The sequence below is a fragment of the Lepidochelys kempii genome, chromosome 26, assembly GCF_965140285.1.
Source record: "Lepidochelys kempii isolate rLepKem1 chromosome 26, rLepKem1.hap1, whole genome shotgun sequence".
Classification (NCBI taxonomy): Eukaryota; Metazoa; Chordata; order Testudines; family Cheloniidae; genus Lepidochelys; species Lepidochelys kempii.
Window position 1 is genome coordinate 4,419,187 of NC_136405.1, and position 129,251 is coordinate 4,548,437.

The following is a 129,251-nucleotide window of genomic DNA, read 5'->3' on the forward strand; positions in this document are numbered from 1 at the left end:
CCACCGCACTGAAGTTACTCTGAGCGTGGGCCAACGGCCTCATCCCAGGGTAAGGAGCCTTGGATTCCTGAATTCTAATCCGAGCTCTACCTCTGATTTCATGAGCATGGCCCTGGACAAGTAACTTCCATTATACCCCAAGCCTTGATTTCCCAATCTCTACATAACAAGGGTATAGTGAGGTCTAATTAGTGTTAACACAATGTTGTGGCAATACAAAGCCCGGTGTAAATGCTAAGAAGTATTGTAATTTGTGACCTTCAAAGGGAATAAGAGGAGCTACTCTACTTTTTAGGATGTATATGCCCTAAAAAGCAGACTAGCTCCCTTGTAGAAACATGCATCTTTAATCATTAACTCTTAGCAGACTCTTTGATGACCCTCACACCTGTGAAAGACAAACCCAGCTGTGTTTGAGTTCACTAACAGACTTTTGAAAATAAATTTAAAGTTACATTGTATTAGTTAAGTCCATATGCAGAAAAGCACACGTTGCCTGTTGCCTGAAAACCATAGGCTGGAGAGACACTTCAAAGCCAGCCTATCACACTCAACCCTTTAAAAGGAAAGTATGTTAATGAGGCATGCAGTTCAGGCTGTGATTGGTTTTGTGTGTGGCTAACAAGCTAGAAGGGGGAGGCTGCTTCTTGTCACTCTAAGCCTTATAGAAATGTATCAGAGAGTAGGAGACAATCCCTAAGCAAGAGCTGCTTGTAAATTGCAATTGTAGGATCTAGCAAACTAACAGGCCCCTGTTACCCAAACCATCAACTTTCCTTCTCTGCAATTCTATCATTATTTGCTCTGGGATTTTTCTTTTGTCACTTACAAACCCACCAAGCCTGTTTCCTGGACTGCTGGTAGCGAGAAGAGAGCTCTTTCCAGGGCTGCTAAACTCCCCATCCCCGCAAGTGAAAGGATCCTCTTCTCTATTTCTCTTTTCCTTGCAGGACTTTGGGACTCATTGATGCACCCATTTCAGTGGTGTAACGGTGAGTAGCTGGTTGCGTGTGTGTGTGCGTGCACGTGTGTGCTAGTTGTATGTGTGTGTGTGTGTGTGTGCATGCATAGTCTCCTTGTATTGAGAGAAAGTGGTTCCCCTCCCCACATGGACACCAGCTGTGCTCAAGTTCATTGTATTACACAGTGGGGTGGGAAGCTGTTCCTATTTATAAAGGCAGACTGACTCTGTAAACAAAATCCAAAGATATTTTAAAGAGATAAAAAAGTCTGTCATTTCCTTACAGATCTGGAGTGGGAGAGATCTGCTGAAGCATGTGAGACGCAAGCTCAGGCTTTGTTTCCACTTTGTGTTTGTGTGTGTGTGTGTCTAAAGCTGGCCTTGCTAGTGATTCATTTTTCCAGCTTTATTAAGTTAAAATGTATATATTTCCCACTCACATTGTTAAATTTACTTGTTCATGTTGATCTGAGATTTTTTTTCTCCTTCATCCATTTATGATTGGAGTTTATAGTAAGAATTTGAATATGGTTAATTTTAATATTGTTAAACAATTTCTAGGATGATCCAGTTCATTCACACAGCTTCCATTAAAAACAAAGCTGAATATGGTATTGCTCTTGAAGCATTTAGCTTCTGTTGTGGCTAATAAAGATCAGCAAACCTTTGGGATCCAATTCCCCCCAACCACCAAATTAGATTTGCTTATACTGCTGCTTTTTATTTTCTTTTACCAAAAAAAAAAGGGGGGTCTCTGTTGTCTTTAAATATCAAAGTTCCTTTAATACAATTCTAAATAGTTTTATAGAAATTTTTTAAGTTTAGTTTTAGAAACTTTTTATTCCTTTTCTGCTGTTTTCCTAGTCTGATTCCTCTCGCTCCTCTTTTTTTTTTTCCTTTTTCTTGAGAGAGATGTTGTGGTTTTAATAGCTAGCAGATGGTATATGCTCTTTGTATGTAATGTGGTTAATTACAAGAAGAATCCTTTCTTGGACCTACTCAGGCTGAGCTTGGATCAATTATTTCAAGAGGCTTTTGTTCTAAGCCTAGTTTGCATTGCGTTTCTCCCTCCCTTAATTGTATATAGTTTCATGAAATTTAACTAACACATGTCACACACACAGTCGATTGGCCATGTGCTCAAAGACAATAGAAGGGAAAAGGAAGGGGAGTGGGGAAGAGAATCAGTTTATTTCAAGTACAGTGAATCCTGCTTAGCTCCAGTGAATAGAAGCCAATTACTAAATTAATTTGCCATGCATTCATTTCTGATGCTGCTTATAATGAAATTCTCTCTTTCAAGGGGCCACAAATTGGGAATAAACCTGTTAAAAAAAGGACTCAAGACAGGGCCTTGTATCTCCACTGTATTGTGCTAAACATACAAAAGGCACATGAAGACAAAATCAAGTATATTCGTGAGTTTTTTATAAAAATAATAAACCATTTTTTATGACTAAGTAGTTCAAAATTGTGCTGGGAATTCTATCATTAAGCCATAGTTGAGTAACAAAGGTCAGTTTTATTTAAATTTCTGAAAGAGCTGCAGGCTTTGAAGTGAAATATAATGCAACCAGTGGCTTCCTCTTCCATAACACTTCTTCATATACTGCCTGTTCTCATGCAGCTTTGGGGACAGGAAGCCAATGGCCTTGCCATATGTTACATGCCAACTTGTTCCGAATGAATGCATTCTCTTTAAAATAAGATACATACAAAGACATCAGAGAAAAATGTTCAAACCTGGGTGCTTAAAATTAGCCTCCTACATCCATATCTAGGCTCCTAAAAAATAACAGAGATTGGGATATAGTGGTTCTGAGCACCCCCAGCTCCATTGGCTTCAGAGGCTGAGGATGCTTGGAAACGCTGAAAACTTAGACCACTCTTATTCAGGAACTGAAGCATGGATTTAGGAGACTAATCTTAGGCACCTTGGTTTCTGAATTTTGGGACTACTCACGTGCTTAAAGTTAACCATGAGCATAAGTGTTGGCAGGATTGGGGCCTTGGTGTGTGAAGCCTAAACGCTAATAGACAAATTGACCTTTCAACATAAATAAGGTTTGTTGAATATTTTGTAGCAACTTGTGCATGCTACAGTTAACTTTTGAGTTCCAACTTCCATTATTTATTTATAAATGTATCAAATATTCTGCTTTTTGTTGAACTATTTACAGAATACTGAATTATATATTTATATGCTGTCAGAGAGAGAGATACCAGTGGGTAAATGAGGGTCAAACGAGCCACCTACCTGTAGCTTTATGTGGAGGGATGCCATGACCCCCATTGTGCACTGCTTGGTACAGAGATGACTGGTTTGGGGGAATGCACGTGTTTAAAAGTCTTCTAGCATCACAGCAAGAACTGCAATGGATGTTGCATTCTGTTTACAGATGTGGAGCGTGTACCTTTTTTACTGGGGGGGTGGGAGTGATGTTTATTTAATGACTGGTTGAGTTTCTGATTCATCTCATTAAACAGTAAGTGGGGTGAGGCTAGCTCAAAGGCCTCCACTTGCTCAAAGCCCTGATTCTGATCAGTGTGGCTGGACCCTGGCATCTGCACTTTTCCGGATGAGGCAGTGCATGCAGACTCTTGCACCCAGCGAAGTCCATGGAAATCCTGCCATACCGCTATAATTGCAAACATAGGCCCCCAATCCTGCAATGGTTCTGCTGTCCATTTCTCATCTGCAGGCCTATACATGTCTGGGGCTAAAATCATTCTCACTGGGATTGCTCGGGAGTGAATCTGGCACTTAGACTCTGTATGATCTCATGCCTAAATACGTGCTAGCAAATGCAAATCTTATCCTTGACAAGTAACTTTGAAGGGACAGGAGTACTTGTGGCACCTTAGAGACTAACCAATTTATTTGAGCATAAGCTTTCGTGAGCTACAGCTCACTTCATCGGATGCAGTGTCAAGTGCTGTTTTTTTTTCTCTGTAGTTTCTCTCTTAGTATCTCTTGGGGGGGAAAAAAAGAAAATTTCCCACCTGTGCTAACAAGTTTGGTCTCCTCTAACCTCCTCAAACAAATTTTTATTTTTTTAAAAATTCCTTGTGTTGCCTTTAAATGTTGAAAATTAGCATGGCTTGTCTCATTGCATCCTGGTTTGTGAGCCAGGATCTGTCAGCACAGCTCTGGGAAACAGATTAGATTGTTGCTGTCTGCTCATTGTTTTTGTGGTGGCCCTATACAAATGTAAGCTTTTTCCTCCGCAAAATGGAGCAGTGGCTTCTACATCATGAGGGGAGCTTTCCTCATCAGAGGATGATTGGTTAAAAAAGTTCAAGTGCAGATCTTGTCTATACACAAACATGCGCTATTTTGCTTAAACCGATGCAAACCCCTACGTCAATATTCTTATTTCGAATTAAGAAGGGTTTCGTTAATTTAATCTTAAACCTAAACCTAATCCTAATTGATTTAAGATAAACCTAAATAAATCACTCTTAAACTGAAATAAGAGTCTACAAAGGGGTTTGCACCAGTTCATCTAAATTGCTTTTAAAGTGGATTTACGTGAACCAACATAGGTGTACATGTGGACAAGGTCTTTGTCTCGGCTAGAATTTAAAGGCATGGTGTTTGAATTAGAAGGAGCCTTGGTGATTATTCAACTAGTTTAGCATGTGTCAAAGGTTATGCTGCCTTGGCTAGGCTACACTTTTAGAACTTTACCTAACATGCTCCAACAACACACCTTTAAAATCGGAGTCTAGATGAAGCCTAGGACTCTAGTTTGCTGTTAGAAAGGGACACTACTTCCAAGTCTGGCTGGCTCCCTTTCTGGCATTTCTAACTGGATCTCTTGGGTTCTACATGCCTGTTTTTAATGATACTTGCAAAGTGGGTGCATCTAAAAATAGCTGTGTTGTGGCTAGAGAGCACGCTGGAGAGCAAGGTCCCCTTCTTCCTTCAGAACAGGAGTGGGGGGATAGTTACTAAGGTTTTATTCTTTCTCCTTTCTCCTTTTTCTCCTAAAATTTCCCACTGTTGCTACTGTAGTTTTGACACCCACTGCTAGTTCCAGTGAGAATCTTAGTTTAGAGGCATGCGTTCCAACTACTGTGTCACTCATCCTGCTTGGAGCAGGTCTTGATGGCAAGGTGGTTAAATGCCAGCTGCCGATGGTGCCTTGTGCACCCTAGTATTCCCACTGCTGCTGCCACCAGTGGGAAATGTTAGGAAAACAGTCAGTAGCCAGAGCATGATTCTCCTACGCTTGTCCCCAGGCATGGGGCCATACTGGAACCAGGGAAATGTGCTCCCAGAAGTGGAGCTTCTGTGCAAGGGTGTGTGTTTATCGACATGTCCAAAGGGAGCAAAGGCAAGGTCCCATCTAGACTACACATTGGAACAACGTTAGTATCCAGTCCCCTGACTCAGTTAAAACTAGTGTAGGTGAAGGCCTGCTGGGAAGCTCACTTTGACACCATTAATGCTTAAGAGCTCTCTGAGGTCTGTCTGGGCTTCATAAATAAGAAGCCAGGTACTACTATTATTATATGGACTGTCCTTGCCTAGCTCACCCTGTCTTTGTATGCACATAATCAAGATCCCCTGTAGCTGGCTTTCATTTCTCTTTTCTCTCTCGTTTTGAGTCCAGCTCTGGGCCCACTTATTTATGATGAGGATTTCCCACCCCATCATAAATGAGTGATTAATTAACTACTCAAGAGGCTTGCTCATAAGTCCAGATCATCTTTAGATGAGTAATGATAACCTGCCATACAACTAGGCCGCTTGCAACTGCCCCAGGTGTTTGTTTTACATTGTGCAGATGCAAAAAAACCCCTTTAGAGTCACCACTTTCAGGGTTCAAGGCAAGAGAAGCCATGAGCTGGGAGTTTCATACTCAACTCCCCAGCCAGAGGGGAGTCCAAACTCTTTGAAGTCTGGAAGCATGAAAACAGGAGCTGAACACATAGCCTGATGTCACTTGCCCGAGATCACACAGTGAGTCTATGACCGATCTGAGACTTGAACCCAGATCACCTGCTTCCTAGTCTAGTGACTTTAACCATATCCTTCCTCTGAGTTGCTAATAGATCTCAGACTGCCAGAGAGATACTTCATATAACTGGGTAGCAAATTCTGTCTGAAAATCTTTGACAGAGACACTGCCAGGATTTAGTGGCTAGCACTTTGCAGTAGGTGCTAAAAATAGCTCACTGCTTCAAAGTAGACTTCTGCTGGGTTGTGTACTTTTATTTTTTTTTTATCCTGTTTCTTACGTATGCATGGCCCATTATTACCATCTTTAGTCATTACTGTTTGGGGGTGACTTCTAATGGGCTTTCCTGTATCCAGTAACAGCTGCTCCACTGCCTACAACCCAAATGAGGACTCTAAGTTAAATATGGCCACAATGGGTACCACCATTGTGTCATTATTTTTGATGGGTGATTTAATCATGTTTTGATAATTTCTGATTAGTTTTGCTCAGAACAGTGAGAAGAGATCACTTCTCTCCAATCTCTTTTCCTGCCCCTGATGATCTAGAGAGTAGGATGTTGGCAAATGTGGAGTATTGCTCTATGCCAGTATGGCAAGAGAGCTTATGATCTTTTTCAGTCCAACAGGAAGTGGCATAGGAGACTAGATAGATGATGTATTTTCTTCTGATACAAAAAAAGGCAGGATATTGAGTTAGATGGGCCTGTCCCAATATGATAAATGCTGTTTCCTATTGTAGTGGAACAGATCACTGGTCTATATAACCCAGTATCCTGTCCCCTCCCATACAGGAACAGACCACTGGTCCATACAGTCAAGTAACCTGCTTCCTGTCATACCAGATTTGATCACTGTTCCATCAGGTTCAATGAATACCCAATGCTTCAAAACAGTGCAAAAAAGATGCCCTATAAAGCTCTTAGCTAGCAGTACACAAAGGTGATGGTATATGGAGTTTCATTCCTGACCCCTGGAAGGATCAGTTTACACCCTGAAGCATGAACTTTGACAGCCCTTATCTTGATTTGTATCATTACAAATTTTAGTACCAAACATATAATTATCCATCTAGCTATAGTATTTGGCTCTGACCCTCCCTGCAGCAGCAATGTGAGTAGGGGTTGCAGAATCTGGTCTTTGAAGGTAAGATCTTTAGGATAGGAACCTTGTGTTCATGTGTTTACAAGCATTGTGCATGCTTACTGTGCTACCGAACTAATAAATACCTCCTATGGGGGGATGTCTGGGACTTCAGAACAGGAAGAGCTGAATGTTGTTGAATAACTACTATTTAATTAATGGGTTTCAGAGTAACAGCCGTGTTAGTCTGTATTCGCAAAAAGAAAAGGAGGACTTGTGGCACCTTAGAGACTAACCAATTTATTTGAGCATAAGCTTTCGTGAGCTACAGCTCACTTCATCGGATGCATACTGTGGAAACTGCAGAAGACATTATATACACAGAGACCATGAAACAATACCTCCTCCCACCCCACTCTCCTGCTGGTAATAGCTTATCTAAAGTGATCATCAAGTTGGGCCATTTCCAGCACAAATCCAGGTTTTCTCACCTTCCGCCTCCCCCCCCCCCCCCAAACTCACTCTCCTGCTGGTAATAGCCCATCCAAAGTGACCACTCTCTTTAAAATGTGTATGATAATCAAGGTGGGCCATTTCCAGCACAATTAATTAATAATACTTCCATAGCACTTTTCATCCCAGGATTGTCCAACGCTTTATAGCTGTTCATTACACAACCCACAGTCCTCCTCTGCAGGTAGGGAAGTGGCATCATCCCTATCTAATGGATGGGTAAAACAAGAGGTGAGGTGACATGCCCAAGTTCATACAGTGAATGCGTCGAAGAACAGGGAGTGGACTCCAAGGGTGACATCCTGGTTCCACTGAAGTCAGCGGGCATTTTGCCATTGAATTCAAGGGGGCCAGGATTTCACTTCAGCAGCCTGGGCTCCCAGTCCCCTTCTGTACTCACAATCCCTCCAAGAGATGGGACTAGAACTCAGGAGTCCCAGCTCACAGACCCCTCCCCATTCACTAGACACATGCCACTGTCTCCAGGCAGCTCTAGCTCCGCTTCTCCGTGCCTCCTGCTTTGCTCCTATGGGAGTCTGGTTTGGAGGGAGATGGTGCTGCTTTTGGAGCATGCAAAGCATCTCTCCTGTGACTTCTGTGCTCATGCGCCACTGTCCACAACTCCACCAATTGCCCTGCCCCTCTCTGTTTCTAATGGCAGAGGGGAAATTTCACCCTATTATCAGAGGCTGCAGGGAGGGAAGGGGGATTTAATTGGCTGTAATTAAAGCCATGTTTCTCTAGGAGGATTTTAATGAGATTCAGCAGAGCAGGGACACAGGGTGCTGGAGCGGAAAGGGGAAAGGAAGAGGCACTTGAGAACACAGATGGGGCCTCAGTTCAGAGACTGCTGTCCTTTTAAATTCCCATTTGAGCACGATCTAAAATGAAATCAAAGCTCCCCTTTTCATTCGGTCAGCATTATTTTGAAGTACAAAGCCGGTGCCTTTTCATGGCAGAATCTTGTTTTTTAACAGCTTCCAGGGGAGTTAGTCTGCACTGGCTTTGGGTTTTTTTCCCCTGCATTCTTCTCTTTGTTTGAACTGCATCTCTCTCCCCACTCCTTGAGAGGGTTGGGTTTATAATCCCCTGCTTTACCATTGCCCTCCTACCAGAGCCTGCTGTGCCCCATTTAGGACTCCTGGGCTGATGCCTCTGGAATAGTAGTTGTGATTTTGCCATTGGCTCTAGTCCCAAACTAGATGCATCCCTGGTGGGTCCTGTGAGTTTCCAAAACCTAAGGAAACAAGCCTATGAATGTATTTGGATAGAGAAGTAAAATCCCATCCTACCCTCTAGCACCAAGATAACCTGCAGAAGGATTGCATTGGTCAGTGTATCTGGGTACACATGGGCATATTGGGCCTAATTCAAAGAGCACTGAAGTCAATTGAAAAAAATCTCCTTGACTTCAGTTGGTTTTGGAGCAGGCCCATTGAGTGTGTCCCCACTCCTGGCTTGGAAGCAGAAATCTAGTGAAGGATCTAGTCAATTTCCGTTTCTGGCTCTTGTGCGCTAACACACGGCTGGAATGACACATGCTGACTGTCCCTGTTTTTCAAGCATTTTTCTACTGTGCCCTTGGACTAGGAAGGGAGTTTGTGTATTTCTATGGAGATAGAGAGTATGTGCTTCTCTTTCTTCCAAAGCCTGGCTTCCTGGCTGTGATGCTTTTAGTCCAAGATGCTGAAGGAGGATGATCATTTTTATAAAAATCAGTTTCCCCTGGGATTGAGAAAAGCATAGGTCAGAAGCAAATGGATGGTGTCCCCTTTGCTCCTCTTTTGACAGCATCTATGACAGAGAAGCACTCACCATTCTGCAGGACTGCACTGTAGCATCTGCACTGTTGATGCAAAACTAAGGCCTTCTCTACATCAGAGGTTTGCATTGATTCTAGACAGCTGTGTAGCCGCACCAGTGCGAACCCTTCGTATAGACAAGCAAAGCTGCTGTTTAGCTTGTAAACTCTTTGGGGCATGGACTGTCTCTTTTTTGTTCTGTTCGTACAGCACCTAGCCCGATGCAGCCCTTGTCTATGATTGGGCCCACTAGGTGTTGCTGCAATACAAATAAAAACGAATAACCATAATATTTGCACTGGTGCAGCTAACCTCTGCAAACTGGCTTTTAGCAGTTTATCCCATCTAAGCTGGAGGGTTTCACCAGCTGCTGAAATCAGGGCAAGTCTCCAGTGCACGTAAACCCAAAGATTGACTTGCAGAACTGAAATCTCTGGCCTTGGGGATCAAGGGGAACGTGCTAAGAACAGTGTCACACCAAGAATCCAGTTGAGGTAGAACAAAGGTGGCCTTCGGCTAAGGCAATCCCCAAGGAGCCCTAACAAGTCTTGAGTCTCCCGGGGGAAGATCTCCGGGAGATAAAGGTATTGCGTTAAAGATGTGGCAATGGCCATAAAAGAGACTTTGTAAAGAGGACACAGTAAGGCTATTTCTTTTCTCTCTCACACACACTCATTCACAGCTCCAGAGCAGGGTCCTTCATTCTACAAGCCACAATAAAGTTTCTGCAGTTGGACTGGATCCTCTCTAGTGGATGCTTGTGTCAGAGCAAGACTCCCGTTTGCTCTTCTGTGGCAGTGTTGGCCCCACAAGGCTAATGGGAGTGAAAGCATACTTTGAGGCAGTGAAATCAGCCGTGAGGACTCAGACTAACGGGGAGCAGAGAGATGCTGTGTGAGCAGAGGCCATTCTTACATAGGGTATGCCCGCACTTAGGCTTGGCAGAATTTGATTTTTATTTGTTTATAATTTTGACAGCCATAATCAATGGCTGATTTTTAAGCTTTTTTTACCCATTTTAAATTTTCACAATTGTGAGAAATTATGGTGGGGGGGGCATCAGAACATTATTTAATGACCATCGATGTTGAGATTCAAAACATTAAAGCTTTATAAACTGTTAAAACACAAATTGTCAACGCCACATGCCAAAAAATACAAAGTAAATCTCTTTAGGTCAATTCTGACCCGTTTTTACTATTCATTCACTAGTCCATTGGTAACCAGCCTAATTCAAAAGTCTAGGTCACTGGATTTTAACTCTAATAATTTCTTAAACAGGATTTTCTTACTTTGCCTATCTAAATTAGTAGTATTATTGGTGGAAATAACTTTTCTTTGGTTTGTATGTGGGTGAGGAAATCAACGTTTACTTATTTTTTTTTTTAATCTAATCCTTGCAAACCTGTGCACACTGCAAAAAAAGGGTGTTCTTAACTGGGGTTAGCTAATTCAGGTTAAACTAGCAGTGGAGACATGACAATACGGCTTTTAACTCAGATTAGCAGCTCAGGGTCAACTCCAGGTTGCCCTATAGGCTTAAATTTGAACTGGTAATCTGGTTTGCTGTGTCTTCACCGCTGTTCGCTATCCCAAATTAAGAACACCCCTCCTTTTGCAGTATACCCCTCCTCTTAGTCACTTTCTTCTGCATAGCTACCCATTATGGTGCATGATGTGTCTGAGGAGAATCCACGAAGGTATCTGTTCAGTGGCTGGAGCCCAGCTTAGCCAGATTCCCTTCCTTCCCACTAAGGATTAAAGCCATAACTATAGTGTGATGGCCAACACCCCAGGAACTGAAAGGGGATCTCCAAAGCTAGAAGCATTAATCTTTACATCTTGAGTTAAAGAGCCAGGCTGTCTAGCTGGGGGATGTAACAAGAGGAACAACACAAATGCTACAGTGGGTTACAATTGCGCTGTCTGTGCCCCAAGCAGAGAATTTGGGGAAAGAGAGTTGCATTTCTCTAAGAAGGGTAAATTTGATCTTCCATTTTATCTCTTTCATTCTTCATTCTAAAGGCTGTTTCTCTCTCTCCAAAGGATGCTTCTGTGGTTTGGGGCTGATTTATACCAATAAATCGTGCACAATGCCTCCCATCACCTTCCAGGATCTACCGCTGAATATCTACATGGTCATTTTTGGCACCGGCATCTTTGTCTTTGTGCTCAGTCTCATCTTCTGCTGCTACTTCATCAGGTGAGCTAGGGACCCAATGGGCTCTGCCTGCACCTGGCTTGGAGGATACAGGGGAGCCTGTCTATCAGATGACCTCAGGGCTCCAGCCTGGGAAAGTTTCACCCCCAGCTGCTTTTTGGGTGGTCTAAGGACAGTAGGGCCCAGGGGACCAACTGGAATTTTTTTAGGTGAAAGCTGAGAGTCTCACATAATCACATGTCACCAGGAGCTGGGTCTTGAAGAAAATCCTGAGACTCATGATAAAATCTATGATAGTTGGCAACCCTGACTCAGACTAACTTACCCTTGTTTTAAGAGCTCCCATGAAGAATCCTAGCAACCTCAAACTCTCACTGATCACTGAGCCTAGTGGGATCCCACTGGGGTGAATCCCAAACAAACCCACTGAACAGCCCCACTGTATGGAGTCACTTTTATATACATATAATACAAAGATCTATATGTTCCTTTGTCTTTCTGCTTGGCTACCACAAATGCCTTAAATGTTGCATTAGCAAATTTTTCCTCCAGCACACAAACACAGGAGTTTGTTTTCGTAGGGTTGCTTATGAGCCCTGCACTGAGCGCTCTGATTTGTTATTGTAGGGTTGCTTCTGAGTGCTGGGCTGTTGCAACTGTTTTTTGGTTTTTTTTTTGTTTTTTTTTTTTGCTTTAAAGAGCCCTCAAACATGGTTTGAATAAGACCAGTGAAGAGCTTCATGGGCTTTGCAGACCTTTGTGTGAGGGAAAATACACCATTGGCTCTGCTGACCTCCAAGTCCCTTTAAGGAAGCAGAAGTAATACCCTTCCCACTGCAAATTATAACCGGAGGCTGTCGTATACCTCATTCATACTGCAATCATACAGTGATTCTACCACAGTGGTATTTAGGGGTGACCCCTTAAAAAATAACCATCCCTCCTTCCCCACCCTTGTACGCCCTGTAATCTGCTAGGAACCATTTGTCAAGAGCAGTCGCCCCAGCTCTCTCCCCGCCAACGAGGAAACAATCAACTGCTTGCCAGACGCATAGCTGATTTGTGTTTGGGGTTACAGAGCCAGGGAAGGAGGAAGAGACCTGCTGCAGACCTGACCTCTGTGTTGACATGCACCAGGGGAATTCTGCAGATGGCATCATCAGAGGATCTGGAACTATTTTTAGAAGCTTTGACTAGCCTCCCAGAAGCTGCCTGTCGCCTCCATTCCTAGTCTGAGATCTATTATTTTTATTAAACCTATTAGAATAATTTCATCTCTTCTGTGTCGCTAGAGCCCATCCGTCTGCCTTGAGCGTCATGGCTGGTCATGGTCACAAATCCATGAGCATTAACCCCATGTTTACCCAGGCCTGGCACTGCTGGGAAAGCTCTCCACTGAGGAGGGATGGAGTTTGGGAGGAGGGCTGGGAGAGGATAGCGGGGGAAATAATCTGGTAGGATTGAGGGCATTTTTGCCCCAGCAAATCAAGTATCAAAAGCAGCTTCTGAGCAGCAATTTCCCTTCCACATATGGAGGCTTCTGTTGTCATCTGGTCCTTCCATGTGTCACCTTTTGGAACAGCAGCTGTTAATTGGCCCAGTACAGCTTCTCCTGCTTCAAATAAAGCCCCTCCCACCGCCGAGTAATATGTTGGGGAGACAGCAGAAGGGAAGGGGTGTTTTCCAGTGTGGACTACCAGGCAAACTCATGTGCTCATGCCCAGAACAGCATGGGGAAAGACTGGGTTAGTGGTCTCAGTCCAGGCCTGAGAATCAAGACATCTGGGTTCTTTTCTGGACTTTGCCACTGTTAGACCTTGGGTAAGTCATTTAGGCCTTTTTCTTTTTCTTTTTCTTTTTTTTTTTTCCCAAAAGCAGCCTCTGATTTTAGGTGCCTCCATTTTTGGCAGCCCACTTTGAGATCTAAGCTGCATCTGCGCTGGCAAAAATGGGACAAGGAACTCCCCCCCTTCTTCGTACCTCCACCCAGGGTAGCCACAGCAGACACGGGAATGTGGAAGGGCTTGGGCATTTTCAGCACCATGTTGTCTAGCCCTGCTCTGAGCCAACTGCTTGCCGCTGCCTCTCTGCTGTTTATGTCCATAGCCTGCTGGGAAACATTTGCCAAGAGCACTCGCCCCGTTTCCCCAAGGAGCAAACAATCGACTCCCTGCGAGGGCGCCAAGCCAAGCCAGGATCCTGGTCTCTGCAGGGCTCCATCTAAGTAAGGGAGTTGGACTGAGCAGAACAGGAAGTGGCAGGAAGGGGGGGGGTATTATTCAGGTGACTGAGCAAGACTGATGTATTGTTTATAGGGGAAGGGGGGAGGATGTGTCTTTTCATTACCCTTCCCTGTGGAAGAAGGCTATTTTTAAACTCTCGAGTTTAGCAGCAACTGGGATTTCTAGAAAAGTTTGAGTGGGTTGGTGAAAAATTGAATTCATTACCCTACAGCTGGGCCCCACCCAGCTCTGCTAATGTACTTCACTTCTACCCTGCAGCAGCCCCTGCTGTCCCAGTCCTGAGACCCTGTCCAGCTTGACTTTGCACCTTCCTCCTGTTCTGCAGCCCTTCCATCCTGGGCTCCCCCTCAGCTTCCCCAGCTCTGCTAGTGCCCCTCAATCTTGCAATTGTAACGTGCTGTGTGGGATGGATCTAAAAGCACCTGTCCTTTGCAAGGGAATGATCAAACCTTCAGGAAACCTAAAGCTCCCCGATAAGAGAGGGGGAGTCAGTCCCCTCCCGGTACCCCGTGACCTAACTCTGCAGCCTTTGGCAGTGTAATATCTGCCTTTTTGCCATGCCCCGCAGCTTCTGGATTCTGCAGTGGGATCTTGTTGGGGGCAGGGAGCACAGCAGCTGCCTCTCACAGGCTCAGATCTGATGCCCACCCTGCCAGAGAGACCGCTGTGGACACAGTACCCTTGCCCCGTGCTAGCTCATGCCAAGCAGCCGTGCCCTGCCCTGCCCTGCTCTGGAACTTGTCCCCCACCCTCAGCTGCTCCCTTGCTCTACTGAATTAGTTAATATTATTAATTAAAAAGAATAAGCTGTTGGGTCTGGAGGAGGCACTGAGTGACCTGGGTTTTTTACAGCTTGGATAATGAGCCTGGTTGTCTCTCTGGCTTGCACGCGTGGGGAACTGGGGAGGCAGGCTGCCCAGGAAATTGTTCTGGTTGATAGTAAGCCATTCCTGCAGCTGTTACTCCCCTCCTGCTTACAGCACATAAAGGATGCTCTGTATGTGTGAGGGGCCCTTCTCAGGCCTCTGCTGTCTAACATTCACTTGGAGGCTGGGAATGAGCGGAGATTCTGAGAGAGAGAGAGACATGAATACAGCGAGAGGAACCACAGAGATAAATATACAGCCTCATGCCAGCCCCAGCTTGCCAGTCATACACACAGGAGATGGCTCAGTAAGAACCTCCCCTGTGTAACACGCTGGCCAAGTATGTGCTGTGTTCTATCCCTCTACCCCATGTCTGGGCACTATAGGATAACAGCTCTGGTTGACATGGGGAGGGGTGGCTGTTGCACATGTAGGGACATGGGGGTTTATTTTCATTTTGTCAGCAGTGATTATTCAGCAGGGGGGGGCCAGGACAAGCCATATAGTCCCGGCTTCTTTATCCAGTTAGAGCAGTGGATGGGTGATCCTGTGACACTGGCTCCCTGAACAACTTGAGGAAAGCAGCTACTCTGACTTCCTGGGTTCAAAGGGGGACTGCAGATGTGCGCAATGCTCTATGGTTGGAGGGCAGTGAGGTAACCCAGCCCAGCTGTAATACAGACAGGTGCGAAACAGGAACTTGTCAAGGACCAGGTGCTGCATCCTGTCCCGTCCTCTGGGGAATAAAATCCCTCTGCATAAATCAAAGCAAGAGAGGAACACATGGGAAAATAAAACAAGTTTCTGGGTAAGATGGGAGGAGCTCTTTGTCCTTATGGGGATGGGGCATGTGTCTTATCTGGCCCTACCACACGTTCTCACCCACCCATCCTCCCTCCCTTCTCCCAGAGTGTCTATAAGCCAGGCCCCTCCCCATCTGTGGCTGGGCACAGCAGGCAAACAGCTTGCAAGATGCTGGCAGTGCTCGGGGAAGAGAAGCACAGCTTATAGACACAACTCAGTTGCTGGGGTAACAGACTTCCCAGGCTCCTGCGATGCTCAGCATAGATAGTGGGATGGTATCCCTCAGCCAAGAGGCTTTTCCACGAGAGCTTCATCGTGGTGGGACTGGGGGGTGATGTTTCCTGAGCCAGGGGTGCAGGAGAAACGAACAAAGCCATTCGATGCCTGTACTAGGTCAGGGATCTCTTTTTGTCACCACCCTGTGTAACGTCCCACTGGAGTTTTGGGACAGTGCTGCCTCCCCCTCCCCTGCTCCCTCATCAGACTGAGGTTGGGGCCAGACCGAGCTGCTGTTGACAGGTCAGCAGAACTCTGGAAATACAGCGCTTCCTGGAGCGCTCACTACTTCCTAAGTGAAACAATTGGGGCCGCAGGCTGCATGATCTTATCGGGCCCCGTCCTCTGATTCCTGCTGGTATTTTGGGAGATGCTGTGCTCTGTTTAGCAATGAACTTGCTGCCTTTGGACAACAGCAGACTAGTGTCCTGAATAAATACCCTCCCTGCAGCAGTGTGTGTGCCAGCTGCTTTCACTTGCAGAGGAGTGAAGGGAGGGACGTTGTCTCAGTTTTATTTGGATCATGGACAGGCCTGGCATAATGGTCCAAACACAAATCTGGGAGCTGGGTACGCATGAGTTCTAGTCCCACCTCAGAAATGGCTTCCTGTCTGTGGCCTTGGATAAGACACTAAGGCCAAAATTCTCCAAAGTGACCACTATCTTCAGCTGCCTGTTACCGGGTGCCCAACTTGAGACACCTTGGGCTTGACTTTGGGTTCTAATAACTCTAGCTGAAGTCAGTGGGAGATGCAGGTGCTCAGTGTGTCTGAAAGGCACAAGCCATCTCAAACTGGGGTCCCCAACATGGGAACTCCGCAAATCAGAGGAAGCTTTTGAAAATCTGCGTCCAGCTTTATGGGTTCCCATTATGAGTGCTCAACACTCTACAACACCCGTACGTCTCACTGTTCCTACTTGACGCTTCTTCCCTGAGCGGGGTTATTAAGTGCCAGGGTGAATGTCTGAAACACTTCATAAATGCTACTTAATTGTTAAATATGAATGCTGAAAATCTCATCTGATTTTTTTTAACTGATTTAAAGAAGTGTAGGAATTCTTTTTTTAAAAAATATTGAATATACTGTCAGTGAAAAGTTCTGGACTGACTGCCCAAGAGTCTCTTATGAAAAGGCCCATTCACTCTAATTGCAATGTACTTTGCACTATGAATAAATCTCTGTGGGTTGGTGTCCCTTAACAATAAGCTTTGTCCTTTATTTCCTTGGTCACCCTTCCAGGAGGAGCTGGAAGAAGGGAGCTCATTCTCCTTGGCTTATTCAGTTCTTGGCTTCTCTGCTGAAACCAGAAGCCAGGGGGCCATTTAGTGAGAAACAGGCCATGTTTCTTTTTGATACAGGCACCTCTCAGACTATAAGCTGGACAAAGGTCACCTCTTAGAGAATCCAAAAGAGCCTTCAGGAGGTGATGACTTTTAGTTGCTGATGGTCATGATTGAGTCTAATCTCATCCAATCATAGAGCCCCAAGCCAAACTCCCCTCATGCCTCTTGTGCAGTTAGATCAGATTTGCATCAACAATATAGCTCAGCAGAGAAAGCAGACTTGTCTCTGACCTTCTCATTGTCCTGCTCAGGCTTTGATGGCCTTTCCTGGTCCTCTCCAACTGAAAATTCCCATATCCCACAGGATCACTGGAATCAAATGAAGGGCAGAGTAAAGGTGGTTTGGGTGTGACCTTGGGCCCAGATCCGCAAAGGTATTTAGGCATCTAACTCCCAAAATCAATGGGAGTACCAACCTCCTAAATATCTCTGAGGATTTGGGTCCCAGTAACTGTAGTTGGTTTGGGTCTGAGGGGGGACAGATGGTGTGTGTCTGTGGGGATGTCTGTGTGGGATGATGTATGTAGGCTTTACTCTGTATTTCCTTAGTTTTATGAGCTTGAGTTTTGCATTTGAGTACCTTATCAGCCTCAACTGACTTTCACAAAGCATGTTTTATGACAGAATATATTATTTTTCCTTCACCAGCAAACTTCGGCATCAGGCACAGAGTGAAAGATTTGGATACAAGGAGGTAAAGCGTGGCTAATTTCTAAATATTTCGGTATGGTTTCACGGCAGGCCTATGATATTTACAAGCATGTAGATTAGTGCTAGTGAGGGGAGGGGATTGTGAGCAATGCACTTTTCTATGAGGAGCTGGACTGACACCAGAGAAAGCCATCGATGGGAATAACTCGAGGTCACTGCTGACCTGGAACTGGATTTGAACAAATAGCTTGACCTTCGTTTCTAGAGGCAGGGTCTTAGTACAGCTCTGTTGTTCACAAGAGGGTGAAATTCACCCCTGAGCGGGAGACCAGTGCAAGGCTGTGAGCTTACCTCCCAGGCCTTCAGAGTAGAAACACAAGTGGTGCATGGGATCTGAGAACCTACAGAGAACAGAGCTGAGGCATGGCTGCATATTGGGTCTGAAGGGGAATGCCCAGGGTGGTTTAGTGCTGGGCTGTCAGCTTGGAGAATGCCACTGAACTGAATAAAGAGCCAAAGCAAAGCCAGTGCTGGGAAAAAGCCAGTCAGGATTACAATGGGAATCATATACAACAGGGGAATAGGCCCCGGGCAGTCTTGCAGGGGAAAGACCAGCCACTGCAGAGGCTCTTTGTCCAAGGTCAAATGTCCAAAAGGGAGCAAAAGGATTTTATTTCTGGGGAGGAGAGGGAGGGACTGTCACTGCTGGCTGGAGTCAGGAATGTGCAGGGCAGGCCTCTCCACAGAGCTCTGCCAATGCCCCTCAGTGCTGACCTGCTGCCTGCTCTTCTCTTCTAGGCCTGGTCTCCCCCACATTGCTCTGCCAATGCCTCTCAATCCTGATTTGCAGGTCCCTTACTTTCCAGCTCTGGGAGCCCTAGACAGGCCTAAGTCCGGCCTTGCTGTTCCATGCCAGGGCTCCCCACACACCGCTCTGTGGCTGCACTTCAGTTCTGACCTGGAGCCCACCTCGCTCTCCCAGTCCTGGGGTTATCCTGAGTCGAAGCTCAGACTGGCAGAATTGTGTGCCCATTATTAGTTAGCACTGCTACTACTTGAGCACTGCCTGCTCTCTGGATAAACAGAGGCCTTCTGTCTCCAGCACTGTCAGGCTGACAACTTTCATAAGCACAACATTTGCTTAGTTAAAAATAACCACACCAGTCGTTTTGATAACTGCTTCTGCCTCCTTCTTTTCCCTTTTCTCCCACAGGTGGTCTTGAAAGGTGATGCCAGGAAGTTAAATTTGCATGGGGTAAGGACAGCCTCCACTCTGATTTTTAACCTGAACAGGCCTCATGGGATTGCTGCCCCCCTCTAAGCCCCTTTTCTTTCTGCTCTTGTTACCTGAAGGATAAGAGAGAGGTCCAGCAGGACCTGAGCCCTTATGATAATTTCGCTGCCTGGGAGCAGATGCCTTTTAAAAAAACTCTACTCTTGTAACAAGATGGGGTTTCGAGGTCAGACGAACATTCACTAGCCCGGAGAGCTCAGCTTACCCACCTGGGACTACCACTGAGTCACTGTGTGGCCCCACACAAGGCCTGTGTCATGCTGAGGATGCTTTTTGCGGGTCATTTGGGTGGCTCTGGGAGACAAAGATGCTAGGTAGGCCCCTACCTGTGCAGATGCAGCCTGTTATCAGTGAGCAAGCTTCCCTTCCAAGGGCTGTTGTTGGCTGTGTGAAATGAGCTGCCGAGGGAGCAAAAGAGAAGCGGTGCTGGTGATGGTGTGCGGCTGGTTCCGTCTGGGCTCTCTGGTGCCTGTGGGGTGTGATGCTTTGTTCTGCAGGCTCATTTTCTCTCTCCTCCCCCCCCCTTGTCTCCCCACAGCAGACCTGTGCCGTCTGCCTGGAAGACTTTAAAGTGAAAGATGAGCTGGGAGTGTTGCCATGCCAACATGCCTTCCACAGAAAGTGAGTAGCTGCCAAGGACAGCCCAGAGCCTGCTCCATGCCCCCAGCTTGGCCCAAGGCCCAGTGTTCAGTTATGCCTCTCATGCCTATGATTGGAGAGAGGCCCAGCCCATGCCTCATACAGCTCCTGGGTGGTAAGGGGCCCCATGTCTGGTCCTTTCCCCTCTCAGGATGGCAAAGATGCCCAGAGCAGCTCTAAGCCAGCTAGATAATAATGTGCACAAGTCACCCGGCTACACCCCTTTGCCTTCTAGCCCTATGCTAACCCAGCTGGGGAGCCAGGACAGACTTCCTCCCATCATTAGGGCTCAGCCTGTCTTTGCTTTGGGGATTCACATCTTGGCTGGGTGTAAACTGGCCAGGAATAAATTTAGGCTGCACATGAGAAGATGGTTTCTAGCCACCAGGGAGTGAGGCTCTGGACCAGCCTCCCACTAGGAGCAGTGGGGATAAACAGTGCAGGGCTTGTTTTAAGATGTTGGTAAATTTGAGTAGGATTATATGATGGGGTTGCCTGTGATAGCAAAGGACTGGACTTGGAAGACATGGGAGGTCCCTTCCAGGCCTTCAGACTGAGTTTCTAAATCAGCACTTGCAGCTGGCCCCCTTGATTTCTGCAGCCCCCTCCACTGCATGAGCGAGAGCAGGGAATCCAGACTCCAGGAAGGGACAGATCCCTGTTGAAACACAGAGTCACTGCTTCCCCCTCTCCATTCAAAGCCTGTGTTCAGAGAGAAGCACTGACTAGGGAAGGGTGAGGTGGGAGATCTGCTTGGGACTATCCTGCTCCTGAGCACCAGGGAGGAACAGAGGTAAAGCTCTCTCCTACCTCTGGAGCCTTCTCACAGTCACATGCTTTGGGATCCCTGGATGAGGAGCGGGGCACCAGGGTAACATACAGCAGCATGTTGATAAGCAAGGGAGAGAATGGGAGGCACGGGGACAGCTGGGCACAGAGAGGAGAAATGACTCTCTTCCCATCTGGCTGGGCGCATGCCAGTTGGAGGAGCCTGCTGGGTTGCATGGACCCATGATATCATACGTGGGAGGGCAGCAGTGAGGAGGGTAGTGGGCTCAGGGAGCTGGTGAAGGACAAGTCTGTCCTAAATTCACCCCCTCCATCTCTGTTTCTTGGCTGCAGGTGTCTAGTGAAATGGCTGGAGGTTCGCTGTGTCTGTCCTATGTGCAACAAGCCCATCACAGGCCCCACGGAGCCCCACCAAGGCATTGGGACACTCCTGGATGAGCTGGTGTGAGGGCCTCTTTTCTCCCCCCGTAAAGCCAAACAGCCATCCAGACGGACCATTTCCTGGTGATCTCTGCACTTAACCCCTCCACCCACCTCTCCTGTGGATTGCTAAGCCAGCAGCCCATGATACCTCCTGCCATGGGCATATGGCCCCCTCGTAACCCCTGGGACAGATCCATTGCTATGAGCGCAGGAGGAAAGCAAGCTCCGTCCCCCATGAAGTACACAGAGGAGGAGAGGTTGGCCCAACTCTGGGGTCATTGGGACCTGAGCGTCAAACTGCTGATGCATGAAGGGCCTGGGAGACTTAATTGTGCCCCTTCCTAGCTGATCTTGCATGGACGTCTGATTCCTTGGCACCAGGCTTCTGAAACTGGATATTCCTCGCAGAGACCACCCCGTTCAGGGTGGGAAGCAAGGCAGGAGCCTCCTCCCCAACCCCCCAGGGACTGTGGTTCAAACCTACCTGCCACTGCTGTTCTTAATAGGTTTACTATAACCCTCTTTCAAAACCAGAACTTACATTTAGGGCCTTAACTCTTCCATAGGTCCCTTCTAAAGGCTAAAGCTTTAGCTCTACTACAGCCAGCCAGGAATTGTCCCCTGACTGCTGGAACCACAGTACTGATTCTTATCTATGGTCCATTGAGGGGATCTCTTTGTCTTAAAAAATAATAGTCAGTGTTTACATAGGGCCTAAATAAAAACAGAAGCCACAGAGGGCATGTCATGACTGATTAGATCCTGTTGGCAGAGCTGGACTGTTGCAAGAGTGGGAGGGGTGTTTAGGGAACCACAGCTGGGGGGCAGGGAAATGCCCCATGTTGGACATTAATATTCCTTTCTTATGTCAGGCTAGCAAGACCTTTTAGCAGCTGGTGGAGATTGTTTGGAGATGTTTCAAATACAAAGCAGGTTTTTCTTTTGAATTATTTTTAATTTAAAGTTGGAGGCTGTTTTATTTTGTTTTTAAAGTCACCTCTCAGAATTTCCTTCCAGCTCAGATTGCGCAAAACAGTAAAACCGCTCTGAGATATTCTGTTTTGTATGTTGAAAGTGAACTGTCACTGTTTGCATAAGGCAGAAAGTTTGGGGAGAGGGAGGGGCTGATGGGTGGAAAATCCAGTCTGGATTCCCCCACCTCCTCCCCACTATGTTGCACTGTAAATAATATTTTTGTATGTATTACTTTCCTGACTGTCTCAGGCTTCCTACACACCCCTGAGGATGGGGGATGGACAGTTTTATGTAAAACAATAATTAAACTGAAGACATCTCAGTCTAAATTGTGAATGTTTGTTGCTAGGAAGGGCGGTCTGGCAGTAAGTTCTCAAACCATAAAGAAGTGTCTTTTCTTTGGACAGTTGTGTGATTGGGGGGGTCCTCCATAAACATTCACATTAGAACTGAAACTAAGCCTGGGAAATTTCAGGAATATTTCAGAGTTTTGAGGGAATAAAATTAAGAAGTTAGAATGGAGCAGAGAGAGATCAGCACAAGAAGCTGGGAATCAAGGCTCATAGGTTCTGTTGCTACCTCTGCCTACTTGATCTTGGGCAATCCACAACCTTTCTCTGTCTGTTTCTTCTTCGGTAAACTGGCAATGATACTTCTCTTACAGGGGCACATGAAGTGCAATTTAATTGCAGTGAGTTTGCAGATGGGAGGTGCTTTAGCAAAGCCAAGTATTCTCCTCCTGTATTTTATTGGTTTTGGTGGTTGTAGTAACAGGGGTAAGTAACAATAAGGCATGCTGCTGTAGGGGGCTGTTGCTGTATTTACCACTGTGTCATATAGACCACCTCTAAGCAGCGTTAAATGACAGTGATAAACACACCTGCAGCCTGGTGTCTTCAGGAGCAGCCCCACACTAGTGAGCAACTGGTGGGGCTGCATCATTGCTGGTGGCACCTAACATGGTTAGCATAGTAGTTTGGATGCTGAAACTAAGTTAACATCTAGAGCTGGTCAGGAATTTTTTCACAACCTTTTCACAAAAAAATCCCAATTTGTCAAAACGAAAAGTGTTTGCAAAACTGTTGGGTTTGACAAGGCACCTGATTCAAAAAAATTGTTTTAAATTGAGATGAACAAGGTCTAAATAGGACATTTAGACCAACTGAAATTTTCATTTTGAGAGTCAATTACTTCTCATTTAGAAATTTTAGTAAATTTACATTAAAAAAGTCAAATTTAAATTAAGTCTGTCAATTATTGAAATACTTCAATTGACCAGATCTAAAAAAGATTCTTTTCAGAAATTTGAGATGGACTTTTTGTCCCAAATCAGCACAGGAAATTTTTTCAAAAATATTAAATTCTCAAAGAACAGGAAAATGGATTCCTGCCCAGCCCTATTAACATCTACATCACAGGTAAAACTCACTGCTGCGGGATATTAAATAACTTAGGATGATCTAGACATCACTTGGACATTTATATGAATAAAAGCTCATTGGATATGACTGAGGTCTGTACAATCATGACTGGTGTGGAGAAAGTAAATAAGGAAATGTTATTTACTCCTCATACACAAGAACTAGGGTTCACCAAATGACACTAATAGGCAGCAGGTTTAAAACAAACAAAAGGAAGTATTTTTTCACACAAAGCACAGTCAGTCTGTGAACTGTTTACCAGAGGATGTTGTTAAGGTCAAGACTATAACAGGGTTCAAAAAAGAATTAGATAAGTTCATGGAGAATAGGTCCATCAATGGCTATTAGCCAGGATGGGCAAGGATTGTGTCCCTAGCCTCTGGTTGCCAGAAGCTGGGAATGGGCTACAGGGCATCGATGGATTACTTGATGATTCCCTGTTCTGTTCATTCCCTCTGGGGCACCTGGCACTGGCCACTGTCAGAAGACAGGATACTGGGCTAGATGGACCTTTGTTCTGACCCAGTCTGGCCGCTCTTATATTCTTAAACTGCAGTGACACTGGGAGGGACAAAAATGCATGGGTTCTGAATCCTCATTCTTCAGACCACAAGGTGAATACCACTAAGGATCAGAAAGAAAACAGTTTAAGCTCAGCTACTTGTTTCCAGCCCCACCAAAGGATGTTTAAGTCTTGCAATTCCTGAGCTTGCATAGGTCATCTGCTCCTGACACACACACAAATACAGCCACAGCAGGAGAAGAATGGATGTGTACAGGGACGCCTCACCCGCCACCCAGGGAGAGTGTGTTATGTTTTGATCAAACATCGTATTATTTCTCAGGTAGATCTGTTTCCCTGAGCCATGCAATTAAAGCCTGACAGATACTTTTCTAGCTCAGAGTCCCTAGGTATTTCTTGGGCCATTTCTCTCAGGCTAGTAAAATCAGAGTTTAGTGGCTGATGGATAAATTGCAGGGACATAAAATCTGTACCTCTATCCCAGCTCTGTATTCCATCTTTGTTCTCTGGGGCTGGTGTGACAGGAGAGACCAAGGGGCTATAGGGCAGAGATCATTTAGTCCTTGATGCACAAAGCATTCCAAATACAACTCTGTAAATGTATTGTTGTGAGATATCTGGCAATTTTAATAAGAACGTTCACTTCATGCATTCCCTACTGCCATCTGTCGGGCGCAACAGGAAAAGTCACACAACATCAGACACATGGAAGGAAGTCTGGTTAGCTCAGCAACTACGCCACTTCCTTGGGATTTCTCGGTTGCCTGGCATTGTCCCAAAAACCTATCCAGTAATTAGATACAATAGTATTTCCCCTTACATCATCCATCGATAGCAAAGCATCTCTACTGAGGAAATTAAGTATTGTTATCTCTACTTTACATACAGGAAACTTAGCTTCAGATGGGGAAAGTAACTTGCCCAGTCGCAAAGCAGGTCACTGTGAGAGCTGAAGCTCTCAATCCAGAAGCTACCAATCCAGAAGCTGGGTAAAATTTTCAAAGTGCCTAAATCCCAATTTGCTAAAATAAGTCACCTTTGATAATGGAATTTAGGCAGTTTGAAATTTTACACTTGGTCTGGTACAGTGGAAGCAAGATTCCCGAGTTCTATTCCCAACTCTGCAGCTGGCTTTTGAGACTTTGGCCAGGTCACATCTCCTGTCTATAACAGTTTCATAATTAGCAAAGAAGACTACATAGCCACCTACATAAAGTTTTGAGATGAATAAGCAGAGACTGTACTCATATATTGTTTTCTGTACTCATTTCAGAGGAAACACAGGGGGATTCTGTAAGTTAGATAAAAAGATGCAGTGTCCTGATAAAATAAGACCTGTTACCTCAAGGCATAACAAGAGTTATAGTTAGCCCTGGTCATAAAAATGACTTCTGCAAATCCAGGGCATGATTTTTTAAAATGACTAGTCATTTTGTACCCAAAGTTAAGCATACAAAATACACCCAATTTCTCCAAAAGCAAAAATCAACCCCTTTAAAGCATGTCAAGCTAGGCACCCAAAATTAGGAATCACACTTGAAAATATTGTCCAAAGAGCACATTATACATAGGGTACAAAGAGCATTACCATCTGTTTAAGAAAAAAGAACAGGAGGACTTGTGGCACCTTAGAGACTAACCAATTTATTTGAGCATGAGCTTTCGTGAGCTATTCTAGAGCACCCAGTAGCACTCTGGCCACACACACAAAAGGAAACCAAACCAAACCCTTGCCTTTGCGTAACATTGAACAACTCCGCACACCGATTTGGAGCCTGCCAGCGTCTCTAAAGACAAAGTAACACAGAGGCAACAACAGAACACGTGAGCACCACCCCACCCCCTCTAACCTAGAACAGACTTGCCCCCCCCAGCCACGCCCCCAAACTCGCTGCCCCCCAGGTTCCGGTCAGATGGGTTCTGTGCCCCGTCGTAACAGAGAGGGACGGCACATCTCACACAGGCGTGTGCAACCCCCATTCATCACGCGTCAGAACCTGAAGGATCAGCCCCGCGCTCCGGCGCTCGGGCGGGGCCAGGCCACGCCACCGGCTTACAGCTCAGGGCGAGCGGACCGTGCCCGCCCCCAGCCCGGGCTGCCCCAGGATTCCCCTCCTCCCGCAACGAGAGGCGATTTTCAGCCCCGTCCCGCTCCAGCTGGCCCTTATTTCCCATCCGGGCCCCCGTGGCGGGGCAGGATCGGAGCCGGAGCCGCCGGTGCATTACGCATGCTAATATATGCACCTCCAGACCCCGCCTCCCCGCCATGCCGGAGAGCGCGGCTCGCTCTCCGCCTTTACGGCCGCGCTGTGCCCACGTGGAAGGGAGGGAGGGTTTTGCGACAGCGCTGGGAAAGGCAGGGAGGGCGGCGTGGTTTCCGGCAGTCGGGGGGAAGGGGGTTTCCGGGGCAGCGCGGATCCCCCCCGCCCTGGGCTGGAGGGGTCGGGGGGTCTAGGCGCCGTGCACCCCCGGCAGGAGCTGGGTCTCCCACTCGCGCCCGCGGAGGGGGGGGGCTGCACCCTGGGTGGGGACCCCTTGCCCTGAAGAAGGGGGGGCACCTGGTACCCCCACCCTGCTGAAGGGAGATTGCCCCTCCCCTTCTCAGGAGGAGACTCAGTGCCCTGGGGGGCTCTAGCTCCCCCCCCCTACAGGGCGGGGGCCAGGACTGGTGATTATAACCCCCCCCCGGTAGTTTTTCTGTACCCAGGGGCAGGGCTGGGCACGAGCGCCCAGTGGAGGGTGGGAGGGTCTTTTCCTTCCCCTGCTGTTGAAGACATTTCCTGGGGGGTGCCAGGCTGACCTGGGCGAGTCAGGATGCAGGGTTAGGATCAGTGTAGCAGAGGGGGTGTGGTCAGGATTTAAGGGTGGGGGGGGTTACACTGCCCCCCCCCAACTGTAAGTGGAGAGGGTGGAGCCAGGGGTCAGTATAGGGAGAGGCGATTGGAGTCAGGGTGTGGGGTCCGTCAGTGAGGGACAGCGTGTAGGGGGGGTGGTTGTGGTCAGGACTTAGGATCAGTATAGGAAGGGTGGCGGGCGGGGGTGTCTCTGCAATCAGCACCATGGAGCTCAGCAGCCTGCTGAAATCCCTGCAGTTGGAGAGCCCGCCAGACAGGGGAGACCCCGAATGCCCAGCTGTCACTGCCTGCCCAGCTGTCACTGCCCCCCCAGCAGAGCAGGTTCTCTCCCAAATCTTGTCGCTTTTCTCAGCGGAGGGAGTCAGCGGCAGTGCCAAGGCAGGGATGGTCAGAGACCTGCGTGCGCTCTTCGAGGCTGCAGACCGCCAGTGGCTGTTTGGGGGCTGCCACCCCAGTGTAACCCCCAAGTTGCTGGGGGACTTGGTGGCTGCGCTGAGCCACTATGCGGCTCTGCCGAAGCAGAAGTCGGACACTGGCGGCCCACCCAGCAGTGATGGCTTTTACACCACAGTGGCCGATAGAACAGCAGACGTTGGCTTGGTGTTTCTTAGCCTCCTTGCTAAAGTGGAAGCTACCAAGGGATCCAAGTCCCTGGGTGGTGTGGTGGTGAGGCAGGTCCTGCCACATTGCCTAGGACTGATCTACATCTTTGCTGCAACACACCATGCAGAGAAGCCGTGGACCAGCCTGAGGTCTCGGTCAATAGCACAGGAACTGCTGACCTTGCTAGTTCAGGTTGCAGGCTGTGAGTCGGTGCCTGAATTCCTCCAGGGAGGAAGCGAAGATGAGGAAGGGAGGTTTGCTGACGTGATGAGACTCCTGAAGCCAGAGCTGACTAAGTGAGTAAGATCACTTGCCTGGGGGGGTTTGCTTGGTGAGGCTTGGCACTAGTGGGTCAAAGGACTGGAGATTGGTGAGCATTGCAGTGAGGTGAGGGGCACTCCTGGACTGTGGTCAAGTTCTGAATCTATTGAGACACTTGTGATTTCAGGAATAAATAGTTCAGTGAACAAGCTTTACTGATTTCAGAGTAGCAGCCGTGTTAGTCTGTATCCACAAAAAGAAAAGGAGGACTTGTGTCACCTTAGAAACTAACCAATTTATTTGAGCATAAGCTTTCGTGAGCTACAGCTCACTTCATCGGATGCTTATGCTCAGACAAATTTGTTAGTGTCTAAGCTTTACTGAGAAGATTGGGCAAGTAGCTGGGGTCAGTGTGGGTGCCTAGGTTGGGGAGAATCAATTAGCCAAACATTGGATTTCACCCCCACCCCTAGAAGTTGTATGCACATCTGCCCCAGTAGCGGAAGTTGCTGGTTGCCCCTCTGGCCTGGTTATTGTTCAGCACATGTTACTGAAATAAACAGTGTACCTGTCTGGGGCCTGTTCTTGCACTTGTTCTCCTTGAAGTTAATGGGAGCTCTGCAGAAAAGCAGGCCCAAGGGGTTTCAAAGGTGTACTCCAAAACTAAGGCACCCAAACCCAGTGGCTACAGAAACAACAGGTCATGGGTAGCATAAAGATGCTGACTTTGTAATATGGTAACACAGTTAAATAGAGAGAACGGATGATTATATTACTGTATAATGTTTCTCTAATCTAAACAAAAGTCACTGTTGCAATGATTGATTATTGTTATGTGTCTGATATTTACATGGCAAGGATTTGTAAACCTCTTAAAACTTTCTAAACAGGTAAATAGTTAAAATAATAATAATAATAATTTGTGGTTTCTTGTGAAAATGTTAATGTTAATGGTTTACGTACTTGGAATCTTCTTTCTGCTGCTAATTGCCTTGTCACCTTTTTGCTGGTTAAAGTGTCAAAGACTCTTTACAGAGCAAGAAACTATTTGATTTAAAGGGGGAAAGGGTTTGCATATAAAAAAGAATAGAAGTCTGCCCTAACCACGTGCTAGTCGTGGTCTGTTATCTGAATCTTGTGGTGCGATGCTGCAGTGAAACCACTAGGGTAATGTTTGCTTTATGCATTTTTCCAGAGAAACGTGGAAGCACAACCCTGCCACAAAGCATGTGTTCTCCTGGACGCTGCGTCAAGTCACCCGGCCATGGCTTAGCCGTCACCTGGAGAATGTCCTCCCACCATCACTGCTCCTCTCGGATGATTACCAGGAGGAGAATAAAATCCTGGGTGTGTGCTGCCTGCATCATATCATTCTCAATGTGGTAAGGAAAGATCACTGCTGGGAGGAGGAGGGACCATGTTGCCACAGGCAAACATAAGGAGGAACTGTGGTCTAATGTTTAGAGCAGAGGACTCTTGAGTCAGGATTCCTGGCTATGCTGTTAACTCTCAAGATGACTGGACATGGCACACCAATTCTCAGCTTCATTTTTCTAGTGTTCAAACTGCAGTAATAGTGGCAGCTGGAAAATATTCATATCCATCTGTGTGTGACTCATGAAAAGGTGGATGCTAATCGGGGCTATTTATAAGATGCTGGGCACATCTTAAAATATTTCCACATATGTTCCTAATTACTTTAAAGTTAGTTTTGTGGGGATTTTCCAGCAGTGCTGCTGTGTGCGGTTTTGTAGCTTAAGCAGGAGCAGGAACTCGGTTTATTAATAATAACACTTTGCTTTTCTCTAGACCTTTCACTTCGTATCTCAAAGCACTTTATAGTCACAAATACATTTACCATCTCCCCCCTCCTGCAAGGTTGGTGAATATGCACCCAGCTATAAAAGATGTTTTTTAAAAAAAGGTACAGACTTATGGCCACTTGGTGAGTAATGGAAATAGAACTCGTGGCCTGTTTCCCAATTCCCTCTAAGCATTAAACAAACAGCACTCCTTGCTTGCGGTATGTCATTTGGAGCAGTATTTTAATAGCCCTGGTTTGTAAAGCACAGATGTGGTGTTGCACTCTCCCTGTATTGTGAAGAGCAGCAGAGCTAGTATCCTGTTCCTTCTAACAGAGCTGAGGTGATCAGCTTTGTACAGAACTGCTGAATATGGTGTATCTTCCATCACATTGAATTACACACAGATGTTTCCGTTGTTGTTGCAGCCAGCTGCGGATTTGAACCAGTTTAATAGGGCACAGGTTGTCTACCATGCACTGTACCATCACCTCTATGTACGGGAGGCACAGCTCGTTCAGGTAAGCCACTGGGGTTTAGTCTAAACCTTGATCGATCCTACTGGGATTTTAATTAATGTAATGGATAGCTCAGAGGATTGGGATATAGAACCTCCATTTTCTAGGTCACCCTTTCTAATCTAGCCTTAGGTTATTAGTATCTGACAATTGGCTAGTGGCCCCCATATGAAATTAATTTGGATCTCAGTTAGGTCTTAATGGACAGGGAAAAGGACCCCACCTCCTGGCCCCCCTGTTCACAGTCTATATAGAGAGGCCAAAGATGTGAAAGGCTATGAAAGAATGACATACATTCTGGTGCCCCAAGACAGGGGTTCTTAACTAGGGGTACAACTCATCTAGATATCTGCCTAGTTTTACAATAAACTACCTAAAAAGCACTAACGGAGTCAGTGCAAACTAAAATTTCATACAATTACTTGTTTATAGTGCTCTATATACTATACACGGACATGTAAGTACAATATTTATATTCCAATCAATTTTATTTTATAATTATATGGTAAAAGTGAGAAAGTAATTTTTCAGTAACAGCGTGCTATGACACTTTTGTATTTTTGTCTCATTTTGTAAGCAAGTAGTTTTTAAGGGAGGTGAAACTTGGGGGTATGCAAGACAAATCAGACTCCTGAAAGGGGCACAGTAGTCTGGAAAGGTTGAGAGCCACTGCCCTCAGACTACCAAAGGAGCTGCATAGTGACTCCTTCCGTGCTTCTCATTGCATCAGGTGGTGCTGTTGTGCTTGCTGGACCTGCTGCTGGTTCTGGAGAGATCCCCGCAGCGGCTGTCCCAGGAACCCAGAGCAGCTACTCCCTGTCATGAGGTCCTGCAGCTAGTTCTGACTCACATGGAAGCAGAACACCGGCTCCCACTCCGGAGAGTGTATGCCAGGAACCTACCTGCCTTTGTGAAGAGGTAAGAACTGTGCATTAGCCCTTCGATGATTACTTATTGGCCACAGTAACTTCCTTCCATGACTTTTCTTGTCTTGGCAGACTTGGCATCCTGATAGCACAGCACCTGAAGAGGCTGGAGCGCATAATTGTGGGATACCTGGAAGTCTGTGATAGTCCAGATGAAGCAGCCAGATTGGGAATACTAGAGACACTGAAGTGCACCATACAGCATGGCTGGCCAAGGTACCTTTAGGAGACATAGCTATAATATCAGAGGGGTAGCTGTGTTAGTCTGGATCTGTAAAAGCGGCAAAGAGTCCTGTGGCACCTTATAGACCAACAGACATACTGGAGCATAAGCTTTCGTATTGCATTCGATGAAGTGGGTATTCACCCATGAAAGCTTATGCGCCAATACGTCTGTTAGTCTATAAGGTGCCACAGGACTCTTTGCTGCTTTTATAGCTATAATAGGAAGCAAAACCTGAATGCTCTCACTCTTACTGAGCTACACTTGCTTGGGGATCTGAGGAAGATGTTTTGAACCGTGTGAAAAATGGATCTCTAGTCTTAAGTTCTATGTAAACAGGACTCACTCCTATCACAGCACTGAAATCCCCTCTACGCGTTGCTAGTTGAGAAAGTCCCACAGCTAGACCAGTCCTCATTTTGGCCTCACTTGGCAACTGTGGAAGAATTACCACATGCAGGACCGAAGGCTCTTTTTCCTGCATGTAGATCTTAGGATGAATTAAGCAGCACTTTATTATTGACTTTAGTCCTATCTATGCAATCTTTAATACTCAGTTTCCTTTGTATTCAGGGAATATGAATGCCCCCTGGTGGTTACATTAAAACATTTTAGTCATTCTGCCTCATGGCCACAGTATTTGCCTGCATTTTAGGAGCGTTCAAATCACAAGGGTGGCTCTAGACAGCAGGTTACTGTGCAGTGAGCCAGGCTGTGAATTGACAGCCCACCAGCTTGTTGTGTGGTAACCCCAACCCCATGTGGACACTGCTAGAGCACCGTCCAAGTCCTAGCGTGCAGCTTGGCACGCTTGCGTAAGCCACACTGTACTGCCGGGCTTTCACCGCACTGTAGCGACGTCCATAGAGGATGTTAACACACGGCAGGCTACCATGCTATAGATTCAGACCCTGGATTGCTGAATAAAGTGACTAAATGGGGGAGACTTAATAGAAGTGGGAGGGGGAACACACTGTATAAGCCATGTTCTGTCAAGCAGTATTTCCTAGCGTTTGTGGTATAAGGCAAATGCTAAACTACTCTCGCTGCTTTAAAAATGAGCCTCTTGCCCCCGCCTCCGAAGTGTTTTCTAACCCAGCATGTAGTTTAGGCTGCTGTCCTATTCACAGCTGAGCTCAATGGCAGTCTAGAGCAATGCACAGTTGAATGGCAGACAGGCACTCTCTAGTAAGTGGCTCCTGCTGCCCGCAGAGTTTAGAGCATGCTTTCTCCTATTCTCCACCATCCTAGAGACAGGCTTGGGAAGAGTTTATTCAGAGTGTCTGTTTTCCATCACAGAATGGCATGCAGGCTTGCTGTGCTCCTCAAGGCCCTGCTGAGGATGATTTGGGACGTATCTACTGATGGAGGCCTGACACAGCCAGTGAAAACATCTCTGCTCCATGGGGCCACAGAGTGCCTGATCCTGCTGGATCACTGCTCTCAGGGGCAAGTGAAGGTGAGCCAAGGACTCCAACCAAGTCCCATTCTGTAAATGTTTCTTTAAAAGGAAAAAAAGAGCACTGGTGACTTTTTAGGACAGAATATCAGGTAGAAGGGCTTTGGGCACATGGGGCTTTTTTTTGTTTTCCTTTAGCAAAGTCCTGACGTCCACAGCAGCACCTGTCAAGGGAGACAGCTAAACACAACACCCTTATGGAATTGTAAGGTTCTCTGGGCTAGCATGTAACCATAAAGGCACAGAGACAGACACAGTCAGGTGTCCTCTTCTCTAGGTGATGCAGAGGTGGCTCAGGAGGTAACTCAGATGCATACATAGGGAAATTGTGGAGATATAAAAATGACCTATTGAAGTGCTGGGACACTATCACCCCATAGTGCCTCAGTGTTTGCAGTATCCTTTTCCGGTTGCTACAACATAATGAAGATGGTTAACAAGAGAGTAGAAACATATGAGGAAGGCTTGAGGGCCACACAGCATTGAAAGTGAGGTGTTTGTGCTTTTCCCCTTTCAGATCCTGCTTGAAGGAATCTACCACAGCTGTGACAACTGTAGCCTTCGGGCATGCATCAGGCAAGTGCAAGAGAACACCTGAGACATAGCTACTAATAGCCAGAACCTGCTTTTTTGTTTTTTATTATATTAAAATATTTAAATTTGATTTTGCACCTGTCAAAATGCCCCCTGCTAAAGTCACACTGTCATACTCCTCCAGCTATACAGTCCCACTGTCCAGCATACAGCTCAAGTTATACCCTCTTTCGAAGGAGTCAGGTTGCTTTTGATTTGGCTGCAGGTTCTGTTTCCTGTTCATACTCTATTTCAATGTAGGCTCGTTTTGTCCTGACTGGTCCTTTCACAGGAGCTTTGCCCTTGGATTTGGAGTGACAGGTTCTCTCCGCCATCTCTCTCTCCTCTTCCTCACTGGAGGATTTGTCATCCTGCTCCTCCTCACTGCTTGTCGCCAGCTTATCCATGTCCTGGACAGGAGGGAAGACAGGAGGGTTAATACAGATACTGACTTAAAAGCGCTGTACTTTAACTAAGCCTCCACTCCTCTGCAAATGCATTACTCCCATCGTGTAGGTCCTGGCTCCCTGTTGTCTATTCCATGCTGCCTTTGAAGGGAACAGAATGAATACGCTGCAGTCTGATATTACAACATGTGAATCCAATTGCTCTGACATTAATCACATGAACACAGCTCCGAACACAGCCAGAGGGGAGGATGGTTGGAATGAAAAGGAGCTAAACTGGGCAGTTACAGGAGGACTGAAAATGCAGGATGATCGGGGCTGCATTCCATTGATTTAACATCCCTTCATGCGCTAAGGTTAGCTATAACCTTTCAGCCGGTTTAGTGTAATCATTGAGCAAGATTGGGGCCAGAACTCTTGGTATCTGTATCACTGCACATGCATTATGCCCCTTTCCATTTGATGCGTAGCTGGATCAGGCTATCAGGGTGTTCCACATACCTCAAAGTCACTGAGGTCGCTCTCATCTACCTCTACAAACTCCCTCTTGTCAGCGTCCTGTAAGAGATCAGGTCAGAAATTGAGCATCTAGACTGGATGCACTGCACGAGGATTGGAGTGTGGGGGAATGTCACTGTAGGAAGGGTGTGCGCAACCCACTCAGATACTGGGAGTCAGGGTCCTGGACCATCTTCTATAGAGCTGAATTTACAGGGGAGCCCGTTGCACTGTTCCCCATTTGCTACACAGAAGACTCAAAACTATAAATGATGAACTAACCGCCACTTGCTCTCCCCACCACGCAGCATTCACAAAGGGCCCCCACCACGCAGCATTCACAAAGGGCCAGTTCCAGCAGCTAGTGCTGCATTTGCCTGGTGTCTCTGCTGAGCAGGGACCACTACTAACTGCAGAAGCAGCATTCAGCATGCTGCCTTCTGCAAGCTACAGGGGTATCTCTACAATCTGACTACTTTCTGGACTAAATCCCCCAATTATTGGCACTGATTCTCTAGTAAGGGATTTTAACACTCGTAACAGGTTACAGACAGGAGTCAGCGGCAAAGAGCTTTGGGGTAGGAGGAAGGGTCCAGCACTACAGCAGTCATGGCTTAACTGCCCCACTCTGACGGGAGAATTTTACAACCATTACCTCGTCTTCCTCCTCTTCTTCCTTCTCCTCCGTGTCAGACTCTGCTTCACTCTCTACGTCCTGCTCTTCCAGAGCCTTGTCAAAGGCATGTATGGGGAAGTTATAGATATCTCCATACTGAAAGGAAAACAAGCACCTGCTTTAAATCATACCAGGAAGATAGATCATCTAGGAACTGACTCCTTTTGGCTATAGTCCACCCCATGCTGAGGGCTAAGAACACAGGTTACACCAAACTAGATTAGACTAATGGGCCACAGAATCCATTTATCCCACATTTGATACTGGCCCTTAAGAAATCTGTCCTGACTCGCAGTGTGCCCCAGGAAGGGAGGGGTACGACTTACTTTCTTGACCTCTGCATTGGTCACCTAATGCCCTGAAGCATGAGAGTCAGCTCCTCCAAACTCACCCCCTTATCTTAGCCTGCACAGATCTGTTGATCATCAGGTCACACACTGTAGCCAAACCCTATCATGCGCTGCCTCCAGAAGTGACGTGCAGCAGGTAGCAAGTGACCCAGCTATGTGAAATCTAGTGCCTGATCCTCAACTGCATGACCTGTTTCTGGTTTGGCAGGTGGGGGTAAATCTCAGAGCATCGGTAGGGTTTGCTGGATTTGCTACGTAAAGCTTCCAAGCTGCCTTGCCCCTTGGGCACACAGAGAGCTGATTGTTAGGATTGGTGGAAAAGACTGAACTTTTGAATATTTTAACATGATAAAAAGGGACAAATTTCAGTGATTCCCCCTCATGTGTCTTTGTTTTTAATCAGCTCTCCTCATCAGCCCTTGCTAAAGGCTGCACTGCAGCCCTGGCCAAGAGAGCCCTTTACTCTGCTGACCCTGCTGTAGGTGGCCAGAGGCCTTGCCCAGACAGAGATGCTGAGGACGTAAAGGGTTTGACTCTAGCAGGTGGGCGAGACTACTCAGATTATTCAGTAGTTTATAGCGCTGGTTTATTATGCATTTTATGCCAGTCACATTATACAGCACTAAAGGACTGAGGCTCAGAGCCAAATACAGCTATGAACAAGTACAGAGCCAGTGACCAATAATTCTGTCCTCGTAATATTAGAGAGCTCATCTTCCCAACAGCATTCCCCAAAGGCAGAAGAGTGGCTGTGTAAGAACAGCCTCCCCAATCTCAGCAGAGCTAATGATCACAAGCAAATCTGAACTGTTAGCAAACATGGAGCCAACACAGCAATGGGAAAGCAGGCTGGATCCTATTCTGCCTCATGCATCGCTGTTCGAATGAGCTTGGTAAACACCCCCCTAGCTTAGCAGAGGGATACACTTTTGTGCTAGGAGACGGGAGGTGGTAACCCTTACCGTTTCCTGCTTTAGTCTCTCCAGTAACTCCTTCTCAATGGCATTGTCCAGCTGAGCAGCAATCAGGGCTTTTTCCTAGTACCAGGGGAAAGAGGAGTTGGCATCAATTCATTTCCAAGATGCAAAAAAACTGGAAGCATTGAAAGAATCAGGGCTGCACAAGAGTCACGTTACCTCTCTCCTTTTCTCTCGCCTTTCCACCTTTTTGCTTAAAGGAACAAGCTTCCTCCTGTGATGGGGAAGAGAGAAGGTCAGTTAGTGAAGATTTCAGTCTACCGGCCACTGATGCACACCAAGCGAGTGAATGTTTATTCAAGTCCCTCCCCAGCCTCCGATACAGGATGCTCCCTGCTCCCCACCTGGCACAAACTGGCCTCTCAAAGGAAACTTAGGCTAAGCTCATAAAAGTGCAGTTTTAATCAGTTTAAGTGCATCTACATTAGGGTTGTAACTAAATTAATTTCAAACAGATTCAGTTAGATGGACCCAATGATTTATTTATTTATTTTAAACTATAGACCAGCCCTAAGAGAGGCAGACAGGCTGATGGTATGGAGCAGAGGGAAGGAAGTGAACCGTCATCACTTACTGTCGCTTGAGTGTCAGCTTCCGAATGCGGATCAGATACTGTGTGATTTTGGTGAAGCGCTGCTTGCATTTGTGCCGGATGAAGCGTGGCCAGTAGATGAGGTTCTCATCTATCTCCTCTAAAGCTTTCTCATAGTTCTTGCTCAGTCGGACCTGACAGAGAGAGGGAGGGTGAAAAGCTTTGGAGCAGATGCAATTCTGGGACATCCTCACAAAGGGGAGTGGAGTTTAAGGTGGTTGTGGTGCTGAACCACTTCCGCCCCTGGCTTTTTTCTGAAACCCAGTGAGCAAGAGGAAGGATGTTCTTGCTGTTAAGACACTGGACTGGGACTCAGAAGATCTGGCTTTTAATCCCAGCTCTGCCCAGACTCCCTGTGTGACCTTGGGAAGTTATTTAACCTCTCTGGCCCTTATTTCCTCTTCTATAAAATGGGAACATTCCCTTCCTACCCTTTTGTCTGTCTTGCCTGTTTAGACTGTAAGCTCGTTGGGACAGGGCCAATCTCTTACTATGGGTGTGTTCTAAAACAAAAGGAATTCAGTCTGTAGTCCATCTATCCAATCTTTGGTCTCTCTGCTGATGCTACATACAAGGATCCTGCTGTGGTGATGGCTTTTGTGACATGGACACTTGCGAATGGAATTATTTCCCAGCATCTCATTTTACAGATAGGTCAAAGAACAGCCATCAGTCAGATGAGAACTGAGCATCAGACTAACTCGGATCAGATTTGAAGAGAGAGGTTCAAGTCTCTGTATTAACAATCCCCAGAGCCGACCAGACACATTCAAAGAAAAAAAATCCCTTGGCCGTTACATCAAAGGAACACTTTTCAAACATTCCTGGCTTCGGATTCTATTGATCATAGGTTAGATTACCAGTGAAAGCCTAGCAGTTTGGTCAGTGATTCATCCATTCTGTGTTCTACCTAGTGTCTTATACAGCCTCCATCTCCATGGTATCTTCACGTCTTCCCAAGTACTATCCCAGTTATACAGCTGAGTCACAGAGAGATTCAAAGAGCCTCTGTGGCAGAGCTGGGAATTGGGAGATCTGAGTTCAAGACCCAGCTGTGGGCTCTAGAAAGCCAGGGCACGCTTTGTTAAAGAAACAGTCAGTGTAAAATGACAGCACTAATAGTCTGTGAAAAGCAGGGACTACGCTGCCATTGGATATTTTCTTGGCATAAGACATTTCATTAGGTTAAGTGCCATAAACTGCCATGACACAAGGGTTCTGCAGGGCCAGTATACAAGTAATATACTGCATTAATGCTCAGCAGTGGAAGATATGTTCTCTCCAGAACAGCTGACACTTTTTAATATATGTTTAAGAAAAATTTAAATAATGTGGACTAGAACAATCCCAAGGTGGAAGTGTCCGTATCCCATTGCGGGTCCTGAGATGTTTACCCACATCAGAACCTGCTCTTTAGACCGCCCACACCTAGGGACAAAAACATCAGGGTTGATTTAGGTGGGCTTAAACAGGAATGCTTTGGATATGTTGTAAATAGTGGAACATTTTTTTTAAAAAAACAACGGTGACATGTGTCAACTTGCTAGATTAAGTTTCAGAGGAACAGCCGTGTTAGTCTGTATTCGCAAAAAGAAAAGGAGTACTTGTGGCACCTTAGAGACTAACCAATTTATTTGAGCATGAGCTTTCGTGAGCTGTAGCTCACGAAAGCTCATGCTCAAATAAATTGGTTAGTCTCTAAGGTGCCACAAGTACTCCTTTTCTTTTAGATTAAGTTTCAGGCTCGGTATGGGATTTAACTCACCCGCTCCCAGAGTCGACTGGGGAAAGCCGCCCGCTCTATTGTCTTCATGTACAGATAACACTGACCTAAGGGAAAGAGGAATAACATGAACTCATTCAAACCACCAGTAGGCACTCAAGAGACAAGCTTAGCTCATCCCAGTCACTGCAGAAAACTCCAGCACTGGGACACTTGCCCAGATCTCCAGTCTGAATATAGGCGGGGATCCAATGTCAGACACAAGCATTCATCACAGGGGGGCTTACGCTCCAAAGGGTAACATGCTCAGCTACTGCAACATCAACAAACTAAGTGAAAGGCTGCAAGCCTGGGCTCACCCACTTGGCATGGAGTATGCGTGGCTTTGCTGTACTCTCAGCCAAGGCTACCACTGACAGACACAGAGCATCTTTCCCCACAAACAGCATCACAGACAGCCCTACAGAGAAGCAGCCACCTTCAAGGCGGAGGGCAGCAGCAGCAATCTGCTGCCCAACAGCTGTTTGGGCGAGGGGGAGCAGGAGGCCACACACCTCAAGGCAGACTACTCTTAGAGGAAAGTCCCCTGGGACGGAGCTTTCACACCCACACAGGGCAAAAGTCTCATACAACTGAACTGCAGAGGGGGTCTGAGCCCACCCTGTGGCTCCAGAGGGAATGTCTACATTGCAGTGTAAACCCAGGGTTCGAACTCAGACTCAAACCTAACCCTCCTCCTTTCTATACACAAACCACGCTAACTTAGGGTTTCCTGGGGGTGGTGGGTCCGAGCCTGAGTCAAGCTGACACGCAGCGTTCAAGCCCCACTGCACTTGTGCTCTGGAAGTATCCCACAATCTGACAGGCTGACTTTCTTTGTCCTCTGAACAGTCCAGTTTGGTAGACAGTAAAGTTTTCCCACCCTGCACCATGAACAAAGGGCTAGAGTGGCCCTTTGGGAAGGCACAAGGAAGTTTGGGATATGGGCAGTTGGACTTCAGCATGCATAATGCAGTGTAGATGCAGGAACCCAGGTTGGGACCCAGGGTTGAACAATTCGTAACCTGGGGTTACAAATGAGGGTAGATGCTCAACCCCTAAGTTAACAGACCCAGAGTCTGGTAACTTGAGTTCTACTAACCCAGGGCAGTGTAGACATACCAAGAGCATCTAGGGGCTTCAAACCTGAGGCTTAGAACCCTGAGCCATTCTCTCTGGCCTACAGTTAGCTTACTGGGGAGGTGAAAAGAGGAACACAAAGAAAATTCTTGAAAGCACAAAGCTGGGCAATTCAACCCATTGGAGAGAGAGAGACACACACACACACACCAACCTTACTTAATACATGGCAGATGTCTGGCTGGATATTTTACCAATGTGCATTTGAGACCCAAAGAAGCCTTAAAGGGACCCTGTCAACCAGAGGAAAGAGCAAAAGCTGCCCATGATTCCAGTGAAAGAGACAAGGGGTAGGGCCGTGCAAGGTTGCAAGGCCCTTGCTGGGGCACTGCAGAAGTCTCACCTTTCTCCTCTTTGATGGTTGCATACTGGCTATTTGCCAGAGGACAGGATGATCGATTGCACAGACCTGTCAGGTTATACTCATTGCGGCAAAAGTTGTGTGTCTTTGTCCTGGAAAGAAGAGACTTTAGATGAGCCGCTAACACGGAAGATTCCATCTGAGAATCTCACATATTATACAAGTCCTCTTGCATTAAACTTCACAACTGCTGCTATCAGGTAGAGAAGGATTATCTCCAGTTTATAGATGGGGGAACTGAGTCACAGAGACACTCAGGGTGTGTCTACATTACAGTAAAACACAAGCGGCTGGCTCATGTCAGCTGATGTAAATCTGCTGGGTAGATGTTTGGGGTCAGGCTGGAGCCCAAGCTTTAGGATCCCACAAGCAGGGAGGGTCCCAGAGCCCAGGCTCCAGTGCGAACCCAAAAATCTGCACATCAATTTTTAGCCCCACAGCCCGTTAGCTGACCTGAGCCAGCCACGGCCATGCTGTGGGTCTTTTATTCCAGGGTAGATACACCCTGAGCTTCCTAACCTTTTAATTCCAGATTGTTGGTTCCACCCCAGCCTTTGGAATGTGCCGAATTCCTGAAGCAGTCAAATTAAAGCGCTAAGGGACACTCTGAAACAGATAGCACTTGGCTCTGGCAGCCAGGAACTCATCCTCCCAGTAGCAACCTGGGTCTCAAATTGGAATCTGAAGAGCAAGATGCAGAGCTGGATCCTGACATACTCACTTTATTTTGTAAGAGCAGAATTGTTTGTTTCCAAGACTATCCCAGACAACCTGAATAAACCAGAGGTCAGTTAGTACATTTCATAGGGTAGCACATGCATTTCTAGAGAAGCCAGTCATCCAGGGCTCTCACAGCATTTTACAAACATTCATTAACCAAGCCGCCCAGCACATCAGAGGGAAGATCTGGATTATTATTTCCATTTTACAGATGGTAACATTGAGACAGAGAGCAGTGAATTGTCTGGGTTAAAGTCAGCAGAAGATCCTGGAATAGAACCCAGGAGCCGAGACTCAGGTGGATCTACTACAGCACATTGCAGGCAAGGAAACCAAGCTTGGAGCCTGCACAGCATATGTATCCATACTTTCTCTTTGTTTTTGTTTGTTTTGGGGGGTGAGTTCACCAGCAAGGAAGGATGCACTGTTGCTGACACAACAAGTTATTATAAGTTTTCATAAGGTAAAACAACAGCTACAAAAACCCAAACAAAATATTAAAACCCACTAACATGGATGCACGGTTCTCTAAACCAGCATATGAACTTCCTGTAATCTACTACCCCATCCCCTGTGGGTCTCTCACATGTTTTCATTTTAACCCAAAGCTCTTTAGGATAGAGACCATGTCTCCTCTGCAGTCTGTAAAGCCTTGGGGCATTCCAAGCTCTACGGTTATAATTACAATAGTGTTGGGTACAGTGATAATCACATGCAGTATTTAAACACACAACAGCAATGCAACTTGCTGCCTTATATGCCAAAGCAGCAGCCAGCTGCTAGCACATGAGCATCACAGATGAAGCCATAGCTGCTTGGACAAACCTGCTAACCTGAGCACAGGCTCTTGTCCTGACCGTGCTCTTTCACTCCCAGGACAGTCCTGGGGGTGACCCTATGGTTACCTGCCATGCAGGAAATCCAGTTTCCAAGCCTCGGAGGGAAGACCCTATGACTAGAGGTGCTGTACAGCCATTCAGGAGACCTGGTTGTCCATCACCACACCTTTCTCCCACCCCCAGAGGCCAGGAAGCAGGAGGTGGGAGTGTTGTCCCACTCCATGTCCTGAGCTGCCCCATGGGCGATCTGGGTCTGCTTTCCCCACTAGAGCAAGCAGCCCCCTGTAACGCTGGGGAGGAGGGCACATTTCCCTGCTCCAGCATGGCCAGCGCCCCATGGGAGCCGGTGGGTCCGTAGGTTACACAGAGTGGGGCTGGGACCCAGACTCTTTAGGGAGCCGCAGCTTTGGGGTGACTGAGACAACCACCCCCAGAGCTGCAGCCAGCCCACGCACCTGTGAGCTCCCCTCCCGGCCACTCAGCGCCCGGGGCCCCCCGATGCTCGGCACCCCTCTGATTTCCACGTGGACAAGGGGAAGGGAAACGCGGCCGGACGCAACCGAATCAACCCTGCCTTGGTGGCGCTGATTGGCTAGGACGCGGCTGCCTGGAGCCGGCGGACGCAGCCGAACCAACCCCCACCACGGACTCACATCGTCCGAATGCATCTCGCCTCCGCCGCTCCGAGCTTCCCAGACAACTCCACGCCGGGCTGGGGCTGGGGCTGGGGCTGATCGGCTTCAGGGAGTCACCATGACAGTGGGAGGGCACAGGGCCGAGCCAGTGCTGGGCTCTCGCGAGATCGGGGAAAGCGAGGGGAGGGGGAAGGAGAAGGGAGGGGCTAAGGGAGGAGGAATTGGGGAAGGAGCGGTGGGGAGTAGGATTTGTTTGGGGGGTGGAGAGGTGATGGGGGGAAGGGGTTAATGGGAGGGAAGGAGGAATGGGAGATGGAGGGAGGAGTGGGGGGTGTTGCGGAGAGGAGGGGGAGTGATGCAGAAAAGGGGGGAATAGGGATGGGCTATGTGTGGACACCCCAATACGGCTTCCAAAACCACCGTCTTTCCTCTGCTCCTGTCTAAGAGCTTTGGGCTGGTGAGAAACACCAGGGTTAGCGCTGAACAATAAGACAAAAGAGCATCCTGAATATCAAAATGTGGGATGTAGTGCGCACCTACAGCCAGCAGAGGGCAGCACGAAACCTCTAACCGCGGTTCATTGGCCCTAACTAGGGCTTTTGGGGTTTATTAGTTTCGCTATTCGGGGGTGGTGGTATTTTTAGCAGGGCATTAATTCTGTGTCCAAAATGGAGTTTGGGGGGCTTTCTCTTTGATACTGTAATGAGAAGGGTGGGGTTTTTTTTAGCTATTTCCCAAAAGTCTTATCTAAATAGGATCTACTTTCATTTCTGTTTCGCCTATAAAAATTCCTTATGTGTTAGTTTAAGCTTTGTACCCTTGTTGCTGAGTCCCTAGTTTAGCATTTAGTGTGTTTGTTCCCTCGTGCACTTTAGCATAGGACTGTTTCCAAACGCGCTGTGTTACAGTGTACTAGGGAGCCTTTAGTGCCTACCAGCAGGGTCTGCATGGACCAGTTAATACTCAGCATATTAGCGTGCTTTTGAAATCACACTCCCATAGTCCACATTGCTGCTATAGGTCAACCAGCCCTTAAGGCTTTTCTACGCAAACATTGAGTTTGTGGCAAGCTGTGGTGTGAATCTACCCCACGCTAGCCTGCCACAGTGTGTCTGTCTGCACCTTGCTGATGCACATGCTTTGATCTTGTCCTCTTTGAAACCCTCTCTCAGGTCCCTGCTTTTCTGTCTGTCTCTGCATCCCTCATACCCCAGTGATTTAAAAGCATCTAAAGTTCCAGGCTGGCAGGAATAGTTTACTGCTGAGTTCAATCTGGGCAAGTACTAGAGGAACGGATGTGACATCGACTCTTGCTGATGCCTTTTCCTTCTCATGGAGACCAGGGGCTGTCACACTCTTTAATAACTACAGTCCTGACATTGGGGGAAGATGTACGTGCACCTCTGAGTTAGCCTCCCGGAGAAGCCATGTTCCAGTAGGCTCCTCCTCCAGGTCCGGCTACCTCTCTGTCATTGTTCTGTTGCTCCGACAGAGCCCACATCCCTCTCCGCTGGCTAATAATAACAACCCACCTTATCAGGTGAAAGCAGCCGCCCTGTGCGTGCTGCAGGGAGCTCAGTGAAAAGCAGGAGGAAGTCTGGGCTTTTAGGTCTTATAGGTTGTTGTGGGCCGGATTAAAGTCAAGGTCTCAGCTGATTGTATTCAGTGGCTCTGGATGATTCATGGAGTCAATTGGAGAAGGCCAAATAAAGGGATTGTAATGTCTTATCAGCTAGGAGCTTGTTATTTAAACTGGCTGCTGTAATGGGCTGAAACAGAGCAATGGAACATTTAGCATGAATGTTAAATGGCGAAGTTTCTATGAGATCATGAAACTATCCCCCTAAAAGAAACAGTGGGAGCCTCCTCACGTGGGACTGTTAAAATCAGATGGGACAGAGCCCTGACAAATAGATTGTAAGAAGCAATCCTATACTAGGCCCAGGTGAAGCTGAACTAGACGGCCTAGGAGGCAGAATGGAAGTGCACCGAATCTAGGTCAGTCACCAGTGTTAAGGCCCTTGCACGGGGTCTCCGGATTGCAATGACCTCAGGAGGTCAGTTTTGCATTTCATCGGAACAATTGCAGCTTCCCCCCCCCACCCCCAAAACGTGCCAGCATTGTGTTCAGAAGGAAGAACACCCCCTTCTGAGCCACAATACAGCTCTTTGCAGCACCTGGGTTTTCTAGGGAGGTATCTCATCCAGGAACTGGCCAGACTCAGCCCTTAGCTTGTGAGATGTTGTGACTGGGGTCCCAGTGGGGGCCAGCTGAGGTCACTCAATTAGAGTGAACTGCAAAGAATGGGGCAGATAATCCCCCAAACTGGTGGATATTCGAATACTGAGGTTTACCCAGCTAGCACAAACCAGCTTCTTTATTACCTCACTGGTTGCCCAGAAGCTAACAACACAGTTCCCTTAAAGTAACCCAGCCTCAGGCCTCCATCCAGGTACCCAAGTCAAATATGATGAAGATTTCTGAAAATTTTATTTCACCATATAAATGGACAGGTTCTACCAATCCCAAAGGATCAGACACATTACTCCCAGGTTAATGAATATTCCAGATCTTGCCCAAATACACGCTAGAGACCATTCTTATTAACTAAACTAAAATTTATTAAGAAAGAAAAGAGAGGGAGAATGGCTAAAAGATCAATATACAGACAGACATGAGCTCAGTTCTTGAGGTTCAGGTACATAGCAGAGATGGTGAGCTTTGTAGTTGCAAAGAATTCTTTTAGAATGTAGTTTATAGGCTATAGTCCAATGTCCAATATCATATCCAGGGTGTTTCCAGCATAACTGGGATCTCAGTCTGGTGACTCAAACTTCCGCTGATGAAGCTTAAGCAGATATGAGATAAATAGGATTGGGACCCAAGGATCTTTTATACAATTTCAGGCCTTCTTTGACAAGTCGGAGTCCCTCGGGGAATAATAGGTAATCAGGGCATCTTTGAAGTGGGTCCATCACCGGTACTTAGCTGTGCAAATTAACACAAGACAATTGCCTGTTTCTCCACTGTTCACTGATGATTTGCTATACATTTCAAAGAGAGATGAATACAGAAATATCCCAAGTTTACAATTCATTTAAATGCTAGGATGTTCTTTTGATCTCTGAAAGATCAGAATACAGCATAGACAGGGACTGTTGATTACATTGTTGACCACTACCCGTATGTATGTAAATACACAAAAACACCAACATTATCTCCCCCGTCTTTAAGGGTTGAATATGAGTCATTTATTTTGCAGGATGTTTAACCCTTTCTGGACATGTGTCACAGATGTGAAAGGATCACAGGAGAGGGTGCTCTGGCCACAGGGCATATCTGTTCTTTCCATTCACACGCTCTGTTTTTCAGAAAAGGAAATTGCAGCTGCCGCAGTGACAGAGACCAACTGATACAATCAGCTCCTGACATAGACGGATTCTTTTTAATTCCACACTGAGCAGACATGCACCTGAAGCTGTGAGGTGTGTGTATATCTGCAGAGGTCCAGTCCCATGGGGAGCTATTCCCTCCTGTTTACCACCAACTCCCTTGTCTCCCCGAGGACAGATAGATATTCAACTGAATGAGTAGGACTAGAATCAGTTGTATGAAAAATAATAGAATCATAGGACTGGAAGGGACCATGAGAGGTCATCTAGTCCAGTCCCCTGTATTATCTAGACCAGGGGTAGGCAAACCTTTTGGCCCGAGGGCCACATTGGGGTTGCAAAACTTTATGGAGAGCTGGATAGGGAAGGCTGTGCCTCCCCAAACAGCCTGGCCCCCACCCCCTATCTGCCCCCTGGCTGCCCCCCTCAGAATCCCTAACCCATCCAACGCCCCTGCTCCTTGTCCCCTGACCACCCCCTCCTGGTACCCCCATCCCTAACTGCCCCCGGTACCCCACCCCCTCTCCAACTTTCTCCCTGTCCCCTGACTGCCCCAACCCCTATCTACACCCCCGACCCCTGACAGGCCCCCTGGGACTCCCACCCCCTATCCAATGCCCCTTGTTCCCCGTCCCCTTACCGCCCCCCCAAAACCTCCGCCTCGTCCAACCGCCCGCTGCTCCCTGTCCCCTAACTGCCCCCCCAGAACTCCCAACCCATCCAACCCCCCCGCTCCCTGACTGCCCTCCCCCAACCCATCCAACCAACCCCTGTTCCCTGTCCCCTGACTGCCGCCCCGGGACCCCCCGCTCCGCACCCCCTTACCATGCTGGAGCCAGCCACAACGCCACACTGCCCGGCAAGAGCGGCAGACCAGAGCGCTGGTGGCATGGCATAGTGCGCTCAGACTGCAGGGGAGGGGGAACAGCGGGGGAGAGGGGCCAGGGGCTAGCCTCCCCGGCCAGAGCTCAGGGGCCAGGCAGGACAGTGCCATGGGCTGGATGTGGCCCGCGGGCCGTAGTTTGCCCACCTCTGATCTAGAGTATCCCTGACAGGTGTTTGTCTAACCTACTCTTATGTAGTATACTTTCTCTGCTTAGCTTGTACCCTCTCAAATGCTAGCAAATTATTTTCTTTCTCTGTCTGGATCTCAGCAACAAACTCAATTTGTTCAAACACAGAATTAGTGTGTGCAAGATGGGTGTATAGCCAGCGTGACGGGCACAGTCAGCTGTGTGGGTGAACAATTGGGTATGCAAGTTCTCAGGCTGGCTGCAAATTTGGTCCTAACTGTCTCCAGAAGAGAAGCCGCTAAGCAAGTGACTGGTTAAATTTGCAAGCAAGGAAAGGCTCCTGTTCCCTAATCTAGCCCACAAAGGGCAGCTGTCACTGGAGCATGAAAAAACAACATCAGGAAATGTAATATAGTTTATAAAGTGAAAGGCTACCACAGACACAGAACATAGATGCTTCTCTGCTATGATGTGAAATGGGCGTGCGACTGGCTGCAGGGCAAAGATCTCCATCTTCGTTGACAAACAGCAAATACCATCAATAGATGATATTGCAGTCACATGCAGGTTCTCTCTGGCCACGCCTACAGTGGAGACACAGATTCTAAAACCAGAAGGGACCACAGGAATCATCTAGTCTGACCCCCAGCTCCCCTTCCTGGAATTAATTCCTGGTTTCTATCTTTCAGAACAATTTCTAATCCTGATTTAGAAAGGGTTGCCTGTATAGCTAAACCAGCAAACCCTCTGGGCAGGACGCAGTGTACAGCATCGAAGAGCTCTTTTCCCCCAAACTGAATACGCTGTGTGTAGAACAACTGTTTTGCCAATATAAGTGCCCCCCCACTCGTGCTTTTGCTGGCATAGCTTTGTCAGGCGGTTGATCTTTTCCCTGCTCCTAACCAACATTGCTAGCCCAACAACACTTTGCAAGGTAGATGCTTCCCTGGGCTACCCTGGACATTTAGCTAGACCTAGCGACGTCCCTCAGCGGTGTGAAAAATTCACAGCCCTGAGCACTGTAGCTAAGCTGACCTACCCACCAGCGTGTGCGCCTGACTAAGTCGATGGAAGAATTACCTACTTTGACAGAAAAACCCCTTTGGTCAATGTAGGATGCATTTATGCTATGGCATTACAGCTGTGCCACTGTAGTGCCCGTAGTGTAGACGTGCCCTGAGCTTCTCTCTCGCCCCACTGCATGTTGCTCCAGGGCCCACCTGGAACAGGTTTCTTTTATTCTGTGCTAGGTTGTCTGTTTGACACAGTTCAATGCACACATTTCATCAACTCAGTCTTAACTATGACGGGTTTCAGAGTAGCAGCCCCGTTAGTCTGTATTCGCAAAAAGAAAAGGAGGACTTGTGGCACCCTAGAGACTAACCCAGTTATTTGAGCATCAGCTTTCGATGGATGCATCCGATGAAGTGAGCTGTAGCCCACGAAAGCTTATGCTCAAATAAATGGGTTAGTCTCTAAGGTGCCACAAGTCCTCCCGTTCTTTTTGCAGTCTTAACTATGGAACCGTGACTGGTGCCTCCATAACGTGTGTGTGTGTGTGTGTATGTGCCCTTAGAGGGGCATTTTTGTCCTATTCGTGTACAGTGCATGGTCGATTTATTACAGTGACAAACTCATTAGGATTAGAATCTGCATCTGTTTTAAAGCTGCATTCCCAGGCAGGGAATATCAGTGGGATTCTCGATTTTTCTCAGTTTGAAGTCCCTGGGTCTGATTCTCCTCTCACACCAGTGCAGTTCCATTGACTTCAGCAGAGCTACTACTAAGTGACACTAGTGTGAGATTAGAATCATGCCCACTGACTGGCACCTGCAAAGACTTCAATTTTCAGAGCAGAGTATTATGAGTCTGTACAGTGACTAGCACAATGGGGCCCTGATCCTGACTCGGGCCCCTAACATTACTGCCATACAAATAAAATATATGAATAATAACAGTTTACTTAGAAGGCCAATATACTGGCATTGAGAAATGTAACTGCCTTTGACCAGGCAGCTCTGGGCAGGTGGAAGACTGATCGCAGTATTTATTATACTGTAATGTGTAATGCACTTGAGGTCAAAATGGCTTTCTGTGTTTTCATCCCCAATGCCTTTTTCTACAACCTTTCAGAAAACAGAATATTTATTAGTAATTGCCACTGTATCTGTGATCCAAGCGGTTGCCCTATTTGCATGACCAGCTGCCGAAATAAGGAAGAGGCAAGTGGTATGGTGATTATATGGTTTAATTGGTTTGTGTTCTTTTTAATGTGTATTTATATGTATTTTAATATTTTAAAATTATGGCTTTTGTTTTAAGGTTTACTGTAATACGTCGTGTTTTGGGCACGTTGGCTAAGTCACTATTAATAAACTTGACTGGACGGGAATGATAACATATCGCATGTGTGTACATCTTTACTTGGCTACATGTACAATTCTCTCCAAATTGTTGGCATAAAAAAAAAATCCCAAAAGCCACCATCCTCAGGCAGTCAAAGCGTTATAAACTCAGCATGCACAGGTGGGGTGGTTTCTGGGGCGCAGCCCCTCTGCTCTTGATTTATAAACACACACAGAAATGAGCAAGGGGTCTGACTTGCATTCCCCATCTGAACTTAATGGAGCATTGCCAGCTAAGGTGCGCAGCGGCTGAGTAACCGATGAGAAACCCATTGTGTGGGCACCATTGTCTTCTAGTCTTGTCTGCATCCCTTGTCAGCCACATTAGGTGAGTTTCCATAGCATCCAGCCGCAGGGTATGCACACATGAGGTTAAAGTTAATATTTAACTGGGAGACCCATTGTAGAGGTGTGAATAGATCTCAGCATAGGAAGGTCCCTCCTTCTGCCTCCTCTCTGGAGAAAGTAAACATGCTTCTCATTGGAAATCCTGGCAGCACAAGGAAGCAGGTGCTGATGTTCAGGAGAGCTGGGGAGGAAGTCGTAAAATAAAAATATCTGGTTGCTGTATGTAGGTTTTGAGCTAGTCAGTCCCAGGTGGCCTAAGAAATTTAATTGTACCATTTTCTATTTACAAGAGGGGGAAAAAAACAACCTGGTGAATATGGACAGAGCAAGATGGGCACTCATGGCACACACGGACCCTTAGTTACGAGTAAGACTATGACTTTGACGTAGAAATTTCACAGCAGAGATGCAGAGGAAAAACTAAATCAGGGAAAGGATATAAGCCCTCTTGCTTCAAGGCATAAGCTGATCGCTCACTGATGAGGGTTAGGAAGGAGCTTCCTCTTTGGGCAGCTCATTCCAAACTTGCCTGCTGCAGGGCTCCTTGTACCTTCTACTGAAGCACATGGTGATCGCCACTGTCCCAGGTAGGAAACAGGGCTACATGGACCAGTGATCTAAGCAGCTATAAAATTTGCTGAGTCCAGACGATATGGTAATATAAGTAATAATAAGGATTCTACATGTGGGTTCCACCCCATTTCCACCTGAATTTCTTCATCAATTCCCAAAGGAAATGAATGAATAGGTAGTAGAAGAGGCACCTAGAGGAGTCAACACTGACCTCAGAAATAGCATGCATGACACAGAAGCCGAGACAGTGGTAGGCAGGATTTGTTGTTTGTTTTGCCACCTTGATACAAGCCGGGGAGCACATTAATGTTGTGGCATCTTTATTAGCAGAGGTGCAGAGTGATGGTTCCACAGTGTTACAGAGAAAATCCATGCTGGGGGTTAAAATAGGATCCCCAGAGATGAAAATCCCCTGGAGATAATATTTTACCCTTTAGTGCTTTTCATCCAAGGAGCATGAGCACTTCACAGACATTAATTAACACAGCCTCACAACACCCCTGTGAGGTAGGCTGGTACCATCCGCTTATCACAGATGGGTGGATCGCACCACACGACTGCTTTTCTGTAGGACAATATGGGCTGACTCCACCTGATTATAATCCCGTATCATAGATGCGACTTAATGAGGTGAAGTGAGTTGCGCAAGTTCACACAGTAGGTGAGAATAGCCAGGGATAGAACCCAGGAGCCCCGGCTCTCAATGGCTTCCTGTCGACTGCCTGACCACCCAGTGCCATGAGAATGGCAGATTAATGAAGCCAGGACTCCTGGATCTTGTTGGCTGGCAGGAGGGAGGTCTCTGGGTTAGCCTTGTTTGATAAGACGTCCAGGGTTTTGTAAACTTGACACAGCTTCAGAGCAGGAGCTGCATCTTTGCTCCTGCTATTCCTCACTCTCTGCCTCCTCGTCACTACCATCTGTCAGGGGGAATTCCCGCAGAGGTTTCTGGGTGGCGTAGCATTTGGTTTGCATGGGGCATTCCTGGTTTAAAATTGCCTGGGAATTGGGGGAAAATAATATAATATTTAAAAATAATAATTACTAATACATTAATTAATACAAATATCTATCACATCTATTAATTAATACAAATATCTACCATAACCCAAAGCGCTACACAGACTTTGCATAATGATGACAAATGGTGGGCCATGGGAAATTTTAGGCGTGTTATTGTTTGTTTGCTTTTTTAACCATATAAATTGTTTGCCCTCCAAGGGATTCTGGCTTCTTATCCAAAACACAAGAGAAGGGTTTGTTCTGTTGAGTGGATAGAAGTGGCACAGGTTGGAATTCACTCTTGTGAGCAAATGAGTGAATATTTTGCTAATTGAGCATGGCAGGGTTAGAACTGCTGAAATATTATATTACCATTACAGTAGCAGTTAAAGGGCCCAACCAAAATTAGGGCCCCACTGTGCTAGGAACACAATGCAAGACATACACAAAATATACAGTGCAAGACACTCCCTGCCTCAGATTTGCTTACAATCAAGCTAGACGCAAGGTAGAAAGAGAAACAGGTGCAGAGAGAGGAAGTAACTTGCCCAAGGTCACACAACAAGACATTGGCAGAGCCAAGGATAACACTCAGGTAACCCAAGTCCTAGGCCAACTCCCTGTCTACAAGACCACTATACCACAGATTTAACACTTAGTCTGGCCTCAGTATGTCAGTCCCTCAGGCATCCAGCCTATTTGTTAATATCTTTCTAGTACTGCGGTGCCCAGACCTGCATACAATATTCTACACACATTTGCACCTGTCACATGCAAGTCTCCTGGATTATCAAGACCACATGCTGTAGAATTCAACTCACAATCTTCTCCTCTTTAGCCGGAGGGCTCCGCAGGTACCAGCAGAGAGGGGCGTAAGCAATGTTGGTCACTCCAATGATGACCATCAGCCAAGGAAACCCAATAGCCCGTACAATCACACCCCCAGTAGATGGACCTGGATGTGAGGAAGGGTTAAACAAAGAGCAAGATTACAAAAACCTCCTTTGCCAAATTGGAGAGATCAGTGCAGATGGACTGTAAAATTACTGTATCATGGCTGATTTCTATGCCCACTACCAATTGCTTTCAGCCAACACTGAGGTGGGGTGCTGTGGATTAATGCTATGAAGCCATATACTGGGAAATCATCATATATGCTGCCCTTTCAGGCAAATGTTAATCCGTACCGATAGCAAAGCCCATGCAGAAGGCAACATCAGCAATGGCATAGACGCTGCCATAGACAGAGGTGTGGCGAAGGTCCACCAGGTATCCCATAATTGGCATCATCGAGGAATCCACCATGCCTGCCCCCAAAGCAAAAATAATGTGATCAGCCATTGCCCTCTCCAAGTGAATCTCTTCAAAGGCAGACAGAAGGGCATGCAACACTTCTCCCACACTTTTCAGTAAAGGGCACTACGCTTTGATTAGTCCTCACAACCTCCCTTTGCGAGACGAATAAATATTGTTATCCCCGTTTTACAGAATGCGGCAACAAGGCCAAGAAAAGCGATTTGCCCTAGGCCACAGAGCATGTTGGCAGCAGAGCCAGGACTGGGACCCAGATGTCCTGACCATGCTCTTTCCAGGATCTAGGGCTTTCAGTGTCTCTCCTGAGTGCAACACACACGATTCTAATCAAAGCAGCACTTGAGGGGGAGACAAGTGACTGAGCTCCATCCAATGGCCTCTGAAAGACCTCGTCCACAATCGCTGTCCCTGTGTTAGTGGCTCTGCAGTCGCTTAACAGCACAAGGTTGTTTCTTGGCCAGACTCATTCCCACCAAGCGTGGGAGGGGATGAGTGATACAGGGAAGTATTTGAGAGCAGGGTATAGGGCATTTTATAGGTTATAAGGGTTCCTGGGAGTTCATGCATGGACTAGAGGCTCTTTGGGTATGTTGTAGAGACATCTGCCTTCCAAAGGGATGGAGTTCGGATTGTGGTATATGGGACTGCCTTGGACAGAATGATTAGTCACCTTGGCATCTTACCTATGGCAAAGCCAAGCCCACCGTTCGGGCCGATCAGTCCATAAATATTTTGCGCAAGAGGCACCTTGGAGGGGAAAGAAAGAAGATATGAGGGAGGCCAGAGGGGCTTTGGCCAGAGGCCTTTCTTTGTGGGGCACATGACCAGTGGAATAGATGCACTAATGCAGCCACTGGGTTCCCACTAACTGCCAGGCATGTGAGCACACTTCTAACACCTCCACCACCCAGTGGGACCTGCAGGAAGATGAGACATTAGAAAAGCCACTAAAAGCCAGAATGTCAAAGGTATTAAGGTACCTATTTCCCACTGAAATAAATGGGTCTTATTCACCTAACGCACTTGGGCACTTTGCGAAATACCACTAGATGCCTATCTGCAACGTTCAATGCCGAAATACCTTTACACATCCGGCCCTAAGATATTGCAGAGCACAAGAACCCATTCAGTGCCTCATGCCCCAGAAGAGTCCTGTTGGCTTTTGAAGAAAAGGACGGTTCCCCATTTACAGATTCCACAGAGGGAGAGATGGGGCGCCAGCGTTACTTCACACACTTTACCTTGGCTTCATGATATGGAAAAACTCCACTAAGGGATGGGCTGATATGCCCAAAGTCAGCTCATGCACGATGCGGGCCCCAACCTAACCCAGTTTTGCATAGGTGAAAGGCTGGGGCAGTGAAGTTCTTGGTTTCCCTGCCTAAAGCTCTGATGATTCTTCTGCAGAGAGGTCTCAGAATATCTTGCAGTACTTACACAAAGGAGACTAATCCCCACTACAACCATTCCAATCAGGGAGCACAGCCACCTGCAGTGAGGAAGAAGATAGGAAAAGAATGACACACTGTAAGCCCCAAGGGCACATGAACTGTCGTACCAGATGGGATCACTGGGCCTTCCAATCTACTACAGCACCAACTATGCAGTGCTACTCACGGAGGGGAAAAGTTTACTTTCTGACCCAGGACGTTTACACCCTGAAGCATGAGATTTCATCACCTTATCTTATCCTACATAGCCATAAATACTATAATTGGTCATAAAATTATTCAACCCCTCTGAGAAATCTAGACAGTCTTTGGCTCAATATCCTCCTGCAGCAGTGGGTCCCATAGGTCAATTTCACTCTGCATGAAATAGTGAGTCTTTGCATTGCTTCTAAATTTGCTGCCCTTTAATTTCATTGAGCTACCCTTCCTCCCCACCACACTGTAGTGTGAGACAGGTATTCCCCTGAGTAGCATCACCACCTCATTACAAATAAGCAGCTGGGTGGTCTGAAGACAGCTGGGAAGAACACCAAGGTTTGAAAGCCATTGAGTTCCACTTACCGCCCCATTTTGTGGGCCAACACCCCAAAGAGGTTGGTGCCAATGAGGTAAGATATGCTGGCAGGCAGGAATGCCATCCCTGCAAAAGAAGAGCCCCAGCCTCAAATACATAACACATGATCATCAGAGATTTGCCTAAAGACTTCAGAGTTTCCTGACACCTCCCAAAGAAGTTCAGAGCTCAAGCCCATTAGGTGCTAGAAGGCTCATAGTCAGATGCTCATAGTAACAACCACTTTGTAAATGCGTGGAAGATCTCAAGGTCCAATTTGATCTGGCCTCCATAGAGTCTGAATCTGCTCCAGTGGTAAATCATGAACAGTCTTGCCATCAGTCAAATAACATATGCTATTGGCCATGTGAGCCAGGGCAGATTAGACAGGGCAAATGAATATCCAATGTAGAGTCCCCAGGTATAATGTATATTAGCCCTTGCAAGGCAATGGCTTCTCTTTTCTTCTCTGTTATTATTATTCTATATCTGTATTACAGCAGTGCTTACAAATCCCAGCCAAAATCAGGGCCGCATTGTGCATATAGTGAGAGACAATCCCTACCCCAAAGAGCTTGCAGTCTAAATAGCCAAGACACACACAGGGTGGTCGAAGAGAAAGATTTTTATCCCCTTTTTATAGATGAGAAGCTGAGCCATGAAGTGGTTTGCCCAAGGTCACACAAGGCATCTGTGATAAAACCAGGAACTGAACCTAGATCACGTGACTGTTGCTTTAACCATAAAGCCATCCTGCTACTCTGTATTGCTTTCTCTCTTTCTCTTCCTCCCCCTTCCATTTCACAGCATAGAAAAACTGCCTACTGAAAAACCTCAGGGATTATAATTAAGTTAAAATCAAATATTTGACCATCCTGCTGGTTTACCAGTTGTTTATTTTTAATATACTCTCCCGTACAGACTATAACTAAATCATGATTGCCTCTATTTGCCTGTATATTAAGGCAACTTCCTTATTAAAGCACACTTGATTTGTTCTTAATTTCCTTTCCTCTTTTTTAAAGGTTATACAGCATTGTTAATCCTGCAGGTTTGCTGGGGAAGTCTGAGCTTTTCCCGTTTCTCCAGGGAACACAAGGGTAGGCAAATTGAAACAAACAAAGAATAACACTTGGGTTTATAGTTTATAGTTCTATGATTCTATAGTTGCTTTTAAGATGGATGCTGTTCAGCAGCCCTGGGACCTATTCTCCTACTGCTGGATACCAGCTTTCCCTTTGAAATCAATAAGAGTTAACTGGTACCCTATGCAGAGTGGAGAATCAGGCCCCCTTTGTCTAGTGTTCAGCACTGGTACCTGAGAGACCTGGCCCTGGTGGCTTTCTTTCCAGGTTTTTAGGCTTCTGCAGCAAACTCAGCCCTGGGTGATGAGGGGAGAGAGGTCGTGCTCCTTCTGCAGTTTCCGCATGGGAGTGACATGTCAGTGGCATGGATAGGAGCCAAATGGCTGCAGATCTATGTGTGTGCAGTGCCTAGCACAACAGGATCCTGGTCCATGACTATAGCTCCTAGGCACTAAGTAATACAAATAATTAATAATGACAAGTCACAGAATCTGGAGGGAAGGGGTGCAAAATTGGAAGCTGGGGGGGGGGGATCCTTCCCAAATAATGCATGTTATTTATTAATCCTGTGTAAAGGGGCAGCACAGCTGGGACACGGCTTTGCCATGTGCTTTATAAATGTGAAGATGTGCCCTGGCTGCAAAGTTGGGACCCAGATTCAAAGTTCCCTAGGGGTGTTTGTACTGAGAGTTTGGCTCAGCCCAAGGAGTTTGTGCTTGGATCCAAACTTTTCTGGGGATGGTTACAGCTGAGGTTTTGTTTTGGGCTCCTCTCTTACATTCCCAGGTTAGTATCCCTCTGGGCTCCATTTCCACCATCTCTGCAAGGGCCTGATCAGAGATGTCCACTGACGTCAGTGGAAAGATTCCAGTCATCTTCAGTGGGCACTGGATAATTCCCCAGTGAATTGCTCAGTGACTTCCATTCCCACCACCAAGCACCGTCCCTTCCCCCTCACTACCCACAGCCCCTGAGAGATGAGTCTGCTAACCGCATCCACTCCTGCTCAGTCACGCAGGCCAGCCAAGGCATCATGGCCCCTTATCTGGATGAAGGCTCCTGCCTGATTAGTTAGTAACTCAATTAGCAGCTCTCATGAGCGCTGCTGCTGCCAGGTTGCAATTCAATTTGGGTCGTAAGTGTAGCTTGGAGCGTCCCCAAAGGTCATTCCACTGCCAGTTGGATTTTATCATTTTTTTGTACCAAAGGTAGGCACTGTTACCTTCTTATCACATTTCCTAGACAGTGAGTAATTAGTATGTACCATGCGTCCCGTTCCCCCCTGTTGGCTTTGCAGATAGCCTTCTTTCACCTGTAGCTTAACATTGTGTGTTGAGATTGTGGCACTGGCAGAGGCGTGGGCCAGCTCCCCGAGCTTGGACCCATCCAACCCAGCGTCTGAGCTCAGCTGGCTATCCTGAGCCCCCACAGGTGCTGCAACACCCACGCTACTAGTTTTAGCACTAGCATGAGCCTCACGAGCACAAGTCTATGTACCGGGGCCAGGAAGCTCGCCCCCCAGCTGCCGTGTAGAGTGACCCGGGTGCCAATAATTCTGCAATGAAGACGTACCCAGAGAGAACCTGGGCTCTGGTTCACGTCTCAACAGCACTAGCATGCTGAGCACACAGACCAGGTATTGCGCAGGGGAACCTGCTAGTTGGCTAAGCCCTGTTCTAGTGTCTGGCCACGAAAAGGGCAAAATTCAGCAGTGAGGGAAGCAGGCACATCTCCACTGATTTCAATGGAGTGGCACCCCTTACGCTAAGGATAGATTTGGTCCTAAGACACCTAGCTTCTACCTCACAGGATGACATTGCTTGGTGTACCTGAGCTGTCAGGCTCAGAGACTGTGTCAGGCCTGACTCTGAGATCGCGCCCAGAGGCCCCTCTCCTGCGTGGGAGTTGAATTATTACGGGCCCATCTGCACAGCACTTTCTTTGACTCCTTTCTCTCTTATCTGCATCCTGAGTCCTGATTCTCCTCTCACCCCGGTGTCACCCCACTGACTTCAGGGCAGTTATTCCTGATTTACAGCCGTGTATGTGCGGGGGAAATCAGGCCCTGGGTGTTTTTCCCGCTTCAGTCAGGAATCTCCTCTAACTTTTATTTATAGACAGCAGGGTGACCCCCATCCAGAGACCCTGAGTGTCCCTCCGACCACACTACATTGCAGTAGTCTGGGACCACTCGTCCTTTGCAGGTGGAGGCATACATTTCATTTCATGCAACAGGCTGCATCAGTAACCAGCACCTTCACCCCCCTCTACAGGCGCCTCCTCTGAGCTGATGTGGTTTAAACACATGAGGGCTATTATTGTTTTTCAGTAACCAAGAAGGCTGAGAAAGGAGGCACCTACCCAGCTGCCACTTTGGGGAGCACATGGTTTGCATCATCCAGATGGGTAACGTGGGCTCCAGCATTGCCACCCCCATGTTAGCAAAGCACAGGGCACCTGGGAGAGAGAAAACAACAGGAAACGCTCCATTTTAACTGCCCACATTTCGATCCTGCTAAAGGATTACGAGTACGACTCCATCACAAGCCCCTGGTGAATATTCTCAAGAACAAGGTAAAGATGCACTGTGGGGCAGTGAGGGATGCAGCCATCTCACCTTACCTGCAGCAACCAGGATGTAGGGATCTCGCAGCAATGCGAATACGGGGGTGCTTTTGGTGCTCTGCATAATACAGAAAGGAAGCAGGGGGTTACAAGTAGTGCTCTAGGGGAAGCATGTAAACCAAACCAGATGCTATAGAAGTGCATGGTCCAGGCCGTGAGCCAGCCTGTGCGTGTACAGGTGCATGGCCCATGTGGCCAGCCTGCCCTTCTGTGTAAAGGCACATTGGCATTGTCCTGTGAGAGCCAAGATGGGGGAAGTACTAAGAGAGCTGGTTCCACCAGGGGGTTGTTTCTGAGCTTCCCTTTCCAGGTCAGTGCCTAGTGTCTGTGTGTTCGTCTCCTCTCAGCATTTTCACCTAGCCATGGTTCAAAGAGCCAGCATGTCAGCTTGATATACCTGACCCCAGATCTGCCAACCTGGCATCTCCCTTTCATGGTGGAATCAGCACTGAGCGAATCCTAGCAGGGTTGAGCTCAGAGCAGTCCCCCGGCTCTCCAGATGGCTGCCTAGGGAGCACAGCATGCTGGTCAAACTGCGGCTGCCCGCAGGGAGTCCTGCTGCCATGGACTGGTTAAATCCACACGAGCGTCTGGCCAGCAGCGGGAAGCACAGCAGTTGTTTCTCACAGGGCACCCTATGGATGTCCAGAAGAACTGAGCACCTTTCACAGGGAAGGCTGAATTTCTGGCTGTTTCAAAAGGCAGATAATAGGGTCAAACTGTGCTCTCAGTGACACTGAGAGTAACAGCTCTACTGAAGCAAATGGAGTTATTCCAGAGTTACACTAACATTACTGAGATCCGAATATAGCCCCGGAATCTATTAAATACACATTACGATGCGCTAACCACTCGTCTAGGTAACCATTCCTTGCTGCCATCTCTGACCCTTTCCCATGCATTCATTTCCCAGTGCCGTCATGCTCTATGGCTGGCAGCTTCACCACAGTCTTCCCCAACAGGGAATCCATGCCCGCATTGTTCACACTGTCTAGCACAAGGTCACACACTCATATGTTTGTACTTACTTCGGGGGAAATCTTAGAGGGCTGCAGTATGCACAGCTGTAAAGCTAAGAGAAAAATACCATTATTTGCTTATTCCTTGGCATGGCACCTCCAGCCACTATTACCTCTTGTCTCATATTTACTGTAGACCCTCCCCCTTCAGTATCTCAAAACCCAGTGATCCCAGAAATGGGCCAGTTGTCCCAATTCTAACACATTCGGGGGCATCTGTTGAGATGGGAGAAATTTTAGGCCCTAATTCTGTTCCGACAAAACTCCCGTCAACGTCAGTGAGAGCAGGATCGGACCATTATAGTGTGAGTGCATCATTCAGATACGAAGCAGTAAAACATGCAAACAACCTACGTTAAGGTGAGAGCCATTTGTTAGGTAGCCACAATTAGACCACAGCAGAAATTACAGATGGAAAGACCTATGGTAAGATTTTCAAAGGGACTAAAGGGCCAGCTTTGTAAAGGTATTTAGGCACTTAATTTGCATTGAAATCTGTGGGAGTTTTAAGGCCAGATTAGGCCCTTGGAGCTTTAGCAGCCTAAATCCCATTTTCAAAAGTATCCCATGTGCCTAGGGGCTCTTCTCATCTCTACGGTGAGTGCAGCAAACCAGGGTGTGACTCTGCAGTGCACCAGCTTGCCACAAAGTCACATCCCATGTGGACACTGCTACAGCACAATGAAATTCCTGGAGCATGGTTGTGCTCTGGGATTTTCCCTGCACTGTAGCCGTGTCCACACAGGACACCACTGCATGGCAAGCTGATGTGCTGGAGATTCACAGCCTGTCTCGCGGGGCAGTAAATTTGCCGTTTAGACGGGCCCTTAATCTCTTTTGAAAATGGGATGTGGGCTTCTCAATAATTCAGGTGCTTTTGAAAATGTTACCCCTATTACTCAGATTGTAAGTTCTTTGGGGGCAGGGATCATGTTTTCATTGTATGAGAGTAAAGTAAGGGGGCCTGGGGCCTCTAGGGACTACAACTACAATACAAATACAAATAATAAATTATAACAACAAAATTAGGTCACCACATCTGTTCCACCATGCTACTGATTTGTCTCAGCACGAAGGGACAGAGTATTACAGGCAGAGCAGTACTGATGGCTATAGTTAACGATGCCGATCACTTACTATAGGTAGAGTTGGTAGCAATGGCTCTAGTTAAGGTTGCCTAGCACTTCCTACGATCAGACCCTGTTTTCAGTTGTTTTCTGCTTAACCAGGAGGGTCTGTGAAGCAGAGTAGCCACTTTAGCCAGCGCATGGAGCTCTTAACACACATTTCCCTGACTCTGTTACTCACTCCAGTGAAGCAATCAAGTGGTTTACATGGGGAATGAGCGGCTGGGTCTGACAGCATCTGTAAGTCATACGTCAGGCAGTGAGCACAGAGCCAGTGTATGAATGCGTACAGTGCTGAGTGCACAACTAAAAACAGCGATAGTAACTGCTGCTGCTAATAGCACCTGTAGAGCCTGTCTATTCCTCCGCACAAACCCTGTGACGTTTCCTCTCAGATACCCATCCCTGAATGCTTTAGTTTGGAGGTGGGGGTGGATATTCAGAGCTGTGAAGCCAAAACTGGCCGGCACATTTGGTGACTCACCTCCATCCAAAAGGGCTAAGCATGCCAGGATCAGAAAGGGGGCTGATTTTCCAACAAACTCATACATCACACTTCCAAAGGGAGCCCCAACTGCAAGGGAAAGGGCTGGGTCAGTCCAGTGGGTGTGAAGTACATGGGTGCGCTGGAGTTACGGCAGAGGCAAAGCCACAGTCAATTGTTCGTGATGCCTGACCCCAGACCCAATGGAAAGACTCCTGTTGACTCCCGTGGGAGAGCCGGCGTTAGAACCATGGCATTATGTCAGTACTCGGCCCACCTCTCATTATGTCTTGAACCAAAGAGGTGGGGAGAAAGAGGAGGGAGCATTTTATATTCAGTAGCAGTTTTCATGGGATCAGGTAGGTATCTGCTGAGAAAAATTTCCAGCATGAGCAGAAAACGGTGCCAGAGAATGAGCACAGGAGAAAAAATGGGGCTAAATCATGGGAACGGCAGGAGGAAAGACCAGCCAGGCCTTTTGGAATGAGCCAGCGTTGCATGTTAGGGGACAGATGCAAGAGTGGTGCAGAGCAAGGACTTGGGGAAACCGGTATCTACTGGCTGAAGAAGCATCAGAGTTCTCACTAATCTAAATTTTTGGGGAACAAAGTTTACGCACCAAGCACCCCCAATGCCAGACCTCCTAATGCTATCCCCATAGCGTTTCCTCTCTCGTAGTCATCTGTGTACACACTTGCCAGCATTCCCAGGCCTGAAAATAGAAAGGAAGCAGAGGTAAGTTGAATTAGGCTTCTCGCATCTCATCTGGACCCATGTCTGAATCACACCTGGATACTTCGGTCTCCAGCCTACCTGAGCTCAGTTTACTGTGTAACACCTGGGCCCCTAATTTTATCTTGTTTGTAGTCAGTGTTATGTCTTACCATGCTCTGTACTGGGGTATGTCTACACTCCAAGCACTACAGTGGCACGCCTGCAGACACTTGCTGCAGCGATGGAAGGGTTTTTTCCATCAGTGTAGTAAATCCATCCCCTCGAGAAATGGTAGTAGGTAATGGAAGAATTCTTCTTTAGACCTAGCTGCACCTACGTGGAGGAATAGATTGACCCAGCTACATCGCACAGGGCATGACTTTTTTCACAGCCCTGAGCAATGTTGCTAGGTCGATCTAATTTTTAGGAGTTGCCCATGCCTTAGTGTCTGCACGAGCGATATGCCAAATTGTGGCAAAGGGGAGGAGGAATTGGAAAGGGTTCAGAGAAGGGCCACGAGGATGATAAAAGATTAGAAAACATGCCTTATAATGATAGACTCAAGGCGCTCAATCTATTCAACAAAGAGAAGGTTAAGGGGTGATTTGACTACAATCTATATGTATCCACATGGAGAACAAATATTTAATAGTGGGCCCTTCAATGTGGCAGAGAAAGATACAACGTGATCCAATGGCTGGAAGTTGAAGCTAGAAAATTCAGACTGGAAATAAGGAGCAAATTTTTCCTGGTGAGAATAATTAACCATTGGAACAATTTACCGAGGTTTGCAATGGAGTCTTCATCACTGACCATTTTTAAATCAAGATGGAATGTTTTTCCTGAAAGCTCTGCTCTAGGAATTATTTTGGGGAAGTTAGGCAAGATGTCAGACTAGATGATCGCAATGGTTCCTTCTGGCTGTGGAATCTATGAATTCTAAGCCTACAGAGTTTAAACCTCACCCCCTGAACAGTCTGAAATCTGATTCCTGGTCTGTGCACTGTAGCACCTGGGGCCTCTCTTGAATAATCTTCCTTTTATCCAGTGATGCTTGGGCATGCTAGTGAGAGCTTCCTAGGCTGGAGGAAGGATCTTTGTGATTCTCTGCTCTGCAGACTGAACCATCACATTTCACACACTGTGAATTTCACTCTCTATGGCCCAGGTTGCTTGAGAGGCACCATTTAAGCTCAGCCAAAGCAGCCAAAGTCCAGACGCTGCTTGTGGGACATCAGTCCTCCTAGCTGGCTAAGATCTGCCTTGCTGCCAGCTACTCCCATAAGCCAGTACATTTACCTGCGACAGATGAAAAGGATGAGCCAATGCCCTGGAGTGCTCGAGCCACAAGCAGCAGGGTGTAGGTACCTGAGAAAGCAAACACTGGGGGGAAAGTAGAAATTCAGAGTCAGTATTTGGGGCTATTCTTCAAGTCCATCTCTAATTAAAACCAGCTTGCACAAATCTTCTTAGCTATGCTCTCACAGGCCTACAGTCTCTGAAGGCCACTTCAGTGTCTTTCACTATCCTCTGGTCCAGAGGAAGAGAGGTCACCACATACCTTCTTCAAAGATCTCATTTTTGGGGACTTTAAATGGTAACCATGCTGATGGGGCCACACAGAGGTGTTCCAAGAAGAGTTGAACGCTGCTACAACAAACACCCAACTCAAATGCTGTCAAGCACTGGAAACCACCTGTTGAATTTCACTCTCTGTTTCTAGAATGGGAGTTGGCCAATCTGCTGTCCTCCCATATCTCAGACATTGGGACAGTCATGGACAAAGGATCCCAAGGCTCCATGTTGGCCTCATTGCAGATTAGTTACTTGTTCACTGGAACAGACCTGGCGCTACCCAGTGAAAGGCAGAGAAAGAGAATACTCACTGACTGTAGAGAGAAACATGATGATGAATCCAGCGAACATGGGAATGTGGTATCCTATCCTAAAAAGGGAGGAGACAATCAAGAACTCAAGGAGAGTTTCTCATTCAAAGCTAAGGACTTTATCTTAGCACCAATGCATTATTGCATTTATGCGAATGAGTATATGTCTGTGTACATGTATGAGTAAATACTGTATGTGTGTATGAGACTGCAGGAGAATGGCAGAATATGGGTGTGTTCAATATATGTATGTGTAGGTGTGTAAATGTATTCAAGGCTGTTGTCTATGGCTGTGTAGATGTGTCTCTAAGGATGTGGTGTGTGTGCATCAGTGCACCTATGTGTGTGTGTGTTTGTATAGGGAAGTGTGAATGTGAGCATTGTACATATCAGTATACATATCTGCGTGTGTCAGTGAATGTTTTTATATGGAAGAGTGAGGCTCTCTATCAAGGTATATGGGTGCAAATGTGTGTGTTAGTCTCTGCATACGTTTAAATGTGTGTGTATAAGTGTGTGAAATTATTGTAACAAGTTCTAGGACCCTGCACAGAGATGCAGATCTATTTTGCTGACCCATCCTGCCAGGCAGATCAGGGGGTCCTATTAGCTCTCACTCGGGAGTGCCTCTCTGAAGCAGAGGAAGTGAAGTGCAGGGACAGAGAGGTCCTGCAGAGAAAATACCTGGGAACATCAAGCTCAGGGGGAATTTTAGGCTGAGGATTATGTGATGATGTTGTTGTTTAAGTTAAAAATAAAGGAAAAGACAAATTTAAGGGAGTGGGAGTGGGGAGGGTGTAAATTTGAATCAAAATGTTGTGATTCCTAGCTACTGACATAGAATGTGTGATGACAACATTTCAGTTCTTTCAGTCTCATTGGAGCATCATGCAAGCTATTGATGCCCTTGGTTCAACTTGGTACACAGGTCCTAACTCACTCATGTATGCTGGGCTGAGCAGGGCCTGGGCCAAATGAGTTTTCGGCTAGGGAGCACCAATAATATTTCCTTAGGAATGCACATGTTCAAAGCAATTTGCTGGCTTTCTTTAAGAGGTGGAATTCCTGGATGATTGGATGCTTATATTTCCACTGTGCTATTCTAGCTCACAAGGGGCTTTGGTGAGCTCCCATGCTGTGTTATCATAATGGTCCCAGCCGTGGGTCACTGGCAAGGCTTAAATGCATGCCCTTCAGCACTGCAACACAGGCCTCTACTATTGAAGAAGGAGTAACTTTATTTGCTAGCAGCATCAATAGGCTGCTATCCTCCAATGGACTACCCACTAGAGGGGGAATGTGACCCAAATTTGTTCATTGCATTACATGCTCATAAACTCATTTATAGCCTGGCTGACATACCTGTTAGTCAGGGGACCCACAAATGGATTGATTGTGAGCTGAATAAGAGCCTTGGAGGCAAACAGCAGTCCAACACGCACGTTCTCCTCCATGAGGAACTCCTCACCGTCTACACAGTTGTTTTTTGGTGGCAGGCTGGGCCCAGTGAGCTGAGGCAGGCTGCTGCTTTCTGTCCCATTCACCCCCACTGTGGTGTTGACAACCGTGTAGTCTGAGACAGTCACTGTGGTGTTGTCAAAGTGAGAGAACATGGAGGAGAAGGGAGGAGCTGCAAAGGCCATGGGGGCTGCCACGATCCAGTTCTGCGAAGCAGAGCTGTTCGCACCTTTATATTCTGTTGCGTAGAGGAAGGTGGGGACGATTGGCACTGCAAGAAAATTAAAGGAGGAGATTAGTTAGGGTTTTATTCAGCACTTCTGGTTTGTGTGGGGGAAATTAATGAAAGGTTAATAGTTCGAGCTAGAGACAGTTATCAGGTAAACTGCCCACATCCAACTCTCCCAGTGCACCTTGCTCCACACCTGCAGCACTGCCTGGGATGGAGACCAGTCAAACTCATTTCTCTTGTTGCTGGTTTCTGCAGTTCCAACTGAGATATACAGAGTCTTAATTTCTTCAGCACATCATTCAGGACACCTTGACACCTACACACGCATTCACACCCACACTGAACGTACCCACAACAGTGAGCAGCATATTGTCCAGCAGCAGAGCGACAAACACGACCACCAGAACCAGTCTCCGCGACTCCCTTCCCTCCTTCATCCACCTCCAGGGGGCGCACTCCACCGCTCGAGGCATTGTTGGAAACCCAGCAGGGCTGCTTCAGTCTTTCAACTGCTGTGTGCGCTCTAACTACTTCTCAGGGCTGAGGATGTCCTGTAATCTTTAAGAAAGACACTCTGCAAAATACCCAGGAAAATACACAGGGCTGATCCAAGGGCAAGAAGTCAACAGGAATCTTTCCATTGACTTCAATGGGCTTTTGACCATACCCTAATTAGGCTTGGAAAGGTTAGATTTGTTCAGTTTCACCGTCCACACATGCAAACAAACTGAGGAAAAAAATATTTCCATCAATAATAATCAAAATTTAGAGTTAGACAAAGTAAGAAAAATGTTGCTTGAGAACTTATAGAATTTGACGCAAGGTTATTTATTTTGTATATTTTGACATGTGATGTTGACAATTTGTGTGTCCATGGTTATAAAGCTTTAACTTTTTGAATCTCAGTGTCTGTTATCAATAAATAATTAATATCTGACCTCTCCCCATAATTTCCTGCAACGGTGAACATGTAAGTAGATAAAAATTGAAAAGAAAATGATTAGAAGATAATTTTACACAATTTAGAAAAATTGAACAGATAAAAATCTTTTTTAAGTGCTTAAAAATAAACATTGATATTATTTGTTGAAATTACAAAAAGTAACAATTGGATTCTGCAAAGCCTGCCCATAATGAATGAGAGACGAACGGGTGCCTCATTTCAATGGTTCTTTGCTCAGGAGTCAGGCTGAAGTTCTCTGTTTATGCACACCGTAGGGCAGCAACAGTGCAAATGTCCCCACATCCCTTTCCACCCCTGCTCTTAAGGAATCTCCTCTGGGTCATGCCCCCACAGTGCCCTTGACTTATCTGCGGAGATTGCCAGGAAGGGGTCAGGCCGTGTCAACTGCTTTTGAGAAGTGGGCACCACTCATTAGCTCAAAGGGTGGGAGGGATAGCTTCAGCGGTTTGAGCATATACCTGCTAAACCCAGAGTTGTGAGTTCAATCCTTGAGGGGGCCATTTAGGGATCTGGGGCAAAAACTGGGGATTGGTCCTGCTTTGAGCAGGGGGTTGGATTAGATGACCTCCTGAGCTTCCTTCCAACCCTGGTATTCTATGATTCTATGATTAGGAGTTAAACTGGGACCATCAGCTCAGCTACCAAGTGACAGTAATTTCCATCAGCTGTGGATCTGTGCTGCATTTGAAACTGTGCCTTTACATGCAAAGTTCCCTGTTACCCATTACCAGTCTCCTGAATCAGCCACTCTAACTTCAGGGCATCATTTCATTCTTCTTTTCTGTAAGGCTTTAGAAGACTCTAAGCAAATATTGAGCTGATAGCTTATTTGTAGTGATCTCCACATCTTTCATTTCATGTTTGGTCCTTGGAGATTAAATTAAGTTTCTCGAAGGCTTTTCATTTCCTTTACACCTCTTTTCATTTCACCTAACTGAAACATCACAGCCAAACACAAGACTTAAAAACCGAACAAATGCAATTAAGATCAGGGCTTAAGATGTGTTGAGAAAAGATTGCTTGTTCCACCATGGTGAATATATTAATTACAAATCTGCAATTAATTTGCACTGAAACAAACAAACAAAATCATTAATATACTAAATGGCTGATACGAAGAGCTGTCACCTCATAGACTAGAGTGGTAAGAAGAAAGGGTCTGGAGATTGGATCAGAACTACGGTTCATCCTCCTCCACAGGTTGTTTTGTGAAATCATGGACAATGCCATCTACCCTTACACTTAAATCTTTCTGAAAAACATTGTTTTTCTTTAACCTAATGTCTGAGTCCCACCCATCACTTGTTGGCACAGAACCTTGGGTTATTTCCTTTGGTTATTTCCTCAAGGTAAATGAGAACAAGCAAACAAATGTAAAGTACGTAATCTAACAAATGCAAAAGCACAGAACTACATGAGAAAGAAAGAAAGAAAGAAAGAAAGAAAGAAAGAAAGAAAGAAAGAAAGAAAGAAAGAAAGAAAGAAAGAAAGAAAATAGTTTAGGGACTCGAAAGGAAGGAAGAAAGGAAGAATATAGAAAATCTAAAATAAATATAATTAAACTCAGTCTTTAAATCTAGATCCTAAAATCTGCTCCCAGAACAACAGATTGCAAATGTGTTGTACTGAGCAGAGAAGAAAGGACTCTTACCAGAGAACACATCTTGGTCTCTCCAGCTGGCTGCTAGAAAGTAGCGGTGACAGCACTGTGGTCTGAAACTGCTGTTCCCAGTGAATGTATCCTTTTATCTGGGAAGTATATGAATGTCCCTCTTCCATGAAGATTTAATTGGAACCTCAAATAGGTTCCATTCAACCCTGCAGCTCCCTCTGCGTCAGAGGCAGGAAAGAAGGGTGTGTGTGTGGGGGGGGGGGAGCAGAGAGAGGATGCAGAGATTATCTGCAGCAAAGAAGCACCAGCACACCACAGCTTTTCATCAATGCTTGTCTTTCATCACACACCTTAACTGTTGTCTGGGCCTCAGCACAGTGCATGGAGGCAGTTCTGGGGCTTTACAGCTCTCCTCCTCCATGGTGTGAAAGACACCTGTATACCACAAATGGCCTTCTACAAACTATGGGCTGTAATAATGATAATAACAACAATAAAAATAATAATGAAATATTTGGAGGACTGGCTAGCTCAGGCAATGGGTCATGGGAAATGGACCTCTAGGTTACCAGCTCTAGTTACGGATTCCAGATACTGACAATCACTCACATCTGAGCATTGTTCCATGATCCTTGAATGAAATGAGTTTGAAGGTTTGTAGTCCAGTGTCCACATCAGAAAATTCCCACCTACACAAGTGCCATGAGTTAGTGGGCAGTTTCAGCAGACAGGCCAAGGAAAGAATGGGCCATGGAATGTAAACTCCACTCTGACCCTTATAGGTGGGACCCTTTAAGTTAGGAATGATGCAAATTGGTGCAAGGACAGGATGTTCTGATACAGCCTGCTTCGTATCTGTTCCGTGGATACACAGAAGGTATTCAGCTCCACGGCTGTCCATCTGGTATCTTTCATCAGCCTTAAATTCACTTAAAATTAAATGTAAAAATAATAAAATCCTTCTGTTGTTTCTCCACAATTGTCCTGAGGTACTGAGAACAAACCAGCCCCGCTGTGCCTCTGATCCTTCCAGGGATCCCAAATGCCTGCACAGGTGGGCAGAATGCCCCCGCAGAATTGAGGTGAACCTGCTAGGTTAGGAGCAGAGTCTGAGAAATTAATGATTATTTTCTGGGTTCCCAAATACCAACTACAGGGACAAACAAGACTTCCAGACAAATGAAATAGGTAACAAACCGCCAAGTTCAAAATCTCCAGCGCAGCTTCCACCAGGTTAAAATGGCAAAAACAAAACCTCCTGAACTCAGAGGAATCATTTGTACAGCCTGAAACGGGCGCTGTAGCTGTAGCTTTTGTCTCCTACTTCATTGTTCAAAGATTGAATCAAAGTTACAGCGCTCCTATGTATAAAGAGGCAGATTTCACTGGCAAGGCCTCTGGTGGTGCAGGAATTTGTGGGTTAAACCTTAACCATCATTCTGGGACCCAAATGAAAAAAAAGGAGGGATGTTGCTGACTCTGTGTGTGTGTGTGTGGGGGGGGAAGCAGGAATTGAGGCACTATGTAGGGATGTGGGCCTGTGTCTATGTGTCTGTATGGGAGCTTGTGCCAACATGTGGGCTGAGTCTGTTTGTGTGTAGATGCTACATCATTGTGTATGTGGCGAGCTCTGTGTCAGTGTATGGGAGGGCAGCTGCATCAGTGCACATGTGGAGAGCTGCGTCACTGTGTGTACCTGCGTATGGGGTTGCATCAATGTGTTGTGTCGGGGAGGAGGCTATTCCAATGTGTGGGAGAGAGGTCTGCATCAAGGCATAGATGCAGGGGGCAGCATCTATGTGGGTGTGTGAAGGGGGCATAGTACATGTGTTTATATGGGGGAATTGCATTAGCTTATGGGCTACAAATGGAGGAGGGGGAAAGTTTAAGTTAAATCCTTGCTGCAAGCAGAAAGTAAAGAAGTGGCAATGCTCCTTCTCTCCTGGGATGGATTGCAAGGGGCTCCCTCAAAAGGATACTTCCCCAGCCAGGCCTTTCTCTTTCCATGTTTAACATGGAAAAAGCTCTTATTCTTTTCCCCGAGCAGACATACGATTGGGTCTGACTTGTAATCTCACAGCCCTCCAACCTGGTATAACATTTTTCCAGTGGACCATTCGCTTTATCTTACTGCTTTATTGGAGGGAGTCATTAAAAACAACAACAACAAACCTCCCCATGAAAAAGAAACTGAGCAGCCTATTGCCCCAATCCCAGGGAAAAGAAAGCAGCTCTGAATAAGACCCTCTTTGCCATGTGAAACGTAAGCATCGCACCATAGGATTTGACACACCAGGCCAGACCACTGGCCAGTCCAGTCCAGTAGCCTGCCTCTAGCAGTGGCTGATACTGGGTGTTTCAGAGGAAGGTGAAGGCCACACCGCCCGACTATGCAATGCTGCATATGGGTCTGGATAAGGTTCCTCTCAGGCATCCATCACAATGCTGCAATAAAACATTCCACCTCATGACCACTGTCTTACTCCTTTTCCCCTTCCACACCTGGGCATATCTGTGCCACTGCAGCATGCCCAGAGACTGGCAGCGGCACGGTTGCTACCTCTGTTTGAAAAGTGGGATTTTCTAAACAAACCCTTGCCCCTTGTTTTTCTGTTCTCTGCTGCTTTGTCCTTAGGGATGAGTAGCATCTGCCCTGTCCTTAGGGAAGTGAGAAGTCCAGTGTTTCAACTGAGAAGCTCCTGGGGCTGCTGGCTGGAAAATAATGGCAGTGTGTGGGTGACACATTGTACACATCACTTGAAATATGATTTATTTTATACTTTATTCCATTATTTATTTTGCTCTTTCAACATAATGCTCTGTGGTCTCTAATTTTTAGATCCAAAATGTTACCTCCATCCTTTCATGATAGAAGTTACCACGGTGAAAGAAAACAGTTCTTGATAATTTTCACCTTCCTTCTCTTGACAGTTATACTTGACATTGAGACCATTTCCCAGGCTTTTGTATAGTCAACAACCATTGTCAATAACACCGGATGAGTGCAACCTACCAAAGAATTTCCTAGTTGTGTAGGAGAGCAGAGGTGTATTTGGGTTGTGAGTTTAGAGCAGAATAGATAGATCTGGAAACTGTCTTCCAAATATCTACAGTACAGATCCAGCATGAGCAGTGTACCACTACCATCTACTGGATAGAATCATAACTACTCTGTTATGTCCTGGTAACCACCTCATAGCAATTCTTCTTTAGCCTGAGTGATAGGGATCCAGAGCTGGAGGATTTTAATTCTATTTATGCTGTCACCAGGAAGTTCTGAGCAGCCACAGGCTTAGGGGGCCACACATTTGTTACTTTATTGTGTATCTTCTTTCACAGAGATGATGGCAAAACTTATTCAAATATTCTCCTTGGAAACATTTCCATGTATGCATTAGACATTTTACAGTCTCTTCCCCCGGACTTTTAAAAAAATTGTTATTACTACTAAAGGTATCTGCAATGAAAACATGAGTTTGGCTTCTCAGTACTCCCACTAACTCCTGTGTCTTGTATTCCACCTAAGTCATCATCAAGAAAGCAGCTGATTGTGATGATGACCCAGTGAGTGTGATGGCTCCATTCCCACTTGCATTCTTACTTCTCTATTTTATAGACAGACAGAGGCATGGGACAGGCAGAGGTTCTAGCCAGGCACTGGAAAGCAAGACGTTAACCTCCAGTTAAAGATGTTTGCATTGCATGCTCAATCAGGTATAAAGGGTGGGTTATGTGGCTGAGGGCCCAATCAGAGTCACAGGGTTAGACCAGGGAGAGCTCTGAGATGGGGGGGTTTCATTTTTTATTTTTTGTCTCTGTTCCGGTACCTGCTGTTTTCCCGGCTCCTAAATCCTGACAATAAAGACTTGTGAGAAAGGCTGGCTTGGAAAAGTTTTTTCTCTCATATTTTTCCCAGTGTGCCTGGTTGGCTGACTTTGCAGGCTTTCTAGCCAGTGTTGTTGCATTCAGAATATGGGACCCTGGGTCCTAAATTCTAGTTCTAGTTCTGGAATTGGCTTGTTGTGTGGATTTTGGTAGGTAGCTTAAGTACTTTGAGCCTATGTTTCTCTACCTATAAAATGAGTATAATATCTACTCTACTCAAATGGGTATTTGTAATTTAAAGTTTCCAGATGCTGTATAAATGCAATACACATATGACAATGGAATACTTTCAAGGAGATTTCTTTATACAGTACATACAAAGAAATAACTAAACTTTTACTCTTGACTGGACTCACCTCAGTCCCTGGAAAAATAATGGAATAGGTCCCCAAGGAAACCATTTTGAAGCACTTGGAGGAGAGGAAGGTGATCAGGAACAGTCAACATGGATTCACCAAGGGAAAGTCATGCCTGACCAACCCGATTGCCTTCTATGATGAGATAACTGGCTCTGTGGATGAGGGGAAAGCAGTGGATGTGTTGTTCCTTGACTTTAGCAAAGTTTTTGACACAGTCTCCCACAGTATTCTTGACAGCAAGTTAAAGAAGTATGGGCTGGATGAATGGACTATAAGGTGGATAGAAAGTTGGCTAGATTGTCGGGCTCAACAGCTAGTGATCAATGGATCGATGTCTAGTTGGCAGCCGGTATCAAGCGGAGTGCCCCAGGGTTTGGTCCTGGGGCTGGTTTTGTTCAGCATCTTTATTAATGATCTGGATAATGGGATGGATTGCACCCTCAGCAAGTTCGTGGATGACACTAAACTGGGGGGAGAGGTAGATATGCTGGAGGGTAGGGATAGGGTCCAGAGTGACCTAGACAAATTGGAGGATTGGGCCAAAAGAAATCTGATGAGGTTCAACAAGGACAAGTACAGATTCCTGCACTTAGGACAGAAGAATCCCATGCACCGCTACAGGCTGGGGACTGACTGGCTAAACAGCAGTTCTGCAGAAAAGGACCTGAGGATTACTGTGGATGACAAGCTGGACGTAAGTCAGCAGTGTGCCCTTGTTGCCAAGAAGGCTACTGGCATATTGGGCTGCATTAGTAGGAGCATTGCCAGCAGATTGAGGGAAGTGATTATTCCCCTCTATTTGGCACTGGGGAGGCCACATCTGGAGTATTGCGTCCAGTTTTGGACCCCCTACTACAGAAAGGATGTGGACAAATTGGAGAGAGTCCAGCAGAGGGCAACGGAAATGATTAGGGGGCTGGGGCACATGACTTACGAGGAGAGACTGAGGGAACTGGGCTTGTTTAGAAGAGTGAGGGGGGATTTGATAGCAGCCTCCAACTATCTGAAAGAGGATGGAGCTCGGCTGTTCTCAGTGGTGGAAGATGACAGAACAAGGAGCAATGGTCTCAAGTTGCAGTGGGGGAGGTCTAGGCTGGATATTAGGAAACACTATTTCACTAGGAGGGTGGTGAAACACTGGAATGGGTTCCCTAGGGAGGTGGTGGAATCATCATCCTTAGAGGATTTTAAGGCCCATCTAGGATGATTTAGTTGGTGTTGGTCCTGCTTTGAGCAGGGGGTTGGGCTAGATGATGTCCTGAGGTCTCTTCCAACCCTAATCTTCTATGATTCTATGAAATAATGACATTTAATGCACAGTCCTAATATACTACTTAAATTATTATAGGCTTCCTAGTGTGTCTCACATCCATGCCATGTGGAACTGAGCAACTCATTGTAAGCAGCACCTGATGCGTAACCTACAGGCTAGTTGCAATCATTGTGAATTCACTTTGTCAATAGGTTATGACTGGGTTGCTCTCTGCTGTTGACTCCTCATTCTAAAACTGCAGTAAAATATATTAGCTATGGAGCATCCTCTAAGTGACCCATAAGAGGGCTGGAACACTCCAGTATACCAGTGAGTCAAAGCAACATGTAATAAAATGACGTTTGACAAAAGGCTCATAGATATAATGTTGCCAGATGTCAGATGAAAACTGCTGTCTAAATAGAGATCAACACAGACAACTCCCAAAAGTGCTCCATTCACAGTGAAACTTGAAATTAATTTCTGGTTGAATCTATTTTGTTGTGTAATAGAGGAAGCTTTATGTTACTTGACACATAAATTAATAGCTTTGTGGTTTTTTTGCTATAAGTTGATTGCTGCTCCTTTCTCAAAGTAGCTGAATTTCTGTGGTGCTGAATGTATACAGTCTGTAAAGCTCTTTGCAATGTCAAATGTTGTGTTATTGTAGGATGTTGAAACTAATATTCTCAGCCACTGTATTCAACAATACATTAAATTATTTAGAATATGAAAGGATCCTTCTGTCTAGACCAGTGGATCAGCCAAATCTGCGGACGCAGCAGGTAAACAAACCCGCCAGGGGCTTTCCCTCCACAAGTGGCGGAACAAGTTTGGGAACCACTGGTCTAGACTAATTGGACTATGTCTCCCTGAAACACTTTTTAGAAAGTCTTTGCAGATGACTGAAAACAGCTACTGGAAGAAAGAAGAGTAGAACCTCATCCTCAAAGTGATTGCCACTCATGATCTCCCGATTTCTTTCTATTTAATATCAATAGTCTGTCTAGTGTTTACCAGATATTAATAAACTAAACAGAGCAGGTGAGTGATTTGCTAAAGGTCGCACCGTACATCAATAGCAGAGCTAGGACCAGAACCCATATTACTGGGATTCTAGCCCTATGTTCAATCTACTAGACTACACTGCTTCTCAGTTAGTGCTTTACCTCTTGATGATTGTATCCTCACTTAGTCATTACTTAGCTAAACTATGCATAGTTAGATTATTACATCTTTCCCTCACATCAGTCCCTCCAGCCCCTGATACTTTGTTAGTCTTCCAAACCTGCTAAAATTTGCCAAAATCTTTCTGGAAATGTGGTGCCTAAAGGAAGAAGTAGTCAATAAATTATTTCTCTTCTATATATGGAAAGAAGTGAAATGATGTATTTCTATCTTAAAGTGGTAATGCCTTCTATCCCATCAGTAATTGAGGAGGATGTTAAACAGCAAATATTATAGTTAAATAGTTGGGAACTGATAACTTGCACTGGATGTTGATTTTTAACAAGTCTAATGCTAATCAACATTGTCGGGGGGGGTGTGTGTGAAGTCTTCTCAAACAAACTTGATTTCATTTTTTATTAGATGAAAAGTTTGGTTGAGAAAGGCAACTCTGACCCTGCCCTTACAACTATGAATCTATGAAACTGCAAAGTTACATAGTTGATGTTCCACATATGGCTGAATCTGTGTAAGGAGCATCTTTGCATTTGAAGCCATGTTTCATTTCACGTTTGCTATGTACTCTAGGACACTCTTGTTGCACTCCTAGGCCTGGGTGTGGTTTTAAGCTGGAGCATTTTATTAAAACTTTTGTCAGAATACAAACACACACACACACAGCTTGTTGGAATATCTTCCAGGAGCACCATATTCTGCTAAGACCATTCCCGGCTGACCAAAGCAGAGTCCCTGTGTCCTCTCCAGCAGAGTTCCAGCAGGGACAGGATGCTGGAAAATATATCCCCGGCATTCTATTCACTCTGACCAAAAAAAAATAGTTACATTCATACAAACATACACATAACTACTGAGTGCTACACCCTCAGATACAACTGTTCTCTTGGCATAGCGGTGCTCTGGAGTGCCACAATCAGAGAGTCATGCAGTGTTTTGAAAGGCCTGAAGAAGAGTCACCACCATCTGCTGGCCCACCACAGTTTATTTTCAACCGGTGTTTCCAGAAAATACTGAGCAGATGCTAGAGTGGCTTAAGGCTGGGTCAAGGGGTGTGTGACGAGGAGCAATGGTGGACCTGAGCAAGGGGCAGCCTAGCCTTCCCTCTCAGGGAACATTCCCTGAAAGTGCCAGGCAGCGGTGTCAGCCGCGCCCCTGAGGGTGCTGACAACAGGAGATGGACAGAGTTCAGAACTGACACATTTCTGAAGTTTAGGAAAAAGAAGGGGGGAAAAGCATCATTCTAGAGATTTTTTAAAATCTGTTTGTTCCCTTTCTCCCCAACCAGCTCCGCTGAAAACTCCCCTTTTCTTTCTTTCTTTCTTTCTTTCTTTCTTTCTTTCTTTCTTTCTTTCTTTCTTTCTTTCTTTCTTTCTTTCTTTCTTTCTTTCTTTCTTTCTTTCTTTCCCCCTTCCCCCCACTTTTCTTCCTCCTTCACCTCTTTCCCCCCCTTTCCCTTCCTCTCCCCTCGCCTCCCCTCTCCCAGCTTCCAGCACCCTGGCTAGCTCCCCAGCCCCTGGCGGTCGCGCGCCTCCCCCCCCCCCAGCCAGTTCCGGGTCTCGGCGGCGCGCACGGCGGCGGGAGGACGGGAGAGACTATATCAGCGCCTGCGCAGTGGCGCTGCGGGGCTCAGACGGGGACAAGATGGCGGCGCTGCGGGCGATCCGGGGGATGGTGAACGGGGCCGTGTCCGAGGGCGCCAGCGGCGCGGCCGCCGCACGGGAGCAGGCGGCGGCGGCCAGCCGGGACTACATCTCCCAGCCCCGGCTCAGTGAGTGCCGGGCCGCGGCCCAGACCCTACCCGGGCTCCGGCTCCCCATTCAGAGGCCCCCGGGGAGGGGCTGGGCCAGAGTGGGTGGGGGGCCCCCGCTTCATCCCGGGGGGGGAGAGTGGGGCTGGGCCTGGGGGGGGGGGAGAGTGGGGCTGGGCCGGGGGGGGGACCCTGCTGTACCCCAGTCGGGGGGTGATGCTGTGCCGGGGGTGGGGGGAGAGACCAGGAGGACCCTGCTGTACCCCGGTAGGGGGGAGGAGGGAAGAGGCTGGGCCTGGTGCCTTGTGACCTCCGCATCCCTAAACCCAGGCTCTGGTTGCTAGCCCCTACCCCTCCCCCCCCAATCCCAGGTAGGTGGGTGAGGCCTCAGCTCCTGTTCTTGCATTTAGAGCAGAGGCCCCTACCCCTTTTTTTAGCCATTAGACTCCCCCATCCTCCCCCCCCCCACCCCAAGTCCCTGTTGGTGCTGTCTGGTTCCCCTTGGCTGGAGGCCCCTTTGCTCTTGGATTCGCCTCTGTCCCGGCACCCAGGCCATTCTCACTGCTCCTCTCTGTGCCCACTGGCCCCAGTGCTCCCCAGCCACCTCTTGTGCTGTCCTCTGGCCCAACTTTTCTCCCCACGCCAGTGTCTTGGGCTCGAGTGTCCACTGGGTGGAAATAGACCAGTGGGGCTCTGGTGTAGGTCTGTGTCAAGCAGAGTACAGCTGCTCTGTTATTTTCAGGGTCTGGGTCTGCCTGGTGTAGGAATAAGAGTCAGAAGTTGGGTGTGCCTTGTGGATGGGACTGGATTTGAGGAGCACCCCCTCCCCAAGATTACCACCTTTGGGGTGTTTATCAGGGTAGTAGAGTTGACTTCCCCTGTCGGGGTAAAGCTGGACAGATTCTTATTGGGAACAGAGCAGTTAATCCACATAGGCAATTAGGAAAGTCGGGGGCTTTATGTGGCTTTTTTACACAGGTAAATGGCTTTTCCTTGTAATATTGCCACATGGGACTCTTGGCATGGATGAACCACAAATGAAAATTGTGAGATACAGAGGCTATTGGGAAAGATCATGTTGTTGGCTACATTTACTAGGCACAACCCCTTGAAGTAGCATTCTGTGTGCAGAATATGGTTGCTGACAAATTCCAGTTTCCATTTCAACAGGAATGGTTCTATAACAGGCAGATGGTGGACACTGCTTTTAGTTAGTATTCTTAAAGTAGTGTGACGGTCTTATGGAGTATGTATTGTCCTGATTTTTACTTGAGTAAAGGACAATAAGGGATTGTGAAACATCACTCTTCCTATGGGTTGACTAATCTGTTCCTGATCTGTTTCAAGGTCATGTGATTACACTGCAGCTTAATGGAAATGTGAGACTGACTACATAGATACTCAAGATGTATCATACAATAAAGGACTTTTAACAAATATGTACAAGTATCAAATGTGGTTTGGAGCAGGTGTTATGTAGCTTAATAGCCAGTCATGACTGCAGTTGTCTTTATATTTCAATGTGACTTATTTATTCTAGCTCTATGGTAAAATCCTATATTGTTTAAATTTAGGAAAGGCTAATTAGGTGGAGGTGGGCACATCTGACTATTGCAAATACACGTTTCAGAGGGGCCTGCTTGCTCTCATTTGGAAATGCATGTGCTTCCAGAAGGAGGGGAAAACTGTTTCCTGAATCTAAGTGCACTAGATTGTAAGGGGACAATCATTTGCTGTAGAGTGTGTGTGTGAGAGAGAATATGAATGGATGAGAAGGGAGCAGGGGATGGAAGTAGATGTGACCTCATAGGTGTAGTAGTTATAACTAACTTCTAAGCTTCTGTTGCATGGAGTACAGAAATATAGCAAGGTGAATCTCTCAAGCGATTCAATTCATAGTCTGTTTCATGAACCTATTGCTGCTAAGGTTTCTCTAGATGAAATCCTCATAATAACCTGCTGAAGGTGAGGTTGCTGCTGCTGGGCATCAGTCAAAATAAAAAGCTTAAGCATGGTCTACACTATAGAGTTAAGTTGACATAAGACCTAATTATGTCAGTGTACACAATGCAGCCTTGCTCCCACTGATGTAAATGCCCTGATACACCGACAAAACTCCACCTCTGTGAGAAGCGTAGGGCTTATCTTGGTGAAGTTAGGGGGACACAATGTCCCTGTACACACTGCACTACTTGCATTGTATGTTGGCTGTTTTTCTTGTCAATTTCACAACTCCATGCTGGAGCTGTGAAATTGACAAGAAAGCCTAGGCTGGTAGTGGGCTCCAACTAGAGCCTGGTCCCTCTGCGCAAGGAGGTGAGAAGCCTGGACAGCTGCCCCTGGCTCAGGGAAGCAAGAAGCCTGGAGTGCAGCTGGGCTCCCAGCGGGGAGCTGAACAGAGCTGAGAACCCTGGCTCTCGGCCCCCAACGCTACCCCTCTTCAGTTGGAGGAAGTGCTCCTAGTGAGGACATGCACCACTGACAGAAGGAGGGTAGTATGGACCTCAGCCATGTAGTAATTACTGCAGTGGCTGTAAATCGATCTAACATAGGTTGACTTCAACTTGTAGTGCACACATGCCCTAAGTTAGAGACTGCAAGTGCATCATAAGGTTTCTTTTGGCTACAGACATTTAATGGAGCTAAAATTCAATATCTCAAATTCAGTTAAGCCTAATTTTTCAATTAAACGACTGGGTGGATTAGTCTAGTTTTTAATTCAAAATCCGTAAGGACACGTGAATATTTTTCTTTGGTTCTGACAACCTCTTCATAAATAGAACTGACTCAATTGCTATGAGCTTATATGTTTTACTGGATACAGAAACTGGAGTTTCTTCAGTGTAATTGGTATGACTACTGACTTAATTTTGTGCAAATAACAGTCAAATTTTGGATACATCTAGTTGCTAGTTATCCACTATTTTGTATTTCCCTGCATGACACAGATCAGTTTTCTGGCAGAAACAGGACATATTACTGTAAACAGTGTGAAGTGATATTGGGGGGAGGGATGTGATTTTGTACATTAAAACTGTTGTGATTGTGAAAGTTGGGGAAAAGGGGAAATAGTGATTCTACTAGGCAGTTATTTCACAGCTCTAAATCCTTTACTGCAGTGTGGGTATGAGGAAGGCCAAAACTGATTGGAGCAGTGATTTTGCTAAAACTTTTGATTTAGATCAGTTGAAGTTGTGTGATTAAGTAACTCTGTGAAAGAGCCTATATACTTAAGTAGCATGAATTTTCTCACTGGGTAGACAAGTAACTTCTTTGCTTTTGTGTTTTGAGTATTTCAATTGAGTCTGAAGTCCAGATCAGTAACTGTGGACCCAAAAAGGTCATACAAAATAATCTTCATCCAAAAGTAGAAGGGAACAGGACATCAAAGCCCAAGATATACAGCCAGATGGGGTAGTTTAGTGGTTTGAGCATGGAGGTTTGGAACACCTGTTCTGTTTCCTGGGGTTTGAACTTAGTCAGCTTAGCTCTCTGTCTTTCTAAGGCAGAGTTGCATGCAGTTTAATGGCTTTCTTGGATGAGCCTTCTAAAAATTAAGTGCATGTCTATTCTGCATGGACAGTAAAGATCCTGTGGTCATGTATCAGCATGGATTTGTTCCAGCTTTTTTTTCCCACCCAGAGTGACCCTTCCTCTGTTGCTGGGCACTTGCTGTCTGCTTTCCACCTCATAGGTGGCTGCATTTTTTGTGGGGTATGTATATAGCTTGTCACACTCTGGAATCCTTTGAGGTAGAAGGGTCTTTATATATGTAAAACATTAAATTGAGATTTAATTGTAACCCACTTCATCACTGGAATGGCTAAAAAGTTATTGAAAACAAGGATTTGGAGTCAGCATGCCAAGCTGCTTGTGTGATACCAATAGATTTGATGCTGTTTAATGTAATAAAATCCCCTCTGGTATCTCACTGATGGACAGTGTTAGGAAGTGAGCTCTTCACCCTGGATCAGTGAGGAAGTGCTGACAAGACTGTCACAAGTTAAAATGTAATGTTGCTCAATATAGTTCTCTCCTGTTTTTGCAAATGTCTGGCTCCACCTTCACCCTGATATTTTTTTTTAAGTGCTATTCACATTGGTACACACACTGAATAGTTCTAATCGGCATAACAAGAATGAGAAGTGTTCAGTTCAGAGAAACCCAAAGTGCCTAACTTGGGACAAATGAAACATTTCCTTGTAAGTAAAAAAAGATGCAGAGCTAGACTTCTCATCCTCTTTAGCTTTAACATTTATCTAAATTCAGTTATAACTAACCAAATGCGACAGAATGGCTCCTATAACCAGCTTTACACAGTATTGTATCTTATTTTTTCATCTCCAGGTTAAAATCTTTCAAGATTATACTATTATGCTTGTTCATCAGCAAACTCTTGTTACCTTTGTTAACACTGTAAATATCACACTGTTGACATAATACATAAAACATGATTTAGGCACACATCTTTCAATGTGTACTAAACTCTCACATTGTCTGGCCTACGCTGTATTTCCAGGTCTTTATAGCCTGTTTGTGTCTACGTGGGATTTGTGATCTTTCCTGGTAACATTCTTTTCTTGGTCATATTAGTTTGTTTTCCCAATCTAGAAATAGCTCAACTTGCTCATCCTTTTCCCCCCCGCCCCCGTGGTAACTGATTAATGATTACTCTCTTGCTTAGTCTTCCCTTGTGACCCTGGTAGAACCTTGTGGCTCTCAAACACTTCCTGTATTCACAAATCAAGTGAGGCTAAGCTTAAACACAGACACTGGTGCCCTGTTTGGGAATAATAAGGATTCTAGTGGAATAACTGTAATCATGATTGGAAAGTCATTTCCTATTGTCAGCATTTGCAAAGTTATGTTCTGCACATTAATAGTAATGTCTTACTACCAAAAAGATGTGCCAATTACAAGGTGAATAATAAAACCCATCCTGTAAAGTGTTGGGCTCATCTCATGCCACAGTCCCATGAGTCAATGTTTAGTGCCCACCAGTGTAGAGGAATGTTCAGAAGTAGCTGTGAAATATCCACACCCCTGAGCAACTTAGTTATACTAACCTTAAACCCTTGTAGGCTGCCCTGTGTTGATAGGAGAGCTTCTCTTGTTGACATAACTAGTGCCTCTTGGGGAAGTGGATTAACTACCCAATCTGCATAGCAGTATCTTCACTTAAGTGCTACAGCTGCATTTGTGCAGCTGCTCTGATGCCATGTTTTTGGTGTAGACCTACTCTCTGTCTAAAACATGGACTTCAGACATCTGTGCATGTTTCTACTCCTCAATGACTTGACAATGCACCTTATATGAGCTGTGGTAAATACTATGTAATTTCTGAATTACCGACTAAAGTGAAACACCATCTTTCATGGTGCAATCCCTTAGCTTCTCTTGGGATGGTGCTGAAAGGTTCTCTTCCAGCAGCAGTTGGCATGGTATGCTGGAAAATGTTTCCCAAATGCATTGTAGGTGCTCTGAAGATCATCAGCTTTTGAGCAAGTGAGATTCCTCATCTGTTCACATCTGAGTGTAAATTAAACTAAATGTAATGCAGATTTTTTTGGGTGATTTTGACATCACTCAGCAGGATACTTTACTGCTCTTGTTAAAGATGACTATTAGATTGAGTCTTGAGATAATGGCATATAGTGTTCACTTGTTGCTTTGATCTCTGTCAAAAGACTAACACTCAATGAATTATACTGCCCTTATCCTTAGGTTGCTATCAGTGACTTTTTAAGGTTTTGCAATTAGTTGTATAGTATTTATCTGTTAGACTTTTCCCAATTGATAAAATATTTGTATGCATCACATTGATTACCTTTCTGATGGATTAAAATGGCAGTTATTTCACTGAATGCAGCACCATTACACAATAGTTTAGGCTAGGTAGTGAATTGAACTGTGTCTGATGGAATGAACAGGGAATCTAGATAGTTTTCTGTTTAAATTTGACCATATTATGTAGGTTTACATCGCTGAACTCATGGCTCTTCTCTGGGCATAAGTGGCCTCTCCAATGCTACAGTGTCCTGTAACACCACTTGGGGATACTGGCCAAGTAGTGAATCAAAGAAAAGAATGCTGGTTATAGAATCACCAGCACCAGGTAATGGCACTTGCTGTTCTGTACACGTAGCTTCCACTATATATGGAAGGTCTCACAGATTCAGAGAAGATTAGACCCCCAGACTTTGCAAAGGGTGTGTTCTTCTACTTATTCAGCATAGAATGCTTATGCTGATTTTAATATATTGTCTGACTTGCACCTTTTATATTTCAGCATATAAAACTGTATCAGGAGTTAATGGTCCACTGGTAATCTTGGATCAAGTTAAGGTAAAAATTATTCTAATGAAATCTTCTTTTGAGGGAGATGGTGTGGGAAAGCTGGCTTGTGATCTAGACACACATTTGAACAGTCTTTAGCTCTGCATTCCATGGGTTCTGTGATTTACTTTTAACACAAGATCTTGTTTATATTCCAAACACTTTGAGCTAAATGCCAAAACTTGCCACACAGACTGCTTCAGGACATTGGGACAGGCTGTCAGGCACCCTGGTTGGAAAGAATGTCCTGTGGCTGAAATGGAAAGGAGTATAATTCTGCAACTATGACGTTCATACTTCTACGTTTGAAGAGAAGTGGGGAAACGGATGCTACAGTTGAACAGTCTAAACTCTAATGCATATGCATTTTATCAAACTCAAATTTAATATTAATGATTCAAATCTTGTAAAGTACTCAGTGCATAGTATTGGATACATGAACAACAGGAAACAATTTAAGATTTTTAGCATATGCTTATCAAATATTTGGGGGGAGTTAGAAGGGAAGGGGTATTTGTTTCATAGGAGGGTTGCAGGGGTTATTGGTGTTTGTGGTAGACAAGCTACAATTTTCCTTTGCTAGAGTTCTTGGCTTCTCTTTAACGTGGATCTCTGTTGTGCTTGACTACTGGCATATGGGTTCAGCTACTCAAGAGAACAGTTTCAGGCTGTCTTTAAACAAGTTTTTTTTTCCTCGCTGCTTGCTAAATCTGCCACTCAGATTAAGGAGCTCATCATAAAAACAGCTACATTTTTGTCAGTAAACCTTAACTGCCTTGGCGCTTCCCTTTGACTGTGAATTGTGTAAAAGATATGGTAGCTTTTTGTCTCAAGATCTATTTAGTCTATTATGGATAATGTGGTAACTCTAGTTTGTGGATTTTAACTTTTTCCCCGCTGTCTTACAGATTTTTTTTCTGCATTAGTTTCCTAGGTATGCAGAGATTGTCCACTTGACACTTCCTGATGGCACAAAGAGAAGTGGGCAAGTTTTAGAAGTCAGCGGCTCTAAAGCTGTAGTTCAGGTAAACTAGGGACAGAATGGTCCCATAAAGACTTTTCCTTAGTGGGCATCAGTTTGGGCTATGGCAAATCTAAAGTCCTTGTAACTTTCTTGAGTCAAAACTTAATATAAATTCAAAAAACATTTGAAAATAATTGGTGGGTGGATCTGAGTAACCTTCAGTTTTTGCTTTTGTTTAAACATTAAGGAAACTTCTGACCACAATAGGGTCTTGTAGACATAAGGCAAGAGTCCTCCTTCATCTTCTCCATGCAGCGTGTACTACTACAATGTAGATCCATTGCAAAGCTTCAGTGTGTTTGAGACACATCTATGTGATGTTCTCAAAGCAGCTGTTAATAGTTACCACTGTAATCCTACTTAGCTGAAGAGCTTTATTGTGTAGGCAGCAGAAAATGATCTTAAATTTTAAAGGAGTGATCCATGATAGCCACTGGCATTCTTGACTAACTGCTTTTACAGGTCATATGTAAAATATATTTTTATACAGTGTTGCTTTCTTAACATATCTGTACAAATGAACAATTTCTAAATGGTCTTGGAAATAATTCCTGTATTACACAGGTCCGTCTTGCTTTTGCTGCTTGTTGGTTAACCCATTGCTTGTTGTGTTAGAGATTCACTGACCTGTATATCTCCATCCCATCTGTTATAACTCTTTGCACAATGTCTTTATCTACCTACGCTAAAGGAACATGTATCCATTTCACCTGGTGTCTCTTCTGATATATTGCAGGTATTTGAGGGAACTTCAGGTATTGACGCTAAGAAAACGTCTTGTGAATTTACTGGGGATATTCTCCGAACCCCAGTATCTGAGGATATGCTTGGTATGCACTAGACCTTGCTCTTTGGATTGAACATATTTATTTTCATGTAATACTACTACAGATGGGAAAACAACTAGGTAACTACTGTCCTGTTCATATAATCATAATCTTGTTACTGTTTTTGTAGGCCGTGTATTTAATGGATCAGGAAAACCTATTGACAGAGGTCCCATTGTCTTGGCTGAAGATTACCTGGACATTATGGGTATGTGTTTTTTCAAAAACTATTCATGGTACCCATTTCTGGTAGGGAACAAGAGGCTGACTTTTGACTTGAATTCCAGTATGTACTCTACACAAAATGCAGTGACAAGCTACTTTTCAGAGGCCTCTGCAAATGAAACAATAGCCCTAAAATCATGTAGAAGGTGTACAAAGTACTGAATGCCTAGTAACTCATCAGAAAGTTGTTCATAAACTGTTAAGATGGGCCCATAGGGCAAGTGGTCTGTTTTTTCCTACAGTAATGCAGTTCTTAATTAGGGAGAGTGCTTTGGTTAAAGTGGTTTAATAGTGCTAACTATAATAGACTTGTGGTAACCTTCCCCCAAAGATAAGAGGGTGTTAATTTCCTTCCAAGGAGTAGGATGACAGTATCCTGTCCTTTTTATCCGCATGCATATAAAATGCCAAATTGATAAATGATCTCATGACCAATTAAAAAAAAAAGTCAATGGACTAAGTTCAAACTAGAACCAGAAGTGTCTGGTGAACTAAAATGTTTGTGATTCTAAATGCATTTTTATAGCCTTATTTTGAAACTTTGCCTTGAAACCTTTATTAATCTATGCATTGTTAAAGTTAGGTAAATAATGTGGTGGTTTCTCTGTGAAAATACAATAGGTCAACCAATCAATCCACAGTGTCGAATCTACCCAGAAGAGATGATTCAGACTGGCATTTCTGCAATAGATGGCATGAACAGCATTGCCAGAGGACAGAAAATTCCCATATTCTCTGCTGCTGGTTTGCCCCATAATGAGGTGGGTGCTTTAATGGAGCTCTGACAGCCTTGGGAAAAACTAGCTGCTGGAAACATTCAGTTCTGCAGTGCAAAGAACTTAAAATGAATGAGCTATGTGAGGTTACAAGTGAGGAGAGTTGAGAATATTTGTGTGTGTAAAATATACACCAATTAACACAAAGCTTTAAAACAGAGTAAGTTCTGCTTTCTCAAGATGCTTCTTATCAAATATTGATTGGCCAGATACCACATAATCTTCCTTCTCTAGCACCAGTTTTCTGCTTTTTTTTCTTGCTTTTGGCCTCAGGGCAAAGTTCTGGGAGACCATTTGTATTTAACCATGTCAAAAAGTGATTTATTCCCTGAGTTAGTCTGTACAGTAGATAAATGTGCAACTTACTACAATAGATTTATGCAGCTCCTTCTGCATTCCTCTCAGATTGCAGCTCAGATATGTCGCCAGGCTGGCTTAGTGAAGAAATCCAAAGATGTGATGGACTACAGTGAAGAGAACTTTGCCATTGTGTTTGCTGCTATGGGTGTAAGTACCATTATGCTTAGGTACATCGTAAAAGTGGTTTACTTCCAATACTTTGAGCACTAAGATGGAACAATCAATCCAGTTTGCTATATCACTGGAATTATGCAAACTTAATCATTTTTTTAGAGTTGCTTGTCACATTTTAGGTCCGTCTATACTATGCTGTTGTAAAAGCAATAGTATTATCGAGGCTGATGAATCTACCTGGCTGTCTGATGGGAGAATGCCTCAGGGGGTAGAATGGTATCTGTAAGAATAGGTGGTTCCATTGTAATTGGAACAAGAGGAGAACATTTTAAAAGGTCCCAAGCACTGCATTTTTAAAAACTTCGTTAACTGTGTAAGTTGCCCAGATTGTAACCCCTGCCACAATTGAAGGGGAAATTTTAATAGCAGGATATTCTGTGGTAAAATGGCTTGCTACAGACACTCAGTTTCTTAACGTAGGCATCTGTTTTGTAGTGTCATTGCATTGTTACATTCTCAGATTAGATGGAGGCAGAATTGTTGTCATTTTGATCTCCAAATTCTTCTTGGGACAGTGCTTACTAAAGAGCAATATCAGTTACTTGAATGGTAGGATGACACTGCATATGCATCCAAGTTAGATCTCTCTGGAGTTGTGCAGAACATCGGACTGTCAGAGGATTGTTACATGTTCCTCCCTCCAGATTGACAGTTGTCTTCACCTGACTAGGGTTGGTCATGAATAAGGCAAGATATCTCATCTCTACCCCTCCTGCCACACTTGGTCCTGAGCTCTGATTCCTTTATGATAATATATTGCATTATGGATAGACTGTCCAATGTTATTCTTAGTCACAGGTTGACGGAAAGGGTGGGCTGGTAGTATAGATATGAAAGGCTTGCACCAGCTCTGAACAAGTCTTTTAAATAACTTACTTTATAGAATGGGAATTTAAACAGTCTCCCTGTTTGCAAATGACTACTTAGTATTGTGGTTTAGGTGAACATGGAAACGGCTCGGTTCTTCAAAACTGACTTTGAGGAAAATGGCTCCATGGACAACGTGTGCCTGTTCTTGAACTTGGCCAATGATCCAACGTAAGTAGGTAAAATGGCTGTTTTTCCCAACCAGAAATGTGGAGAACTGGTGCACTGGAAAACATGTCACTATGGTGTCCAAAAGGTGCTGGAAATTGATTCTGAGACCCTTAGAATCATAGGGTTAGAAGGCACCACAAGGGTCATCTAGTCTAATTGCCTGCCAAGATGCAGGATTTGTCATGTCTAAACCGTCCAAGACAGGTGCCTATCCAGCCTTCTTTTGAAAGCCTCCAGGGAAGGAGCTTCCACAACCCCCTGAGGCGTCTGTTCCATTTTCCTTAAAAGAAGCCACGTTACTGGCTTGTCAAATATCTTACGTTCGTGGCAGTAGGCTCAGATACTATAGACCTGGACACTAATTATGTGCATTCCAATTAGTATATGGAGTAGATTTCACAGGGCTCCTAACCTGTTTCCTCTCTTACTTTTGAGTTGTGCTGTTCAGTGTATGCAGTTGTAACCTCATAGTATTGGATGGTGTTGAACGTGCAATTCTGTCCTTTCAGCATTGAGCGTATTATCACACCTCGACTCGCTCTATTTTGAGTTGTGCTATTCAGTGTATGCAGTTGTAACCTCACAGTATTGGATGGTGTTGAACGTGCAATTCTGTCCTTTCAGCATTGAGCGTATTATCACACCTCGACTCGCTCTAACCACTGCTGAATTCTTGGCCTACCAGTGTGAGAAGCACGTACTAGTCATTCTGACAGACATGAGCTCCTATGCTGAAGCTCTACGAGAGGTACTTGTTCTTGTGTAGCCGATAAATGTGTGTACGTGTTCGCCACCCTGCAAAAAGGGCTGAAATTGAATGGGAGCATAAAATGGATGAGTAATTTATTCAGCAAACCTCTTGCTGTTCTTCGGTCCCTTTTGAGAAAGATACCTAATCCATTTTAAAAAAGCTACTCTGTCAGGTTCCGTTATTCCTAACAAGTTAGTCTGTATCCGGGGATGGGCACTGCATGCAGCTGATGTTCCATGTTAAACCAGACACGTGTAAAGTGGGCTCTGACAGAAATAACAGTGCACGGGAATCTCCCATTTCAAAACTAAGTTATCCAGTTGCTTATAGTTCTAGTGGGAAAACGTGTAAAAATTACTGATTGCATGCAAGGTTAAGCTACTTCTGCATTTCTCAGGCTTCTGAAACTAGCCAGAACTGTGTCATAAAGCATTGCAAAATTGGCTTGTCTGCCTGGATATATAATTCATTTGTAGTGGAGATTGATTCAGTAGTTTCTTGTTAACCTGGCAGTCAATTTCTGATCAGCATTACAGGATCTCCGTTTTACACAGGGAATGATCTTCATGCCTGGCTTGTGGGTGTTCTCTTGTAGAGGATTTGAATAGCTGTGTTTTGGCACTACCATGTGGCCAGTCCTGTTAATCATTAATATAACTTTATTGGATGCCGTGGCGGACTTTGTGGTGGCTGTACCTGAACTCTCAGTGATGAGCTTTGAGTAACTTTGCCTGAATTGCCTGCAGGTTTCAGCAGCTAGAGAGGAAGTGCCTGGTCGACGTGGCTTCCCTGGTTACATGTACACTGACTTGGCCACTATATATGAGCGAGCTGGGCGTGTGGAAGGCAGGAATGGCTCCATTACTCAGATTCCTATTCTTACCATGCCCAACGATGGTGAGTCCTGGCCACTGCTTTTCCCTGGGAATAGATCTGCTTTTCACATATGGGCATGTAAGATCACTTGTGTCATGTAGTTCTTGGATGTTTTAGCACTATTGCGGTGTGCATTCTGTGGGAGGGTATTGATTGAGGATAATCCAATGATGCCTGATTCATACCAGTCAGGAGGCTGGAGTTGCTAGTTTTAATCATAGAATCAGAGGACTGGAAGGGACATCAAGAGGTCTTCTAGTCCAGTCCCCTGCACTCACAGCAGAACCAAGCATTATCTAGACCATCCCTGACAAGTGCCTGTCCAACCTGCTCTTAATCTCCAACGACTGAGATTCCACAATCATTAAGTTCCTTCCCCTTATTGGGTACTGGAGCTCCATTAGACTTTGGATAAAGATCTGCAACCTCGGTGTTGGCCAAAAAGAGAGAAGCTGAACCTTAACAATAAAGTGTGTCCATCCTATTGTGCAACATATAACATCTTCTCAGAGGAATCAGATCTGTCATACAGCTGAGGTGCTCATCTGTGTGCAGCACTGCAGCTGTGTTGGTCCCAGGATATTCGAGACAAGGTGTGAGGCATCCACTTTGTGTCTTGTGCTCATTTATGGTTAGTTCAAATCCCATCTGGCTCAAGAGATGTATGTATTTCAAAGAGTTAGAAGTACTCTAATTTCAGCATCCTCCAGAACCAGTTGGAGAGAGAATGTATTAAGAGCATCAGCTTGCTTCAGAGCTTTGAAAAAAATATGCAGTGTAGCATCTTGCATACAAAATACTTTAGTTCTCTTCACTCTTGAGGTGTATGAAGTATCATTCCACATCAAATGGGCAGTGAGGCACAAAGGTGAGATGACTTTCCCTTTCGGTCTTTTGCATGGTAAAGCAACTGCATATGTTCAGGCAGTTGGGTAACTAGCAATTTCAAGATGACTTGCAGAACAAACAGCCTCTGTAATAATGCATTGCATTGTTTCTAGTAATAGAGCGTAATGGCAGTGCTGCCTAGGATTTTAGAATACCCCTTACATTGGTTTAACAAGCCTAGTGGTGGCTTTTATCAAGTCCTTTGGTCCCTTTTCTTTGGATGTATTTCTACTTAGTTGAGGACTGCACTGCTCTGTTTTGTCATCCTCTGTTTTCTTATGTGCGGTATTTGATTTAGCTTCAAGGCATTTTAAAGGGCATTCTAATTACACTAGAATATTATGGTATCTAAAGTAAAATATGCTGTTCAGACAGCTTTTATAAAGCTGACTCCTCAGTGTGGCGTTGGCTGGAATTAATATAAAAAGCAGGGTCTGAAAACTAAACATAAAACCACTTCCTCTGCAGATATTACTCATCCCATCCCTGACTTGACTGGATACATTACTGAGGGGCAGATCTATGTGGATAGGCAGCTGCACAACAGACAGGTAGGTACCACACCTCTGAGCAATCTTACATGCAAAGTTCTTGAGTTAGTTTTAGCCTACATTCTTCTATTGGCTGGTTCTTCTGACAAAAGATGTTAGAGGAAGGACTTGTATAATACTGGTCTGGTTGAGGTTGCAGGTCTTCAGCATCTCTAGAAGTAGGCAGCCCTGGGGGAGAAGATGCCATAGATTGAAGACTGGAGGTCTAAAAGCAGTTGTCTGTTTAATAGACCTGGGTGTCTGAATTACTTGTCATAGGTAAGCTGTCCACTCTGACTTCGTTGCAGAGTAAACTTAGCAAGATAACAGGTTACAAAGATCCTCTTTGTAGGTTTACAAATTCCTTCCTTGCAAATCCACTCCTGAACTTGAGGGCCAGTCCAAAATGACCACTCCTCCTCAGACTTTCCAGGTTGTGCTATTTCTTTCCGTTCTCAGGAGAACTTTTATCTGCATGAGCTAGCTCTCGTTTGTATCTGAATTAATACAGAGTTGCAAAAACCATAATTAGGAATTTGTGGTGCTGGTACCTGCAAACTAACACTGAATACATGGAAGTGCTAGAAGCAGCAGATACCAGGCCACTGGCTTTTTGAACAGTGGTGTGAATGCCACCAACTTTCTCTCAAGTCTCTGTACTATGAACAGATTGTAGGGTGCATGTAGGAAGAAAACTTTCATGTAACTAACCAGTAATGTTGAGCTCCACATGCTTTTTTCAGTGCTATCCATTAACTTTCTTTTCTCCTCCCAAAGATTTACCCACCTATTAATGTGTTACCCTCCTTGTCTCGACTGATGAAGTCTGCTATTGGTGAGGGTATGACCAGGAAGGACCATTCAGATGTGTCCAACCAGCTGGTATGCATTATCCTTCTTATGTGGAATCTGTATTGAGCTGTACATACACCTTTGCTTCTTCCGTCGAGAACCCTGAAAAGGATCAGACATGGCTAGCCCTTTCAAATCTGAAGCTGCTTCCCTTTGATACCTTAAAGCTGAGATTCTGCTATAGTCCACTTATAAGAGCCCTTGTACAAATCTGTTTTATAAGTGACCCACTCCTCCCATTTGGTCTGCTGCTACAAGCCCTTTTCAGTACTGGGCTTTGTGCACAAACCATATGTAGGCTGTTCATGTACCAATAAATAGTCTGTGGCGTTCTTTCCAGGCTCATTCTGCCAAATGCTGCTTTATCTTTCCACACCAACCACTCTGACTGTATTTTGTGCAGTGTGTCGTCGTATCCAGCAGATGCTGTATATACAGCTAGTCAACTTAAGTTTTTGTTCCTTAAGTAATTTACTCTAAAACCACTCTGGTCAGGTTCAGACACTGCACTGTAGTGTCTGAGCGATGTCATGCTGTTTCTTGCTCCCCCATCCCTCAGCTCTATTTAAAATCATAGACTCTGGAATAAGAGCCCCAAATTCTGTCCTCCTATCCACCCAGTACACTGTTGGTACTGTATTAAAAATCCACATAACTCCTTGTAACATCGGTCAAACGCCACATGATCTTGCTTTCTCCCCTGTTTTTCCCCTCCTTTCTAGTATGCCTGCTATGCTATTGGAAAGGATGTGCAAGCTATGAAGGCTGTAGTTGGTGAGGAAGCTCTGAGCTCAGATGATCTTCTTTATCTGGAGTTTCTGCAGAAGTTTGAAAGGAACTTCATAGCTCAGGGTAAGTATGTCTAAAGTATATGGGACATACTGTGCAAGGCACTCAAACCATGTTACACCTGGAGTGACCAGGTCTTGTCTTTGACATTGACCCTCTGGGCTGTTCCCATAATTTAGTCTCTTACCTCTTCAGGTCCTTATGAAAACCGTACTGTTTACGAGACCCTGGACGTTGGCTGGCAGCTTCTGCGAATCTTCCCCAAAGAGATGTTAAAGAGAATTCCTCAGAGCACCCTGGCAGAGTTCTACCCTCGAGACTCCACTGCAAAGCACTAGCCACAGCTTCATCTCTAGCTCTGTACTCTGTGAAAGGCTGTTTATTTTCCTCTTTCATGTGTTGGTGTTTACTTGTCACTCCTGTAATTAAAATCAAGAATAAGTGACATGTTGTGCCAGTGTTCCTGATGTGTTAAGCTGATAAGAGTTTAAAATATCTTTCCAAAGCCTGGATCTTCAGTGGCTTTGGTAAAATTTCATAAGGGGAAGAAGCTTCAAAGTCACCTATCTTTGTAGACGTATGTAACTGCAGTGATTATAATTGTCTTCTAGACTGACTTCCTTTAAATCATCTCAGGAGGGGGATTACCAGAAGCTGAACTTGGTCTCCAGTCCAGGAACAAATGTAACTCGTTATTTATGGAGAGCCAAGGAGCAAATGGTAGCCCCCCTCTTTCCCAGTGCATCTGCCTTCAGCCTGATCACGTGCCACTGCTGTGCTGTTTAGAACAGATGGCGCTCTGTGCTGACCTGCTATTGTGATTGATGGACAGACGAGCAAGACGAAAGCTGGCTACATGGCAGGGTACATCTGAGTACCAGAACACAATTCACTGTTGGCTTTAATTAGAGCTGGGGGATCCTTGATCATTTTGCTGCTGTCCCCAGAGTTATACATATATGAAGTTGCAACATTTGCACAAAACAGTACTTTCCAAGTAGCACAGCAAGATTCCTACCTCTTCAGAGATCCAAAGCAGTAGGTCTCTATATGAGGATCATAGGTTTTGTCCTTATCTTGGACTAGGGAGTCAATCAACCTGTTTAACTGCCCCCTTGAAAAGTTAGAGAAGCAGGAAACTTACTCCAACCATTCCACTCCCTGAAATATAGAAGTCACAAATATGAAAAGTGGCTAAAGCCCAGTGCTGTCCCAAATCATGCAAACATCTGATGGTACAACACTGTAGACTGTCCAAAGCTTCAAACTCTTCTCATTACAAAACTGAACTGTTATCCCATTATAGGAGACAACCCTATTATACCAGGTCCCCCAGATACAATTGTATGGGTAGTGTTGGGGGGGGGGCCCAATTAATTTTGTAGTTTAAAAGTCTTGTACTAAATGATGTAGAGGGACAGAAGGAAACTCTTGTTGGTATGTCTGAAAGGATATTTTGAATTCTGTGTTAAATCATTCTCTGGATGACATTGGGCCTTAAACCATGTTTTAACTTTGGTTTAAATCACCCTTCCAAACATGGATTTGGCTAGCCCGTTTAGATTGGGCCAAACAGTTAAGTGTTTCCAAAATAATCCTAACCCAGCCAGTATCTCCATGCTTGCAATTAGTTTAAATTGGGTTCAAAGCCCCCTGCAGAGAGGGTTTTAGAGTTCCTTATTTGTCTGCTTTCCATTTCCAGGCTAATCTGGTCAGTTCGTTATTTTGCCTATCCATGCATGAGTTGCAAACCGTGTTAGCACTTTTCTAGACAGGTGTTAAACTCAGAAGTGCAACATGGTTTAAACTGTGTCAAATACTGACTTCAGCTTGTCCCTGATGTTGCCCTGCAGCTCTGTCCTGTGCAGGTCTAACTTTCTATTGTTTGGTCTCTGTAACTTGGGTGCAATAGCAATTTCTTTAGTGCATTCCAACTTAAAGTTGTGTCAATTCTATTTTTCTTGAAGAGGGCGGCATGGGAAGGTGTTAGCATGAGAATATTTTAATGTAGAAAATGTGATATCTGAATAAGTTAAATATGAAAAATAAATGTTGAAGAAATCAAGTCTCAGTGGCTCTATAGTGAAAAGTTTTGCTTGGGCTTCCCTGAGGCTGTCAAGTCATTTGGACTAGACAGCAGGCGCATCTCCCAATTCCAGTGAAACCATTTAGACACACCTCCGCTATGCTAAACCACAAACCTTGAGACCTACTGGCAAAATTGTAGCAAATCTTCCTCACGCTAGCAGGCAAATTTTACATGAGACATGATCCTGTAGTTTCCCCAGCTACAGTTGTGGTGGTACGGGTGCACAAATAGGCATTGGCAAAAATTAGCGCTGCACCTAGAGGACGTTTATCCCTGGATTAAATCTTTAATTCTACAACCATGTAACCGTGGAACTCTGAAACTTAGACAATTACCATGTCTAAGGTGTAGACTTAAGGCTAACTGTCCCCACCTCCCTATGCTTGCCACTATTAGTTGTAGTGGCTCAGTGCTCACATATCTAGCCGGGAGCCCATCGTCCAGTTTCTGAAAATACACTGGAAGCGTAGGAAGACTGAGGTTGGTTTTATTGTAAGCGGGAGAGTAATGGGAATAGGCAGACCCTGATTTTATTCCTGGATCTTCCTATGTGACGATAAACAAATCTCTTCTGCTGCCCTTTCTTCAAAGGGGAATAACAGTATACGGTCAATGAATTAGCTTCAGTTACCAACATTTATTGTGGCTTTTGAACTGAAGATTGTGTTTATGAAAATGGAAAATATTACAGAAGTACAGAACTTGTGATAAGCATATATTACGGTGTGGGTTCCTGACATCTAACTGGAGGGAAATGGCAGGAGCAGGGGGTAGCAACCACATAGCTTTCTTCCAAGGCCAGGATCACAACCAAACCTGTTTTGAAGAGGGGAAGTTGCCTGGATCATCTTTGGTCTGTTCACAGGGCTAAGCACTGGTCAATGACTATGGTTTGTTCATGGCTCTCCACTAACACAATTGATGTCTCAGTCACTTCTCAGAATAAAGGTAGGACTGATACCAAAGTTCAGGATAAGCCTTTCCTTCAGATTTCATGTGTGAGCATTTTTGAAGTCTCTACTTAAATTTGTCGGGCAGGTGCCTTCTGTTACCTGTCTACAGGGCTCTGCTGCTGTATTAACAAAAGGCAGAGGGTTGTGCTTGCAAATAAGCTAGTCTCTAGCCTTCTCCCCCAACACTTCCAGTGGTGGGAGCCCCACTCTGGTTTGGAGCGAGTCTAGATGGCAGGGTGGGTGAAACAGCAGGAGCTTGCCTGTGCTCTGTCTCCCATTGTATTCCCGTTGTTGCTGCCGCCAGTGGGGAAAATATAGGGAAGGCCATAGAGTGGAAGTGAGCTAGTGTTATGTGCCCCATAATTGGTACAAACCTGGCTCCAAACCCCACGCTTTGGCACTTCACCAAAACAGTCTTGGCACTACAATTCAATGAGGCAAGGTGCGTGAGGAAATCTCCAGCTCTGCGTAGCTCGAAAGCTTGTCTCTGGCTAACAGCAGTTGGTCCAATAAAATACCTCACCCACCTTGTCTCTCTAATAGCGTGACCAACATGACTGCAACACCACATACCCAATTCACTGACTTTACCACGTTACTGGAGTAGGCTATCCAAAAGTCAAATGAATGTAATACAAGTCCTTACCATATTCATCTGTGGCGTGAGTTCACAATGGGTCAGGGTCACTAGCATTAACGCTTTCTGCTGAAAGTCTGGTGAGTGATTGCAGAAAGTGACTCATCCTCCCTTTAGGCCAGTTATCTCATCCTGGCTAGGGTGATGTAGCCTGCAAAACAACATTAGCATTTGAATGGCCATAAACTCTGGGGCTTAATGCTTCAGCTAGGCAAAAGTTGAGCGAGTTGCTGTCTAGCTGAAGCCAGTTTTCAGGAAGGGTGGGATAGCATGGCACCAGCAACTCTGTGCATCACAACTGTTCGTTTGCACCAGGAAAGCATGTATTAGAAATACGCTAAAGGAAAGGCACCAACTGACTGTAAAGCTTCAGAATAAGGGGGTTTCCATGGGCCCTACTCCAGAGCCCTAGGCTACTGCAACCGAGCCCTGGTCTACGCAATTTTTGTGCCATAACTGTTGGGTGGGGGTGTGGTGTTTTTTTTAATACTGACATTGTTATTCTGGTACAGTCCCTAAGGTGGAATATGTTATACTGCCGGAAGTTTGTAGCATTGTAGCCATGTTGTCCCAGGATTTGAGAGACAAGGTGGGTAAGGTAATACCTTTTACTGGACCAATATCTGAGGCAAGCTTTTGAGCTCCTCTTCAGGTCTGCACTGGATCTCAAAAGCTTCTCTTTCACCAACAAAAGTTGGTCCAATAGACGATTATTCCCTCACCCACCTTTTGTCTCTACTGCTTTGACCATTTTTATGGTGGTAAAATTGCTTCCACACTGTGTGTGTGTGTGTGTGTGTGTGTTGGGGGTGGGAAGGGAGGGTTATGTCACTTTATAGTTACAATGGTACCACTGTAAACATGGGTAAACATCCTTCCTGTAAAAAGACGAAAAGTAGGGGAATGTAGTAGGAAGAGAGCCTGAAACATAAGCCCTTGTTCACTGTTTAAGGGCTGTGCCCCCCTGCACTTCAGTTCACTTTTTAAGTGCCATGTCTGGAGTTTCCCCAACTTCTGTAGTGCTGCTGTGACAGCCATCTTCTGTAAACAAAGTAAACAAAGTTTTCTTTTGCTTGCATGATAAAACCCAGGACTCACTGAGTCCTCCCTATCAAACAGCCATTCCATTTTGAAATTCACTGAGGTACAGGAATACAACAAGGCCTTGCAGCTGATGAAGTCACTTAAATGTTCAAACTAATTCTTGGAAAATATGTTTTTCCCTGGGCACAAGCCATTATCTCTTGGAAAATGGTATTTATAATTGCATTGCCAGTCTTGGATCTCGACTTTTCCAGGCACACTTTTAAGAGAGCAACATTCGTTCATTCCCTGCTGTTCTCAAAAAGGGGGGGAGGAGGAGTAGAAAAATGGAAGACAATATACATAGCAGAGAAGGGAGCCAAGAGCCAGCAGAAAGGCATTTCTGACTCAGTGGGTGACCTTGGTTAATGTCTAAATGCCTCAGTTTCCCCATCTGTAAAATGCAAATGATACTCCCTTTTGAAAAGCATTTTGTGGACCTTTGATGGAAAGGGAGAAGGATGGTCTGGTAGTTGAGGCACTGGCCTGCATCTAAGTCTGGAGTCAATCCCAGCTCTGCCACATATTTCCTGTACCCTGATATTGAGCCCCATAGAGCCAGGTGCTGTATATACACCTAGTAAGAGACAATCACTGTGCCAAAGCGTTTAAGTAGACAGGACAGACAAAGGGTGGGCAGAGAGGAAGTATTATTTTACAGAGGGGGAGTTGAAGCACAGAGAGATTAGGGCCTAGACCCTCAAAGGTATTTGCACTCTAACTTCCATGGAGTTCAGTGAAAGGAGCCTAAATACCTTTGGAATCAGGGCCTTGCCCAAGAGCACGCAGGCAGCAGTATTGCCATCATCGATTGTTCAGCAAGTGTAAGGCAGGGTCCAAAAAATCCTGAGATGGAGACTCTTTTTTTGAAGCAGAACCAGGAACTGAACAGGAGCCTCCCAAGTTCTAGCGCAGAGCCACAATCCCCCTTAAAGGAAAGTCTTATGATTAAAAAGAAAAGGAGTACTTGTGGCACCTTAGAGACTAACCAATTTATTTGAGCATGAGCTTTCGTGAGCTACAGCTCACTTCATCAGATGTTTACCGTGGAAACTGCAGCAGACTTTATATACACACAGAAATCATGAAACAATACCTCCTCCCACCCCACTGTCCTGCTGGTAATAGCTTATCTAAAGTGATCAACAGGTGGGCCATTTCCAGCACCTGTTGGAAACAGGCCCACCTGTTGATCACTTTAGATAAGCTATTACCAGCAGGACAGTGGGGTGGGAGGAGGTATTGTTTCATGATTTCTGTGTGTATATAAAGTCTGCTGCAGTTTCCACGGTAAACATCTGATGAAGTGAGCTGTAGCTCACGAAAGCTCATGCTCAAATAAATTGGTTAGTCTCTAAGGTGCCACAAGTACTCCTTTTCTTTTTGCTAATACAGACTAACACGGCTGTTCCTCTGAAACCTGTTCTTATGATTAAGGCACTTTGATAACTGCTTTAAATTATGGCAGCAGAGTGAACCCTCTGTCCAGCTAGGGGAGACTGGATTTGCCTGTGCCCTGGGGCTTGTTCTTGGTTTGGAAACATCAATTACAGAAGAGGGTCCAAAGTTCATAAGTGACCTCAGGCAAAAGGTTTCAGAGTAACAGCCGTGTTAGTCTGTATTCGCAAAAGAAAAGGAGGACTTGTGGCACCTTAGAGACTAACCCATTTATTTGAGCGTGAGCTACAGCTCACTTCATCGGATGCATACTGTGGAAAGTGTAGAAGATCTTATTATATACACACAAAGCATGAAAAAAAGAGATTTCAAACACTGGTCAGGCTGGGAGAAGGGATTCCTAAAGCCCTGCAGCAGCGGGGACAAAGGCCATGCAGACAGCCACAGAGCAGGAGTGTCTTGGAGCCAGGCACCTGCCCTTAAATCTCTGCAGAATTGTAAGGTTCGTTAAAAAAAACAAATAAATAAAAGAATCCCTGTGAAGATGAATGGGCTGGAATTAAGCGTGACTGAGAAGCCAATGTATTTGCTATAACTGAGGTGCTTGTCAATCAGTCATTCTCACTTGCTTGGCGAAGGTTGCACGGGATCTATTTGTCAATGTGCTGCAATAGTTTCTCATTTGACAAGCCTTCTACCTCCTGATGAAAGGAGTTTCCTTTCGTCACTTAGCACCTTCCTTGTAAGGGGTGAGGAAGGAGCAGCAGTATCAAAGCCTTTAAAGCTCATTGCTGGCTGCTGATAGTCTTGGAGGTGCTAACTAATTGGTGTGGCTTCACCAATGAGAAAGCCCTGCTGATCTTGCCAAGAAGCACAGACTTAATATAAGTGATCCAGAAGCAGGGGGTGGGTGTCTTATGTGTTTAGTTAAGCAGTGGCTTTCTCCAGGCACTCGTGGACCAGTGTGAGGAGTATACTTTGCTGCCAGTGTACAAAGGGTTTGTTTTCTAATGTATAACATCAATTTTTAGTGGTAGTCTCTTTGGTTAAATGACCTGCTCAGTCATAGTTCTCTAGGACTTTCACGTGATAATGGGCTCCAAGCTAGTAACCCTAGAGCTCAATGAAAACTTCCTAAAACTTGACTTCTTTTTTTTTTAAATTGCTGTCAGAACTCTGAACTTTGTTAAAAACACCCAACTTAAAGCTGCTGCTGCTTCTTCTTTCCTCCAGTCCCTCTCCTGCATTGCTATAACTTTCTTATTGCTGAACAAAGCTACAGGCTAACATTTTCAAAAGTAGGTAGTGACTCTGGTTACCTGACTGAGGACACCTTTAACGCATATGTTGTGGTGGTGGGTGTCTTGTTGTGTGCATTTGTTTTTTGGTGGGTGCCCAGCAATTTCTAAAAGTCAAGTGTTTTAAGGTATCTGACTGGGTACCCAAAATAGCTAATAGTTTCTGAAAAACTGGACTGTAACTTAAATGAGATTAATGATCATGATTCTTTAACTTGCTACCTTCTGGTATAAGGTGTAAAGATAACTTCTTATATTCTTCTGCTACAGTGGTCTTGCCTTTCCTGCGTGTTGTCTTCCATTAGACATGTGAAATCTGATTCCCATTAAGAAAAGGAGTACTAGTGGTACCTTAGAGACTAACCAATTAACTCTAGTACTGGGCTCTTCTTAACAAGAGATCTGGCTGTATCCATATCTGTGGAAGTGTGTGTGAGGAAACTGTTACTATCTCTTCTCTTTAGATGGTTATTAGAGCCTCAGAAGAAGCAGCAGTCTCCACTGTGTGTGTCTGATGGCCCTGAGTGTTCAGAGGATGGGGTGGTAAGGCTCAAAATAACCCCTTCTAGCCATGTGTAATAGCTCTTGGGGCAGTTGCAGACTATTTTAGACTGAGTGCATTTGCTTAGACTAGCCACTTAACAACACTGAAGCAGCCTGTGTAATGACTGGAAGAGCTCTTGTGAATTCATATAAATCTGGGGGGGCTTAAGCCTGCCTTAGACACATGGATTCCCCAGTGCCTGTTAGCTACTGTGCTAGGTACCCACATTCAGCTTTGAAAACCTGTTCTCTGTCAGATGGAATGTCTCCTCTTGAGTTGGTGAGTGTAGAAGAATCTATAGTACTGCAAAGTAGGGTGACCATATAGCAAGTAGAGGAGGACTTGTGGCACCTTAGAGACTAACCAATTTATTAGAGCATAAGCTTTCGTGAGCTACAGCTCACTTCCTCAGATGCATCTGAGGAAGTGAGCTGTAGCTCACGAAAGCTTATGCTCTAATAAATTGGTTAGTCTCTAAGGTGCCACAAGTACTCCTTTTCTTTTTGCGAATACAGACTAACACGGCTGTTACTCTGAAACCTGTCATATAGCAAGTGTGAAAAATCGGGACAGAGTGGGGGGTAATAGGAGCCTATATAAGAAAAAGCCCCAAATATTGGGACTGTCCCTATAAAATCTGGACATCTGGTCACCCTGCTGCAGACACTCTCCCAAAACTAACTTTTCTATAGCAGACACCAGAGTTTTCACCTGATGTGAAAACAAACTGTAACTAGCCCCAGGCTTAGGTAGTGAATTATGGCAATTCACATTCAATTCCTGTACACATTCAATTCAATTCACATACAATTAACTGTAGTAAAGATTGCTCTCTCTAAACAATGAGATTCATATTTGCTGTATGCTTGGTCAAGTGCTATTCCTTGATTGTTGTCTAGCCCTCAGTGTGGACAGTTTCCTTTTGTACTTGAGAAAGGAAGCTTCTTATCTCCAATTTGTTGCCAAATTGCTTTGCTCTGGCTGAAATATTCTGGGGTGAGGTGTGCGGGGAAACAAGGGGAACTTAAGAGCCCATGTTGGGAGAAGATTTTGATTGATCTCTGTGGTTAAGACTGACTGGAACCTCTGAGACTTGGACCCTGTTTCTAGCTATGCCACAGATCCCCTCTTTGACCTTGGACAAATCACTTAATCCCTCTTCTGTTTTACAGAAGAGGGGAAACTTTATTTCTCTGTCAGATGGGTATTCTGAGGATAGCATTAATTTCAATTCAATGAGCCCATTGGCATGACAAGCTGAGTTTTGCCAGAAGATAATAGAACTAACTAGGTAGTAAGCCAGCTGCCTCAGAAACATCGCCAGATGGCTTGATACCCAAAGGAGGGTGGAAGTCTTAAGATCTGTTGCAATCCCAAAAGGTGGGAGGTGGTGGTGAGCAACCTTCCTGTTGGAGATATTACTTGACAATAGTAAGTGCTATAGCTATGAATAAAACGTGAAATAGCCATTCAGTCTGGAGTCTAGGAAAGCCCCTTCAGTATAATCAGCCAACACAATGCTCACCTGGAAAGGCTGGGTCAGGTCTGAACCACAGGATCCACACAAACTTCAAATTTCAGAGTAGCAGCCCTGTTAGTCTGTATTCGCAAAAAGAAAAGGAGGACTAGTGGCACCTTAGAGACTAACCAATTTATTTGAGCATAAAAGCTTTCGTGAGCATCCGATGAAGTGAGCTGTAGCTCACGAAAGCTTATGCTCAAATAAATTGGTTAAGCTTTCGTGAGCTACAGCTCACTTCATCGGATGCTCACGAAAGCTTTTATGCTCAAATAAATTGGTTAGTCTCTGAGCCCTGGTCTACACTAGGACTTTAGGTCGAATTTAGCAGCGTTAAATCGATGTAAACCTGCACCCGTCCACACAATGAAGCCCTTTATTTCGACTTAAAGGGCTCTTAAAATCGATTTCCTTACTCCACCCCTGACAAGTGGATTAGCGCTTAAATCGACGTTGCCGGCTCGAATTTGGGGTACTGTGGACACAATTCGATGGTATTGGCCTCCGGGAGCTATCCCAGAGTGCTCCATTATGACCGCTCTGGACAGCACTCTCAACTCAGATGCACTGGCCAGGTAGACAGGAAAAGAACCGCGAACTTTTGAATCTCATTTCCTGTTTGGCCAGCGTGGCAAGCTGCAGGTGACCATGCAGAGCTCATCAGCAGAGGTGACCATGATGGAGTCCCAGAATCGCAAAAGAGCTCCAGCATGGACCGAACGGGAGGTACGGGATCTGATCGCTGTTTGGGGAGAGGAATCCGTGCTATCAGAACTCCGTTCCAGTTTTCGAAATGCCAAAACCTTTGTCAAAATCTCCCAGGGCATGAAGGACAGAGGCCATAACAGGGACCCGAAGCAGTGCCGCGTGAAACTGAAGGAGCTGAGGCAAGCCTACCAGAAAACCAGAGAGGTGAACAGCCGCTTTGGGTCAGGGCCCCAAACATGCCGCTTCTATGATGAGCTGCATGCCATTTTAGGGGGTTCAGCCACCACTACCCCAGCCGTGTTATTTGACTCCTTCAATGGAGATGGAGGCAATACGGAAGCAGGTTTTGGGGACGAAGAAGATGATAGCTCACAGCAAGCAAGCGGAGAAACCGGTTTTCCCGACAGCCAGGAACTGTTTCTCACCCTAGACCTGGAGCCAGTACCCCCCGAACCCACCCAAGGCTGCCTCCTGGACCCAGCAGGCGGAGAAGGGACCTCTGGTGAGTGTACCTTTTAAAATACTATACATGGTTTAAAAGCAAGCATGTGAAAGGATTACTTTGCCCTGGCATTTGCGGTTCTCCTAGATGTAGTCCTAAAGCTTTTGCAAAAGGTTTCTGGGGAGGGCAGCCTTATTGTGTCCTTCATGGTAGGACACTTTACCACTCCAGGCCAGTAACACGTACTCGGGAATCATTGTAGAACAAAGCATTGCAGTGTATGTTTGCTGGCATTCAAACAACATCCGTTCTTTATCTCTCTGTGTTATCCTCAGGAGAGTGAGATATAATTCATGGTCACCTGGTTGAAATAGAGTGCTTTTCTTCAGGGGACACTCAGAGGAGCCCATTCCTGCTGGGCTGTTTGCCTGTGGCTAAACAGAAATGTTCCCCGCTGTTAGCCACAGGGAGGGGGGAAGGTTGAGGGGGTAGTCACGTGGTGGGAGGAGGCAAAATGCGACCTTGTAACGAAAGCACATGTGCTATGTATGTAATGTTAACAGCAAGGTTTACCTTGAAAGAGTGTAGCCACTGTTTTATAAAATGTGTCTTTTTAAATACCCTGTCCCTTTTTTTTCTCCACCAGCTGCATGTGTTTCAATGATCACAGGATCTTCTCCTTCCCAGAGGCTAGTGAAGCTTAGAAAGAAAAAAAAAAACGCACTCGCGATGAAATGTTCTCCGAGCTCATGCTGTCCTCCCACACTGACAGAGCACAGACGAATGTGTGGAGGCAAATAATGTCAGAGTGCAGGAAAGCACAAAATGACCGGGAGGAGAGGTGGCGGGCTGAAGAGAGTAAGTGGCGGTGTTGTACCAATAAAATAAAAACCAGCAGGATCTTATTAAAGGGAAAAAGGCAAAATACCACATTTATTGTGAATACAGAAAGAATCATAGTAAGCAGTTAGTTATAGCTATAACATTCCATTCAATCTCATATTTATTCACACATTCATTCATACACACACACACAGGTTCTGCAAGGTTGTTATCATAGTTACCAGCCTTAGAGTTGCTCATGCCAAGCCACTGGCCAGGTGGCCTGGACATGAGGAGGGAGCAGGGCCTTGTCAGATGCTCATCTGATGCTCCTGGAAGTTGGTTTGCAGAATCAGACCCCAAAGTTCTCACTTTTTAAGAGTCTATTTTTATAGGAATTTCTTCCTATGCCAGTCTATGGGAATTGCTTCATCATGCTGTTGCTGAATCAATCAGCAGATAGCACATTCCTGACGGCTCCAAGATGTTATCTTGTTCTTTGGTTCTCCCATTCTTGAGGCTGTTGGGTGGATTCCAGTCTGCCCTCCGGGGGGGGGGGGGGGTCCTCTGGTTATTTCCACTTGACGCCTTCTTCAGCCGATGGACACTGGATTCTTAGGCTGGCACCTCCCTGATCATTCAGTTATTATCCACACCAAGCATCCATCCACATACATCCTCTATCTCTATTTTAATCACAATGGTTAATACAACAAAAGGGTGGGGAGTCTCTGGGTGCTGTTTCTGTTGTTAGAGTATTGCTTTGAGTCTCTCTCTCTGTGAATTGCTTTGAGAACAGACTCTGTCTTAGAATGTACTAAAGCAATTAGCAGCTTGCAAGTTTCACACACAGAGGGAGAGAAACAGTACCAAAAAAGAGACCTCTTCATTAGTAATACCCTGGAATTTAAACTCTGGGGAATCAAACTCGTTTGTGATTTTAATACAGAACTTCTTTAATATGATCCAACAGCGGGCTGAAGAGAGGGCTGAAGCTCAAATGTGGCGGCAGCGTGATGAGAGGAGGCAGGATTCAATGCTGAGGCTGCTGCAGGACCAAACCAGTATGCTCCAGTGTATGGTTGAGCTGCAGCAAAGGCAGCTGGAGCACAGACTGCCACTGCAGCACCTCTGTAACCAACCGCCCTCCTCCCCAAGTTCCATAGCCTCCACACCCAGACACCCAAGAACGCGGTGGGGGGGCCTCCGGCCAACCAGCCACTCCACCACAGAGGATTGCCCCCAAAAAAGAAGGCTGTCATTCAATAAATTTTAAAGTTGTAAACTTTTAAAGTGCTGTGCTTAAAGTGCTGTGTGGCATTTTCCTTCCCTCCTGGGCTACCTTGGTAGTCATCCCCCTATTTGTGTGATGAATGAATAAAGAATGCATGAATGTGAAGCAACAATGACTTTATTGCCTCTGCAAGCGGTGATTGAAGGGAGGAGGGGCGGGTGGTTAGCTTACAGGGAAGTAGAGTGAACCAAGGGGCGGGGGATTTCATCAAGGAGAAACAAACAGAACTTTCACACCGTAGCCTGGCCAGTCATGAAACTGGTTTTCAAAGCTTCTCTGATGCATACTGCGCCCTCCTGTGCTCTTCTAACCGCCCTGGTGTCTGGCTGCGCGTAACCAGCAGCCAGGCGATTTGCCTCAACCTCCCACCCCGCCATAAACATCTCCCCCTTACTCTCACAGATATTGTGAAGCACACAGCAAGCAGTAATAACAGTGGGAATATTGGTTTCGCTGAGGTCTAAGCGAGTCAGTAAACTGCGCCAGCGCGCCTTTAAACGTCCAAATGCACATTCTACCACCATTCTGCACTTGCTCAGCCTGTAGTTGAACAGCTCCTGACTACTGTCCAGGCTGCCTGTGTACGGCTTCATGAGCCATGGCATTAAGGGGTAGGCTGGGTCCCCAAGGATACATATAGGCATTTCAACATCCCCAACAGTTATTTTCTGGTCTGGGAATAAAGTCCCTTCCTGCAGCTTTTGAAACAGACCAGAGTTCATGAAGATGCAAGTGTCATGTACCTTTCCCGGCCATCCCACGTTGATGTTGGTGAAACGTCCCTTGTGATCCACCAGAGCTTGCAGCACTATCAAAAAGTACCCCTTGCGGTTTATGTACTCGGCAGCTTGGTGCTCCGGTGCCAAGATAGGGATATGGGTTCCGTCTATAGCCCCACCACAGTTAGGGAATCCCATTGCAGCAAAGCCATCCACTATGACCTGCACATTTCCCAGGGTCACTACCCTTGATATCAGCAGATCTTTGATTGCGTGGGCTACTTGCATCACAGCAGCCCCCACAGTAGATTTGCCCACTCCAAATTGATTCCCAACTGACCGGTAGCTGTCTGGCGTTGCAAGCTTCCACAGGGCTATCGCCACTCGCTTCTCAACTGTGAGGGCTGCTCTCATCTTGGTATTCATGCGCCTCAGGGCAGGGGAAAGCAAGTCACAAAGTTCCATGAAAGTGCCCTTACGCATGCGAAAGTTTCGCAGCCACTGGGAATCGTCCCAGACCTGCAACACTATGCGGTCCCACCAGTCTGTGCTTGTTTCCCGAGCCCAGAATCGGCGTCCACAGCATGAACCTGCCCCATTAGCACCATGATGCATGCATTGGCAGGGCCCATGCTTTCAGAGAAATCTGTGTCCATGTCCTGATCACTCACGTGACCGCGCTGACATCGCCTCCTCGCCCGGTATCGCTTTGCCAGGTTCTGGTGCTGCATATACTGCTGGATAATGCGTGTGGTGTTTAATGTGCTCCTAATTGCCAAAGTGAGCTGAGTGGCCTCCATGCTTGCCTTGGTATGGCGTCCGCACAGAAAAAAGGCGCGGAACGATTGTCTGCCGTTGCTCTGACGGAGGGAGGGGCGACTGACGACACGGCTTACAGGGTTGGCTTCAGGGAGCTAAAATCAACAAAGGGGGTGTCTTTACATCAAGGAGTATTTCAGGCAGGACTTCACGGAGGGTTCCAATAAGAAATGGTGCACCTAAGTTATCGTTCTTATTGGAACAAGGAGGTTAGCCTGGCCTCTGATTGATACATGGCTAGATTCACCTCACTGCACCTTCTCTGTGAGTGACTGCAGTGTGACCTTAGGGGACTCATTCCTCTGACAGGGGAGGAGGCAAATGAATACAAAACAAATCTGGTCTATTTCTTGTTTTGACCCACTCCATCTATCTTTTACATCTTTGGCTGGCAGCAGACGGTGCAGAAGGACTGCATGCCATCCACATCTCATGGCTGCTCGGCAGAAGATGGTACAGTACGACTGCTAGCCATCCTCATCTCTTGCCTGCCTGGCAGAAGATGGTACAATACGACTACTAGCAATCCTCATCTCTTGCCTGCCTGGCAGAAGATGGTACAGTACGACTGCTAGCAGTCCGTATCGCCTGCCCGCTCACCATAAGACGGTTCAATAGGACTGACTGCAGGACTAAAGAGAATGACCTGGTCAAGTCACTCCAAATTTAGTCCCTGCGCCCATGTCTGCCCAGGCGCTCCCAGCCGACGTGGCCAGGAGCACCTCGGACATGACGATGATGGCTACCAGTCGTACTGTACCGTCTGCTGCCACAAGGCAAGGGGTTGCTGCTACTGTGTAGCAATGCCGTACCGCGTCTGCCAGCACCCAGGAGACATAGGGTGACGGTTACCTGAGCGGGCTCCATGCTTGCCGTGGTATGGCGTCTGCACAGGTAACTCAGGAAAAAAGGCGCGAAACGATTGTCTGCCCTTGCTTTCACGGAGGGAGGGAGGGAACGGGGGCCTGACGATATGTACCCAGAACCACCCGCGACAATGTTTTAGCCCCATCAGGCATTGGGATCTCAACCCAGAATTCCAATGGGCAGCGGAGACTGCGGGAACTGTGGGATAGCTACCCACAGTGCAACGCTCCGGAAGTCGACTCTAGCCTCGGTACTGTGGAAGCGCTCCGCCGAGTTAATGCACTTAATGCACTTAGAGCATTTTCTGTGGGGACACACACACTTGAATATATAAAACCGATTTCTAAAAAACCGACTTCTATAAATTCGACCTTATTCCGTAGTGTAGACATACCCTAAGGTGCCACAAGTCCTCCTTTTCTTTTTGCGAATACAGACTAACAGGGCTGCTACTCTGAAACCTGTCACTAGCAAGTGGAGTGGGGACTACATAACTGCTAGCTTCAGTGAGGTGTTAATGTCAAAGCCTTACCAGTGTCCTTTTAAATGCAAAAATCATCAGGTTGATGTTAAAACAAACACTTTGCAGTCCCTGATCTCCCCTCCTCCTTTTTTCTAGGCTAGGCTATTTGGTTAATGATCGTCCACACCGATACTGCAGGGATGGGATCTCTGTATTTTTGGATTTTCTAGAGATACAAAATGGCCTTGGCTGTGAAAAAGAGCAGGGTGTTTTCTCTGTCCTCTGCATTCTTGAATTTTTTCCAGTTAGGACCCTTTTCATACTCTGATCTGATAGGTACTGGCTGTATTTAGCCATGACTATGCAGGGATTCTATTTCCTGAGACTGCTATTCACTAGTGTAAATGTTCCATAATCCTGGCTATGCGACAAAGTATCCCACCTTCTGGCACACATGCTATTATAGCAATTGTAGCTTCCCAAGATGGTTAAGTCCACCTCGCAGGGTAGCTGGGATTGAATCTAGTGCACGGGAGACAGTAGTATAGCCTGAAGGGCTGAGTGCTGGACTGGGAGTCAGGAGACTTGGTCCTGGCTCTGCCACTGACCAGCTTGACTTTGAGCAAGTCACTTCTCACCCCTCTGTTTTCCCATCTGTAAAATGGGGATTGTGATATATGCCTCGCCTTGAGATGTGGTGGTGGGCACTATATCAGATGGGTATTACATTATTTCTGTTGTGCAAATACAACCAGCTTTCACTGCCACACCTTACATTGCACACCAGGGAAAAGGTCCATGGAAGCTTTAGGTTGGATGCTAAAATGCTGGGCTGGGAGTCAGGAGACCTAGATCTTACGCCCATCTCTATCACTGGCCTGCTTTGTGACCTTGGGTAAGTCTCTTCTCCTCTAGGGTAACCAGACAGCAAGTGTGAGAAATCAGGACAGGGATGGGGGGGGGGGGTAAATAGGCACCTACATAAGACAAAGCTCCAAATATCAGGACTGGCCCTAGGAAATCAGGACACTTGGTCACCCTATTCCCCTCCCATCCTGTGTCTAGCTTGTCTACTTAGATTGTAGGCTCTTCAGGGCTGGGGCTTCTCTTGCTGTATAGCTGGTCTTGTCTAAATACAGTTACCCGGGTTTAACTCTGATTTTAATTAGACTGGAGCCTGATCTCCCTTGTTTCAAACTCATTCTGTTGGTTTAGCTTGTATCAGCAAATGTACCGATCTAAGCTAATGCCTTGTCTTTTTTTCAGACTGGTTCTATTGCATCGGTCTAACTAAATCTGTATACAATAACACTAGTTCTAATGGAACAACTCTGTAGGTCAGGCCTCTGTAAAACAGTTTTCACAATGGGACTTGGGGGGTGCTTTCAGGAGCTACGGTCATACAAATAAACACTTTGCCAGGCTCCACTCCAGACTAGTGCGAGTCCCCAGCATGACAGTCCTCTTCCTCCTGCCCAGGCAGAGCCTCAGAGCAGAGAAACACCAAATCAAAATGCTGAACGACTTTATCTCCAGTGCATTCATGGTAAGATCAGTTCGGGTGGGGGGGTGTGAAGCGTAGGCTTGGAGCATGTGCTGCAGGAAACTCTTCCTGTGTGCAAGCGTTCCAGTCTTCTGCAGTGACTCGAGTGCTAATACTGGCCTGAATGCCCCATGGCTCCACAACGGGGCATGTGGCACTATACAAGGTAGCATCTTTCTGTGACGTGAAGACAAGGCACTGACCACTTTGCTAGTGTCTTGGCCCAACTAGATATCTCTACTTAAATCTCCCCCTGAAGTGTGAGAGGTAGTAATCCTCACTTCCTGACTAACACTGCTGCTGTGATATAAACTGCTGGCATGTTCTGTTCTAGAGGTGGCAGAATTTCATTGCATGCTGGAGTGTACAATCAAAAGTAAGCAAGTCCATTAATGGAGAGTGCTGGGGAAATGTGGACAGTGTCTTCAGTGACTTGGCATCTTTCAATTCAGAGCTCGAGGAGGAACTGAAATGTTCTCAGTCGTGGATCAGACAGCTGTCCTGCTGCGTGAATGAGCTGGAGCGCCTCATGTGCCCAGAGGTAGGCAGACACTCAGTGGCTCTCATGGGAGCATTGGGGAGGTTTGGTTTCTGGTGACTGATCTACTTTCTCCCAGACCCCCTCGCGCTGTGCAGGTGGAATGGCGTAACTCTGTCCAGCCCAGCCTGGGTGAGAAGCTGCAGTTGCACCTGAAGCGCTCCCTGCTGGAGAAGCAGGAGCTGAAGTGCAGAGCTCTGAGGGCTGAGGAGAACATCCAGGACCTCAAACCGGAGAGTAAGGACCCTGTGTGTGATACAGGGGAGGTGTAGGGATGTGTGCAGCTCTTTGCACCACGTATATGGCTGATTCCAGGCTCTCAGCAATACTCCCTTGGGGGAAAGGAGGCTAGGATGTGGCCAGGAACAAAAGCTGCTCAAAACTTGCTGTCCATCTGGGGGTGGAAGCAGGGAGACAGCCCTGACCATCCCAAACACCTATACATGGAAGCTCAAAGCATTTCAGAGATGGGTGAATCTCCCCCTCTTCTTACACACCTGAGAGGCAAGTCAAGGGACTTGTATCCAGGGTACTTAACTGTCATGCCCTTGGTGTAACCACTGTCCAGCATTGTCATGTGCTGATGCCAACATTGACACTAAATGGAATAATGTCTCTTTCCCTCTCCCCCTCTGTAGTTGCTATTCTGCAGAAGCGCCTGCAGGCTGAGTGTCCCTCTCCAACCACCCTAGCTCTATTGGCTACTGCTCCTCAGTCTCTTCCACCCTCCCCTTCAACTTTCTTCCATCAGGTAAGATGTGTGGCAACTCTCTCATTATTATGAAGGGATGGGTATAGATGGGCAACTCTACAACAAACTCAAACCCTAGAGATAAACTAGGCTGTGGGGCTGGGATGACTAAACAGGTGTCAGGAGTAACAGGGGAACTCCAGATCGCACCTTGCAACCAAGCTTCAGCCCTACAACTCTGCAAAGAACTGACTCTTTGGATTTGCCAGTGAACTAAAAAGTTGGTTTTGAGTTGAACCAAAACTTTGAGCTAATTTAAAACACTGAACTTTGTTCTGCAATGTTTGAGGTTTTTTGACTTCTGCCATCTTTAAACTCCTCTGATAAAATAGAGTTCTGAAACAGTCACTCAAAACTGAAAAAAACACTTAGATTTTTTTTTCCCAGAACCTTGTGGTGGTTTTGCTTAAAAAGAAGAAGAAAAAATTCTAAATTCTGTCAGTGTTGCAAAATCTGAATTATTCCACTTGAAAAACGGACATATTTTGCCAAACTCTATTCAGGTCCCTTGTGTAGCTGGTAATGTTGGGACTTGAGAAGTCCCCATCTTGGCTGGATCCTGCCTTGGGGGTGCTAACATAGTCACAGTCCAGGGTTCCTAAGCCCTCTTGGGGAAGGGTATTGTGTCATCTGGGCTCTATCAGCATTGCAAGATGTTCCCTAACTAATGACTTCAAAAGCAGAACAGGCTTTTTCATGATGTACCAGCCTCAGACCTTGCTCTGGTGAGGGGGACATAGCTTTCTTCAAGAACTCCTAGGCCTACTGTGGGAGTACAGCCAAGAGGAATTCTGGTTGGGACTATAATGACCACACTGGCAATAAGAAAAGCAGGACTTGTGGCACCTTAGAGACTAACCAATTTATTTGAGCATAAGCTTTCGTGGGCTACAAGTCCTCCTTTTCTTTTTGCGAATACAGACTGACACGGCTGTTACTCTGAAACCTGTCACGCTGGCAATGCCACTCGCTCGTGGCCTTAAGACTTCTAGGGGCACAACCCCTGGTTCTAGTGCTGCAGGAGGCTGAGCTGCTCCATGAATTCTCTAAGAGTTGTGGGGGAGAGAGAGTCTGTCCTCTTCTGGGCGCCCAGGGTGGGGGAATTGTCCTGCAGTGCCTTGCCACTGGTGGCACTCGTGTGGTCAGACTAGCACCACTCAAGTGGTCCCAGTCGCAACTGGTAAGTGCTGCTCACCCAACTGGACCAGCCAGCTCTAGGTAGAAACACCATCGTTCTTGGCTGGAGTATGTCTGTGAAGTTAGGAGTAACACTCGCGCTAACTCTGCAGGGAAGATAAATCCAGAAAGGGAGATTTAGGAGTTGGGACACTTAGAGACATCTGGTCATTCCTGTGAGCACTCAGCTGTGATGCGGTGGCATGAGTTCTGTGTGTAGCGGTAGTGCTCTGATGGTTGTGGTACCAGATTTGGTTGTGGGATGAAGGTGGCTTTAAAAGCAACAGGGCTGCGAAGCTGAGAGATCAGATCCTGCTGTATAATTGCGTACCTGCTGGACAGGTTCCACCTCCCCTCCTTCAGACCCTTCTGGGTCTGGCCTTTACCTTTCATTCACCGAAGATCTGAGTTAATCTTTTTTTCCTGGTAGCAGCAGCTACTCAGCGGTTGGCCCTGGCCGAAGGTGGTGCTAAGGTCTCGGCATCACTGGAATACCTCTGCCCTGGCAGAGACCTGAGCTCCGAGCCAGCGCACAGAGGGATCTAGAAATAGCTTTTCCCCTTGCCTCCTCCACCATCTGCCTTGACGGTGCTGTAGCATTGGTCCCATGCTGCATTGCTGCTGGACCCATATGGGATGACAGTGGGAGGGGAACCGTGAATGAGGGGCTCAGACATGACACATTTGCTTTTTTTTCTCTCTCCAGACTCCTCCTCTCTAAAACGCACAAGAAGTCAGCAGTGAAGCCAGCTGCACAGACTCCACCGAAGAAGGGACCTGCCCCCTGTGGTATGTGTGGCACCAGCCTGTGCTAGCTCTCACCAGCTAGGGCATTGAGGCTGGGGGGAGGAGACTTTGTCAGTGCTACATGTAACTATCCTGAATCTGAACTGGGCACACGTGGCCTGGCCCAACTGAATGAGCCTACCCTGTCTCCCTCCTGGGAGGGAAGGATGAAATGGCGTCTCCAAAACTGGATTGGAGGTGCTGTGGGAAGCAGCTGTGACCCCTGTACTCTGGTCCTTACCTCCCTGAATTGGAGGCTACGCTTTCCCTGAGCCACCTTCCAAGAGAGCTCTCAAAGGCTCATGTCTAACTGCACCTTTTCATCCTGCAGATGAACATGCCTTGTCCAAGCAGAACAGCATGAAGGAAGTGCTGGATACAATCTGCCATGGGGTCTCCCTGAGACCGATGCACATGTCCAGGGAAGTAAGGTCTGGAGCAACCTTAGTTGTAGCACCCTAGGGTGCTTAACTGCTGCATTCTAGACAGACCTTACCAGGGAAATGGTGCCATTTAACAGGTCTGTTAAGGGATTTCCTGAAGAGGCTGATTTGCTAAATGAGGATAAAGCAGTAAGATTGGAGGGTGTTAAGGGAAGGAGATCCCTGGGTGAAGGGAGGTAACTAAATCTCCCTGCTAGCTGCAGTAACTGGTAGTGATTGTGTCTGGCACTGAACTCTCCCTGATCGGTTTTCCTCCTCTTCCAAAGGGCAGGATGTTCCAAGTGGAAGAGGCTGCATCTTCAGAATATGAGCAGGAGAAGCCCTTGGTCAAGAAAGGGAGCAAAAACTGCTCTGAAACAGGTATGAACAACAGGATGTGAATGGCCAAAAGCAAGTCTGAGGCACAGATCCCAGTGGAGAACACATGAACAATGGCTAAGGCATCCCACTGTCCATGTCTGAAGCAGGTATTAAGAACCTTTTTGTTTCTGCTTGCAGATGGCCCTCTGGATTCCTCGAGCAACATGCCCTCTTCAAGCCAGACTCTTCAACCCCTTGAGAGCCTCCTCGTAGTCTCTATCTGTGGGACTTCTAGTGGTGTCTGTGCTTCTCAGGCTTACAGAGAGGACGGCAGCGGCCCACAGAGGTAAACCAAAAGCTTGCATGGCAACAAAGTGCTCATGATTTACATGTAGCTGCTAATGTGGATGGAATTTAACTTGCTGGACGCTTTCCTTGCAACCACAGCCAGCTTCTAGAATGCCGAGCTCAGTGTATCTAGCAGGAGGTGAGTTGCTCTCAGGAAGAGCGAAGTGGCCTCCTGTAATGCCTGCTGTTCTATCTCTGTGCACACGTCGGTCCTGCACCCACTGTCCTTTTCCAGTTCCTCCAAAGGGTGAGCTTGGACCCTTTCCTGGCTAGCTCTAGCTGCTGAATCTCTAGCAACTTGGCTACCTGTAGGTGAGCACTCTTCTAAAAGACTAGAACTAGCCTACAATTGTGCAGTGTGGTATGTTCCTGTTGTAGGTTTCTCCTTGAACAAAATTAAAAGCAACCATGGTATCTGCAAGCAAAGGGCCATAGGATGGATGGGGGCTAGAAGATTGGAGCTGACTAAAAAGATGATGATCCTATTTTGCAGGAAATCTTTCCATAATGTTTAAGCTGTAGCACTTTCTTCCAGTCTTCACCCATTCCAGAATTCTTTTGGCCAGCTCTGAGAACCTTCTCTGGGGTATGAAAGCCCACTGTCTTTTGAAGGTGTTAGGATTGGAAGGGCTGGTGGCCTCTACAGATGTCTAGAGTTCCTGACCTGAGACCAGGGTCCTGTGTTACTGGGCATGGACAGACGTACAGGAAGAGATGGTCCTTGCCTCAAAAAGCTGGCAACTTAAATAGTACTTCCCTTCCTCTCGCCTTTCTTTCAATTGATCTCCATTGCACAGATGGAGGTTGGAAGACTACAAGGAGTTTGGCAGAATTGGGAATAAATGCAAATCTCTAGTCTGGGTGCCTTAACTATAGCCTACTCTTCTGCTCCAAAAATGAATTCAACTGGCTGGCTTCTTGTGTCTCCAACTGCTTACGGGGAGACCTTCCAAGGCCCATGTGGGAGCTGAGCACCTTAACTGCCCTTTGTGCCTCTAAATCTCTCTCCCTGGTGACCCTCTTCTGTCTTGCATGCTTAGTGAAGTTCCCAATCAATCCAAAGCTGTCTGGGAGCAGCAGACTGAAATGCCACACCTAGCAGGGCCCAACAGGGGACTCAAAGGTGCAGGAGCACCTGCAGGATTGTCAGCTAAAATCTCAACATTGGGAGATTTTTTTCTCTCATCTGGTTCAATGCTTCCACCTAACACCATAGAACTGCTTCCTCCCCTTTCAAACTGGCATATTACAGAACTGATGTGAGCCCTGTGTTGAACTCTAGGGAAAGGGAAGATCCCGCAGAAGCTCTGAAGATGACGCAAGGAGTGCTACTAGTCCCCTTCCAGCTATCACCCTGCTAGAGGAAGGGGACAACCTTGAGGAGATCCCTTGTGGCTCTCTAACTAGCCTGGAGTTGGGAACTACTGCTCAAAGAAGCTTACAAGAAGTGGAAGGTTGGACATATGACCAGGGAAGAGTATAAAAATATTGCTCGGGCATGTAGGAATGTTATCAGGAGGGCCAAATCGCACCTGGAGCTGCAGCTAGCCAGAGATGTCAAGAGTAACAAGAAGGGTTTCTTCAGGTATGTTGGCAACAAGAAGAAAGCCAAGGAATGTGTGGGCCCCTTACTGAATGAGGGAGGCAACCTAGTGACAGAGGATGTGGAAAAAGCTAATGTACTCAATGCTTTTTTTGCCTCTGTTTTCACTAACAAGGTCAGCTCTCAGACTGCTGCGCTGGGCATCACAAAATGCGGAAGAGATGGCCAGCCCTCTGTGGAGATAGAGGCGGTTAGGGACTATTTAGAAAAGCTGGACATGCACAAGTCCATGGGGCCGGACGAGTTGCATCCGAGAGTGCTGAAGGAATTGGCGGCTGTGATTGCAGAGCCACTGGCCATTATCTTTGAAAACTCGTGGCGAACCGGGGAAGTCCCGGATGACTGGAAAAAGGCTAATGTAGTGCCAATCTTTAAAAAAGGGAAGAAGGAAGATCCTGGGAACTACAGGCCAGTCAGCCTCACCTCAGTTCCTGGAAAAATCATGGAGCAGGTCCTCAAAGAATCAATCCTGAAGCACTTGCATGAGAGGAAAGTGATCAGGAACAGCCAGCATGGATTCACCAAGGGAAGGTCATGCCTGACTAATCTAATCACCTTTTATGATGAGATTACTGGTTCTGTGGATGAAGGGAAAGCAGTGGATGTATTGTTTCTTGACTTTAGCAAAGCTTTTGACACGGTCTCCCATAGTATTCTTGTCACCAAGTTAAGGAAGTATGGGCTGGATGAATGCACTATAAGGTGGGTAGAAAGCTGGCTAGATTGTCGGGCTCAACGGGTAGTGATCAATGGCTCCATGTCTAGTTGGCAGCCGGTATCAAGTGGAGTGCCCCAAGGGTCGGTCCTGGGGCCGGTTTTATTCAATATCTTCATAAATGATCTGGAGGATGGTGTGGATTGCACTCTCAGCAAATTTGCGGATGATACTAAACTGGGAGGAGTGGTAGATACGCTGGAGGGGAGGGATAGGATACAGAAGGACCTAGACCAATTGGAAGATTGGGCCAAAAGGAATCTGATGAGGTTCAATAAGGATAAGTGCAGGGTCCTGCACTTAGGACGGAAGAACCCAATGCACAGCTACAGACTAGGGACCGAATGGCTAGGCAGCAGTTCTGCGGAAAAGGACCTAGGGGTGACAGTGGACGAGAAGCTGGATATGAGTCAGCAGTGTGCCCTTGTTGCCAAGAAGGCCAATGGCATTTTGGGATGTATAAGTAGGGGCATAGCGAGCAGATCGAGGGACGTGATCGTTCCCCTCTATTCGACATTGGTGAGGCCTCATCTGGAGTACTGTGTCCAGTTTTGGGCCCCACACTTCAAGAAGGATGTGGATAAATTGGAGAGAGTCCAGCGAAGGGCAACAAAAATGATTAGGGGACTGGAACACATGAGTTATGAGGAGAGGCTGAGGGAGCTGGGATTGTTTAGCCTGCAGAAGAGAAGAATGAGGGGGGATTTGATAGCTGCTTTCAACTACCTGAAAGGGGGTTCCAAAGAGGATGGCTCTAGACTGTTCTCAATGGTAGCAGATGACAGAACGAGGAGTAATGGTCTCAAGTTGCAGTGGGGGAGGTTTAGATTGGATATTAGGAAAAACTTTTTCACTAAGAGGGTGGTGAAACACTGGAATGCGTTACCTAGGGAGGTGGTAGAATCTCCTTCCTTAGAGGTTTTTAAGGTCAGGCTTGACAAAGCCCTGGCTGGGATGATTTAACTGGGAATTGGTCCTGCTTTGAGCAGGGGGTTGGACTAGATGACCTTCTGGGGTCCCTTCCAACCCTGATATTCTATGATTCTATGATTCTATGATAAATCCCAAAGGACTCTGAAGCAACTGACTGCAGTGGGTCTCCAAGTAGCAAGAACCCACTGGCTGTAGGGAAAGAGAATATGAAGGATGAAAGAGGCAGAAACTGTAGCAGCAGGTGAGATGTGTGAGGGGGAGCTGAGTGCATGCCCAGCAAGTGAGGTGGCCCAGCCTCTTGGCCTTGGTGACCAGGTTTCTGGGGAGACTAATCACTACTCAGTGTGGTGCTCTGAAGACTGACCTTGCCAGCTGCAAACATCTGTCTTTAGCACCCCTTGATGCCTCTTACCCATCAGAAACCAGCTCTTCTGTGGAAGATCTGCTTGTCAGGGGCACAGGTCAGAACATAAACGCCATATCTGCCTCCTGCATGGACGATGCCATGGTTTTGAAATCAAATGCCAGCCAAGCCCTGTCTGCTCAGCCAACTACTAGAGACCTGGGTCTTCCAGGAGCCACAGAGAAGCCGCCACCTCTGTGCCCTGTTGCCACTGAGATAGAAACAAAGATGGTTCTAGAGGGTGGAGACCTTGGTGAGGGAGAGAAGATGCCTCCAGCTAGTTCCATTGGGCCTCTGGTGAGGAGCTTGCCTGCAGGGGCAGAAATGAAGCTGGAGGGAGGAGTTGGGATGAATTTTTCCAGGGACCAAAGCCCCCTACAGGATAGCCCAGCTATTGCTACAGCTGCCCTCCCACTGCCAAAAGCAATAGAGCCTCCAGTTCCTGCTGGCTTTGAGGAGGTGCCCTCAACAGCTCTGCCAGATCTGTTCATGGAGGCTGGCCCTGCTGACTCCTCTGACTCCAAGCAGACCAACCCTGTGCTCTTGAACCCTCCTTGTATGACTGCAATAAAAATGCACCAAGAGCAGCTCCAAGAAGCAGCAGTTCATGCTGGTTCTAAGACCTACTAGGGGGTGTGGGGGAGGGTGTTAACTGTCTAGTACAAACACCGAGCAAGAAGTGGTGCAGAACTTGATAAGGACATGACTGACTGTTAGAATCTTGTACTCTGTAGTATTTACTTGACTTTTCCTACTAAATATTTAGACTTAACTTTTAACAAACTTTAAACAAACAAACACACACCCTAATAATGACCTGACCAGAAAGGCATGCAATGTGGGGGAGCCCTTTGCCAGCTTGTGGACACTTATGGGTGGATCTAAATGAATGGGCACAGCATGCAGTCTGGGGGAAGAAAGGGTTCACTGGCACTGGTCTCAACACTTTTAGCTTGTATGGCATCCACTGAGGCGCTAATTGGTCAAATGCTGCTTACCCCAGTGTTCTGAGGTTTCTCAGGCCTTGTTGGGGGTGAATGAAGTTGGGGGCCAGTGGACTCAGTCCTTCTTGCCAAGTTTTTAACTCTCTAACTTTTCTGGTTATGAAATACCCCGTGTCTGTGCCATACGCATGCTCTGCAGTGCACTGGGCAAACCTTTCTCAGACTCCAAAATAAAATCAGTTTTACTTACGACTCAAACTTTGCATGTCTCTGTCCCCAGCTGCTTGCAGGTACCGGGTTGGGTCTGATGCTATCCCAGCAATGACCACAGTATGGTGCTCTCGTCTCAAATGCTGGATAGCACTAATTCTGTGGTGCTATGTAATAGCCCCTGGAATTTCTAGGCAAGGCTGAGCTTGTGGACTGCAAGTGAATCTACTCCAAAAGCTGCAGCAAGCAGACACTGAATACTAACCTTAATAAATAAAGGCTACGGGGGCTCAAGGAAAGAGGGCGCTTCCCCTAACAGACTCAAATCTTCCCTACAACTTCTGCTTTTTATCTGAAGGAAGCCCAGATAGGCTTGGCAGTAGTTTATTCTCTGGGCTGTTCAGTTCTTGGCATCTGAGGACGGGCTTAGCACTCAAGTACTGATGGAATCTGGGGTGGATAGGTAAAGAGCAGTCACTTCCATACACAGGAAAAACTAATTTGTAGTAGCTGAAGGCCCTGGAGTTCTGGAAGGAGCCTGGTAGTGCTAGGTGCTGTATGTACATCTTGTAAAGGCCATTTAGTGTCTGAGCTGGTCACAGAACTCTGATCTCCTCCATTGGCCCATACTGCCTTTCCCAAAACTTAGGGAAGGGGGAATCTTCTTCCCTATCAGGCTATTACTTCAGCATAAGCTGGCTGGAAGCTGGAAGTTTGCTTGAGTAAATCAAGCTCTACTCTTGCAGGGTGACAGCTGATCATCCTGCCTGCTGTAGAGACTAGTTAGGGGTTCTGGAGTAAGACTAATCCTTGTCTGCCATGGACAGGAAGGTTAGTCCTGTGTCTTCAAATCAGCCCTGTGCACCTCTCTGCTCCTCCATTTCCCAGACCTGATGCACTAACCCTCTGCCCTAGCAGATTCCTCTTTACATAAGAACAGACCTACTGGATCAGACCAAAGGTCCATCTAGCCCAGTATCCTGTCTTCTGACTGTGGCCAATGCCAGGTGCCCCGGAGGGAATGAACAGAAGAGGTAATCAAGTGATCCATCCCTGGGAGCCTATTCCCAGCTTCTGTGCTCTTCCCCTTCCTTCTCCTCCCCCCTCCCACTTTCATTACATTCCTCAGAAGCTTCTAGCTTGACTCAAAGATTTGTTTGGTGAGGGGATTCCTGCAGCGTTTGCTGAGTGAGGGCATGTACTTAACAACAAATGCTGGATTAATGGACTGACTCTACACTTAGATAGGCAAGGTGAAGGAGGTGTCTTATTGAACCAACTTTTGAGCTTACTAGACAGTCATTTGAGCAGTTACTGCTCAAGAGGATTAGAAACATGAGTAGGAAATAAGATGCAACGGGGCACCCAAAAAGCAAACACTGTGTGTAAAAACATTTGTGGGAGGGTGATGTTTTGAATGAAGCCCAACAGCTCTAGCTATGCCAGCTTTTAATTGTAGACCAAACTCTTGCCTCATTAGGGTCCCAGTGTCCTGTGTTCTATTGTAGCCAGGGGACCAGAGAATCATAGAATATCAGGGTTGGAAGGGACCCCAGAAGGTCATCTAGTCCAACCCCCTGCTCGAAGCAGGACCAATTCCCAGTTAAATCATCCCAGCCAGGGCTTTGTCAAGCCTGACCTTAAAAACCTCTAAGGAAGGAGATTCCACCACCTCCCTAGGTAACGCATTCCAGTGTTTCACCACCCTCTTAGTGAAAAAGTTTTTCCTAATATCCAATCTAAACCTTCCCCACTGCAACTTGAGACCATTACTCCTCGTTCTGTCATCTGCTACCATTGAGAACAGTCTAGAGCCATCCTCTTTGGAACCCCCTTTCAGGTAGTTGAAAGCAGCTATCAAATCCCCCCTCATTCTTCTCTTCTGCAGGCTAAACAATCCCAGCTCCCTCAGCCTCTCCTCATAAGTCATGTGTTCCAGTCCCCTAATCATTTTTGTTGCCCTTCGCTGGACTCTCTCCAGAGATGATTCCATTTAGTTTGTCTGTCTGGGCACACCCCAGTGGGCACAAGGTGCTGGGTACCAAGAAAATACCAGGGCTGTGTGGGTTAAAATGAAACTCAGTTGATCTTCTCATGCAGCAGCGTGTTAGCAATGTTACGAAGCGCGCAGGAGCAGTGGAAGGAGGATAAACGTGAATGAGGAGTAATGGACTGAAATGCAACAAAGGAGGCGGAACACACTGGAACAGGGTGCAGTCTGTGCTCATTGACCTTAGGAGCCTGAGCCTTGGTGTTTGATATTTACAACTGGAACCACAATACATGCTGTCGCAAACCCTCCTGCCTTGCCACTGAGATAAGAGGTCTCTGCTAGTAGCCTAGTACGGTCCTTGTCATATAGTGGGGAGTAGCCCTACGATAGCAATAGGCATAGCTGCATGGGTGCAGGCAGGGGCAAATTGGTTAGCATTAACAGAGCCCATTACTCTGAGTGCCCTTTACAACGCTGCAGGCAGGGGTTGCTGAATGGGGGTGATTTTAGAATATAGATGAGGCCTAACACTTGTGCCAATGGGACAAGAGAGGCAAAGTACGGCCCCAGAGGTGGTTTGAGATGGAGCTGGCCCAGCCGAACAGGGCTTGTCTACACTAGAAAATTAATCGTGTTCAAAACCACATTATCTAACCTGATAAACATAGGTTAAACACTAACCTTACTATGTAGAGAGGGGTGGGTGGGTTTAACTGCCAGCTGATCATGGCTGACCTGACCTGAGGGTTATTCCCAGACAACTAACCCCAGGTTAAAAACAGCTGTCTACTCAGAGCATTAGTTAATATAACTTTCCTGTGCAGATGAGCCCAAAGGGGTAGAATTCCCCTTCCCCTGTAGTTCTTGCTGAGCTGAGGGTCATGTGGACTAATTGGATCTCTGACTGCTTACATTTCAACTCTGGGATGAGAAAACTCTGTCCCTGTATGAGACAGGAGGAGCTGGGCTGTGTATGGAAAATCCATACTGGCTGCTAGACAAACGCTGCCACTTTGCCTTTGGTAGAAAGAAGGGGAAGTGGAAGTCAGATAATAGGGAGGGTTCGTAGAAATTGAAGGAACATTCAATTTGAGGCTGTTTCTCCAGGTGAGAGACAGATCCATGTTGTGCTGTGAAAAAACGCTATTTCAGCCTGGGCGTGACAGAGCTGGGGAAATGCTGTTCCTCCTCTTTGCCCAGCTCAGCACAGAAGCTCTTTAATATTATTTCTAGTGCCTCAGAAGACAAGTGCCTTACAGGGAGGGTACTTAGCAGGATGCTAAACAAACAGCCCCATATTTCATTGCGAGGAGACACCAGGTACTGTGCTAAATGGGACGTGCTGATCCCACAGCTGCTGCCCTCATGCATTTACACACTTGTCTTAATTTTTTTTTTTTAAGTAATGATTAATGAAGGCTGCCTGTGGGTCTTATCCCCTCAACCACCCGATTTCAGCCAGTCAGTCCCTGGGAACAGCTGTCGCCTCATTTAGGGAAGGGGCAAGAACAAATATTCCCCCTAGGGCTCTTGGTTTGTGCTGGCAGATGTATGGCAGGGGGTTGATGTACTTAGGAAAGTGACTGCAGGTGATTTGCAAATCAAAAGAGGCTTTACCTCCTACCCTCTCTTACCCTGTGTGATCAAGGTGGCTCTGCTTAATTAGTCAGACTTTCAAAAGTGATTCTGGCCTTCTCCATGTTTGGGATTAGCCATGATTCAGCCCTCAGTGGGCAACAATGGGTGTAGCTACACCAAAGCAAAAGCCTCTCTAGTTAGATGACAAGAAAAAGCAACAGCTTGCTCTGGTCAAATTTATCCCAGCTTGAAACCTGGGTTAGCTCAAGTGGTGCAAATCGTAGCTTTCCTTCTGTATGTTCAGGGTTAGTACGACTGCTTGCTGCCACGCTGGATGATTCAGGGTTAATCCCAAGCATGGGTAAGGCAAGAAACATGCCCTTACTGCCGCCTAAGGTCTGTGGCTACTGTTGCTCCTGTGATATATAGTGCCACCATCCTGTGCGTGTGCGGCTGGACTATATTGGCTGTATACCACTGAGCGCTGCAGTGGTCAAGAAACCATGGGGCCCCACCTGGTGAATTGGCACACCTGTGCCATCTCTTCCTGTTAAGTGTGCCTCATGGGGAGTGTCTAGCTTCAAATCATCAACTCCATATGGAAAGCCATCCTCCCAATACCAGCTCTCCAGCTGGTGATGAATTCAAATGGAGGACCAGCTTCAGGGGTGGCTCACTCATACAAGTTATCTGGCAGTGAGACTCACAAGCAGTTAAGCCACATAGTGCTGTTAAAGGAGAGGACCTCTGTTAGCCTTTGCCCTCTTCCTCCCATCCCCACAAAGGGTTTATTGCAGTCATAATGACCCACAGTTTGAAGCAGCACTGGGGACTCTGGGATGCATGCCAAGAAAGCATAGCAGTTAACATGACTGAGGGCAGGGTTTATGTAGATGTGGAGTGTAACAGCAAGTCAAATTCAAATAACGTGAGAAACAGACCATCGTTTTTGCTATCACTGAGCCACATACATTTGGGCTATTTCCATCACGGCCTCAGGTTTCCTAACTCTGGCTACAGCAGAGCTGACATTATTTGTATAACGGTAGCCTCTAGGAGTCCTAGTCAGGGACCAGGACCCCATGGTACTAGGCACTGTACAAACATAGACCAAAAAGACAGCCACTGCCCCCAAAGAGTTTACAGTCTAATGCCAGTAATCACAGATTCAGTAGCAGTTTTATCTGTAACTGGCAAGGATCCTACCAGCTGCCTCTATAATAGAGAGTGTTTCAATTCCTTCCACTGCCCCGGACAGAATGATACAAACTCCAGGTGTGTGGAAAGATGCAGCTAACTTTGTTTTTTAAATCCCTTTTCTGAATGGGGGGAAAAAACCAGGCCAACTCACCCTTATTATCATGAATCTGTCCCACATGCAGTCTCCTCCCTACCCTTCTCTCTACCCCACCCTTCCACCATGGCCCTGCCTCTTGCTGCTTATGCTGTTATTAGACACCCTTGCTCCTGAGAGGGCACTAATTACCTAGTTAGCTCATTAAAGTGAAGTTCCCAAGGGCTCTTGAGTTCTCCTTGATGGGCTCCTCTCCAGCCTAGTTCTGTTGTCTTGTCCCTCTGGACACCTACATGTGGCTAATCTGCTGGGCAAATGGAATGTTTGCCCTGGTGAAAAGAAAACAAACAGGATGTGACAGGGCAATATTTTTTTAAAAAGTGGCCTGTGGTTTTGGTGCAAAGGTGGCCGCAGGGTGTTTTACATACCTATGTGTGAGAGAAACAGCCCAGAGTTCACTGAGGAGCCTGGATACCTCCCAGGATGGAACCAGTTCTGACAGCTGAATTCCATCTCAGGGCGTGATACTGCCCACCTGCCCCCACTTCACTGGAACTGTGAGCTGGGAAAAGGCCACAGCCACTAGAGAACAGGAGAGTTTTATAGGCTAAAATTCCTTAAGTAGCTAGAGATGGATTGGCCCTAAGCAACCCTGAAGTTTCAGGGTAGCAATCTTTACAGTGTGGCCTTGAGCTCTCTGGAGGTGCAGCGCCTTAGCAGATCAGATGCTAGACCAGGACTTGGGTTCTATTCCAAGCTGTGACCCTGGGTAAGTTACTTTGCCCCTTTCCCTAACCACCCTTTATCTAATTAGACTGTAGCCTCTTTGGGGTGGGGAGTGCCTCTTATTACATGTCTGTACTGCACCCAGTAGGATCAGGTCTTGGTCTCTATGAACTGCTACAATACAAATATGATGAGATCCATAATGACCCAAATACCCTAGACTTAGGAAAAACTCAAATCCAGCTCAGGATAAGGCCCACCTTAATAATGCCTGCCTGACAGGGCTTGATTCCTTTCAGCTGGGGCAGTGGCATGGTGAGATCATTTGAAGACACAGTAACAGCAGATCCAGCTCAGAATGGGGGGGGGTGAGGGGATCTCCTCCTACCCTGGCTATTTTCAAAGATTCTAAAAAAAACCCAGGCCCTGTGAGCAAAGCCAAGGTTTCCCTGGAAGGCATCAGCAACAGATGGCAAGTGTCCAACATAAATACCTGCCTCCTATTCCTTCTGCCACCTTCCCCCTGGAGGATGCCAGTAAATGACACCTCTTGGGATTGAGACAGGCACTGCCATACTGAATTAATCTAGTGCACAGCTCTCCAAGGGAAGCAGTGATGAGACCCCTTGGATCCTGCATGCCCCTCCCAGGAAAGGAATCAGTGGAGTGAGTGAAGAAGTTGCTTATGATATGCAATTTACCTCATTTGCATGTTCCTTCCATCCTCTCCCCAGCTGCCACCCCCTGCCTTTAATAGGGCATGGCCCAGGAGCCATCGCTCTGAGCACTGCATGATAACTGGGGGATGGATCATGGCAGGAAAATTGTCCTGTTATTTTTAGTGCTGGGAATATGACTTGTCTCACCTGCCACATATTATGAAAGCTGCTTAAGGCTCAATTACCCATAATTGAGGCGGTGGAGGGGGGGGGCTGGGGCCGGGCTATACTACATGGGGCTGCTGCGGTTAGACAATTAGGGTGCTTTGTGGATCCTGTCAGCCATTGTATTCCCACTGGGGAGCTGGTTTTTTTCGTTATTAGTGCCACTGAGATAGAGCTGACACACAAACTGTGAAGATGTCAGATCCACACAGCAAAGAGAGAAAATTGGTGTAAGGGAGAATAGTCTGGGAGAACAGATGAAATACGGCCTCTGCTTTGGTTATGGCTTTTTAGTGTGTGTGTGTATAATTTTTTTTTTCCCTTTCATCCTATTGTAGAGGAAAATCTTCCAGTCCTGGAGAGCTCTAGCATTGGCATAGGAAGGCAAGCTGCAGTTCAAGACTTAGGCTTGGCCTATACTAAAAAGTTAGGTCTGCCCAGCTACATTGTGCAGGGGTGTGAAAAATCCACGCTCCTGAGCGGCATGGTTGGCCCCTGGTGTCGACGGCCCTAGGCTGATGGAAGAATTCTTCTGCCGACCTAGCCACTGCCCCTGGGGGAGGTGGATTGCCTACGCTGATGACAGGAGAGGCCCTCGCGTCAGCCCTGCAGCTGCAGTTGTGCCGCTGTAGCTTTTCAAGTGTAGACGAGCCCTGAGCTGCATCAGAAGAACTGGGTGGGGAGACTAGGACGGGAACAGCAGGGAGTGGGTGCTGCAGGTGGGGAGTTCATGCAGCTCCCGTCTAGACCATGCCTGGCTCTAACCAGAGCTATCAGCCTCTCACATATATGCAAGCAAGTGCTACGCTATTCATACTAAAGGAGCATCCCTGGTGTCTATAGGGTGCACAAGAGAGGCTCTGCAAGCTAGTGCATTAGGAGAGCTGGGTTCTTTTCTGGGCTGACTCTGACCTGTGTGTGTGTGTGACCTTGGGCAAAGTGCCTCCCCTCTTTGTGCCTCACCTTATCTCTGTTTTACAGATTGGGAATGATACTCCCCTTCTTTGTAAAGAGCTTTGAGGGCTCTGGATGAAAATGCCAGGGGACACATATTGTCCTGAGTGACCCTGCAGCTCACCAGGGTTTCCCAAAGCAGCATTCCCAGAAGATGGCTGTCTGTCATGGCCGACCCTAAGAAATCCACTGAAGAGATTTCCTAGCAAGTAACTTTGCGTAGTTCCTCTAGGCAAGATCTGAAAAGACTGAGGCCCTCCTTGAAATGTTCCACTCCCAGTTGTACGCCTATTGTCTGGCTGGGTGCTGCCTTCCGCCCCCGAGTTGGCTGCCTTTCAGTTGTGGTTGAAGTGTTAGCCGTTATGCCTAGATCCTGCAAACACTGACTTATCGCAGGCGTAACTTGATGCGTGGTTAGTACCCTGGAACTCAGTGCAATGACGAATGTGTGTGTTTGCAAGGTCAGGGGCATAAGCTGAAATGCACTTTGGGGTCTTCCAGTGTGAGCTGTTGTGCCTGCAAGGAGAATAGAATATACTGGGCCTGGGATGATACAAAGCTGGGAGGTATTGCCAATTTAGAGAAGGACTGGGATATCCTACAGGAGGATCTGGATGACCTTGTAAACTGGAGTAATAGTAATAGGATGAAATTTAATAGTGAGAAGTGTAAGGTCATGCATTTAGGGATTAATAACAAGAATTTTAGTTATAAGCTGTGGATGCATCAATTAGAAGTAACGGAGGAGGAGAAGGACCTTGGAGTATTGGTTGATCATAGGTTGACTATGAGCCGCCAATGTGATATGGCTGTGAGAAAAGCTAATGCGGTCTTGGGATGCATCAGGCGAGGTATTTCCAGTAGAGATAAGGAGGTTTTAGTACCGTTATACAAGGCACTGGTGAGACCTCACCTGGAATACTGTGTGCAGTTCTGGTCTCCCATGTTTCAGAAGGATGAATTCAAACTGGAACAGGTACAGAAAAGGGCTATTAGGATGATCCGAGGAATGGAAAACTTGTCTTATGAAAAGAGACTCAAGGAGCTTGGCTTGTTTAGCCTAACTAAAAGAAGATTGAGGGGAGATATGATTGCTCTCTATAATTATATCAGAGGGATAAATACCAGAGAGGGAGAGGAATTATTTAAGCTCAGTACCAATGTGGACACAAGAACAAATGGATATAAACTGGTCATTGGGAAGTTTAGACTTGAAATTAGACGAAGGTCTCTAACTATCAGAAGAGTGAAGTTTTGGAATAGCCTTCCAAGGGAAGCAGTGGGGGCAAAAGATCTAACTGGCTTTAAGATTAAACTTGATAAGTTTATGGAGGAGATGGTATGATGGGATAACATGATTTTGGTAATTAATTGATCTTTAAATATTCATGGTAAATAGGCCTAATGGCCTGTGATGGGATGTTAGATGGGGTGGGATCTGAGTTACCCAAGAAAGAATCTTCTGTAGTATCTAGCTGGTGAATCTTGCCCATATGCTCAGGGTTTAGCTGATCGCCATATTTGGGGTTGGGAAGGAATTTTCCTTCAGGGCAGACTGGAAGAGGCCCTGGGGGTTTTTTCGCCTTCCTCTGTAGCATGGGGCACGGCTCACTTGCTGGAGGATTCTCTGCTCCTTGAAGTCTTTAAACCACGATTTGAGGACTTCAATAGCTCAGACATAGGTGAGAGGCTTTTCACAGGAGTGGGTGGGTGAGATTCTGTGGCCTGCGTTGTGCAGGAGGTTGGACTAGTCAATCATAATGGTCCCTTCTGTCCTTAGTATCTATGATTCTCCACTGCCCTGCGCTGCGTGTGGTCATATACCTCAATCAGCCCTCCCCTGATCCCATAGCATTTGCACCTGCTGTGCGCTGGGGTAAATAACTGCATGAGGGCAATAGGAAATCAGCCCCCACGTGTTTATCTCACTCGGATTTGTAGGTAGCAGATGGGGAAGTGGATGTGCCTAATAACTGAGTCACGGCCCTAGCTGGTAGCTTCCGCAAAGGCAGAAGGGATGTGAATAAGGAGGGATGTGCGTGTGTGTTAGGAGCAGCATCTGCCATTAACACTGATTCCAGTCTGGTTTCCGATGCCAAGAATCTAAAAGAAAATCAATAGATTGGCTCTTCCTTGGGCTTGGCATTTCCCATCTCATAGGCTGGAATCAGAGCCTTATAGTTTCATGAGTCAAAGCCGGGGGAGGCCCTGTAGTGTCAACTTGCACGCCGCATTCTTAGGGAGGTCATGCTGGTGTATTAGTGCCTCTCCTCTGGAGCTGCTGCTGGCTCCTGCTAGCAGAACAGGAAAGGGAAAAATGAAGGCAGCATCTTGCTTCATTAACCCCAGCAGCCTGCCATGCAAATGAGAGGGGAGTGTGTATACCCTGACATTGAGGGGAAAAGGGGCTGAGTTTATCTGGCTTAATTTGATCCTGGAATAGGGGAGCATCCCAAATGTCTGGGATGAAATTTAATGGTGCAAAGTTCAAGGTCATGCCCTTAGGGACTAACGACAAGAATGGTTGCTATCAGTTGGAAGCTACAGAGGAGGATAAAGACCTGAGGGTTTTGGTCAATTACAGGATGACTGGTGGTGTGATGAGGCTGTGAAAAAAGTCTGATGCAATCCTAGGATGCATCAGGCGAGGTATTTCAGTAGAGATACGGCAGTATTATTAACATTATACAAAGCACTGGTGAGACCTCATCTAGAATTCTGTGCAATTCTGGTCTTCCATGTTTAATAAGGACGAATTCAAACAGGAACAGGTGTAGAGAAGGGCTACTAGGATGATCAGAGGAGTGGAAAACCTACCTTATGAAAGGAAACTTAAGGAGCTTGCTTGTTTAGCCTAACAAAAACGAAGGCTGAGGGGAAAGATAATTGCTCTCTATAAATACATCAGAGGGATAAATACCAGAATGGGAGAGGAATTATTTAAGTTAAGGGCCAATGTTGGCACAAGAACAAATGGATATAAACTGGCCATCAATAAGTTTAGGCTTCAAATTAGACAAAGGTTTCTAACCATCAGAATGAAATTCTGGAACAGCACCCCAAGGGGAGTAGTGGGGTCAAAAACCTAACTTGTGAGCTATGGAGAGCATGGTATAATGACGTGTCCTACAATGGCACATGGCCCATCCATGATGGCTATTAGCAAATATCTCCAACGGCCAGAGATGGGACACTAGATGGGCAGGGCTCTGAGTTACTACAGAGAATTCTTCCCCAGGTGTTTGGCTGGTGGGTCTCACCCACAAACTCGGGGTCTAACTGATCGTTATTTTAAGGGTCGTGAAGGAATTTCCCCCTACAATAGATTGGCAGAGACCCAGGGTTTTTTTTCCACCTTCCTTTGCAGCGTGGGGCAGGGATCACTTGCTGGTTTGAACTAGAGTAAATGGTGGATTCTCTGTAACTTGAAGTCTTTAAATCAAAATCTGAGGACTTCAATAATGTAACCAGAGGTTATGGACCTACTGCAGGAGGGGGTAGGTGGGTGAGGTTCTGTGACCTGTGATGTGCAGGAGGCCAGACTAGATGATCATGATGGTTCCTTCTGTCCTTAAAATCTATGGATCTGTGAGTTGGGTATTGGATATTGGGGGACAACATCTGACCTGTCAACTCCCTCCCCTCCCATATCTGTCTGCAAAGTCAATGAAATTTGTGTTTGTTTTGTGGGGGAAATGATAGAAGGGGTGCTCATCTCTACTCCTTGATCCCCGTCCCCCAAAGCCAATCCATGATAGCAGCAGCCCCCAGACTCATCAGAATTTCCATGCAGTTCCAGCACTAGGGAGCAATCTTACAAACACGGCAGAGGGGCAAATAAAAAGTGGCCCAAAAACTGAATGGAGACTGAACTCTCCTCTGTTGCCTAGAGGTGGCGTCTCTCCAGGCACTTTGTCCCAAATCCTGAAAGATAGGAGCCTAAATACTTTTGAGGATCTAGGCTCTTGTCCATCACAACCAGAGCCTGGATTCCAGCGGGACCTTGTGGCATTTCAAATAAAGCCACTGTGTGCTAGAGAGGATACAATGCTTGCTACAGGAAAGGGACTCTGGGGATTAGGTTTAATATTTAGGAGGATGTTTGGTTCATGGATTGATTCTGCCAATGTGCATGCCACTTAAAATGTCACTGCACATTGTTTTAAATCTCTCTCTGCATCCATGCATCACTGCATGATTTTTTCCTAGCTTTTTCCTCTAGCAACATCGGCTGCTGTGATGTAAGCCAGACTGGACAATTTGAGGTGGCTGAAGTAGCACTCATTTAAAGTTGACGAAGAACTGTTACAGTACTGGCCAGGGACTTAAGAGATCTGGCTTCAATTCCCAGCTCTGCCACAGAATCCCTGTCTGACCTTGGGCACGTCACTTATGGCCAGACTCATAAAGGTATTTAGGTGCCTAAGAGG

The 129,251-nt window shown here is 46.1% G+C and overlaps 5 protein-coding genes and 1 non-coding gene across 8 annotated transcripts; 3 read left to right on the forward strand and 3 right to left on the reverse strand.

The window, feature by feature from the left end:
• Nucleotides 1-622: 622 nt before the first annotated feature.
• Nucleotides 623-22,120, forward strand: RNF122 (ring finger protein 122). 2 transcript variants are annotated; one of them, XM_073325179.1, is made up of 7 exons: nt 623-992; nt 2,265-2,379; nt 11,372-11,528; nt 17,669-17,714; nt 18,885-18,926; nt 19,504-19,586; nt 20,727-22,120. In XM_073325179.1, the coding sequence occupies exons 3-7, from the start codon at nt 11,419-11,421 to the stop codon at nt 20,839-20,841; spliced, it is 396 nt and encodes a 131-aa protein (XP_073181280.1). In that variant the 5' UTR covers nt 623-992; nt 2,265-2,379; nt 11,372-11,418; the 3' UTR covers nt 20,842-22,120. The 2 variants fall into 2 exon arrangements, with proteins under 2 accessions (XP_073181280.1, XP_073181279.1); XM_073325178.1 differs by lacking the exon at nt 2,265-2,379.
• Nucleotides 22,121-25,642: 3,522 nt separating this feature from the next.
• LOC140903729 (small nucleolar RNA U13) lies at nt 25,643-25,741 on the reverse strand. The gene has a single exon (XR_012156335.1). It is a non-coding gene; the product is annotated as a small nucleolar RNA U13 (small nucleolar RNA).
• A 364-nt stretch (nt 25,742-26,105) lies between these two features.
• Nucleotides 26,106-33,046, forward strand: TTI2 (TELO2 interacting protein 2). The gene is made up of 7 exons (XM_073324836.2): nt 26,106-27,489; nt 28,650-28,836; nt 29,685-29,777; nt 30,505-30,692; nt 30,773-30,916; nt 32,223-32,382; nt 32,900-33,046. The coding sequence occupies exons 1-7, from the start codon at nt 26,795-26,797 to the stop codon at nt 32,978-32,980; spliced, it is 1,548 nt and encodes a 515-aa protein (XP_073180937.2). The 5' UTR covers nt 26,106-26,794; the 3' UTR covers nt 32,981-33,046.
• MAK16 (MAK16 homolog) lies at nt 33,006-42,075 on the reverse strand. The gene is made up of 10 exons (XM_073324837.2): nt 41,931-42,075; nt 40,440-40,489; nt 39,701-39,810; nt 38,221-38,285; nt 36,438-36,589; nt 36,023-36,077; nt 35,849-35,923; nt 34,516-34,632; nt 33,864-33,920; nt 33,006-33,365 (listed from the first exon to the last, which is right to left on the reverse strand). The coding sequence occupies exons 1-10, from the start codon at nt 41,943-41,945 to the stop codon at nt 33,156-33,158; spliced, it is 906 nt and encodes a 301-aa protein (XP_073180938.1). The 5' UTR covers nt 41,946-42,075; the 3' UTR covers nt 33,006-33,155.
• Nucleotides 42,076-50,529: 8,454 nt separating this feature from the next.
• On the reverse strand, nt 50,530-65,067 carry SLC18A1 (solute carrier family 18 member A1). The gene is made up of 15 exons (XM_073325069.1): nt 64,944-65,067; nt 64,267-64,633; nt 62,905-62,963; nt 62,318-62,401; nt 60,924-61,016; nt 60,305-60,394; nt 58,703-58,746; nt 57,672-57,732; nt 57,411-57,506; nt 53,973-54,051; nt 53,398-53,449; nt 52,644-52,707; nt 51,834-51,953; nt 51,468-51,601; nt 50,530-50,643 (listed from the first exon to the last, which is right to left on the reverse strand). Exons 1-15 carry the CDS (start codon nt 65,065-65,067, stop codon nt 50,530-50,532), a joined length of 1,581 nt encoding a protein of 526 aa, XP_073181170.1.
• A 10,391-nt stretch (nt 65,068-75,458) lies between these two features.
• Nucleotides 75,459-93,109, forward strand: ATP6V1B2 (ATPase H+ transporting V1 subunit B2). 2 transcript variants are annotated; one of them, XM_073324763.2, is made up of 14 exons: nt 75,459-75,619; nt 81,888-81,943; nt 82,861-82,959; nt 83,695-83,788; nt 83,916-83,993; nt 84,632-84,771; nt 85,192-85,293; nt 86,261-86,358; nt 86,983-87,106; nt 87,856-88,006; nt 89,342-89,424; nt 90,181-90,285; nt 90,978-91,107; nt 91,240-93,109. In XM_073324763.2, the coding sequence occupies exons 1-14, from the start codon at nt 75,493-75,495 to the stop codon at nt 91,380-91,382; spliced, it is 1,530 nt and encodes a 509-aa protein (XP_073180864.1). In that variant the 5' UTR covers nt 75,459-75,492; the 3' UTR covers nt 91,383-93,109. The 2 variants fall into 2 exon arrangements, with proteins under 2 accessions (XP_073180864.1, XP_073180865.1); XM_073324764.2 differs by lacking the exon at nt 82,861-82,959.
• Nucleotides 93,110-129,251: the final 36,142 nt, after the last annotated feature.

Coding starts and splice junctions, on each gene's coding strand:
- RNF122 (XM_073325178.1), top strand. CDS start 968: ATGCACCCATTTCAGTGGTGTAACG. Junction 11,529..17,668: donor TTCTGCTGCTACTTCATCAG/GTGAGCTAGGGA, acceptor TTCCTTCACCAG/CAAACTTCGGCATCAGGCAC. Junction 17,715..18,884: donor AAAGATTTGGATACAAGGAG/GTAAAGCGTGGC, acceptor TTTCTCCCACAG/GTGGTCTTGAAAGGTGATGC.
- TTI2 (XM_073324836.2), top strand. CDS start 26,795: ATGGAGCTCAGCAGCCTGCTGAAATCCCTGCAGTTGGAGAGCCCGCCA. Junction 30,693..30,772: donor CTACCTGCCTTTGTGAAGAG/GTAAGAACTGTG, acceptor TTGTCTTGGCAG/ACTTGGCATCCTGATAGCAC. Junction 30,917..32,222: donor ATACAGCATGGCTGGCCAAG/GTACCTTTAGGA, acceptor TTTCCATCACAG/AATGGCATGCAGGCTTGCTG.
- MAK16 (XM_073324837.2), bottom strand. Junction 35,924..36,022: donor GGCGAGAGAAAAGGAGAGAG/GTAACGTGACTC, acceptor CCCTGGTACTAG/GAAAAAGCCCTGATTGCTGC. Junction 33,921..34,515: donor AAGAAGAGGAGGAAGACGAG/GTAATGGTTGTA, acceptor GATCTCTTACAG/GACGCTGACAAGAGGGAGTT.
- SLC18A1 (XM_073325069.1), bottom strand. CDS start 65,067: ATGCCTCGAGCGGTGGAGTGCGCCCCCTGGAGGTGGATGAAGGAGGGA. Junction 60,395..60,923: donor TCTGGCATTGGGGGTGCTTG/GTGCGTAAACTT, acceptor TTTCCCTTGCAG/TTGGGGCTCCCTTTGGAAGT. Junction 51,602..51,833: donor CTGCATGGGCTTTGCTATCG/GTACGGATTAAC, acceptor CCTCACATCCAG/GTCCATCTACTGGGGGTGTG.
- ATP6V1B2 (XM_073324763.2), top strand. CDS start 75,493: ATGGCGGCGCTGCGGGCGATCCGGGGGATGGTGAACGGGGCCGTGTCC. Junction 83,994..84,631: donor AGATTACCTGGACATTATGG/GTATGTGTTTTT, acceptor AAAATACAATAG/GTCAACCAATCAATCCACAG. Junction 84,772..85,191: donor CTGGTTTGCCCCATAATGAG/GTGGGTGCTTTA, acceptor CATTCCTCTCAG/ATTGCAGCTCAGATATGTCG.